Source organism: Myotis nattereri (genome assembly GCF_964212035.1).
Source record: "Myotis nattereri genome assembly, chromosome: 17".
NCBI classification, from domain to species: domain Eukaryota; kingdom Metazoa; phylum Chordata; class Mammalia; order Chiroptera; family Vespertilionidae; genus Myotis; species Myotis nattereri.
This window is the reverse complement of record NC_138092.1, coordinates 43,285,260-43,429,438: the sequence shown is the minus strand read 5'-3', so window position 1 is coordinate 43,429,438 and position 144,179 is coordinate 43,285,260. Positions and strand designations below refer to the sequence as shown.

Here is a 144,179-nt window from a genome sequence, read left to right as displayed (position 1 = left end):
ATAGCTATGTATTATCCCATTTTCCCTAATAACTTTGTGAGCTAAAGAAGCAATTCTCATTCACCAAAATCAGAGAGGGAGTTTGCATAGCCCCACCCAAGACAGAGTTTTCCCCTTCCACATATTTTCAAAAACGTATTTTGAACCAAAGTAATTGAGAAATTGATTAATGCCCATTAAATTAAGTAAACAAAACCTGATGGTGACACTAATACTTTTTCTCACACTTAACACCAAGCCATAGGAAACAAATATTTGTAGAAATTTTCATTCCTGTTTTGAATTCATCCCAAATAAAAAAACATATCTTTTTAAAAAAGTAGTCAGTGACCATGGTCTGGTGAAGGCTCTGCCCTCATGTCTGAGATGCACACTGCAGATGGTTTGGACAAAGTGTCCATCCTCTCTCTTACTCCACTTTCATCTCCCTTCTGTGGACATAAAATAAAGGTTGCTGGCCCGACTCCCTTGTGATTCCAGAACCAGGTATTGACCAGGTTCACCTAACTACCAGGTGCTGTCTGGGACTAAGGAATAAAGCACATGGAATCCATAGCTCCCAGTGGAAAGAAACCCATTAGAGAGAAATATAAGGGCAGATTCATTTCAGCTTCCTGGCGGTCCCTAAGCGAAAGAGATGAAGAATACGAGGAAAAGAGAACGAAAGAATAATTTTGCATTTCTTTTTACGTCATTTGCTCCTCACAGACATTTATGAGGTTGGGACATTATCTATAATAAAAGGGTAATATGCTAATTAGACTGGACATCCTTCCCGACCAAGCTGGGGCAGAGGGAAGCCAGACCCGGTAGGGGTGCCTCCGGGCAGCCGGAGGGGGAAGCAGCCTATCAGGGGTGCTGGAGGGAAGCCAGCCAGCCCACCAGCCGATCTGGGTGCCTGCAGGCAGCCGGGGGAAGGAAGGCCTACTCCTGCACCCATTTTCGTGCATCGGGCCTCTAGTATATTTATAAAGTTCTCAATCCTGAAAAGCAATACACAAGAAATTGCAATGAACTGGTCCGAGTTTTAGGAGAGGTCCCGGGGAGAAAGCAGCGTGAGGGTAATGAAGTCCTCTGCAGAAAGAAGCGATAGTTACTGAACAGACGGTGTAAGTAGCAGGGTAGCAGGCTCGCGACCCATTTTAGGACGCCGCGCGCTGGGCAGCTGGTTCCGCCAGGGGGCGCCACAGCCTCGCGCCTGGGCAACTCGGGCTCCCGGCCTGTCCTGAGCTGAGCCCGCGGAGTCCCCCGGAGCCCAAGAGTCCTGGAGCATTTTCGGGTGAGAGTAGGGGTGGGGTGGGGGTGGGGACTGATAAAGAAAGAAGGGGCTGGATCAGGAAGGGGGATTATTACTAGTCTTAGCCCTGTTGTAGAGTCACAGCCAAGCTCCAGCCTCCTTCCCCATACGCCTCCTTTCTCTCTCTTCTCTCTTCTGTTTCCCTCTCTCCCTCTCTCTCCTCTCTCTTTCCCTCTCTCCCTCTCTCCCTCTCTCCCTCTCTCTCCTCTCTCTTTCCCTCTCTCTGTCCCCGAGGCTACCCCGAAAAGGACAGAGGGGCCTCGTCCACCATCACCGCGCCCCTGGGAGAGGCGGGCGCGGAGCGCACGCGCCCAGACCCTTTCCTCCGGCTGTTAGAACTTTGCGGAGGATCAGGGGGGGATGGGCAGGCTGTTGCCGCTTGAGCCAAAGCACAGCCCGTCGCTGCCGGAAACCAAAGCGGCGAAGTGCAGGGGCAAGTGCGCCGCCCACGAGCCGCCGCGTCCTCGGACCTCGCCCGGACCTCGCCCGAGGTAGCGCCGCGGGCTCCACCTAGAGCCGGGGTTGCGCACGACGCGGGGGCGCGGAAAGCGAGTTGCGGAACGAGAAGGAAGTTCCCAGCACTTCTTCCTTCCCCTCGCTCCCCTCCCCGAACTAGTTCAGGGGGGTGCCCTTCGGCATTAGGAAGCCGGCGTGTGCGTTCTCAGCCGCCGCTGTCCTGACACTGGGTGTGCTTGCCCCAGCATCACCCAGGGGACCAGGCAAGTTCAACTTCCGGGCACGCCTCGGTCCGGGCCCGAGCATCGGCATCTCGCAGGTGTGAAGAGGCGGGGCTGGAGGATGGCGGGTCAGGGCTGGCGGTGCCGAGGGGGCGCGCCGGGGACTCAGGCGGCGGGGCGGCAGGCCAGCAGCTGGCGGAGGCGCCTGCGGAAGCCGGCGTCCAGGAAGGCGTAGAGGAAGGGGTTGAGGCAGCTGTTGGCGTAGCTCAGGCTGGTGATGCCGTAGGAGACCGCGACGACGAGCGGCGTCTGCGGGAGGTCGGTGGTGAGCGCCACCACGGTGCTCAGGTGGTAGGGCGTCCAGCAGAGGAGGCACGCGGCCAGGATCGCCGCCACCAAGACAGTGACCCGCTTCTTGGCGCGGCCCAGGGCCTTGGCCTGCCCGTCGAGGCGCATGGCTCGCAGCCGGCACAGCAGGGCGAGGTAGAGGGCGCAGATGGTGGTCACGGGGATGGCGAAGCCCAGCACGAGCGTGTAGAGGCGGCTCGCCCGCCACCAGAAGGCCTCGGGCTGCGGGAAGACCAGCGCGCACTGGCGCCGGCCCTGCTCCTCGTCGAGCCGGGCGAAGAGCGCGAAGGGCAGCACCACCAGCGTCGCCAGCGCCCACACCGCCAGGCTCACCGCGCGCGCCGCGCCGTACGTGCGCCCCGCCACCCGGCGCGACCCCGCCGTGGCCAGCACCACCCGGTAGCGGTCGGCGCTCATGACGGCGAGGAAGTAGAGGCTGGAGAAGGTGTTGTACTGGTCGATGGCCACGACGAGCTTGCACATGAGCTCCCCGAAGGGCCACCGCCGCAGCAGCAGGTCGGCGATGTTGATGGGCAGGACGAGCGTGAAGAGCTCGTCGGCGACGGCCAGGTTGAGGATGAACAGGTTGGTGACATTCTTGCGGGGCGTCCGCAGCAGCACGAACAGCACCGCCGAGTTGCCCGCCAGCCCCACGGCGCAGATCAGCGCGTAGACCACGGGCACGGCCACGGCCAGCGGCGGCGGCGGCGGCGGCGGCGGGCTCGACGCGTTGGGGCAGCCCAGCGCGAAGCCGGGGGACGACGCGTTGGGGGGCCCCGGCTCCCAGGACGACGCATTGTGCATCTTGGCGAGGGTAGGGGTGCGGCCGATGCCGTTTGCTCCACCGCCGCCCCGCGGGGCTCCAAGCCCTGCTCTGGCCCTTCCGGGGAGGCACCTTCTTAGCCCACGGTCGCCGCGGACTCCGGGGGCTGCAAAGCCAAAGGAAAGCACAGGTGCGGCTCCTGGGCGTGCGGCTTCAGGTTGCAAAGCCAAAGGAAAGCCCAGGTGCGGCTCCTGGGCGTGTGGCTTCAGGTTAGAAGTGCGGGCCGGGGCCGGGGGTCGGGGGTCGGCTCCCCAAACCTGCTCCACGTGATCGCTCTCTGCCACCTGTTGCAATCAGTCTAATCAGCTGAATACAGGAGACGAAGTGGTAGAGATAGAGCGAAAACAATCTTTTCATAGGAAAAATAGAGACCCATCTCCCCTGTTTTAGGGCGCCCTGGCAGACCCGGGTGAACTCTGCAATGGCAAGCTTCGGTGCCCCGGTTTCTGGGCGCCTGGGAAACAGCAAGCTCAGCCACAGTCTCAGCCTCACCTGCCTGGGCGAGGGTCCGCTGTTGTCTGGAGAGGTCGGGAGGGGAGGCCGCGGAGGCTGCGGGAACAGCCGCGGAGTGTCAGCCTCCTGGCGCTGCTGGAAGGAGGCAGCTCTGTCCCGCCGGTGCGCCTGGAGGCTGAAAATTGGCGCAGTCTCAGTGCGCTCTGCTGACCCAACCGCCACCCAGCACCCCTCCCACCTCCATCACCCCCACCTCCTCCATCACCCCCACCTCCTCCATCACCCCCCACCTCCTCCATCACCCCCACCTCCTCCATCACCCCCACCACCTCCATCACCCCCACCACCTCCATCACCCCCACCACCTCCATCACCCCCACCTCCTCCATCACCCCCACCACCTCCATCACCCCACCTCCTCCATCACCCCCACCACCTCCATCACCCCCGCCACCTCCATCACCCCCATATCACCCCCACCACCTCCATCACCCCCACCACCTCCATCACCCCACCTCCTCCATCACCCCCACCTCCTCCATCACCCCCACCACCTCCATCACCCCCACCACCTCCATCACCCCACCTCCTCCATCACCCCCACCTCCTCCATCACCCCCACCACCTCCATCACCCCCACCTCCTCCATCACCCCCCACCTCCTCCATCACCCCCACCACCTCCATCACCCCCACCACCTCCATCACCCCACCTCCTCCATCACCCCCACCTCCTCCATCACCCCCACCACCTCCATCACCCCCACCTCCTCCATCACCCCCACCTCCTCCATCACCCCCACCACCTCCATCACCCCCACCTCCTCCATCACCCCCACCTCCTCCATCACCCCCACCACCTCCATCACCCCCACCTCCTCCATCACCCCCACCTCCCCTACCACCCCCACCTCCTCCATCACCCCCACCACCTCCATCACCCCCATATCACCCCCACCACCTCCATCACCCCCCCCACCTCCATCACCCCCACCTCCATTACCCCCCACCTCCATCACCCACACCGCCTCCATCACCCCCACCGCCTCCATCACCCCCACCACCTCCATCACCCCCATATCACTCCCACCTCCTCCATCACCCCCACCACCTCCATCACCCCACCTCCTCCATCACCCCCACCTCCTCCATCACCCCCACCACCTCCATCACCCCCACCACCTCCATCACCCCCACCACCTCCATCAACCCCATATCACCCCCACCTCCTCCATCACCCCACCTCCTCCATCACCCCCACCTCCTCCATCACCCCCACCACCTCCATCACCCCCACCTCCTCCATCACCCCCCACCTCCTCCATCACCCCCACCACCTCCATCACCCCCACCACCTCCATCACCCCACCTCCTCCATCACCCCCACCTCCTCCATCACCCCCACCACCTCCATCACCCCCACCTCCTCCATCACCCCCACCTCCTCCATCACCCCCACCACCTCCATCACCCCCACCTCCTCCATCACCCCCACCTCCTCCATCACCCCCACCACCTCCATCACCCCCACCTCCTCCATCACCCCCACCTCCCCTACCACCCCCACCTCCTCCATCACCCCCACCACCTCCATCACCCCCATATCACCCCCACCACCTCCATCACCCCCCCCACCTCCATCACCCCCACCTCCATTACCCCCCACCTCCATCACCCACACCGCCTCCATCACCCCCACCGCCTCCATCACCCCCACCACCTCCATCACCCCCATATCACTCCCACCTCCTCCATCACCCCCACCACCTCCATCACCCCCACCTCCTCCATCACCCCCACCTCCTCCATCACCCCCACCTCCTCCATCATCCCCGCCACCCAGCACCCCCACCTCCATCACCCCCACCTCCTCCATCACCCTCACCTCCTCCATCACCCCTACCACCTCCATCACCCCCACCTCCTCCATCACCCCCACCACCGCTATCACCCCCACCTCCTCCATCACCCCCACCTCCCCTACCACCCCCACCTCCTCCATCACCCCCACCACCTCTATCACCCCCACCTCCTCCATCACCCCCACCTCCCCTACCACCCCAACCCCAAGAGAAACAGCCGTGGAATAGAGAATATTACTCAAAAATCACAGCATCTTTTCTTTCTTCCAGGAGTGTAATCTCATCCCATTTGAACTGGTAAAAAGCTCTCCTGTTAAGATTTTAAGAAAGCCATAGTTGGAGTGTTTTGTGAAAGGAGAACAATGCAATTGATGCTTCCATTCTATTTTTTAAACGTCATACCTCAATTGTAAAATGCAATTTACCTGTTTTTCTAATACTCTGGTCTTCTCAAAATTACGATTGTTAGTGTCAAAGAATGGTCCACAATTTGAGATATTTTAGGCTTTCTAAAAATATACATAAGCAAGGACTTGATTGACAAAGGCAAACTGCTTCTGATAGCCTTGGAGGGTATGTTTCCTAAAACATTGCAAGTTCAAACACTGCCTGAACTTCCCCCTAAGTCAAAAAAACCAACCACCCTGCTGTCTCAGGGGTGTTGCTCAGCGACAGCGCAGGGGCCTGCCTGGCTCCCACCTCTGACTCAGGAGCTTTGACTTCTTACTCTCTAAGGCGGAACTCGCCTGGCCACCTCCCCTTCGGGAACTGAGTGAAATAAACTAATTAGTTCTCTCCAATTCCCATTTTCTTCCTCCACCTTCCCTTTGGGAGAGTCAGCAATTAAAACCACAGAATTCTACTCAGTTTCCTTTTATTTTCCTTTCACAAGATCAGGCAAATGCTCCAATATAGTGCATTTTTAGTCATTTATGGTGCATTTTTATTTATTTACTAGAGGCCTGGTGCATGAAAATTCATGCACTGGCTGGGGGGGTCCCTCAGCCCGGCCTGCCCCTTCTCACAGTCCGAGTGCCCTCAGGGCGGGAGCACACAGTCCGGGAGCACACAGTCTGGCGATCAGGGAAGGCGATGCCCCATCACACCTCTGCTGCTGCCACTGCCGGCAGCGCAAGCCTCGGGAGGCCCTGGTTACCTGAGCCTCAGGTGGCTCTGGGTGGCTGGGGGGCTGAGGGGACTGTTGGACTCCAGAGGCAGGCGGGGAGCAGCTGAGCCCGCCTGGCGGTGGGCCTGGCCTTGCCATGTGCCTGCTGCCCCGGCGGGGCTGAGGGGACTGGGCACCGCCATCTTGTGGCTGTGGGCACCACCATCTTTGAGGGCCTGGCAGTCAATTAGCATATTCCCTCCTTATTGGCTGTGGGTGCCACCATCTTTGAGGGCAGGGCAGTCAATTAGCATATTCCCTCCTTACTGGCTGTAGGCACCACCATATTTGAAGGCGGGGCAGTCAATTAGCATATTCCCTCCTTATTGGCTGTGGGAGCTGCCATCTTTGTGATGGTGTGAGGGTCAATTAGCATATTCCCTCTTTATTGGCTGTGGGAGCTGCCATCTTTGTGATGGTGTGAGGGTCAATTAGCATATTCCCTCTTTATTAGATAGGGTTTATTTATTTATTTTTAATTAGAAACATCAATGATGAGAGAGAATCATTGATTGGCTGCCTCCTGCACGCCCCCCACTGGGGATTGAACTGCAACTGGAGCTCGTGCCCTTGACTGGAATAGAACCTGGGACCCTTCAGTCCGCTGGCCAAGGCTCTATCCATTGAGCCAAACCAGCTAGGGCTATGATGCATTTTTAGAGGAGAGGGTCTGGGCTTCTGACTGGAAGTAGCCAGCAGAGGAAGCCTCTAGGGATGGAAATACAAACTTTCCTTTACCCACTTATGTGCCCCCACCAGGGATTGAACCTGCAACCAGGTATGTGCCCTCATTGGGAATAGAACTGGCAATCTTTTGATGTATGGGACGATGCTCCAACCAACTGAGCCATCTGGTCAGGGCTCCCTTTAATTTTTTGAGGGATGTTTCACTGGATCTGAAATTCACAACTTTCAGTTGTCTTATTGCAATAGTTCTAATATTTTTCTACTTTTTTGCTTCCATTGTTATTTATTGGAGATGTGGTTTTCTGTCTTACTGTAGCTGTTTTGAAAGTAATTTGCCTTTTTTCTATAATTGTTCTTTTTAAAAGAGTTTATTTTAGAAACATTGAGTGAGAGAGAAACGTCAATCGGTTGCTCCCCCCTCCCCCGCCCCATGCATCCCAACCTGGGATCCCAACTATGTGCTGTGACTGGGGATTGAACTAGCTACCTTTCTGTGTATCGGAGGATGCTCTAACCAACTGAGCCACACCAGGGCTGTAATTGTTCTTTAATTATGTTTTTGACTGTGTCTTTTAGAAGCTATACTATGGCAGCCTAGGGGGAGATTTTCTTTCTGCTTATCCAGGTTTGAATTTTAGAGCTTCTAAAATTTGTGACTTGATATTTTATTTTAATTTTGGAAAATTTTCAGTATTCTCTCATCAAGTTTTGGTCTGACCCATCCTCTTTCTTCTTTCTTGCTGGGAGTCCTATTACATGTGTGTTAGACCTTCATTATCTTTTCTGTGTGTTTCCCATCCTTTTTCTCTCTGTACTTCAATCTGATCCCCTAAATCCTGGCTTTTTTGGTTGCTCCCCAGCACCTTCAAATAGTTGTTTCAGTCTTTTTCTCAAAGTTTTAATCACAGTTCATAATTAGGAGCAGAAGTTAATATATAAAGTTTTCAATCCAGTGGGTTCTTGAATAACACTGTTTCATTCAATATTGATGAGATGCCATTTATATCAATTAACCTATGGTAAAATTAGTATACATTGTTTCACTTCAAGTTGCATAACCTATTGACGACCTTGAGGACTTACTGTACAGTACAATACCAAATTAAAAAGTGCCCTAGCCAGTTTGGCTCAGTGAATAGAGTGTTGGCCTACAGACTGAAGGGTCCTGGATTCGATTCCAGTGAAGGGCACGTACCCTGCCGGGGTCCTGGTCAAGGTTTGTGCAGGAGACAACTAATCGATGTGTTTCTCTCACATCGATATTTCTCTGTCTTTCCCTCTCTCTAAAAGTCAATGAAAACATTAAATTAAAATTAAAATCAATGGAAAAAAATCCTCAGGTGAGGATTAAAAATAAAAGTATAGCTCAGCTGGCCTGGCCCGGTATTTAAGCATAGACCTATGAACCAGGAAGTCGAGGTTGGATTCCCAGTCAGGGCTCAGTCCCCAGTGTGGGGCATGCAGGAGGCTGCTGATCAATGATTCTCTCTCATCATTGATGTTTCTACTTCTCTCTTTGTCTCCCTTCCTCTCTGAAATCAACAATAGCAAAGATATTTTTAAAAAATATATGTGTAGCCTGGCTGGTATAGCTCAGTGGTTGAGTGTCAACTCATGAACCAATAGGTTACAGGTTTAATTCCTGTTTAGGACACATGCCTGGGTTGTGGACTTGATCCCCAGAAGGGGGCATGCAGGAGGCAGCTGATTGATGTTTCTCTCTCATCAATGTCTCTATCTGTCTATCCCTCTCTCTCTAAAAGCAATAAAAACATATTAAAAAGTATATGTGTGTATGTATGTTTCCATAGACATAATTATATGCAAGTGTGTATGATTATAAAAGGATATACATCAAGATGTATTTCAATAGGATATGGTTTGGCCATTTCATTTTCTTTACACTTTTCTGCCTTTCCAAAACTTTTGTATAATGAAGATATATTACTTTTGTAATATTAAAAAACATATTTATAAAATCTAGGGTCATGAAATACTACTGAAAATAAATTAACTATACATAAGGACGTTATTTCTTTCAGCACTTGTGAAATTATTATAATCACAAAAAAATAGTGAATACATAGATATGTAAAATATATTTACATAGAAAACATACCTTATATACTCTGAAGTATACCCACAACATTATCAGATATTTCCAATTGCAGTTTGTACTGCTTTAACCAATTTATTTATTTATTTATTTATTAATATGTTTTTATTGATTTTTAGAGTGATAGGAAGGAAAGAGGATGGAGAGATAGAAACATTGATGAGATAGATTGGCTACTTCCTGCACACCCCCTATTGGGGACAACCCGGGCATGTGCCTGACTGGAAGTGAACCGTGACCTCCTGGTTCATAGGTCAATGCTCAACCATAGAGCCATACCAGCCTGGGCAGCATTCACTTTATAGTTGTTGAAATGATCAACAATATATTCATTTCTGTGTATTCAATTATGATCATATAGTAGTAGACTTGGAAAGCGATTTTATATTTAAAATTTTTACTTCTGCAGGAAGGCAGGTAACATTGACACCTTGATTTTGAAAGTTTTTAGCAAAATACATCACACTTTACATGGAAATATGTTTAAATTATTATATTAAGTTGCAATAAATTCTATGCAATAAATTCTATGCCCAGGCTGGTATGGCTCTATGGTTGAGCATTGACCTATGAACCAAAGGATGTTGAGGGAGAAATGTTTAATAGTTTTCAGATCATTTGGTCTGTGGATTCACCTTTTCTATAATTGCTGGCATTTTTCTGAAGGTTACAGAGGGAAAAGTTCTTAAAAATAAAGTTAATGAGCCCTCAAAAGGAAAGTGAGACTGTTTGCCAGTTTTAATGTGACAACCGACCTGCCTTGTAAAGAGACAGTTAAAGGTAACGTGCCCTCCTCATCACGCAGGCTTTTGACTGGTTAGCTACTGACCTTCTGAGCAGCTTGGAAACAATCAGGGAGAGGTCTAGCCAACAGCATTTTCATCTCTCGTCCTTTAGGTCACTACATGTAAGCCCGTATCTTGACATTTACTTTAAAGGTGTTACCTACAACATCCTGTCATTAATTTGATCAAAACTTTCTTTAAAGTTCTTATTTTAATGGGCACATTTTGGCCTTAGCATCTCCGTCACTTAACTGTTCTCAAGTGAGTCACAGATGAACAAAGGTAGAGGAAAACTGGCTTCTCCATGGTAACTTAATTGAAGTCACCATCATTTATTGAGCACTCACTATACTGTGGTTGCTGGACTAGGTAGGTCTCTTTCTCCAACTCCCACTTTTTATTTAATTTAGATATAATGAACATATCCCAACAGAAAGTCTCGTCATCTGCCCCCATAAAAGTGCTCTTCTTTCTGTATTTTCAACTCAATGAAACCACCATGGAAATGATCCTCGTTTACCTACTCCCTCCAGCATCTATATCTGATCAATTACCAGGGCTTGCTGATTTTCTCAAATTCCTTGTCTTCTCGCCAACCAAACTACCCAGCTCAGGCCTGATCTACCACAAAGGCGTTATTATCCTTCTTCCGGCCATCAGACTTGTCCTGCTCAACTCTGGCCTTCACACAAGTCCCAGAGTCATCAGCATAATTTCCACTGTCCTTCAGCCAGCCTTCCAGGGTGTGGCATCAGCTACTCTGTCAGGGCAGCTTAGCCACAGGCAATGCCTCTTTGACAGGAACTGCTTCCAGGCTCACTTCAAGCTTCATACCACCAACAGACTGGTAGTTTTCTGTACAAATCATGCTGTTTTTCCCTTCCTTCCTTCCTTCCTTCCTTCCTTCCTTCCTTCCTTCCTTCCTTCCTTCCTCCCTCCCTCCCTCCCTCCCTCCCTCCCTCCCTCCCTCCCTCCCTCCCTTCCTTCCTTCTTCCTCCCTTCCTTCCTATTTATTAAGCTACCTACTTTGTACAAGGCTGAAAATGTGATGGTGAACTAAATGTCTACATAGGTTACAGTCTAGTGGACTCTTCTAAAAATCCCATCTTCTCACTCCAGATCCAGATGAATTTTGTTAGGCAGCACCCTTTGGAAGAAACTTCTCACCCACAGGCTCCCAGGCCCCTACCTACTTCATACCTATTTCTCCCCCTGAATGAATAGCTCTGCTCTCGAAGACCTTATAATCGATGGGAGAAGATAAATACGTACATGTCACCCATAAAAATGCAGAGAGCAACTGGGGAAACAAGTATCTCTGTATTACAGAAGGGAGAAATTACTTCAAGAAACATTCCCTGAGTACCTGGTGAGAACTGTGCTTGGAGATGAGAGGAGTAAACAATAATGAAAATCAACAAGCCAAAAAATTTATGTTGAAACAGTAAGGCTGACAAAATTTTAATAAGGTTTATCAAGAAAAGTACCCACAATTAGCCTATATCTAGATGTAGTCTCCTCTTTATCATTATAAAATGTCCATCATTATCTCTCGTTGCCTTTGTTATCTTGAAATCTATTTTGTCAGATATATGTATGTCTACATCTGCTTTTCTGTGAATGCTGTTTTTCACCCTTTCACTTTGAGTCTAACTTCGTCTTTGCAGCTTAGATGTATATCTCCTGAAGACAACATATGGTTTGGTTTGTTTTTTTGATCCAGTCTGCTACTCTGTGCCACTTTATTGGTTAATTCAGCCCATTACATTTAAGTAATTATTGCTGTATGAGGATTTCCTATAGCTATTTTATATATTGTTTTCTGGTAGCTCTGTGCCTCTATTGGATTTTTTCCTTTGTGTTCTGTCTGTTGTTTTCATTTGATGGTATTTCATACTTTTTTTCTCTTTCTTTAGCTATATGTCTCTGTTTTGTTTTTGTCTGTGGTTACCATTAGGCTAGGAAAAAGAAAGTTTCATATATAAAGTAGTCCTTTTTCTTTTGAATGCATCTGATTTCCATTCTCCTTTGCAAACAGGCCTTTCCCTCCTCCTTTTTATGTTTTTGTTGTCCCTGTTTATGCTGTAACATTGTTGGTGATCTTACTCATAGTTTTGTGATCTTCTGTTCTTTTTTTCAGGTAGAATAACCCCCTTGACTGTTTCCTATAATGGGGTCTTCTGGTGATAAATTCCCTCAGCCTCTGTATGTCTGGGAAAGTCTTTATTTCTCCTTCATATTTAAAGGATAACTTCGATGGATATATTATTCTTGGCTGGTCATTTCTCTCTTTCAGTACTTTGAATATTTGGTTCCATTGTCTTCTAGCTGGTAGAGTTTATGCAGAGAACTCTGCTGATAACCTATTGGGTTTTCCTTTATAGGTTGTTTTCTTCTTTTCTCTGGCTGCCTTGAGAAAAAGAAAAGAAGGAAAATATCTTATGCAAAACCAGAGAAATTCTTGTAGTTGCCTCTACTCTACAACATTTGTAATAAAATTTATAAACAATTTTATTCAACCAACAGAAACATTTTCACATTATATTTTTAAAACGTCTCTTTTCATCAATCTTACCTCTGCCATAAGTCACAATATCTCTAGCCCATCTCTTATTTCAAAGAATGTGATATGACTTTTACTGACATGCATTGTTTATTGCAACCCATGTATGACTACTTAACCAGATTGCAAAGTACCACTTTCTGTTTCTTTTGTTTATGTCATAGGATATAGCACATTAATTAATAATGCTATCCGGAACCAGATTATTACCAGATTTCTGAGAATACATTGATATGAGGCCATGCTGCTATGGTAAAGAAGAGATATCTATCCATTGAAATATTTTAATTAAGGAGAAACCATGAAGACATAGATTAAAAAGTTTACCATTAATACTTTACCAAATCCTCTACAGAGTACAAAATGGACTGGCTGAGGAGTTACCTGCCAGCCCTATCAGGTACAATTAGTAAATGTTTTAAAATAGAGGTGAGACCTAGGAGGAAAAGCAGTGGCCCTGGGTCATTTCCAAACCGAATAATCAACAATCCTGCCGAAACTGGTTTGGCTCAGTGGATAGAGCGTCGGCCTGCGTACTGAAAGGTCCCAGGTTCGATTCCTGTCAAGGGCATGTACCTTAGTTGCAGGCACATCCCCAGTGGGAGTGTGCAGGAGGCAGCTGATCGATGTTTCTCTCTCATCGATGTTTCTAACTCTCTATCTCTCTCCCTTCCTCTCTGTAAAAAATCAATAAAATATATTTTTAAAAAAACACACAAAAAAAAATCCTTAAAAGGCATCTTAGTTTCTGCATTGCCTTTGCCACTCACTAGCTGCCTGACCTTTGACAGGCTACTAGCCTGTCTGGGCCTCCATGTCTTCATGAGAGTAAAAATAGAGCCTCCAATTATAAAGCTCCATAAATCCGTCTCAGCATAACAACATTAGTGGCATTCAGAGCAATCTTTGAGGCCCTATGTGAGTAAGTTCCATTTTTGCGTATATATTTTTAAACTCAGAATATCATTCTCCTATCCAGGCTGACACTGTTGGCAGTTTTACTTCCCAGTGCCCTTATTCCCCATGCAAATGGATTGACGCACAGAGGTACTGAACCGACGTGACACGCTTGGCTTGTTACATGCAGGGAATACTCAGATATTCGCACCTTTCTCTTCTTCCCCAGAAACATTACCTTCAGAAGATTTACTAATAACAAAGGACTGTTGCACCTAACAGTCACGAGCTCGGAAATAGTGGCATTGCCCCCCAGGGGCCGCCAGGGGCTTTAGCACGAAATGGAATGCTTAGTTTGCTGCTCTTCCAGCAAAGGGATCCTAAATATAATATTTCAAGCTCTGACTATTGATGTAGCAGAGCTGAAAGAAAATCAAATCAAAATGAAACAGAAAACTCATTACAGGTGAAAGGCAGTAGATGAAGGTATTTTTGCCCTTCAGACAAACGTAACAAGCCCTAACTGGTTGGCTCAGTGGATAGAGTGTCGGCCTGTGGACTGAATGGTCCCAGGTTCGATTCCGGCCAAGGGCATGTACCTTGGTTGCGGGCACATGACTGGTAGGGGTTGTGCAGGAGGCAGCTGATTGATGTTTCTCTCTCATCAATGTTTCTAACTATCCCTCTCCCTTCCTCTCTGTAAAAAAATCAATAAAATATATTTTTAAAAAAAGAAAAGAAAAACGTAACAAAAGGCAGATACATTGTTTATAAGCATTTCCTTTTCTCATGAAATAAGATAAAAAACACAGCACATAAAAATGCAAATGAGCCCTCCAGGACAACAGAAATCTGAAGAAAGATCAATGTTGGCTTTCAAGTTGTCATTAGCTGTCAGAAAGTATTTACTACCAAAAATAGCAAACCACTATTTTGCCTAGCATTTTGAAGAAATTGCTTAACAAGGTTGAAAGGCAGTTTCACCATGCCCACACTCTGCTAGGCACTAGGAAAGGGTTCCCGCGCCATCATGAGCAAAACAGAAAGTGCAGGGTAGTCTTCACTTGTGGGGTAGAACACGACTCCCATCAACAATAAACATTTCATCTATTTATAGATCAGTAGTTAAAGCTCCTAACATATCTATGCCATTGTACAATTTATAATGAACTTGATAGACATTTAATCATTCATTTAGTACAACCACATTTGTTGAGTACTTGCGATAATCTGGCTCTTTATAAGACACTAGTGACCCAGTGCATGGATTTGTGCACATTGAGAGGAAATTAATTAGAAGGTGGCTGTCAGGGCAGGACTCGGAGAGATGCTCCGGACACGCCCTGGAGCCAACCTCCTGCTGTCCCTCCCAGGCGGCCGCACCTGGGGTGGTGCCAGGACTCAAAGGGCATCTGCAGAGTGAGTGGGGTCCCTCGGCCTGGCCTGCGGGGATTGAGCCGAAACCAACTCTCAGACATCTCCCTAGGGGTCCCGGAGTGCGAGGGGCACTCTGCAAAGTTGCTGTTGTACAGGATGTGGAATGCAAACGCAAGTGTGCAGCAAACCAGATGCGGGGCCGGCAGTGCCCCAGCAACAACATAACCCATGGCCAAAGGTGGAATCGCATGGCCCCACGAGGAATCAGGCTCCCTCCTCTCTGGTTTTGGGCTGCATCACCCTAGAACCACCGCTGCCAAGTCACTGCAGCTCGGCAACTCCTGCGTTGAGTGTCTACCCCCTGGTGGTCAGTGTGCGTCATAGCTACCGGTCAGACAGGCGGAGAGATACTTATCATATTAGCCTTTTATATATATAGACTAGGGAAGCAGTGATGAATTAGATGAGCAAGGCCATTATCCTTGGAGAGTTAATAGGACAAGTTTTCAACCAGCTTAGCAGAGTGAGCATTCTTGTCCACAATTTACAGAGAAAGAAATTGGTAGGCCAGAGTCAAGACTTAAATTCAGGCCTTTTGATTCCAAGGCCAGCACAACCTACAATAGATGTGAAAGGCAGACCAGGTATCGAAACAACATGACCAGCGAGAGTCAAGAAACAAGTTTACACAAAGAAGTTTGCAGTGTGACTTTGATGACTATGCCTCATGTACAGTAAGGGCTGAGTCCAGCGAGGCTCTCAGTGGTGTGGCCGAAAAGGGGCCACATGCTGAACCTGACCAGCTTGGGGGAGGCCAAATCATATAGGCATGCCAGGAAGCTGCAGTTGAGACGCATGCCCAGTAAAGTCTAGGTGACATAGGGAAGGTACTTGCTTGTTAATCACCCCTGGAAATAGGTCATTGGCCAGAGTAGGCGTAGCCACTGCAAGCACCACCGGAAGATTTGAGATACGTAAGCTCCTAAACGAAGGAGTTTGCTGTTTTGTGCTCTTCTGCTCCTGGTTCCTCGGGGCTCTCACATTCCTGCATTCACCCACATGTCCCAGAGCCGTGTGGACCCCACACACAGTGGATTAATGGACTGTAACTAGTCTGATGCTGCACCGGGCCCAGCTCCACCATGGGATGAAGGACCTAGACACTGGCTTTGCTTCTAGTTCTGCTGAACCCCCAGCTGCACATCTTCCAGGTCTGGATTAAGGGAAACGGTACTATGGAAACCGAAGGATGTAATTCCATGGGAATAAAGCTTTCTACCACATCTCCTCCTCCAGTGGGGGCCTCCAGAAATGCTTAGTCCAATGGTACCCCAAGAATCCCACTCACGCCAGCCACGGAGAAAGGCAATCCACACAATTCTCTGATAACAAAATGTCACAAGGGTTTATTACTGAGAGACAGGGAGGCAACACAACTTTCCCATGTGTGTGTGTGTGTGAGTGAGAGAGAGAGAGAGAATTAAGTAAAAGGGCTCAGTAACCCATCACTGACGGATTTGGAAAGATGTGATGTGATCAGATTTGTTATTTGTGTAATGTATGCATTGAAGAACTAGCAGTTAAATTTGTACTTTATCCAGTTACTCACAGGTAATGTATTGTGATGACTGAAATTTTAACAATGTTGTTGGGGGACTGGTGTAGTAAACTGAACTGTGGTAACTAAAAATTCATGCATATTGAACCAAGCAAAACAAGAACAGGCGCCATTAGGATTCTTAGATGACTTGGGTATTCCAGTAACTTGGAGAACTCTTGGGGAAATGATAGTACCTGATCCCCACGTCTGTTTCCTATTTCCGTGCTGGCTTTAAATCTTTCCCAGCTTGCCATAGTAGCTAGAATTCCACTGCCGGTCAGCCATCCCTGGTGTTAGTACATTGCCAATTTGAGTTTTTACTGTTCTATGAGCAAGGAATATAGTGGGAACAGGGAGAAATGGCCCTTGCCAAACGGAGTGTGCAGTCCAATAGAGAGAGTCAAAAAACACAGTTAACAAATCTAAAGCATGACTTCTGACCTTTCTCAAAAAAGGGTGATGCGAGAAAACTGAAGCCGACGTGGGTGGGGAAGATACCATCTAAGGGTGAAGGTGAGCAAGGGCTCCTTTGAGATTTCAAATGAGCTGAGCCCTGATGGTGAGAAGGAACCAGGTTACAGCAAATGCCAGGTTACAGCCAATGAAAATGAGTTTGGAGTGTTCGAGAATGAGCAAGGAGCTGGCTCCCAAGAGTGAGGAAAGGAGTAATGAGACATGAAATGGGAGAGCTGGGCCAGATCACATAAGACCTTGTATTCTGATTACAATGGGAAAATATTGAACATTTTTATGCAAAGGGCTGGCACGGTAAGAACTGTGTTAAGATGGAAATGTATCTGGGAAGGATGACAAGTTGCAGGCAGTTGGAGGTGGAAATGATGATTCCGTAGCGGAGGAGAGAGGAATCAGTTTGGATGATGGCTGCCAGCCACATTGAGTTAGACCAATCGGAACCCCACAGTGCAGGGGGGGGCAATGTGCAGGGGCCAAGCATCTGCATGAAGACAACAGTCCCCTTCAGGCAGGAGGCAGAAATACACAGCCAATTTCCTGTCCCAGCTGGGTGATCTTGGCCCACGCCATCACTGCACTGGAGACAGACACTTCCTACCCAAAATGGCACTTTTGCTGCCCTGAAGGTTACTGCCTGTCATTGCCTTTTTCATTTTGTATCTATTACCGCTAACCCGGGTCCCCTCTACTAAACAGAGATAGGAGGTAGTCAAGAAATAAAGTCGATGCAGTAATAAGAGACAAGCGAACTTATTACTTAACTGTGTTTCCAAAACCTCTGAAGAAAGTTGAATCTTTCCCTAAAGTTTGGGCTCCAGAAAGTGGAGTTCTGTAAATCTGAAAGAAATCAGACATCTCTTGTTAGTGGAACCTGTGTGGGTCGGGTGATGGAATGGAGGCTGCGTGGGCTTTGAAGTCAGTCAGGCTCAGATTCAAATTCCATGGATAAATCATTTCATTTCTTTGAACCTCAACTTCCTATTTGTACCAAAAATGGGTATTATGGGCGGGCACCATTTTGGGGCTCAGGCCATCTGGTCTCCAGGTGACCTAATAAATTTATAATCCCTTACCCCAAAAAGGGATCATACTGACCCCACATGTCCCTCTGAAGATTAATTGAGGCGAATATATATGAAAATCCATGGCACCATGGATTGAGTGTTAAATAAATATTTAATGCCTGAAATCTGTAACATATGGAAATTCCTGCCACCTAATAAGTGCTCAGTTAGATTTATCATCTTTCTCCCTCCTCCATTCCTCTTCTTCTCCTCTTTCCCTTGAATGGGATGCATGACAGGCCCAGACGACTACACCAAATTTTCTCCAGTATTAAAATATGATAATAAGGTGCCAGAATTTTTTTTAAAAAAAATTAGCAGCTCAACAGAAACATCCAACTTTGAGCAGTTCTGGGGGAGCAGGGAGAAGATCCAATCAATACTCCTCTCACTGTTTTGTGGCAGAACATGCAGCAGTTTGTTACAATGATGGCTGCCCCGGCCCTGCAGCACTAGTAGTCGATCCCATATGCACAGCGCACTTTGGCGCAGATGTTCTGTGAACTGAATGGGGAAGAGGGCCCTCCAGGCAGGCTCATGAAAACATTCTGAACTGTTTGAAAGATCAAGTGGATGTGAAATCATGTTGAATGTGAAAATCAGAGTGGCAAGTTAGACATGAATCTCCAATGGTCATCCTGCTAATTTCTTTGTCTTTTATCCAAAACTAGAGGCCCGGAGCACAAAAATTTGTGCACTCAGGGTGGGGAAGGGTCCCTCAGCCTGGCCTGCACCCATTTGCAGTCCAGGACCCCTTTGGGGATGTCCACCTGCCGACTTAGGCCCACTCCCTGGGGGATCAGGCCTAAGCTTGCAGTCAGACATCCTTCTGGCAGCCAGGGAGCCCTCGGGGGATGTCCAACTAAAGGCTTAGGCCCCCAAGGGAGCTGTGATGAGGAAGCTAGGGCGACAGAGGAGCCACACTGTCCCACCCCGCTGCCCTGGGTCAGGTTGCACATGGGACGCCTGGGCGGGCCGGCTGATCGCTGCTGCCCCGCCTGACCACCCCTGGTTGGGTCACACATGGGACGCCTGGGTGGGCCAGCCGATTGCTGCTCCACCACCTGGCTGCCCCGGGTTGGGTCGCACACGGGACGCCCACCGCCGGGTCGCAGGTAGCAGGCCTGGATGGCGGCAGGGCAGGCGGGATGGCGCTGACACGCCCTGCCTGCAGTATGCAAATTAGTCGCCATCTTTGTTGGCAGTTAATTTGCATATCACACTGATTAGCCGATGGGAGGCGTAGCGAAGGTACAGTCAATTACCATGTTTGTTTATTATTAGATAGGATAGGAAAGACCCTCCCTCCCCCAGATCAATGACATTCAACTTAACTAGTTAATAACACACATACTATCTTCTAGATACCAAGCTAGGCAGCAAGATTACACAGATGAATGTATACAAAGGGAAGAAGTTTATAAATGTCTGATAAGGGACAGCTTTTTCACTTAATAATTATTGGTCAAATGGTCTCAGACCCCTTTGTCCCAGAATAGAGAAAGGCCAGTAATGACCTCTGTTATAGGAATACTGTAGGCATTTTAAGACTGAGACTCTAAGCTGGTTTCAAACTTTTGTCCCTGACAAAAAAGGCAGATAAGTAGAAGAGATGGTATCAAATTCCAAACTTTTTGTGTCTCACAAAACATACTTCATATGTATATTTGGACATGCTAGGGGAATGTTTCCAGGGAAATAAAAAACTAATCTTTTTAGGACTATGCTTAACTAGCCTACTAGCCTAAGCTAAACAAACTCTTCTCTTATGTGTATGCCTGTAATTTGTGTAATATGAATATAAATTCCGCCTGATTTAGAGGCAAATCTTATTTTTTGAAAAAGTAGGATTGAAATGGAATTGAAGTAAATTAGTTCTCCCTCTGGTTTATAATTTATTTCTATTTCATTCTAAGTTTGAGTTATTCAGACAAATGTCATGCATTCCTGATATCAAAAAGGCAAGAATCAAAAGAGAAGAGAAAGACATAAAATAATATTAAGATTATCTCAGATTTACTAAGGGAAGTTGGCAAACTGGGGTAGGGTAGGAATCTTGAGGTTAAACCCCACCCTGGCTCAGAAGTTTTTTTTGAGTCAGATAGGTGTTTATTCTATTGTTATCATTCCTAGGGTAAGAACTATAGTAGAACTGGTAAAAGAAATATACAAAATCTTTCATGTTCAATGTTTCATTCTTTTACTATAAGAAGTTTCAAATATATAGAAAATTTGAAAGAACTATAAAAATTGGAGTTTAGTCAAGATGATGGCATACGTAAATATTATACTCAAAACCTCCCATAATCACATCAAAATTACAACTAAAATAAAAAATAACCATGATTCAGAACACCTGAAATCTTGCTAAACAGAAGTCCCATAACTAAGAATATAAAGAAGCCACATCAAGACTGGTGGGAGCAGAGACACTGAACACACTGACCCCACACCCACATGTGGTGGTTAAATACTGGAAGGGCCCTCGCTGGTTTGGCTCAGTGGATAGAGCATCAGCCTGTGGACTGAAGGGTCCCAGGTTCGATTCCAATCAAGGGCATGTACCTCAGTTACAGGTTCCTGAACCCTGGCTGTTACAGGTTCCTGAACCCTGGTTGGTCTGTGTGCAGGAGGCAACCAATCAATGTGTCTCTCTCACATCGATGTTTCTCTCTGTCTCTCCCTCTCCCTTCCACTCTCTCTAAAAATCAATGGAAAAATATCCTCGGGTGAGGATTAACAAAAAATAATAAATAAATAAAATAAAATCACTACAATTAAAAAAAAATTGGGAGAGATATCTCAGCTGCAGAGGCCCCACTAAGGAACAACAGGTCTGGTCCAACATCAGCACCCCCACAGCTCAGGGCTGGGAAGAGAAGTCCCCATAACTTCTGTCTGTAAAAGCCAGTGAGCCCTAGCTGGTTTGGCTCAGTGGATAGAGTGTTGGCCTGCGGACTGAAGGGTCCTGGGTTCCATTCTGGTCAAGAGCACATGCCTGGGTTGCAGGCTCAATACCCAGTAGGGGGCATGCAGGAGGCAGCCGGTCAATGATCCTCTTTCATCATTGATGTTTCTATCTCTCTCTCCCTCTCCCTTCCTCTCTGAAATCAATAAAAATATATTTTTTAAAAAATCCAGTGAGATGGGGGGCTGCTGGAGTCCCAGGCAATCCTCTTAGAGGGCCATGCCTAGATTTACTCAAACTCACCTTGAGACAGGCTGGTGAGCCAGGACAAATGGAATGGGGAAACTGAGACAGATAATGAAATAGCCAAGCAGTTTACAGCCACACAATTGGTACTAATAGGATTTCTTCTATCTATCTCCCTAAATAGGATGAATTAAGCTATTTACCTTCTGATTAGGGAGACATATAAACCATAAGGACTCACAGAGAGCATTTTGATGGTTGCCAGAGGGAAGAGAGGGAAGGAAATGCAAGAAAAGGGGGGAGAAATTTGTAAGTACAGGGAGGTGAAGTTCTGCATAGGATATAGTCAGGAGTATTGTAATAATTATGTGGCATTGCTATTGGTGGAAGTGAGTTATCCCTTTCCCCACTGAGTGCTTGGGGTGGGGTCTTATGTATTTCCAGAAAAAGAATTTTCTGAGACTCATACAGGAGGATGAATGATTTTTAAAATACATATTTTTGTTGATTTCAGAGAGGAAGGGAGAGGGAAAGAGGTAGAATCATCAATAATGAGAAAGAATCATTGATCGGCTGCCTCCTGCATGCCCCCTACTGAAGATCGAGGCCACAACCCGGGCATGTGCCCTGACCAGAAATCAAACCCTGATCTCCTGGTTTGTAGGTCAATACACAACCATTGAGCCACACCGGCCGGACAGGCACTCCTTTTTATTTTTCATATTTTTTATTTTTAAAATATATTTCTATTGATTTCAGAGAGGAAGGGAGAGGGAAAGAGAGATAGAAACATCAATGATAAGAGAATCATTGATCGACTGCCTCCTGCACACCCCTATTGGGGATCAAGCCCACAACCGGGCATGTGCCTTTGACTAGAATGGAACCCTGGACCCTTTAGTCCACAGGCCCACGCCCTATCCACTGAGCCAAACCAGCCAGGGCCAGGCACTCCTTTTTATATTACATAGTTCATTTTCTTCACACACACATGTGCTCTATACTGTATTCAAATCTGTTAAGAGGCATCATGGACTATTATTGATCATGCCTCCATCTTCAATGTTCTTTTTTTTTTATGTTCTTTTTGAAACCACATACTTTTCAATCCTCCACCCTTACCCCCAATCCAGAGCTGTGGGCTTTCCAGGGCTATTTACCATGTCTGATTTCTGCACAGAGGGTGGGAAATAGCAGTCTTTTGGTTGGTCAGTAGCTGGCTTGTTTGCCTAATTTTAACACACATCATATCGAGATCATTTTTAGCCCCATAACTTTTTCCACCAGCAGGTACCTCACACACCAGATGGCTCCCTGCTCCTGCTTTTCTCAACAGGATCTTTTAATGAGACCATTGTATGCCTTGTTTATGGAATCGCAATTAGAAGTAAAATGAAGAGAGAAACCAGGCCTTCTGATTTCACAAAGGCCCTTCTGGTTAATCCCCAGGCATCTGTTATCTTATTTAATCTCATTTTTTTAAAGTTGCCTTAATGTGACTAATTTAGACAGTATAAATATTATTTCAATGGCTATTTGTGGAAGGAATGTTTTATGGGAACACTTCATTATCGTATAAGGCACAACAAGATTTCTGTGTGGTTAGAAGGGCTGGGTGTTCTGCTCACCCACAAAAGTTATTAGAAGGAATCAAATAATCTGAATGCCAACAGACAGGCGCCATTAGGATTTTAGATGAATAGCCATGGGTGGGGAGGAAAGAGTCAGATAGGCAAGGAGGAGGAGGAGGAGGGAGTAGAATAATGAAAATGAAGATTAGACCTGTACTGGAGTATTTTTTTTATCTATGATTCTATCATGTTGAAATGCTATCTTATTAATGACCACGAGCCCTGACTCAGAAGATTCCACACCTCTCCCTACTCTAGTATTTCAAAGACAATGTTGAACGTGAACTCAGACATTCTCTGAGAGGCTCTGGAGAGAGCCCTCTCTGGCAGAAAGGCCACCACCATTACCCACACCTCCAGCGGGCCACAGGACCTAGAATAAAAATCCTCGCATTCTGATGCGGCTCCTATCTTTCCTTTAGAGCACACGTACCATCTGTCAATCCATTCCATGGGTTCCTCTCAAATCTACTTTCTACAGTGAACAATCTTATCTCTATCTTTGGTCTCTTTCCTCTTGACTTATCACATTAGTGTAAACATATTTTTCTTTTTTTCTGAAGGGTTTAGGACAGGGGTCCTCAAACTTTTTAAACAAGGGTCCAGTTCACTGTCCCTCAGACCGTTGGAGGGCCCGACTATAGTTTAAAAAAAACACTATGAACAAATTCCTATGCACACTGCACATATCTTATTTTGAAGTGAAAAAACAAAACGGAAACAAATACAATATTTGTATTTGCATGTGGCCCGTGGGCCATAGTTTGAGGACCCCTGCTCTAGAAACTGTGGAAAAGAAGTGAGCCCAGGAGGGGTTGCTGTAGGCTCGCTGGAGTCAGAGAAAAAGGGGGCCTTGGAGACAGATTCAGGAAGTTAAGCCGGGACGAGCTGCCACTGCCCATTGCTCCCCTGGTTGCAAGTCTCATGGAGTCTCTTAGAGTTCAGAAGGTGCAGGCCTGTGGGGGAAGACATGGGAGGAGGGAAAGTCACAAGCATGTTCCTGGGAGGAGAGTGAACTAAACATGATTTTCAGTAGTCCTGTTCTCCTGGACTATCCCTTATTCTGACTAATTCTTTACATTATGCCTTACTCCCTTATAATAATAATGCCCCCCCCCCCTTTTTCTTAACCTGAGACCCTTGTTTCCCTGACATATTTCCATCACTTTATCTATTGGTATTCACATAGTTATTCGTACTTTCCTGTCTCTTTCCTCATTGTTGTGATCTACTAACCCTGTGGACAAGAGCACACATTGATACCGGGCAGTGATGGCGAACCTATGACATGTGTTTCAGAGGTGACACATGAACTCATTTTTTTGGTTGATTTTTCTTTGTTAAATGGCATTTAAATATATAAAACCAATATAAAAAATATAAATCTTTGTTTTACTATGGTTGCAAATATCAAAAAATTTCTATATGTGACACAGCACCAGAGTTAAGTTAGGGTTTTTCAAAATGCTGACACGCCGAGCTCAAAAGGTTCGCCATCACTGATATAGGGATTCATGATATAAGGAAAAGAACACTGAACCCGAAATCAGAAGACTAGCTCATCTCTTGACTCAGCTTCTATGTGGGTGGCTTTGAAAAATGCACAACCTCTGTTTTATTTCTCAAGAGGGAAATAATATTCTGCCATTGTCTTAGAGTTAGCCTGATGGTCAAACAACAAAATATTTGTTCATTAATTTGCATTTCCCTTTGTGCAGACTGAGACAAGGATTCAAATGCAAGGAGTTTATTAAGAAGGTTCTGGAGCCCGGCTGGTGTGGTTCAGCGGTTGAGAGTCAACTGTGTCAACCCATGAACCAAGAGATCACTGGTTGAATTCCTGGTCAGGGCACATGCCTGAGTTTCGGGCTCAATTCCAAGTGGGGGGCTTGTAGGAGGCAGCTGAACTATGAATGCATACGTAAGTTGAACAACAAATCAATGTTTCTCTCTCTTCCTCACTCTCTCTAAAATCAACCAATAAATAAAAATTTCTTAAAAACCTTCAGTGGCTTCCCCTAATTAGTCAGTGCCTCTAACTTGTCATAAAATAATTTCACAGTCTTGACTCAATTTACTTTTCCTTTAATCTCATGCCTTTGTTTACTACACTCTCTAATCTTGAAATTCTCAATGGCCATGATAGTGTCCATTCCTCTTGCCCTTGCTAGCCTTGGGCTTTCGCCAACACTGACTCTTAGCCAGGGGACATGGGAGAGAGAGGAGGACCTTTCTTCCCTTAGGCCAGATTCTCGGGCTTATCTTTCTGTTCTTGAGAGAAACAGCTTTCCAAATCTCTTGGCTAACTGCCCTCTCCCTACACTTTGTTTCACCTCCAAGTCATTGTTCAGGGCCATGCCTCTCCTGGGATCGCACAGCTATCCAGTGCTGTTTGTGACATTGAAAGGGCAAGGACTACGCCCTCCATCTTATCCCAGGGTAAGGGCTACGCCCTCCATCTTACCTTGGCCATGTGCTCGGCAAGGCTTCTTCCCGGAAGCCCAAGCCTCTGCTAGCCACACCCAGGACTTCTATAAACTAACCAATGACAATCACGGGAAGTGCACGCCATAGATATGACCACATCCTGTGTAACAAGACACCGACTTGCGCCTGGCCAATCGGCAGGGCCCACAGTCCTTTCTCCTCCACTTACTCCAACCCCCCTATAAAACCTCTCTCCACACAGAGTTCTCTCTCTCTGCCACTTGGCTTGCCGTTGCATTGGTGAGTGTGGTCGGGGAGCCGAGCTAGCTCGAATAAAGACTCTTATGCTTTCGCATTGGACACGGCTGGCTCCCTGGTGTGGTTTCTTGGGGATCCTGAAATCTGGGCATAACAACATCACAGCACTTGCCATACTGAATTGTAATGGCACCTCAACAGTTTACTTAGCACTCTTTTCCCCAAGGCTGTAAGTTCTTTGAGGACAAAACCTGGTCTGATTGGATTTAAAAAAACATTTCTAGCCCTAGCCAGTTTGGCTCAGTGGACAGAGCGTAGGTCTGTGGGCCCCAGGTTCAATTCTGGTCAAGGGCATGTACCTTGGTTGCAGGTTCCGCGGCCTTGGTCAGGGTGCATGCAGGAGGCAACCAATCGATGTGTCTCTCTCACATTGATGCTCCTCTCTATCTCTCCCTCTCCCTTTCCACTGTCTCTAAAAATCAATGGAAAAAATCCTCGGTGAAGATTAACCCCAAAATAAGCAAAAAACAAAAGCAAAACCACTTCTCATGCCTAATACTGCCTGGAACAAAGGAGGGACCCAAAAACTATGAACTGAAATAATGAATTAATCTCATTTATTATAGCATAGAACTTGATGACAGTTTCACAAAGTTCCCCAAGGGAAGGTTCTCTCCTGGGATAAATCTATATCTTATCTCCTCAGAGACTTAAGTAACTGTTCCTGAAGACCAAGGGATCTTTTTTCTTCTTTCAGATTTAAATTAGATGGCCAGAGATAAGATAATGCATAAATGTGCCCAGGAGAATTTAAAGAAGATCTATGAACGTTTTTTGCAGTAGTTGCTGTTCTTCTGCGTTTCACCTCTGCCAGGAGGTGAGTGGGGTTGGATTTTTAAAATGTAACTGAGACACCTTTTCCAATTGCTTTCTATTTCAAACAAAAAGTACTGAATTTATTTCTTGCCAGCAACAAAGTGAAATAGTTCAGTCATTTTTTAGCACTTAGTTTGTTATTAAATCAAATGAACTGGAAGAAAAGGCAACTATTTAAAAAACATTTTCCATGTGGATTATTCTACTTAAAGTTAATTAAATAATTTTCTCCTTTTTAGTATTTTAGTTATTTGTTTTTATTTTTTCATCACCATTTATTCCCTAAATAATTTTCAAATAAAACTGTTTATTTGTTGAATGTGAAAACTAAGCTTTCAGTTAAAAACACCTTAAAATAAAATTAGCATCTGCATGGTCTTTGTACAAACCTGAAGGTAAAGCAAAGATAAATTTTTCTTATAGAAGAATAGCTTTTTAAAAAAAATATATTTTTTTTTTATTGATTTCAGAGAGGAAGGGAGAGAGAGAGAAACATAGAGAGTATCATGGATCAGTTGCCTTCTAAATGCCCCCACTGAGGATCGAGCCCACAACCTGGGCATGTGCCCTTGACCAGAATTGGAACCCAGGACCCTTCATTCCGAAGGCCAACACTCTATCCACTGAGCCAAACTGGCCAGGGCAGAAGAATAGCTTTTAGTGGGAATGTATTTTTGCAATGAGAAATTGGAAGAATTTTGACAATTTTTTATTTTATTTTATCCTCACCCGAGGATATTTTTTCCATTGATTTTTAGAGAGAGTGAAAGGGAGAAGGAGAGACAGTGAGAAACTGAAGAAAGGCAGCATGCTTACCTTGAACATTATTTAAAGCTTATTATAAATGTTTTAGTTCAAATGTTTGTGAATACTCTTAGGAGAGTGTGTTTGAAGGAAATGTGCCATGAGCTAGCGGTTCAAGTATTTACACTTCCTGTAATGGCATTTTAGCTCTTTGTATTTGCAATTACTGTACTTCTTTCCCCAAAATTTGCTAAATTCTCATGATCTTCTTGGCAGTGCTCCCGAGAACTCATGGGACCTCTTTCCCCCTTCTCTGCCCCATGCCTCACAGAGCATCTACCCTCTTCTGCCAGCCTTACATTGTAGGCGGCGGAAAGGCACCTGGTGTCTGACCTGGGAGATCAGACCAGACCTGGGTTCAGCAACCTCGGTACTTGGGTTCTGGCTAGGAAAGAATTCAGGGCCAAGGTCCAAACTATAAGAGAACATTTATTGAGTAAATTACAGAGGTAGAAGCAGTAATTCCTAGAAGAAATGGGCTCAGCAAACAAGTTCTAGAGCAGTGGTTCTCAACCTTTCTAATGCCGTGACCCTTTAATACAGTTCCTCATGTTGTGACCCAACCATAAAATTATTTTCGTTGTTTCTTCATAACTGTAATGTTGCTACTGTTATGAATCGTAATGTAAATATCTGATATGCAGGATGTATTTAGGTGACCCCTATGAAAGGGTCGTTTGACCCCCAAAGGGGTTGCGACCCACAGGTTGAGAACCGCTGTTCTAGAGGCAAAGAAAGGGCCCTAGGAGCTTGGGAGTGAGGAAGCTAATGGTAACCTTGGGGCAGGGAGGAGGAGGCAGAGGAAGGAGAAGCGAAAGGGAAAGAGAAAGGCCCTGGCATGCTCCTGGGAGGGAGAGCGCACTGGGTCCTTCTTCCTGGAGATTTTAGGGGAGGTCTATTAATATCCTATTGATAGACTATTCAGCGTTTTTCCAGGTGTATCCTTTCAGGGTTGTGGTCTCCACTGATGGGTTGGTGCCAGGGCAAGGGGTCGTTATTCAACGCAGCTGGTTCTGAGGGCAGTCATTGGGGTTGCTGGTCTGGTTTTGTTGCCTTTTTGGACCTGGAGCTGAAATACAACAGAGGCCTAAATGTTATCTCTAGGGAGAATGTGCTCCCTAGAGATCAGTGATGTCCTAGGACAGGAAAGGTCACCCAGGGGCAAGGTCCCACCCTACAATTGTCATTTGCTGGGCACCCAGAACTTTCCACCCTGGTGACCTTCTCTACCTGGCCCATTGTCCTTGCTCTGCTTATGTCTAACTGCCTGCCATAAGGAGGTAATGTAAAAAAACACTCAAACCTGTAAAGAATTTTTGTGAGTTTATTTGAGCCAAACTGTCGACAATTGCTGGGAAGCAGGATCTCAACATATTGAGATGGTGCTTCGGAGAATTGTTTTTTTTTTCACCTTGTTTTTTTCATTACAATCAAAGGAGGAGACTTAAGTGGGCTACATGAAATCCATTGGTGATTGATTAGGGAGGGCAAAATAAAATGATAGACACATATTTCTTTTACATAGGTGGGTACAGGATAGTTAACAGTCAACAACAAACAAGATAACTAACAGCGAGGGAATTTGTGGTCTGCCCTTGGTACCATTTGATGTACCCTGAGGGGGTCTGGAAAAAGGGAAGTTACAAGTTACTCTGACATTCCACAGGTGTGTTATGTTAGATGCAAAAAATAATAGGCGCAGTAAAGATCAAAGTTGATCTTTGTCAGGGAAGATACTGGCCTAGGACATGACTACCCACTGTAAACTGCCTTTTAATTAAAAGGTTTTAATTTCAGACCACCCTTTGTGGTTACTGTAGGTCCCTTGGGTTTGCAAGGCCATCTCGCCGGCCTTCGCTGAGTTAGTCAGGTTAGCATGTGGCCCTTCTTACGTCCACACTTGCAACAGAGCAATGGTTTTCCGTCTCAGCCCCAGTATCTCACTAGTGCTTCAGAGCAAGCAGTCCTCATAGATTTCAGATCCCACTTTGTTTCCCCCATTCTGTTTGGTATCATAGCTTCAGGGATATTCTGTCGTTCTCGCTTTGATTGGCTATGATTTACAAGACATAAAACACACCAGTTTCATATGGATAGTTTGATGTCGACAAATATATACTGTCTTGTAATTGCCACCCAAAGTATGATCTAAAATAAGTCCATCATTTCAGAAAGTTTCTTTGTGCCCTTTTTTAAAAAAATATATTTTATTGATTTTTTACAGAGAGGAAGTGAGAGAGATAGTTAGAAACATCGATGAGAGAGGAACATCGATCAGCTGCCTCCTGCACACCCCCAACTGGAGATGTGCCTGCAACCAAGGTACATGCCCTTGACCGGAATCGAGCCTGGGACCTTTCAGTCCGCAGGCCGATGCTCTATCCACTGAGCCAAACCGGTTTTGGCTCTTTGTGCCCTTTAAAAAATCAGTTTTCTTCCCCAACCCCTGGAACCCACTGATCTGCTTTCTGTCACTGTGGTTTATCCATTTCTAGAATTTTATAGAAGTGGAACCTGATTGTAATCTTTTTTTTAAAAAAATAAACTTGTTTTTCTTTAGTGCTATTTATTTATTTATTAATAAATATTGATTTCAAAGAGGAAGGGAGAGTGAGAGAGATGAAACATCAATGATGAGAGAGAATCATTGATCAGCTGCCTTTGGCACCCTTTCTACTAGGGATTGAACCCACAACCCGGCCTTGCCCTTGACTGGAATCGAACCCAGGACCCTAAAGTCTGCAGGCTCTATCTACTGAGCCAAACCAGCTGGGCATAGTCATCTTTTGTGCAGGGTCAGGAATAGTGTGAGGGGAGTGCTTTTGTGACTGACTTTCACTTAACATAATGCTTTTGACATTCTTCTGCCTTGTTGGCTGAATCCATAGTTTGGTCCTGCTGTTACCAAATCCATTAAATGTCTGTATCATAATTCATTCACTCACCTATTGAGACATGGAGTTGTTTCTAGCTTTAGTTTGTTATCAGTAAAGCTGCTTTAAAGATCGGCGTATTAGTCTTTGTGTGGGCGTGGCAATGTATTGCTCATGGCTAATACAGGAGTGGATTACTGAGAGCTATGTAAGCATTTAACTTTATATGACTTTACACTTTCTAAATTGTACCATATTACATTTCTACCCAAAATGTATGAGAGTTGCTTTATATCTTTGCCAACATTTTGTATTAGAAGTCTTTAATTTTATCATTATTGGGTATAAAGTGGTGTTTCAATATGATTTTAAATGTAATTTCCCTTGTAACAAATAGTTATGAGTATCTTTTCATGTGCTAATTTGCCATTTAAGTCTTGTGAGATATGCTTGGTTGTGTTTATTTTCCTGTTTCTTTTACCTGGGGTGTGTTGAGCGTTGATCTGTTGGTTTATAGTTTTCAAACATGGCAAATATTCAGCCGTTGTTTTTTCAAATATTTTTGTCTGAACAGAACATCCAACCCCTCCTTTCTGAGACTCTAATTAAATTTATTATGAATTTTAGGCCATATTATATTGCTTCATTTATTTAAAAAGAAAATCTGTTCCTCTGAGTTGGATTTTATATATATATATATATATATATATATATATATATATATATATATATTTTTTTTTTTAAATTGATTTAAGAGAGGAAGGGAGAGGGAGAGAGAGAGAGAGAAACATCAATAATGAGAGAATCATTGATCGGCTGCCTCCTGCACGGTCCACACTGGGGGTCAAGCCTGCAACCTGGGTGTGTGCCCTGACCAGGAATGGAACCGTGACCTCCTGGTTCATAGGTCGATGCTTCATAGGTTGCACTCAACCACTGAGCCATGCTGGCTGGGCTAAAGTGTATTTTTAAAAAATTAATTAATTTGTTTTAAATCTTTATTATTGGAAGTATTACATATTCCCCCATCCACCCCCTTCAGTGTCCCCCCCCCCCACCCGCAAACCCCGCCACAGGCCCTAACCACCCCATTGTCTGAGTCCATGGGTTATGCATGTACGCACACAGGTCATTTTAATGTCTCATCTGCTGATTGTATTGAAGGTTTCATATCTAGCTCTGTGTCTTGTTTTTTTTTCTCTTGGTGTTGAAATATGTTTTGCTCTTTATTTGTATGCCTGGTAATTTATGATTAGATGCCAGTGCCAATTTTATGTTATTGAATGTTGGACTTTTTGTATTGCTTTCAATATTTTTAGATTTTAGTTCTAAAATGCAAGTAAATTACTTGAAATCCATTTGATACTTTTGAGGTATATTTTAGTTTTCTTAGGGCGGGCCCGAGGTGGAAATCCATCCAGAATCCTTGTTGATAGCAGCTCTCTCAGGCCTTCTCTGGACAAAAACATTACAACTTATCACACCATTCCTTAGCAAGCCAGATCATTTTGCCTCAAAACCAAGCATAAAGCAGATAATACTGAATGGTAGCTAAGGGTTTCTGAAATGATTCAGACTTGGTTTAATTGTAAATATAAGTATATTATTAATGCCTTCACTGATAGTAGGCACTGAGGACACCACAGTGGTGAAAAAAAATAAACAATATCCAGTTAGACAAACTCAAGTATTTCCCCTCTTCATTCCTACTCCCACCTCATTAGTTTCCATGTTTACCTCCTGTGTCTGTTAATCTACTCCTCAAAAGCCAGAGCAATTTTCCAAAAAGCCAAATCTGATTCTTGCTGTCTGTTGTTTTTTTTGTGCCAGTCTGTTTAAAAGCCCTAAATAAGTCCTTCAAGATAAAGTTTAAACAGTTTATCTTGACTTTATCTATAGCCCACTTCTTTACCCTTATGCAGTCACTCCCAAAGTCCCTCAAATTTTACACACAAATTATTTCCTGAGGTGGGAACATTTTAAATATCTTTTCTATTTAAACAATTTTTTCTTTAATTAATTAACATCATTGTCCTCTCTAATAGAGCATAAACTTCTTAAGACCTGAATCTAAGTCACTGTAGTCAATTTAGTGGTCAATTTTTGACCAATATTTAAAAATAAGTATAATAGGAGATTTTGAAGTCTGGACTCCAAAATGTATCACATCATATAATCTTGGTGCTCATGACACTGCATTACGTTTACCAGCTGTTTTCCCTGGGCTGCAGGCTGGCTGAAAGCTGCAGGAGGAAGATGGCCTTGTTTATATTGGACTAGAGGCCCGGAGCATGAATTCGTGCACCAGTGGGGTCCCTCGGCTTGGCTTGTGGGATTGGGCCAAAACTGGCTCTCTGACATCCCCTGAGGGGTCCCAGATTGTGAGAGGGCACAGGCCAGGCAGAGGGACCCCACCGGTGCATGATCTGGGCCGGGGAGGGACGCGGGAGGTTGACCAGCTGGGGAGGGACATGGGAGGGCTCCAGGGTTTGTCTCAATCGGCTGGACCCCAGCAGCAAGCTAATCTACTGGTTAGAGTGTCTGCCCCCTGGTGGTCAGTGCACATCATAGTGAGCGGTTGAGCGGCCTTAGCATATCATTAGCATATTACTCTTTGGTTGAACAGCTGACCGGACGACTGGACACTTAGCATATTAGGCTTTTATTATATAGGATTCCTAGTGGAGTCACTGTGACAGGCACATATTTCAAACTACAGAAAAGTATTAAAAAGTGAAAAAAAGAGCTCTCTATCTAACCCCAAATATCCTGTTCTACTTCTTGGCATTAACCACTGTTAGCAGTTCAGTATGTATCTTTTTATACTTTTCTCATTTAATTATTTCCCTGCCCATTTATTGAGATGTAATTGACACATAACATTGTACTACTTTTATTTTTAAAAAATATATTTTTATTGATTTCAGAGGAAGGGAGAGGAAGAGAGAAATAGAAACATCAATGATGAGAGAGAATCATTGATCAGCTGCCTCCTTCATACCCCACGCTGCGGACCGAGCCCCCAACCCAGGCTTGTGCCCTGACCAGGAATCGAACCATGACCTCCTGGTTCATAGGTCGACACTTAACCACTGAGCCACCCCAGCCAGGCTTGTATTACTTTTAGGTATAAGGAAAGCAAGGGTTTTGGGAAATAGGACTGGTTTAAGAAAAGGTTGGAGGAATTTGAAGATATGGCTGAAGAAACCCAAAGAAGTCCCTTAAAGCCCCTGGTTCAAGACCTTGACATAGAAAAACACTTCATTGATTGGCTTGTGTGTGTCTGAAGGAGTGTTGGAGAGGTTACCTCATGTTGGTGGGGAAAGAAGTTACACAGGATTGAATTAAGTTGAGACTGAGATATGTGTGAACATGATCTGAAGGAAACCAAAGGCTGTCTGGAGAGTTGGTTGTTTTCAAGGAGAGAACTTAGCTTTGTCTTGTATGGTAGAGAATCCCAGAATCATCTCTTATTTAGCTATTTACATCTCTGAAATAGCCCTACATCTCATTCTGTCTTCCCCCAGGCCTGTACTTAAACAAAATGGTCCTCCAGGAGCACGAGTAAAGTTCTGTGACCTTCTGTATTGTATAAAATACTTAAATCAATAGGTAGTTCACGTTTAATTGTGTCATTACAAAACTAGCTGCATAGGATATTAGAAATCATCTAACCTAGTCTCTTCCTAAAACATGGAAATTTAGGCGGAAAGATATTACACGCAGCAAAGTAAAAAAATTCAGCTTTATCTCATAATTTTTTTTTATTTTTATTTTTTTGCTGGAAAAAAAAGTATTTCCAACATTCTTGGAAGTATAACACTTTGTCATGTTGATCTGATTGTGCCAGTGCTTATGAAAAATAAAGGGAGAGTTTTTATTTTCAGTTGAATTAAATTTGGACAGTTAGAAGATGATTAAAAGTAATATGGGCCATTAGGAAGGAAAGCAGAGATTTTAAAAAATGTCACCAACAAACAAGTATTCAAATAAAAATCATGTGATTAACATTACAACATTTTCAAACATGTTTAAAATTTTCCAGCTTACAGTGACCCCTGGTGTTATTTTGAAAGCATGCAGTATGTTATTTTTAAACAAAAACCTTTGAGACTGAAAATTGTCCTCAAAGAGTTTAATGCTTTTGAACTGTGTATTTTTTCAATTTTTATAATTTTCATTAATAACCTCAATCATCTGTCAAAGAAATAGTATACATTAAGGATAATTTTTCTACTTTTAAATGTAAACAGCACCTCATTAGTCATCTTTTGAATTTTAGAGACACACCCAGCTGGCTAAGGGCCACCACACCCTGTCTATATTTACTGAACAAAGAATAAATGTTGCTAGGTTGCTATAATGTTAAAAGAACAGACTAATTATTTAAAGCTCAAGTTTAAGTTCATATATTCTGATTCCTCAGTTGGTTTTCATATCATGACAAGGGGCAGCTTCCACTGACAGCCAGTACTGGCATAGGACAGTATTTAATAATTGGGTATGATGCATTTTGTGGCTGGGGCAAAGGAGCACTTAATGTGATTAATTTTACTGAGTCCATGCTTAGAAATTTCATGCTTAGAAAAATGCCACACATACTTCCTCCTGGTATTTAGCTTTCTATCTGATATTTAGAATTCAACTCCAAAAGTTTACAACTGTAGATATGAAAGAATATTTTGTGAATATTTTAAAAGGTTCTAGCTTCTTTCCTGTGCTATGCTAGGGCTTATCTTAATAATTCTACCTCCTCTAATTATTTATCTGTCATTCAAATTAAAATTGTGCACCAAGGCTTTGCTGATTGAGACATTTCTGGACAATTTCTTCTTTGAGCCGACTTCATGTTGATTAAGCTATAAACGTAATACAGTATTTATTCAGCAAGGGTCAATTAAATGCACACAGAAGACTAAGGATCTACTAGAGTTAGAAGTACTTATGTCTAAAAATGTCCCTTTTAAAATGTATGTATATACTAATAGTTCCATAATTTGGGACAGTAGTCTTGCCATGAAGCATACTAATATCCTGGAAAGGAATTCTTATTAAACTAATACTTAACAAATATGCACAAGTTTAAAAGTTATGTACTAATTATATTTTGATAGCCAAGATATGGAAACAACTGAAGTGTTTGTCTATGGATGAATGGATAAAGGAAATGTGGCCTATATAATATACACAATGAAATATTATTCAGCCAAACAAAAGAAGGAAACCTTGTCAACTGCAACAACAGAGAAAGGCAAATATTAAACACCATGATCTCACTTATACATGGAATCTAAAAAACCAAAAAAACAACAACAATTTTATTTAAAAAATAATTTTATTGATTTCAGAGATGAAGGGGGGGGAGAGAGATAGAAACATCAATGATGAGAGAGAATCATTGATTGGCTGCCTCCTGCACACCCCACACTGGGGATCAACACCTCCCTTCCCCCACCCCCCTCCCCCACCCCCTGAAACTCAGGCATCTGCCCTGACTACAGAATTGAACCATGACCTCCTGGTTCATAAGTTGATGCTCGACCACTGAGCCATGCCAGCTGGACCAAAATTCACCATTTGTAAAGTGTACCATCCAGTGTTTTTTAGGATATTTATAAGGTTGTGTAATCATCACCATTATCTGATTTCAGAACATTTTCATCATATTCAAAAGAAACTTCCTGCCCATTAGCAGTCATATCCCATTTTTCCCTTTTCCCAGACCCTGACAACCACTAATCCACTTTCTGTCTAGGAATTTGTCCATTCTAGACCTTTCATATAAGCGGAATCATAGAGTATGATGTGGCTTTTTGCTGACTGGCTTCTTTCACTTAGCGTCTTTCCTTGGTTCATCCATGTTGTACCATGTGTCAGTACTTTTCCTTTTCATTGCCAGACAATATTCCAGTGTATGGATAGGCCACACTTGGTTTTTTCATTCATCAGTTGATAGTTTTGGGTCTCTTCCTTTTTTTTTTTTTTTGACTACTAAGAATGCTATGAACATTTTTGATTGGACATATGTTTTTTGTTTAGACATACATTTTTAATCCTTTTAAAATAGAATTCTCTTAGAGTACAACCTGGGAATAGACTTGCTGGGCCATATACTGTTTATTAAGGAACTGAAATTCTTGCTTCACATAATATTCTGAGACCCAGCCACATTATGGTTATCCATTGATCAGTTGACATTAGGATTGTTTTCACTTTAATTGTATGAATAACTCAGTATGAACATTTGTGTCCGAGTTTTTGCAGACATGTTTTTATTTCTCTAAGAGTGTAATTGTGGGCTATGTGATACCTGTTGAAACTTTTGAGAAACTGTTTTCCAAAGTGGCTGCTCCACTTTACAATCTCATCATCAATATATTAAGAGTTCCAACTTCTCCACATCTTTGTTATCATCTTTGAAAATTAATAGAAACCTGATAGGGCTATTAAGGCAACTAAATAGGTTTATAAATGTCAAGCCCATATTTGGCCTCTAATGTTTTATGGGATTCAGTTAGGTTATGTTTTTTTAAAAATAAACATATCAAAAACTTTACCATTGAGGGATGCCACTAAAAAAGGGGGGGGGGGTGCGTGTGGAAGCCACTGATGGAAATACTAGGAGCAAAGATTCTCAAGGTTTGGGACCTTTTATCGAATTTAATGTCTTTCAAGCCATTAGAGGGTGGTAAAACCAATTGAGTGGGTTGGAAAATTTACTAGCATTGGAAAAAATAGAATAGAAAACATCAGAGTACATCACAAGCAGTAAGTGCTTTTTCGTGAAATATGATTTTACTGCTAGAGGCCTGAACCAGGTCACAGTGTTAAAATGTATCTTTTATATATATGTGTGTATATATATATATATATATATATATATATATATATATATATTATTGATTTCAGAGAGAGAGGGAGAGAAACAATGATGAGATAGAATCATCAATCAGCTGCCTCCTACGTGCCCCCCCTGCGGATTGAACCCACAACCTGGGCATGCGCCCTTGACCGGAATTGAACCAGGAGCCTTCAGTCTGCAGGCCAATGCTCTATCCACTGAGCAAAACCAGCTAGGGCAAAATGTTTTTTTCTTTCTTTTAAATATACTTTTATTGATTTAAGAGAGGAAGGGAGAGGGAGAGAGAGATAGAAACATCAATGATGAGAGAGAATCATTGATTGGCTGCCTCCTGCATGCCTCCTACTGGTATCTAGCCCACAACCTGGGCACGTGCCCTTGACCAGAATTGAACCTGGGACCCTTCAGTCCGAAGGCTGAAGCTCTATCCACTGAGCCAAACCAGCTAGGGCGTAAAAATGTATTTTTTAATGTGGGTCACAGTCAAAGAAGCTCCTGAAGTCCAACTACCACTTGCTGTTTGAATCCAATCCACATCTGTATCTGTAGGACTGTCAGTTTCTGATTTAAGACATTCCAGCTATCATTTTGGATATTTTGCTGAGAAGCTTTTCTTCAAAATAATGAAAAACAGAACATAAAAAATGCTTTGTCTCAATCTGTTGGTTTAAATCTTTTGGAAAATGAAGCATGCTGAAAGTATTTTCTTGTATGTGTTGCAGCGTTAGAAACATCATTACTCAGAGGCTCATCACTGGCTTTGAAGGTAGTCACTCATAAGTGAACTACCATTATCATTAATAATATGTATGAGTATCAACACACCAACTGAGTAGGGCAGTTTTAAGGTCTGTAAATACTACTAAAAATATTGACTTGTAATCATAGTGGCAGAAGCCTTAGTGTGTATGACCATATTTTACAACCAAATTAGCTATGATCTTAAAAACAAAGTACAAAACTTAAAAAAAGGGGGGTTAACCTTCAAAAATGAAAAAATTGCAATTCATACTTTGAAAAGTCAAATTATGTCCATCATGGCTGCTGACTGTTTAAACACAACCTAAAAGAAAATTAGGGTAGTGACACCAGGTTGAGAAATGTCTACTACATACGCAGAATGAAATCTCAAATCAGGCCGTTAACATAGCATGCATGCCATGATCTTTCCAATATCCTGATGTACAGTTGGCTCTCCATATCTTTGAGTTTATCATCTGTAGATTCAACCAATCACAGATTGTAATATTAAAAAGTTAGGTTGTGGCTGATGTGTACTATGTAGTTAGGGCTACAAAGGCTGGGTCTGTACTGATAGTGTCACTTCTTCCTTGTCATTATTCCCTAAATAACACAGTATAACAACTCTGCATAGTATTTACATTGTCTTAGGTATCATAAGTAATCTACAGATGATTTAAAGTTTGCATGGATATGCATAGGTTATGTGCAAATATGCCATTTTATATTAGGGATTTGAGCATTGCAGACTTTGGTGTCCATGGAGGTGGGGGAAGGTATCTGGGAACAAACTCCCCCAAGGATACAGAGAAGACTATCATATAAACTCGTCATTACAATGATTTTTTAAATATATTTTTTATTGATTTCAGAGGATGGGAAAGATAGAAACATCAATGATGAGAACCCAGTTAACACGGACTTGTGCCCTGACTGGAATTGAACTGTGATGTCCTGGTTCATAGGTCCATAAGTCGACGCTCAACCACTGAGCCATGCCAGCTGGGCTACAGTGATTTTTTTAATGGTCCCTGTATGAGATTTTTGAGGGCATGAATTTCCCACAGTAACTTACCTACTTGGCTTTCAGTATTTGCTGAATTCATTATATTCAAATAGATTAATTGCTGTGCGTCAAGTTCTATGAAGTTCTAGGAACTTAAAAATGAAGAGAGGTCCTAATCTTACCAGTTTCAAACTTAGAGGGGAAACAAACATTTACAGTAGTGTGATATGGAGCAGCACTACATTGTCTAGCAGATAAAAGCTGGCTAATGTCCAAGATGTGTTTTAAGGGATGACTTTGAAAGGTGAGCAAGAGGGGAAGAATATTACTGGGTGAGGAAACTCACATAAGGCACATGTAAAGGGAAAAAGTGCGGGAACGATACAGGGAGTGGGCAAAAGTAGGTCTACAGTTGTTTGTTTGGAAAATAATACAAGAATAAACTTGTTTTGCAGTCATAACTGTAAACCTACTTTTGCCCACCCCTGCAGAGATGGGTTGGTACCTAAGATTCTTATGCTATGTTAAGTAGTTTATATTTTATCTAATATACAAAACAAGACCAGTGAAGGCTGTAAGCAGGGAGAAGACATGGTCAGATTAGTTTTGAATGGAATAAGTAAGAGACAAGTTGGGAAGTAGGTTGAGCTATAAATTGAAGGCCTTAAAAAGGTGTAGGGCACTGAACAAATGTTTGAGTCTACACTACTATACACAGGTATTGGGAAAATAGTTCCTCTATTAAAAAAGGACTTACATTTCAGCAGGTTAGATAGACACTTATATAAGAATTTAGGAGAACTATGGATGTGTTAGGAAAGGATTCCCTGAGAAAGTGACACTAAAGTTGAGACCTGAAGGAAAAAAATAAGATTTTAAAGATTGAGACTAATTTGAAGTACTTATTCCTATATACTCCTCTGAAAGAGAACCAATTGCCCACACTGTAAATCTAACAAAGAACCTAAATGTTTGTTAAAAAATTAATGTGATGAGGACAAGATTAAGTCTTTCTTGTCTATTCTCCCATAGTACCTTATCTATAATAATAAGTGTAATATGCTAATTAGACCAGATGTCTTTCTGGATGAAGCCAGGGCTGCGAGGGAAGCCCAGGTCCCGGGTGCCGGAGGTAAGCCAGTGCCTGTAGCTGGGGGAAGGAAGGCCTACTCTTGCGCAAATTTTGTGCATCAGGCCTCTAGTCTATATAATAAAAGCCTAAATGACCATTATGGCAGAATGACCAGAATGACTGGTCACTATGATGCGCACTGACCACCAGGGGGCAGACGCTCAACACAGGAGCTGCCCCCTGGTGGTCAGTGAGCTCCCACAGGGGGAGCGCTGCTCAGTCAGAAGCCTGGCTCATGACTGGCGAGCGCAGTGGTGGCAGCGCTAAGGAGCAGCGAGCAGGTGGGCAGTAAGGAGCGAGGGGTCTGGGACTGCAAGAGCACAGGCTGGGCTGAGGGACCGCCCCCCCCCCCCCACCCACCCAGTGCACACATTTTGTGCACCGGGCCTCTAATATTTGTATAATTTACACTGTGTTGACAATTCGGAAGAGGACCAAATGAAAGAAAGGCCAGATTAAAAAATATTTTTATATATTTTTTTATTGATTTCAGAGAGGAAGGGAGAGGGAGATAGAAACATCAATGATGAGAGAGAATCATTGATTGGCTGTCTCCTGCACACCTCCTACTGGGGATGGAACCATGACCTCCTGGTTCATAGGTCGATGCTCAACTACTGAGCCACAATAGCCAGGCAAAAGGTCAGATTTAAGAGCCAAGAAAGAGATACTACGAAAGAAAAGGGGGAGATAAAAAGATTAAATAATTAAAAATGGCAAATGCCTTAGAATGTTCAAAGGCTCAGAATTGTCCATTTAACACAATAATTTGGAGGTCCCTCTTAACATGTAATTTCAGTGAGAAAAGCACAGTAAGTGAAAACGAGACTTCCTGTAAAAGAAGCTTGGTTGAGAAGTAATGCTGCATGAGGGCTTTTTTGTTTGTTCTTGTTTTTATTTACTAAGGAAGGAAGAGAGCAGAGGGTTTTCAATATCCTTGTTTGAAGGAAAATGCCACTTGTTGAAACATTACTCTGGACACGTGGTTTTATAACTTGTGTTGGTACTGCCTCTAGATTCCTGCATATATATAAAAGAATGTTAATACATTTTCACTTATCACCAGGAAAGAACATGAGATGCATAAACACGCTTAACATTTATGCTTTGGAGAAGGTGTCAATCTGTAAGGTATGAACCAATCACTTCTGGTCATTTCTTCCAGCCTATGACTAAGAGAGATGAGGAATACATTAATTCTTTTTTTTTCCCCAAAGAAAGAAGTCAGAGAGACAAGTAACATTTAAAACATTTCATTATTTAAGACATTATCACTGGCACATTCCAGTGATGCTTTTACAGGCCAAGATTATTTGTAATCATGAATGTCCCTGATAACTACGAGGACAGTCAAGCACCAACATACTCCTTAGAGGCCTACTGGTGCTGTATTTTGCTTACCAGTTTTCAGGTTAAATCCCTTCTCACCACGTTATTTTCTGTGTGCTGATTACTACGCTACCCCTAACAATCAGTTCATGTCTTCCTCCAAGGCATAGCAACCTGTCAGCCTCTTCATTTTCTCTTCTCTGCTGTGTCTTGCTGGGGTGGTGTAATAAAGTTGCAGCTTGAAACAAACAAACAAACAATACCTAAAGTAAAATGACTTGCCAACACAAGATCTCTCTGCAATACATAGGAATGAAAAATTAACAACAAAGTGGTCAAAGTAATAAATAGTTCTTTTCAAACGTAACTTTCAGATACCAGGTCAGGGGGATGGAAACTGAAAATCCCTAATGCTTACCGGTTGGTTCAATGTACTTTTTGTGTGTGTTTGTTAAAAATCAGTTTCCACCACGACAAAGGAAGGATTGCACGCTACTTTCTAATGGTATTTGTTCTGTTTTGGTGCCCTTGAAAAGGGTGGAAAATCATTTTTATGAAACACCAACTCAAAAGCCCTCTGATGACTTAGTGGTAACAACCGCTAAGCTTGACTCCTACCAGACATTCCTGGATATAAAAGGAATTTGAAACATCACATAATTTCCCACGTGTAACTTCTCCGACGGTTAACACCCCAGCCTGTGGCTTCAAGTCACTGCCTGTGCATGCTCTTCTCCACCAGGACTGCCCTTTCGGGTCGAGCTCAGCTCTCGCTGTAACGGGAGAACTCGGCACTGATCAGGCCGAAGAGCGGCGGCCCGGCGTCGCGCTCACCCCCTCCCAGCCCACCGCGCCTGGCCTCTCCTCCCGGTCGGGTGTTTTCTGGCCTCACCTGGGCTGCAAACCCCGTGCCGCCCTCCAGGCGGACACCTGTCAGGCGCGGGCAGTCCCGGCCCTCCGGGATGTGGTGGGGGTGGGGATGGCAGCCCGGCCCCTGCCCCGCCGGCCCACAGGCCCCTCGCCCCCTAACACGCGGGCTGCCCAGGGGGCAGGAGACCCGGGCAGGAGCCCAGACCCCGACCCCGGGCTGGCCCCGCTGCCCCGCGATCGGCTGAGACGAGCCCTTTCACCTGGAGCCGATCCAGACGTCCGCAGGGTCCGCCCAGCTCCGGCCGGCTCGCCGGGGCAGGAAAGGTCAAGCTCACCTTGCGGGAGTGCGCGCCCGACCGCGGCCACAGCACCCAGGCCGCGCAGCACAGTGTCCCCAGGTCAGGGGAGGACAGCGCCGGCCGCGGGCCCCGCCCCTTTCCCGGCAGGCCGCCGACTTCCGGACCTGCGCGCCGCCCCTCTGCGCCGCCGGCCGCCCCTCCCCCGCCCGCCGACTCCCGGCATGCTCCGCGGAGGAAGGAACGGAGTCGACAATAACAAACCCAGCCGCGGCCGTGTCCGCGGCCCTGCCGACCCCAAGGCGCTGCCTCAGGCTCCTCCCGTCGCCCCGGCCCCTCGGCTCTGACGGGCCGCGGCCCCCTTCCCCCCGGCCCCCGACGCAGAGCCGAGGGGCCTGACCGCGTCCCTCCTCCGCCCGGACCCCTCCCTCCCGCCCGGAGTTCGGGGCCGCGGCCGGCACCGGGACGCCGGCGATCGTGTCGGTTGGCAGAGCCGGATGGGCGGTTGGTAGCCGCCGCCGAGGACGAGGCGGCGGCGGAAGATGGTGCCAGGGGCTGCCGGCTCTGCTGCTGCCGCCGACGGAGGAGGTGCTGCCAGGTGGGTGCCGGCGCCGCCCGCGTCCTCTTCCCCCATCTGGCGCCGCGGCCGCGCTGGGCCCGGGCGCCGGGGTCCGGCGGGGCTGGAGCGCCGCCCGCGCGCAGGTGTGAGCCCGTGGGCCCCGCGCGCCGGTGCCGGCAGGTGCTGCCTGGCGGTCGCCTCCCAGCGCCGCGGCGCCTGTGCCGACAGGGCTCCCTGAAGCCCCGCGGGCTGCGGGAGGTGTGGGGCGGGCTCGCCGGGCCGGGCCGGCCTGGGCTTCCTGCGGCGGGGCCCCCGGGATGCCTGCCCGTCGGGGCGCGCCCCCCGGCAGCCTGGCGGGAGTGGCCGGTGGGGAGAGACGCCCGAACCCAGCGGGACGCCTCCTCACTCGTTGCCACCCCTGCTGGGCTCAGCTGAGCCTCAGGGTGCCTTTGACTTGAGAAACCGGGGAGTGGAATTGGGCCGAGGCCGAACCGAGCGTTCAGTGGGCGAAACGGGGAGAGAGACGTCTTCGTCCCGATCCCGGAGTTGGAGGACCGGGCTAAAGTTACTCCGAGGAATGACTCAGCCTCCGCCCGCCCCACGGATGCATTCGGGATGGATGGAGTATGTATGTATGCGGGTTTCACAACTTCCTCGGTAGCAGCAGAACCGCAGGAGAAACGGCAGCTTCTCGGAATATCGTTACGGTTCCTTCCACGGCCTGCCGGATGCGCTTTGTTTATTATTGATAGTTTCACAATCTCGTCTTCTCCGTCGTGACTCTTTCAAGTGTGGGCACACCACCAAGCGATGTGGGCCTGAGTGCCAGGGACGACTGATGTGCTTCCTCTTGGTAGTCATGTTACTACAGGACGTTAAGCTGGATAGGAATGCGCGCCTGACGTCTGCAACGTGTCTGTATCGCTAACCACTTGATCGCATAGTTTCCTGTGTGTGTGTGTGTGTGGTGCTTGAATGGTTTATCCGAAGGATTGGAAGGTTAGCAATTGAGGCAACTATTTTTAATTTAGCAAGACGAGTCTGGGTTTATTGGACAATCTCATTATTGTATTTCGCTATTTGATACAAAAAGGGTCCCCCTTCCAAGGCTGATATTAGTATGAGAAGCAGAAGGACCACCGGGGAAGGTGGTTGATGTAGTTTTTGAGAGGTTATTTGATCTGTAAGTGGACCATTGCTAAGGATGTGAAGATACTTTGCTTTCTGTTATTTAATGTGACAGAATGTGGCCTGAACGAACGTATTTTCTCAGAAATGCTTATGTCATGATTTTATGTTAGTGTTTGCATAGTGTTGTGTTTTCTTTTTTGTTTGTTTGTTTTTTTTGGTTAATCCTCACCTGAGGATATTTTTCCCGTTGATTGTTTAGGCCCTAAACTTTAGGGGAAGGGAGGAGGAGAGATGGAGAGAGAGAAGCGTGGATGAGAGAGAGAGAGAGAGAGAGAGAGAGAGAGAGAGAGAGAGGTGGATGTGAGGGAGAGACATTGATTGGTTGCCTCCTGCAAGGCTGGCCAGGGTCGGGGATTGAGCTTGCAACCCCCACAACTGAGGCAAGTGCTCTTAACAGGAATCGAATCCAGGACTGCAGGCCCACTCTCTGTCCACTGAGCCAAACCAGCTAGGGCTACATAGTGTTTTAAAACCTAGATGCTGATAAATGTTTGTTAATAAATATTTGTTGATGGAAATTGGATATGGACTCAGACCACTTTTTAAAAGTAATTTTATTTAGCCTACTTTGAATCTTTTATGTTAGTTTACATTAGGATTAGTTATTGGCCTAATTCTTTTTTTTAAATTTAATTTTAAAAATCTTTATTGTTGAAAGTACTATATATGTCCCCCCTACCCCCCCATTGACCCCTTCCAGCTCCCCCCCCAAGGCCTTCACCACCCTATTGTCTGTGTCCATGGGTTATGCCTATATGTATACAAGGTCTTTGGTTGATTATCTCCCACTCACCCACCCTCCCCTGTCTTCCCTCCGAGATTCCTCACTCAGTTCCATGCTTCCATGTCTCTGGATCCACTCGTTCATCAGTTTATTTTGTTAATTAAATTCCACATACAAGAGAGATCATGTGATACTTGTCTTTCTCTGACTTAATTTCACTTAGCATGATACTCTCCAGGTCCCTCCATTCTTTTTTACTGCTGCGTAGTACTCATGGTGTAAATGTACCACAGCTTTTTTATCCACTCATCTACTGATGGACACTTGGGCTGTTTCCAGATCTTAGCTATTGCAAATTGTGCTGCTATGAACATAGGGGTGCATATATTCTTTCTGATTGGTGTTTTGGGTTTCTTAGGATATATATTCCTAGAAGTAGGATCACTGGGTCAAATGGCAGTTCCATATTTAATTTTTTGAGGAAACTCCATACTGTTTTCCATAATGGCTGCACCAGTCTGCATTCCCACCAGCAGTGTATTAGGGTTCCCTTTTCTCCACATCCTTGCCAGCACTTGTCATTTGTTGGTTTGTTGATGGTAGCCATTCTGATGGGTGTGAGGTGATACTTCTTTGTTGTTTTTATTTGCATCTCTCTATTGGCCTAATTCTTATGGTGTTATTGGATAATAGGAAAGGCAATGGAGGTAGTATTCTTGTCTTTTGAGAAAATTTTTCTGACCCTTGCTAACTAGCACAAAGTTGGAATGCCTGGCAGGTTGATTTTTTAGTAAATCAAATTTATACAGTCCAAAAGGGCAGAGGACACAAGACCTTTGTTCTTGAAAAGCCACACTTGAACCTGAACGGTTATTATGTAAGCTTGAGAAGAGCTTTATTTGGCTTCTGAGTTTGAGAATTTCGCGCATTCAGCCAGTGTTGAAGCACCTGCTAGATGCTTTACATTGCAAATGTGTATAACTTATTAGTGTTTTCTTTTTAAAGGAATGGTTAGTAAAATTTTCTCATTTAGGTAATACTATTCTCTAACCCCAATTAAGCTTTCCTTGTGTATTACAGAAAATACTGGTTTAAAAAACTCGTGAAAAATCTAGCAGTTCCTTTCCACACACATTCATTCCTACAGTTATTTACTTACCACAGACCATTGAACCAGTTACTGTGAGAAATATAAGAATGTGTAAGAAAGTATTCTTATCTAATAAAAGAAAATTGGAGCTGTGTATAAAAATAATTATAATTGAGCATTCTTGGAAATTTGAAGAAAATATACTGAAGGCATTTGGGCTTTTACCAAGTAGGGTAGTTCTAGGACAGTGATGGTGAACCTTTTGAGCTCGGCGTGTCAGCATTGTGAAAAACCCTAACTTAACGCTGGTGCCGTGTCATATATAGACATTTTTTGATATTTGCAACCATAGTAAAACAAAGACATATTTTTGATATTTATGTTATATATTTAAATGCCATTTAACGAAGAAAAATCAACAAAAAAATGAGTTCGCGTGTCACTTCTGACATGCGTGTCACAGGTTCACCATCACTGTTCTAGGAGAAGAAAAAGAATGATAGGACATGGATAAGTCACTGTTTTTATTTTTTAATTAATTTTTTTATTGTTGAGAATATTACAGGTGTCCGTCCGTCCGTCCCCCCCCCCCCCCCCCCCCGCATTCCCTCCTCCACCCGTTTGGTCAGTAATTATTCAGACTATCTGTTGAAATTATATATATATATATATATATATATATCATACAGTACGAACATGAAGAATTAAAAAAACCAGAATTCACACTTAAAGGTAGCGTCACAATTTGAAATTGCTATCCTTTAACAATTATACCATACACAGCTCTGGGGGTCATACCCCAATTGGTTATAGTAATGTAGGAAAAATAGCTGTGAGTTCCTTACTTGGTATACTTTGAAGGTAGGAGAGATATTTTGTAGTAGACTTGACTTAAATTCATTTTAATGGTTCTTTTGAGTCTTTGTTAAGCAGAAGCTGTCAAATGATATGATATACATGAAAAAAATGAAACAATAATACTAATTCAAAATGACAAAGTCTGATGATATTCTCAATTGGGATAACTTTTTTCAGATTGCTTACTTACTAACATTTCCAAATTTAAATGATCTTTGTTGAGCATTATACATAATTTTATGAATGTCAGACACCACTTCAAATAAGTTGTATAGTGGTATGTATGATGTTATTTCACTTTTACAAAACCAACTGTCTGTGTATACACAAGTATTTCCTGTATACATAGGAAAAAACTCTGAAGGACACACCTAAACTATTAAAAAGTATTCCTGTTATTGCCATTCTTTTAGTGCTGTTCTTATATGAAGATATTTGTTTAGTTGTAGGCAAGACATTCATTTATCAGGCTCTGAATCTCTATGGAAAGAGATTTGGGGGAATACTCTAAGATTGAATGTGTTGCCCAGCCAATATGGGTTGTGGGCTCGATCCCCAGTAGGGGGTGTGCAGGAGGCAGCCAATCAGTGATTCTCTCTCATCATTGATGCTTCTTTCTCTCTCCCTCTCTGATGCTTTTTTCTCTTTCCCTCTTCCTTCCTCTCTGAAATCAATAAAAAAGACAGAATGTGTTCAGTTTGGGGTGCCAGAAAATGTCACTGGGAATTTTTCCCTTTGTTCTCCCCATATAAAGAAGCTAATTCTAAAATTTGAATAGGTCAGACTATCTCACAGTAAGCTGGAATGACCTACCTTATCATTATGGTGGTAATCTCTCGAAGAGGAATTGTAAATTATTCTCCAATTAGTAAATTGGTTAGAGGGTTTTTTTTTTTTTTTTTTATGAGCATAAGAGATGCTTTCTTGTTCTTTTCCTTATGCCCAGTTGCAACCCCTGTATATTTGGGAATCAATGCATTGGAGTCAGTATTTTAAAACATACATCTCCCCCCCCCCCCCCCCCCCCCCATTTATAGCTGACTATATCCCAGAGGGATCCTTGAGGAACAAATGTCCTTTTGTTATTGGAAGATTGCATGGGTGGGATTTCTCCATTGCTAGTGGAGTGGGTTGTCCCTTTCCCACTGGGAGCTGGAGGTCTGGTTCTTGTATCTTGAGAAAGAATTTTCCAAGACTTGCGTGGGAGAATGAGATGTGGTAGAAAGGTGTATTTGTGCGAAATTATATCCCTCAGTTTCCAAAGTTCCATATCCCTTAAATCAGTCCTGGGAAATGTGCAGCTGCGGCTTCAGCAGAGCTGGGAGCAAAGCCACTGTCCAGAGTTTCTGTTCCGTGGTGAGATTGAGTCAGGTCCCACATGGCTGTGGGAGCGTACCCACTGCAGCAGGAGAGCCAGGAGTGCAGGAGGGCCAAGAGAGCAAACTTCGTTTGTTCAGGAGCTTGTGTATCTCAGGTTTTCTGCCCTTGCAGTGCCCATGTCTGTTCTGGCCAATGTCCTGTTCCCAGGTGTGGCTAGCAGGTAATCACCTTTTCTATATCACCCAGACCTCACTGGGCATGCGTCTATTGTCCCGTCTCTTCCTCCAGCGATCTGAGGAGAACATACCTGGAGAGTGTTAAATTGCAGCTTTCTGGCAAAAAGCTGTACAAATGGCATGCCTATATTATCCGGCCTTCCCTTTGCTCCTTTCCTGTTGATTAATAATCAGGTTATTACATTGGCATCACTTTGATTTGAAAATATCACATAGTTGATATTACCTCTGTAGTTAGTTAAGGGCTCTGTAAGGTCAGGAGTGGGGAAAGAACAGTGTGGGCCACCACCTGTGATTAGGGGAGACTTCCCAGAAGTGCTAATAGGACCGTACTTAGGACCGTTCTTGGATGAGTAAAATGTAGGTAAGTAGAAATGGGGGAGATTTTATCTGGCAGGATTTTGTAAAGTAAGAGTATAGGTTTTTTGTAGTGGAGCAGTTGGAGATAACTTGTAGAAAAATACACTGGGGTTAATTATTAAGTCCTTGAATGTTGGAGTTAAAGTTGTAATTGCTACCATCTTTAAAGTGTTTATCTTTGCATTGTGAACGAATCTGAAGTACATTATTTCTATCCCTCTTATCCATTCTGTAAAAGGTAATATTTCGTTTATAGATGGTGAACTGTTGTGTAAAGGTTATCTGAGCCTCATTGGGAGAGATGAGATTAGACTTGCCCCCAAATCTGCCATTGTAATGCTAATCTAGTTTTATGCCAGAGATGGCAAATTTACTTGCTTCAAGGGGCAAGCAGATAATGAAATTAAGTGAAACCACCTGGCTACTGAACTGAGGTCAATAGAGCAGGGCACACCATTGGTTGGTGGCTCTTGTGGGCAACAGTGAGGCTCTAGGGAAGATACTTGAGGAGGAAGCAGCCTGACTGCCGTGGTGGAAACTGGTAGAAGTGTTCAGGGAGGGCTGGAGAAGGCTGGAGACTTACAGGCATTTGCAGGCTCTAAAATAAGGATAATGTCACTTGAAAATGAGGGGTTGGATTATGAAGGAAAAAAATGGATAGGATTTAAATAGAAATAACAAGTTTTGAGTAAAAAGAGAGTGATAGGTTTTGTTGACGAAAGAAGTTAGGGAATAGTTTTAAAGGAAAAGCACTGAATTGAGATTGGGACATGATGAGTTTGAAGTAACAGAATGACTTCTACTTGGAGATACTTAACATAAGCTGAGTTCAGGACACTGATCTGGATTAGTTAATAATAGTAACTGATGTTTGTATTGCACTTTAGTTTGCATCGCTCTTCCATATATGTGTAGATGTTTCTTTACTTCCTCACAATAACCTTATGAGATACAGATAATTTCTTTCCGTTTTGTAATCAAAGTAATTTGTTAAATAAGGCCAGTCAGGGTCGCAAAGTCAATAGTGGGGACAGGACTTGAATTAATGGATCTTCTGATTCCAAAACTCATTCTATTCTCTATTTTATGTATACATGAAGATAACAATTGGATCCCTGGGCAGGCTCATTTGGATGGAGTGCCATCCTTTACACTGGAAGGTTGTGGGTTCAGTCCCTGGACAGGGCACATATCCAGGTTGTGGGTTTCCATCCCTGGTCCAGGCCCACATGGGAGGCAACTGATGTTTCTCTATCCCTTTCCCTTCCCATCTCTCTAAAATCAATAAATACATATCCTCAGGTGAGGATTAAAGGAAAAGATAACAATTGGAGAACTAAATATAAATGACTAGTGAAGACAAGTAGAATGGGGAGGCAGATCTCCCCTGGGACATCACATTGGAGGCCAGAATGGGGACTGCAGATGAGGATAATTGTCTTGCTCTCTGAGTTGGATCTACTCTTCTAGGGCAGCATGTTCAGGCTCTATTTTCTATTTTTTAAATATATCTTTATTGATTTCAGAGATGAAGAGAGAGGGAGAGAGATAGAAGCATCAGTGATGAGAGAGAATCATTGATTGGCTGTCTCCTGCATGCTCCACTGGGGATCGGGCCTGCAACCCGGGCATGTGCCCTTGACTGGAATTGAACCCGCAGGGTAACGCTCTATCCACTGAGCCAAACCGGCTAGGGCGAGCTGTTTCTTGTAGTCAACATCAGATGAAGAGATTGGTGTTTGTTTGAATGAATGCACACAGTAGCTGCTACAGTTTATCAGTTTCCTTCATTTACTATAAGTATTATGGAACGGGAATGGCACTTAGGTCATTTTTACTCTTCAATAATTTCTAAAGCCTCTCTTGGATTGAGAGCATTATTGCCACAGACCAGAAAAAGAAAAAGATTGATAGACTGTTCCAGAATGAAGGAGAGTGAATAGATTTTACAACTAAATGCAATATGTGATCCTGAATTGGTCTCTGGATAGGGTGGAACGCTGTAAAAGATATTATTGGAGTAATAATTTGCATATGGACTATGGATCCTATATAATAAAAGCATAATATGCTAATCGACCGAACGGTGACCATCCAGACGACCATCCAGACGACCATCCAGGACCACACTATGACACCCACTGGCGCCAGGCTAGCCAAGGTGGGTGCGATGCGATTGGTCAGGGCCCGGACATCACCCCACAGAGGGAGGCCCAGGCCACCGACCAGTGGGCTGTGGCGGGTGGGTGAGGCCTCTCTCTGCGAGGGAAACCCAGTTCCTGGGTGCTGGAGGCCGGAAGGAAGCCTGGGTGCCGGTGACTGGAGGGAAGCCCGGGTCCCAGGTACGAGAGGGAAGCCGGTGCCAGCAGCCGTGGGGAGGAAGGCCTACTCTTGCACGAATTTCGTGCATCGGGCCTCTAGTTAGATAATAATGTTGCATCACTGTTAAATTTAATGATTGGATAATGTACTTTGGTTATATATGAGAAAATTCTGGCTGTTAGCAAACACATATTCCAAGTATTTATGGTTAAAGAGGCATCTGTCTGCAAATTGCTTTCAAGTAGTTCATGGGAAATACGTAGATGTATGGGCATGAAGTGGCTGAAATGATAAAGCAAATGATGCACAATGTACACGGTGGTGAATCTGGGTAGAAGGTATTAGGAGTTCTTTGTACTATTATAACTTTCCTCTAAGTGTGAAATTATATCAAGGCAAGAAAGGTAAACTATTTAAAAGGAAACAAGAAAACACTTAGAATAATACAGTGATTATGAAATGTTTAGTATTACAGAAATGTTGTGCCTTCTTGTAACAGGTCTTTTCTCATCCCCTATGATTGCATTTGGATATAACCCACATAGTCTATTTTGATCACCCAAATCTAAAGGACCTCCTTCACGCCCACTCTTCTTTCATTGCATTTATTACATCTTTTTTTTTTTTTTTTAAATGCCTTTTTCTCCTTCAAGTCTGAACTCCATCAGGGCAAAGATCATGTCTATTTTGTTCACAGAATACCCAGTCCTGGCACATAAGCTCAATAAGTGTTTGTTGGATTTGGATGAATGAATTAGTCAGTCACCAGTATTCCTTCCATGTTAGTTACCATCCTTTTACTTGCCTAATCCTTCAGAAAAAAAGATGACTCCTTTTAACCAATCTATTTAATCCTTCACTCATCAAGCCTTTATTGAGTACAGTCATGTGATTCCTGCTTATCTGGCTAGCTTCCTCTCTTGCCAGCTTCTCTCAGATCTGCATGCCCTTTCTGGTGATGCACCCTCTGGCTACTCTTTTTTTGTTTTGTTTTTTTAATATATTCCATTGACCTTCTACAGAGAGGGAGAGGGACAGAGAGCTAGAAACATTTGATGAGAGAGAAACATCCATCAGCTGCCTCCCACACACCCCTCACTGGGGACGTGCCCGCAACCAAGGCACATGCCCCCGACCAGAATTGAACCTGGGACCCCTCAGTCCACAGGCCGATGCTCTATCCACTGAGCCAAACTGGTCAGGGCCCCTCTGGCTACTCTTGTCAGTACAAGTGCCTTGTATATTTTCCTGTCACACTCTGTACACTTCTTAGAAAGTATCATGTATATATATCCCTACTTTTCCTGACTGCAGATATCACAACTTCCCCCCATTATTTTTATATTTTTAGTTCCTAGCACATGAATGTACAAATTGTGTTTATTGAATACATTTTATTGAGTGCTTGTATTAGGCATCGTGTTGGGTGCTATATATATATTGTCCTCTTTAATTTATAAGCTAACCCTGTAAGATAGGGACTTCATTCTTCCTGGTAATTGGAGTTCATAGCAGTCCTGGGACTATTAATCATATATACTACTAGAGCCCTGGTGCACGAAATTCATGCACTGGAATGGGGAGGGGGAGTTTCCTCAGCCCAGCCTGCGCCCTCTCATAGTCCAGGACATCCTTGTCCTTACTGCCCGCCTGCTCACTGCTCCTTACCGCTCAGCTCGCTGCTCCTGCCACCACCGCTGCACTTGCCAGCCATGAGCCTGGCTTTTGGCTGAGTGGCGCTCCCCCTGTGGGAGTGCACTGACCACCAGGGGGCAGCTCCTGCATTGAGCATCTGCCCCCTGGTGGTCAGTGCGCATCATAGTAGTGACTGGTCGTTCTGCCGTTAGGTTGATTTGCAAATTAGGCTTTTGTTATATAGGATTATATTTTATCTCTACTAGAGTGCATGATACACAGCAGGCAGTCTGGGAATGAATAAAGTTACAACTCAGTAATAAAGACAGTGTTTAAATATAAAATAAATATTAGCAAACAAGTAAAAATATGATATTAAAAGGATGTAGTCAACTGGTTGACCAAATATATTGCCTGAGGAGTATAAATTGGTAAAGGAATCAATCTCCTAATAGCCTTAAAATATTTGGATTTTTTTAATCCAGCAGTTTAACTCCTATGAATCCACTTTATGAGAATAATCCTATCTAATAAAAGAGAAACATGGTAATTAGCGTACATCCGCTACCCTTCCCATTGGCTAATCAGCAAGATATGCAAATTAACTGCCAGCCAAGATGGCGGCTGGCAGCCAGGCAGCTTGAAATTAACATGAGGCTTGCTTGCTTCAGTGACGGAGGAAACCAGCGTTCCCTGCCTGCCTTGACGGCCTCTGAGCTTGCAGTTTGAAACATTGTAACAAATATAGATGCTAAACTAAACCCCAGAAACCTGCTTTCAGCAGCCGAGCTGGGATCTCAGAGCTGGAGTTGATATAGTGTTTCGATTATAGAACCCAAACAAACCAGATACCTGCTTTCAGCAGCAGAGGCCTCAGAGCTGGAGTCAGAGCAAAAGCTGGCCCAGAATAAAAAGAAAAAGAAAAAAAGGAGCGGTTGGGAGCTTCAGTCACCCGCCAGCCTGAAAACAGCCCTCAGCCCCTCACCCAGACTGGCCAGGCACCCCAGTGGGGACCCCCACCCAGGCTGGCCAGGCACCCCAGTGGGGACCCGCACCCTGATCCAGGACACCCTTCAGGGCAAACCAGCTGGCCCCCACCCATGCACCAGGCCTCTATCCTATATAGTAAAAGGGTAATATGCCTCCCAGCACCGGAATCAGTGGAGCCGAGAGGCCTCCTGGTACCAGGATCAGCATGACAGGGGGCAGCGCCCAAACCCCCTGATCGCCCTGCGGCTCTGTGTGTGACAGGGGGCGGGGCCACAACCTCCCTATCTGTCCTGCTCTGTTCGTGACAGGGGAAGGGGCTCCAACCCCCTGATCGGCCCTGCTCTGTGTGTGACAGGGGGTGGCGCCCCAACTCCCCTATCGGCCCTACTCTGTGAGTGACAGGGGGGAGCTCCCCAACCCCCTGATGAGCCCTGCTCTGTGCGTGACAGGGGGCAGCACCCCAACCCCCTCATTGGCCCTGCTCTGTGCGTGACGGGGTGGCGCCACAACCTCCCCATCGACCCTGCCTTGAGTGTGACGGGGCGGTGCCTGAACCCCCCAATCGGCCCTACCCTGAGTGTGACTGAAGGTGGCATTGCAACCTCCCAATCCGCCCTGCTCTGTGCATGACAGGGGGCGGCAACCCAACTCCCCATTCGGCCCTGCTCTGAGCCTGACCAGGGGCTGTACCTAGGGATTGGGCCTGCCCTCTGCCACCTGGGAGTAGGCCTAAGCCAGCAGGTTGTTATCTCCCAGGGGTTCCAGACTGCGAGAGGGCACAGGCCGGGCTGAGGGACCACCCCCCCCCCCCAGTGCACAAATTTTTGTGCACCGGGCCTCTAGTCATAAGAATAAGAAAAAAAGTATATCTGTAAGATAGTATTAAATTATGGTGAATTCACAAGTTGGAATGCTATTTGGCCATCAATATTAATATTTATGAAGCATTTGTAATGTGGAAAGATGATTATTAAGTGAAAGACAAGTAATATAAATCAGGATATACTGGTCATGGTCTGGTATGAAATACTTAAACTTTCAGTGGCTTAAATTTATTTTATGTTTTTATTAGAGAGAGAGAAACGTTGATTTGTTGTTCTGTTTATTTATGCATTCATTCATTGGTTGATTCTTGTATGTGCCCTTGGTGGATCAGGATGCTATTCTAACCAACTGAGCTACCCATCCAGATTGTTTTAGTGACTTTTAGCAAATAGTTTTGGCAGAGGACCTTGCTTATTGTTACTCACCCAAGGATCCAGCTATGTTACTTGGGGGCTCTGATAATCAACTATATTTGTTACTTTAGTCTGTTCGCTTCTTAGTCACTTTGTTTTATTCATTAAAAGATTTGGTGCTAATCTGTAGTATAACAGTGACATATATTTTAGCTAAGTAGAACTTGAGTAACTGTTCAATTGGACCAATTCATTGGGGTTGCATTGTCAAGTATTTGAATGATAGTGGTGGGCTGATGAATGAAATGGAGCCTATTGTCATGGAGATAATGATGTTGGAAAATCCAGGGATCTTTCTTTGATAACAACCTGAAGAAATTCTGTGGTCAAAGTCAAGCATGTGACTTCTTAATGGTCTTTACAAGGATATAGAATAATCCTTTACTAGTATAGAATTATTCATTTTTATTTAGACATGTTTCAGAACTAGTTCCCAGGAATGAACAGTCCTTGTTTTAAAGAAGCTTGCTATTCAGTTGAGTTGTGAACTATGAATAGAAACATCAAAATATCTGCAAGCATAGAAAGACAGAGTACGTAGCATAGCTAAAGATATTGTGATTAAATCTGTGAAAGAAAGTGTGGGGCTTGAGAGTAGGGCAAAGGGGAAGGAGTAATAATAGGTAGAGAAAGGAGGATTTTAGATAGGGAAAACAGGAGACTTTTTACAGGAGTTTAAGTGAGTGTTTGGGAATTGTGAGGAAGATGAGGATGGTAGGTTGTGGTGGAAAGGAAGCTGCCATATAATGTTTGCTGTCTTAGTAGATGTTTTTGTACTGGTTAAAGGGTTGAGAAGGTACAATTAATTCTTAGTTTTTAATCTATAAAATGAGGATGGTAATATTATGTGCCTACCACAAGGATTCTTGTGAGGATCAAATGTAAGAATTTTATTTAACAAAACATTTAGAGTAGTTGTCTAGAATATAGTAAATTCTCATACTAGTAAATGGTAGCTGACATAAAAATAATAATCAGTCATTGGTTTAAAGCAGCATAAAACTTTATTAGCCTAGCATAGTGGTTGGCAAACTGTGGCTCTCCCACAAAACACCACGTGCGGGCACGCACGTACAGTGCGATTGAAACTTTGTGGCCCATGCGCAGAAGTCGGTATTTTGTGGAAGAGCCACACTCAAGGGGCCAAAGAGCCGCATGTGGCTCGTGAGCCGCAGTTTGCCGACCACTGGCCTAGCATTTAGAATGGTTTTTTGAAGGTAGTGTGGAAGTTGGTGGACTAGGGATAGAGGAAATATGGAGCAGGTTGTAAAAGCTTTTGTAAAATTCCAGAAATCACGGAGGGCCTGATTAAGGCAGTAGCAATAGGAATAGTAATAGATAGTAAATATTTGTGTTAGAATTGACTGGATATAAGTACTTAAGTACTTAACTGATGTTTATATATATAATCTGTGAGAAAGATGAAAGATCTAGGATAGCACTTGAGAGACTGCCTCAATGTAGACCCATCAACAGAAACAGTTGAAAAGTGAGAGGGTTAGGAGGCAGAAAAATAAAGAGCTCAGTTTTAGAAATAATAATAATGAAATGCATATGGGAAAATTGGGTTTGTTGAGTTTGAGAGGAGTTGGGTAAATGATCCAGGTTTAGAGAGAGATTTGGGTTGGGTTCAGGAATCGGCAGTGGTGGTAAACTGCAGCTGTGGGAGCATCTGAGCTGCTATAAAAGGGGGAAGAGGGATGGTTGAGATTTCACCCAAACACTGGAGAGTTAGCAGAGGAAGAGGTGCCCCAAAAGGGGTACTTGGGTTATTTATTGAATTCTTATTATCTGTTAAGCACCATAAATACATTAACTCCCCTCTCCCCCCACTTAATTGTTGTAGCATCCCTATGATGTGCAATACCCTTGCTGAGAAAGAAATTACCCCAATCTTAGCTGTTTAAAACAACACAAATCTTATTTCACAGTTTCTAGGCATGGTTTGACTTACTCCTCTGCTTCAGGGTCTCACCAGGCTGCAGTGACGGCGTTGGCTAGGGCTAGGGGTCTTGCATAAGGCTTGACTGAGGAATGATCTGCTTCCAAGCTCTTGGTGGTTGTCTAGATCCAGTTCTCTGCAGGACTGAGGCCTTCAGCTTCTTGCTGGCTTTTGGCCAGAGCCCAACTTCAGTTTCTTGCCACGTGAGCCTCTCCATATGGCAACTCATTTATTTCATCAAAGCTGGCAGGGGAGGGAACCAGTGGCATGGTGGGAGGTATAATTTCATGTAATCTCAGAAGCAGTCATGTGAAATTTCATCACCTTTGATTTCATTGATTAGAAACAGATCATAGGCGCTGCCCATACCCAAGGATTGGTTGGGGTAGGGGAGAGGAGACAGGAGATGATGATGATGATGGTGGTGGTGTCAGGATTTCACTGAAGTGTGGATGGAGGTGGAGGGGCTCTCTAAGGCAGTGGTCGCCAACCTTTCAGATCTCATGGACCACCAGTGGTCCGCGGACCCCCGGTTGGCGACCGCTGCTCTAAGGTACCATTTTAATTCCTATGTTATATTTAAAAAAAAAAGAAATTGAAATAACTTGTTCAAGATCATGTACAAATAATGGGGCCAGAATCATTCAGGCAGTCTGGCTCCACAATTCCGGGCTCTTTTGCCATTATATTGTAAAGACTGAGAAACGCTGTAGGGTTTAGCAGTTTGGGGAGTTCTTTGGAGACTTTTTGTTTGATAGCTTTTAATGGTGTGGTGTGGGTCCAAGTCACATGTGGTTCCAGTGAATGTGCAGGTAGGAAAAAGACTGTGTAGAGATTACTCTTTCAGAAGGTAATTTTAAAAGGAAGAGAATAGTAACCATATATTGTCATCATATACTGAATTATTTCTCTCCATAGTAATCCAGAAATTTTTCTTTTTCAGTTCACCAAGTTTAACCAGTAATGCCATTCAGTTGCCAATATCAAGCAAAGCAAACATAAGCCAGTTTTAATCTTTTTAAGAAAAGTGGTAGTTCTTTTCACAGTGCCTGACGGTAAGTCACAGTTCCTACCTTTATAATAGATTTTTTAATAGATCTAAGGCATTTAGAACAATGATTTGGGAAGCAACTATTTTAAAACTTTTATTTGCCTTTTCTTTCCTGATAATTTTACTGTAGGGTCCATGTGGAAAGAATAGAAAGATACTAGTTTCTGGCAATTTATTGTTATCTTTCATTAATCTTAGGGATTTTTTACCCCAGTTGTTAAAAAAAGAAAAAGAAAAAAGCTAGACATTGAAATCTGTCCCCTAATTTCCAGGGTGAGGAATGTCCGGCCTGCGGGCTGCACAAGGCGTAAGAAATCATTTGGTTTTGTGCTGCCAAGGCATTAGGGGCGAGTTAATTAGATAGCAGGCTAACTTTTAAGTTGGTAATTTTGTATAGTCCATGAATGATGTTATAAAATATCCAAATGGTGCTTGGCAGAAAAAAGGTTCCCCACCCTGCTTTATTTTATACATGTTTTTTAAGGTTTTGACTTCAAATAGTGGCAAAGTTATTTTAAATATTCTGATTTCCACACTATACTGTTCACGAGGTGATAAAACTATTAGGGCCCGAGTTTCTTTTTCTTTAATATATATTTTTATTTTTTCAAAATATATTTTTATTGATTTCAGAGAGGGGAAGGGACAGTGAGAGGAAGAGAGAAATATCAATGATGAGAGAGAATTAGTGATCTGATGCCTCCTACATGCCCCACACTGGAGATCAAGCCCACAACCCAGGCATGTGCCTTTGATCTGAATTGAACCTGGGACCCTTCAGTCCACAGGCTGACGCTTTATCCACCGGCTAGGACAGGGTCCGAGTGCAGATGGAACTCAGGCAGCTCAGGAGAAGGAATTGGAACTAACTTATTTCCCCTAACTTGCAAGTTAGTGGCTACTTTATTTGTTCTTTGTAAGTTTAACCTTAAGATTTTATTGTTATAAGGAAAAAGTGGAGTTAGAAAGATGTTTGATCAAATTTTTAATTTTTGTTTTATTTGAATGTAGAACAGTGACATGTACACATAACTTTTTTAACCACTGGCCATTTTGTTTAAACTATGCTTTAATGGTAAAACAGTTATGCATTTTACTCGTATCATTACTATTTGTTTTTAGGCAACAAGTTTACTTAATTGTCCAGTTAGCCATTTTAAACATAAAAACCTATGTTATTTGGTGGTGGTGTTATTTATCTAGTACAACTGTGCTTTGCTTTATGTGATGGCATTTGTATGTGTTTAAATTTGACCACTTTTCTTGTCTCTTTCTTTCAGTAACTGTATCAGAGTGTGAGGTATAAGCCCACAGAATCCAGAGAAATCATCATGAAGTTATATGTATTTCTGGTTAACACTGGAACTACCCTAACATTTGACACTGAACTTACAGTGCAAACGTGAGCTGTATTTCATTTGTTTGCATCAGCTTTGCATTTTGTACATGCAAAAACTTAACAGGAACAATTTGATTTGTGAAAACTATTGCTTTGTTAAATAAGAGTAGTGATATAGCAAGTCTTAAATGCAATATTTCATCCCAGCATATTGTTATCTTTCTCTGAAATGCTAAAGTTAAAATCATTAAGTTGTGCTTTATTCTATTTGTGTGACTATATTATTCACAAGAAACAACTCACCCACAAATATACTGATTTCAAACCAAAGTTATCAATTAGAAGTAAGTTTTCATAGCTGATTTCTATTCTAAGTTTCACAGTACACTGCTAAGGGGATTATTGCTAGCTATATAAAGCAACATGTATCAATCCCATGTTTTTTAGTGATTTTTTAAAAACTCCCTCATATGATTAAAGACAATATTTGACTTTTAACCGAATTAGTGGGAATCATGTGTCTAATATTCTAGCTATGCAGGGGTTTCAAATATTTGACTAATAAATGTCCTCTTATATGGGGAGAAGTCTCAGGGGAGGAAAGATGTATTTTGAGGCTAAACGGAGGGAAATAGAAATAGCAAATCCAGGGGGGTGGGGGGCAAAAGTAGTTTTACAAGTGAGTACAGTAAACGAGTTTATTCTTGTATTATTATTATTTGTTATTTTTCATATGAATAACTATAAACCTACTTTTGCCCCACCCTGTATTTCTAAATCTGCTTATATTTTTATAGTGGCAATCATAGTAAAGACTTGATAACAAAACAGAATTTTGACACTGAAAATATAATTTATGGAATTAATAATCTTAGTTTTAAAATGGAACTGTGAAATTATTAACTTAAAATTTTTTCATTTTATAAAATGCGATTTTACCTGTAAAGGAATGAATGCTATTTGAAAGATAGGAAAAGGATATACAGACAGTCCTCGGGTTACGTCAGACTTGACCTACGTCGTTTTGTGGTTACATCGCCATCTCCCATTTATGTATAAAAAAAAAGTTCTGTCATTTCGATGTATGTACATATGTGCTTTATGTTTTTTATTATTTATTTACCACAAGTAAAGGTCAGGAATTGTTTCTTTTAAATTTTTTTTACGGTTTCACTCATTACTGCTGTGCGTGTGCTCCGCGTGAGTGATGTGGGTGCTTCTGTGGGTGGGTTCCGACTTCCGGCGACATCGCGCTACGTAGCGCCGTGGGAATGGGCCTCTGACATGACCCGAGGGCCTGCTGTATTTTTCATGTGGTTTAGATTCAACATATGGTTGTGTCATGTGATGTGGAGCTTTTATCATACAGCCTATGTTTTGAGGATTTTAACAGACCTGATGCTAATTTGAGCATAGTCCTTTGCTACATTATATAAAGAGCACAAAAATAAATGTCTACTGTCTGTATTTTATAGAATCACTTTTAGAAGTGGCACATGGTTTGACTTATTTACCTAAGATAAATTAATTATGAAATCCAATTCCAGAAATAAGCTTATGTCAGATATTTTACATAGTATTACATTGATAGTAAGCATATTTGTCATGGGGCTAATGTAAATAACTGATTTTTTACCTTTTTATTAAAGTGTTACAGATCTTAAGCATGCTATTCATAGCAAATACAAGATCGCTATTCAGCACCAGGTGCTGGTGGTCAATGGAGGAGAGTGTATGGCTGCAGATAGAAGAGTGTGCACCTACAGCGCTGGGACGGTAGGTGTCCTAGCCGCCCTTCTACTCACACCTGCTTCAGCTTCCGCAGATAGGGCACGGGGAACTCCGCGTTCAGAATTAAGGCTTATCTGCTTCATGTATTGAGGGCAATGTGCATGTTTAGTATTTGTAATATTTTACTTCAGTGTTGTTTTTTTCTTTGCATTTTTACTTTCATAGGACACAAATCCAATTTTTCTTTTTAACAAAGAAATGATCTTATGTGAGCTTCCACCTGCTATACCTAAAACTACCTTTTCAACAGAAAATGACATGGAAATAAAAGTTGAAGAGTCACTAATGATGCCTGCAGTTTTTCACACTGTTGCTTCAAGAACACAGCTTGCAGTGGTAAGATACAAGTGTATTTTGAGATGTAATAATACTTAGTTACATCTAATACAACTTAAAAAATTAACAACTGGTGCATTTAACAAAATGAAGTCTTACACATATACTTGGTGATATTTTTATGAATTATTAGTCATTTGTGAACATCTAGCATTTATTACTTCTAAAGCATTCAAATCTAAATAGCAAGGTATGTGGCTCAGTTGGCTGGAGTGTCGTCTCATACACCAGAAGGTGGCAGGCTCGGTTCCCAGTCAGGGCACATGCCTAGGTTGTGGGTCAGTGTTTCTCCTATGTTTTCTCTTCTCTTCTCTCTCTTCACTTTTCTATTCTCCCTCACACCCTCCCTAAAATCAATTTAGAAAAAAAGAATATTAACTTATGAATCCAACACCCTTACTTTTTAAATTTAATGCTTTATGTTGCTTTTTCCATATCAATATCATATATAAATATATATATACATTTCATTGTATTGGCACAAATTATTTATGATAGACATTGAGGTTCTTTGCATTTTATTTCATAGTATTGAAATTTAAAAAATCTTTGACTAGTCTTTATTTGATTAAGCTCTTTTTAAAAAAATACTTTTATTGATTTCAGAGAGAAAAGGAGAGGGAGAGAGAGAGGGAGAAACATCAGTGATGAGAGAGAATTATTGATTGGCTGCCTTCTGCACGCCCCACACTGGGGATTGAGCTGGCCACCCGGGCATGTGCCCTGACCTGGAATCAAACCATGACCTCTGGTTCCTAGGTCGAGGCTCAACCACTGAACCACACCACCTGGACCCATTTTACTTTTGATAGTTATTGCTGAGTTGCCCTCAGTAGATGCTTTACCAGTATATACTCCCACCAGCAACGAGTTAGGTGTTTTTCTTCCTCCACTATTATAATAAGTAGGCACAAGATAAACTAAAGCATTCCCTTAACAATGCTTTCTTTAAAATGTGTTCAGAATGCATTCATGCACACATGTAAGTACATATATAGATACGTGCACAGAAACATTACCTTTTTTTTTACTGTTTTTTCTTTTTCCATGTAGGAAATGTATGAAGTTGCCAAGAAACTTAGCTCCTTCTGTGAAAGTCTGGTCCATGATGAACACCTTCAACACCAGGGCTGGGCTGCAATCATGGCCAATCTGGAGGACTGTTCAAATTCATACCAAAAGCTACTTTTCAAGTTTGAAAATATTTATTCAAATTATCTGCAATCCATAGAAGACATCAAGCTAAAACTTACTCAGTATGTGTGCCATTAAATGGATAATAAGATGTTTAATATATCTTTGCAAAGTATCAGTAGTTTTAGTAATTAATATTTAAAGTAGGACATAATCGAAATTCATTTTTTGAGACTTTATGATACCGTTTTAATTTTTAAAAGAAACTTATTTTTATTGATTTCAGAGAGTAAGGGAGAGGGAGAGATAGAAACATCAGTGATGAGAATAATTGATTGGCTGCCTCCTGTATGCTCCCTACTGGGGGTCAAGCCTGCAACCGGGCATATGGCCTGCCCAGGAATCAAACCATGACCTCCTGGTTCACAGGTGGAGCTCAAGCACTAAGCCACACCGCTGACCTAAGATATCTTTTGTAGACTCCAAAATAATGGCCAGTTTTCCTCACCCCGCATTTACAGATCTTCCACATTTCTTTTTTTTGTGTTGTTTTCTTTATGTAAAAGTCTTAAAATACTTCTGACCCAAAGAATCTTTGCATCCTCTCATCTTGCTACCAACTTTCCAATAAAGTAAAGGTAACATAAAAAAAATAATATATCTAATAGCAATGGAAAAAATTTCGCCAAACCGGTTTGGCTCAGTGGATAGAGCGTTTGCCTGTGGACTGAAAGGTCCCAGGTTCGATTCTGGTCAAGGGCACGTACCTTGGTTGCGGGCACATCCCCAGTAGGAGGTGTGCAGGAGGCGGCCGGCCGATGTTTCTCTCTCATCGATGTTTCTAACTCTCTATCCCTCTCCCTTCCTCTCTGTAAAAAAATCAATAAAATATATTAAAAAAAAAAGAAAGAAATGGAAACAATTTCAAAACATTAACCAATCAAGGAAAATAATTTCCTTTTAAAATGTGGCCATATGAAGCTGCATAGGAAAGCTCAACATTTTAAACAAGGTAGTACTGGAAGTTTTATGACAAGACTTTTACCTAGCACTTAAATATGTATAAATGTACATAAGACAAACGTAGTAGGCATGACCTGGGGAAATGGTCAGACCTTGTATTGTGTTTTTGGCCTTGAAAGTAGCAAGTGACCAGAATCGGCCTTGGCAACAGGCTTTACAATTTAAGACCCTTAAAAAGACACTGTCTCAACTGTGGTGGTAGCACCAGCCAGCTCTGTACATTTGCTAGCTTGTAGTTTTCTAAGACTTAATAAACTTCTTATTTTTAGAAAGTGGCAGTCTGGTTTGTAACTTTCCTTGTACTTAATTGGGTAAAAGTCTTTTCCACAAACCACCATCTATTTTGTGAACTTCGTTAGTCATCTTTTATTTGGTAAATTATGAACTGGTGTAAATTTGTACAGTTCATGTATATTGATTGTGGCAAAGTTGTGCAGATTTCTATATTTTGGATGAGAAATTTTTCTTCTCTCTATAATAAATTGTTTCTTATCTTGGCATTTTAAAAAAAATGTGGCCATATGATTGAGGCTTGCTAAGATAGAAAAAAGCCAGTGTTTTCTAGCTCTGTTTAGATGGTTTAGATCTCTTTAGATGGTTTTCTGGTTCTTCGTATATAAGCACACCTGATACCCTTTGCTTCTTTTTAAAAAGGGATATAATGAATATGAAAATATAGAAAATGTGTTTTCTAAATAGCAAGGTATGTGTGTGTGTATATATGTATATATGCTTTCAGTTTTTTGTTTGGTATTTTATTGCCTTGAATTGGGATTTTTAAAAATTCATTCATTCATTCATTCATTCATTCATTCATTCAAGTAACCTTTAATAAAATCAAGTTTCTGTTTTGTGGGCTGAATCTTTAGAAGATTTTGGCCTCAAGTTGACGATGGGACAAATCTTGGGAAGGAAGGGAATCATTAATTAAGACTTGAAATATCTTTTAAAAGTTTATATAAAAACCTTTTTAAGTAACTATTTTTTAGAGAGTCACTTAGATATGTCAATTTAATGTAGGACCCTGAATCATTTTACATGTTTTTACAGAAGACACATCATCAAGATTTTATCTTTTACCCATGGCTTTTGACAACATATGTCTACTTTATTTTCAGGGTCTGATGAATGTAAGAGTTACCTTAATCTTTATTAAGATTGTTAATTTTATCCTGTGCTTTCAGTATGTCAAAAATCCTTGATTGACTTAAAAGATAAAAATATCTTTTAAGGGACTGCTATGGAAAATCTTTTTTTTTTTTTAATATATTTTATTGATTTTTTACAGAGAGGAAGGGAGAGGGATAGAGAGTTAGAAACATCGATGAGAGAGAAACATCAATCAGCTGCCTCCTGCACACTCCCCACTGGGGACGTGCCTGCAACCAAGGTACATGCCTTTGACCGGAATCAAACCTGGGACCCTTGAGTCCATAGCCAACGCTCTATCCACTGAGCCAAACCGGTCAGGACAAGTAAATCTTTTTTGTAAGTTTGAATTTCTTATATCTTAAGGTTTGATAAAAATCAGGTGTTCACTTATTTAGTGTGAACTGACAAACTTTACTTTAGAATAGAATTTAAATGTGTTGATACCTTTCTCTCTATCTAACTAGGCTTCATTTAAACACCTCCTAGATTGCTTTACATATGTATAGCATAATAGAGAGGTGGTAAGATTTGTGTAATAATAAAATGCTAATCTTTCAAAATGTTGATCTCTAATTAGAGTAGTCCTGTTATTTTCCTAACAAAACTTTTATATTTTAAGTTTAGGAACTGCGGTTTCAGTAATGGCCAAGATTCCACTGTTGGAGTGCCTAACCAGACATAGTTACAGGGAATGTTTGGGAAGAATGGATTCTTTACCTGAACATGAAGGCTCAGAAAAGGCTGAGATGAAAACTTCCACTGAACTGGTGCTCTCTCCCGATACGCCTAGGACAACTAACAAATCCTTGTTAACCTCATTTCACAAGTCAGTGGAACATGTAGCCCCAGATACCACAGATGTTGAAAGTGGAAAAGAAATTGGGGAATCTTGTCAAAGTACTGCTCAGCAGGATGAAACTTCAGTAGATGCTAAAGACAGAGATCTGCCTTTTTTTAATGTTTCTTTGTTAGACTGGATAAATGTTCAAGATAGACCTAATGATGTGGAATCATTAGTTAGGAAGTGCTTTGATTCAATGAGCAGGGTAAGTAATGTTAATTTGATACTTTTTGTTATTGAAATTATATTATTTATACTAATTACTTTATGAAATGGGAGAATGAGTATTGTGTTAAAATAGAAATAATGAGTTTTGGAGTAAAAGAAAATTTCGTTTTTTATAGGTTTTATTTATACTGATGATTTACATTCAATGAAATACACACATTCTTGAGTAGTTAATTCTATGTATTGTTTTAATTTTGCCTAAGTTGAAAATTTGAATCTATTTTAGTCATCTCTTTTTAGCCCTTTATCACTCTAATGATTTACAGCTAGTCTTTGGTTTGTACAATACTTTGGATTGGAAATGTGTGCACATTGAACTCAATTACCACAAAATTGAGAAAAGAGAGAAGGTGTTCATATATGCACAAGTTTCAGTGCAGAGGAAGTGCTGCCTATATTTAAATAATGTCTGTTAACTTTTTTGTGGTGTCACAAATGGTAGCCTCTTCTTAATTACACTAGACGCCCGGTGCACGGGATTTGTGCACTAGTCGGGGGCATGGCCGGCTGTGGGAGTGCCACTTGGCTGACTTGGCTGATCCGGAGATAGGAGCACACTGACCACCAGGGGACAGCTCCTGCACTGAGCATCCGCCCCCTTGGTGGTCAGTATGCGTCATAGCGACTGGTCGACCGGTCATTCTGGTCATTCTGCTGTTTGGTCACTGGGCTTTTATTATATAGGATAGGATTGTATTCTTGATAATAACATTAGAATGGTTTATTTTTAACTGTTTTTGTATATTATCTGTGAACCAGAAGCTGTACATAAATAATTTACGGTCCTTTTGACTGTGTAGAGATGATGAAAGGCATCATGAAGGAGGTAGTATTTGACTATGACCCTTACAGAGAGGCAGTGATGGGCTTTAAAAGCTAGGCGGTACAATCAAGGTGAACCAAGGTTAGAAGTAGAGAAACACAGGGTTTGTGTGGATACAGTAGGTAATTCAGTTTCAAAAGAAGGTAGGTCTGGCAGGAGTTACTGGTATCAGATCACAGAAGCCTTTACTATATTCTATGTTTTTGGATGTCATTGTGGGTTGAAAGAAACCATTTAGGGATTTCCATAGGAAACATTTATAATGAGTTAGTAATAGAACATATCATCCTATCTAATAATAGACAAACAGGGTAATTGTACCTTTGCTACGCCTCCCATTGGCTAATCAGCGCAATATGCAAATTAACCTCCAACAAAGATGGCAGTTAATTTGCATACATAGGCTCCAAAGTGGCGCAGCAAAGACAGAAGACGGAAGACGGCTCCAGCCGGAGCGAAGGCCTGGGTCCCAGGTGCTGGAGGAAAACCGGTGCCCGCAGCCAGGAGAAGGGAAGGCCTATTGCACGAATCTCTTTGTGCAACAGGCCTCTAGTAGTTGATATTCACACACAGATATTAGCAAGCAGTCAGAAACACAGGATGAAAATGTATAAGGATCAGGGATTAAAAAAGGGTCGGGAGTTAGCTCTATAGCAGTTATGCTGAGTGATATAAAGAAGAGTAAAAATGGCCTAATAAGCACTGAGTGCTTCTGGTTCATCTGTTTATAGATTAGGTAGGAAAAGGAGCCAGAAAAGGGTATGTGAAGGAATGCCTGAAGTAATGCCAAAATCTTTAAAATTTGGAAAAGGTGGTCTTCAGTGCTTAATGTAAAAGAACCACAAGTGAAACAAGGTCATTGGTGATCTTTGGCCTAATGGTTTTATGGAGAGTGCATGCAAAAAGCCTGCCAGTGTCAAGTATTCTAAGGGAAAGGGGAGACTAGTTGATCCAGCTCCTTGAGGAACTAGGGATTGAGAACAGCAATCACTCCAGGAGGGAAGGACATTTGAAGATGTTATGTTTTAGAAGTGGGATTGATAAGATACTCAATGACCAAAACATGTGTCTTAGACCTTGAAAATTACATTTTATTTGTGATAGTGACAATTGAATAGTTTGTGGCATTGATTGAAATGTGTAATTCCTGGAAATAGATATTCTTTTTTGTTACTACTGTTAAGCCTCACCCGAGGATATTTTTCCATTGACTTTTTTAGAGAGTGGAAGGGAGGAGAAGAGATACAAGAGAGAAACATTGCTGTGAGAGAGACACATTAATTGGTTGCCTCTTGCACACGCTCTGACCAGGGCCTGGGACTGAGCTTGCAGCCAAGGTACATGTGCTTGACCAAAATTGAGCCTGGGACCCTTCAATCTGCAGGATGATGCTCTATACATTGAGCCAAATTGGCTAGGGCTATATTCTTAATTATGTATTTCCATATAACCAATAGTACTTGTGTTTTATTAACATAATTATCCTATTCTTGACCTTCTTCTGAAAATAAAACCTCAGATTCCTGTATTTTTCTCTGAAGCTGTATCAAACTATTTGATGACAATTTATTCATGTGTTCTTGTCATTTAGCTTGATCCAAGGATTATTCGACCATTTATAGTAGAATGCCGTCAAACTATTGCCAAACTTGATAATCAGAATATGAAAGCCATTAAAGGACTTGAAGATCGGCTGTATGCCCTGGATCAGATGATTGCTAGCTGTGGCCGACTGGTGAATGAGCAGAAAGAACTTGCTCAGGTGCTTATTTCAAACTTCTCTCATGAGAAAAGGAATTTGTAACTTTTCTATGAAGTTATTTTATGTGCAGTATCAATTTGGTATGCACCATATTTTCACTTCACCCTTGAATATTGTGAGTGCAGTATTATTGTTTCCATGTAATAAATCATGTTCTTAATATTTTGGTTTGATAAAATAAATTGAGCTTAGACTATTTTAGATGACAACTGAAAGATAAGCAATGAAAGTGCTGTGAGCAGCTGAAAAAAAGGTGTTGAGAGAACATATCAAGCAGTCATTTCACTAAATATGTGAATACTTTCTGCTCCCTTCTCAAAAAAGTACACAGAAAAATGAAAGTTATAAAGGACAGAAGGAAAATATAAAATCTTAAAGAATTTACTAATACTTAGGCTTTTAGGTTTAATTTAATGCAATGTTCCAAGAATTCTGTCAAATAAGGTTTATCACACACACAAAAAGGGATTAATTAACCTAGACATTTTCTTCCATACAAGTGACTGTTTAGATCAGTGATTCCCAAAGTGGGCGCTACCGCCCCCTGGTGGGCGCTGCAGCGATCCAGGGGGGCGGTGATGGCCACAGGTGCATTTGTTTTAACTTTTTTTGTATTACCTTTCTATTCTGAGTTCAATAAATAATTTCATAATTTCAAACTTCAATGTTTCTAATTTACACCTTTCTTTACTATATTTTACGAAAAAGGTAGAAACATTAATACATATATCTTTCTGTTTAATTGCTATTAAAATTTAAAAAAAATTAATTTCCAGGGGGCGCTGAGTAATATTTTTTCTGGAAAGGGGGCGGTAGGCCAAATAAGTTTGGGAACCACTGGTTTAGATCATCACAGTTTTGTCTTCTATCTACCCTGGCAGGCACTCTGGCGAAACAGTCTGTAGCAAAAGAGTTGACTTTTAAACATGCTTTTCCAGGGGTGTGAGTATGTTCTTTCATTAGAACATACGAATGAGTAATCATTTTAATGGGTACAAATGTATAATTTACTGATGGAATTTATCTTGTAATTTCTGCACCCTCTCCTTTTCTCTCGTGATTTAGGATTCAGCCACTGTGCTGTGAACTGAATTCCTTTATTTTGTCTTTTTTGCACTGATTGGATCACCAATACAGTGCTGCAATAGTGTGAGTTCTTGTTTAATTCCTGATCTATAGAAAGTGGCCAACATTTCAAAATTTTAATGTTTATAGTAGGTTTTTCTCTCCTTGTTTCAGTAGATACCCTTTCTCAGATTATGAAAGTTACATTTAAGTTCTAATTTTTAAAAATATTTTTAATTGATTTTAGAGAGGAAGGAAGAGGGAGAGAGAGATAGAAACATCAATGATGAGAGGGAATCATTGCTTGGCTGCCTCCTGCATGCCTCCCACTGGGAATTGAGCCTGCAACCTGGGTATGTTCCCTGACTGGGAATCGAACTGTGACCTCCTGGTTCATAGGTCAACCCTCAACCACTGAGCCACATGGATAGGCAGTTCTAATTTTGAACCACATTCAGATTCGTGGAATTAACTGTGTCATCATAATATATTGTCTTTTTTATGTATATCTGGATTTAGAGTAACATATTGGCAAACTGAATTAAGTTGTATGTGTGTAGTTTTTATTTGTTATGTATTTGTCAAGAGTTTTGGCATCAGTTATAGCTTCAAAGTAAGTTGAGAAATCTTTTAATTGGAACATTTAGTCTGCTTATTTGTTGTAAATACTGAATATTTACATTTAAATCAATCATTTGTAATTTTTCCTTTAATTATATGTCCTTTTTTGTCTCTAATTTTGCCTTTTGGATTATTTTTATTTTAAAATTTTATGTTTTAATTCTATTTATCATATTAGCTTTTTTCCTTTTAAGTAATAGTTGGTGTATAATATACATGGAAATGTCCTTTATTTCCTTTTAGTGGCAAATTCAGTTTTTGTCATGTGAAATTCTCTTTAAATCACCTTTATTTCTGAAGGATATTTTCTTGATAGCGAATTTTAGGCTGTTAGCGATTCGCTTTTAAGCACTTTACCTTTGGTTTGGTTTTCAGCAGTTTAACTATAATAGGACAAGATGTGGCTTTCTTTGTATTCCTCCTCCACTGGGCTTGTAGTACTACTTGAATTTGTGGCTTTCAATCAGTTTTTCTTCAAATCTTGATTTTGTATCTCTCTCTTCTCCTACATTGATGCTAATTATACATGTATTAGACCTTTCTCCTCATCCTTCCCATTTACCCTTTTCTGTATTTTGTATGATTATATCTATCTGCACTTAGTTTGGGATATTTTCTTTTGACCTGTCAGTTCAAATTAACTTTCAGATTTTTTTTCAGGTGTGAATAGCTATTAAACTTTATTGATTTGATATTCTTTGTTAATCTTAGCTTTATATTTTCAATTTAGTGTTTTTTGTTTATATAGCTTCAAATTATCTACCAAAACATCTGGTATTATCCATTATATCTTTGAATACATTAAGCATATATTAGTAATTAAAGGCTATATCTGTTAACACCATTATCTGTTTTTGTGTGTCTATGAATATTTTCTGTTGTTTCTTACAGTTTTCTAGAGAGAATTTGTTTGCTTTTGACATATGATAGGGGTGATTACAATCTTAGATCATCACCTTAATCCCATTTCAGAGATTTAGATGGGAAGTTGGTTTTCCAGTCCTTGTGATGGTGAGTCTACCAATTTCGTAGGATACTAGTGACCCGGTGCATGGATTCGTGCACATTGAAAGGAAATTAATTAGAAGGTGGCCAGCAGGGTGGGACTAGGCGATATGGGCCAGACACACCCTGGAGCCAACCTCCTGCTGGCATAGCTTGAAGGGCATCTGTGGAGTGAGCAGGGTCCCTCTGACAGCTAGGTCCCTTAGCCTGGCCTGCAGGGATCGGACCGAAACCAGTTCTCTGACATCCCCCTAGGGGTTCTGGAGTGCGAGAGGGCACTCTGCAAAGTTGCGGTCGTACAGGGTGTGGAATGCAAACACAAGTGTGCAGTAAACTAGATTCGGGGCCAGTAGTGCCCCAGCAACAACATAACCCACAGCTGAAGGTGGAATCATGCGGCCCCATGAGGAATCGGGCTCCCTCTTCTCTGGTTCAGGGGTGCGTCACCTGAGAACCGCTGCTGCCAAGTCACCTCAGCTTGGCAGCTCCTGCATTGAGCGTCTGCCCCCTGGTGGTCAGTGTGCGTCATAGGTACTGGTCGGATGGACACTTAACCTTCTATATATATATATATATATATATATATATATATATACACACACACACACACACACACACACACACACACACACACATATACTAGAGGCCCAGTGCACAAAATTCGTGGACGGGGGGGGGGGGGTGTGGGGGAGGATCCCTCAGCCTGGCCTGCACCCTCTACAATCCAGGACCCCTCGGGGGATGTCCTTCTCACAATCTGGGACTGCTGGCTCCTAACCGCTCACCTTCCTGCTGGCTGATCGCCCCTAACCTCTCTGCCTGCCTGCCTGCCCGATCGCCCCTAACTGCTCTTCCCTGCTGGCCTGGTCACCCCTAACTGCTCTCCCCTGCTGGCCTGGTTGCCCCTAACTGATCTCCCCTGCCAGCCTGATCCCCCTAACTGTTCTCTCCTGCTGGCCTGATCACCCCTAACTACCTCTGCCTTGGCCCCCGCCACCGTTGCTTTGTCCAGAAGGATGTCCGGAAGATGTCTGGTTTGATTAGCATATTACCCTTTTATTAGTATAGATAGATAGCTTTTTGGGGGTGTGTTCTGTTGTTATTTTATTTGGCAAAGTGTGTTCCATTGTCATTTTCTTTGGCTGGCACTGGTGTCTGATTTTTTATTTTCTAGCTCCACAAGGAACTATCAGAAGGATTGCTAACCTTATTCTTAGCTTTGGGTTCTTCTTCAGGCATCAGCAATTGTCTCTAGGGCAAAGCATTCCCAGTTGCCTAACTCACCTCTTCAGGTCTCCTCCTCCTCCTAAATCCTGGCGCCTTCAATATGTCTGACTCCACTGCTTTCTTGGATATCTAATAACTAAGGCCATGGGAAGGTTGGTTTACATTACTGTTACATCATAGTCTGCCATCACTAGAGGCAGAACTCTGAATTCTTGATCTTTTGTTTCTTCTCCATTGTCATTCTTTTAACCTTCTATAAAATGAATCAAATAATTGATTTAACTGTACTTCTTTTGATAGTCATTTAGGTTATTTTCATTTTTCTTATTACAAACATTGTTTTAATATCACAGTGTACCTTTATGTGCATATTCTAGTATTTCTTTAGTTTATTTTTTTATATTATCTTTATTGATTTTAGAGAGGAGGGGAGAGGGAGAGAGAGATAGAAACATCAATGATGAGAGAGAATCATTGACTGGCTGCCTCCTGCACACCCCCCAATGGAGATCGAGCCCGCAACCCAGGCATGTGCCCTTGACTGGAATTGAACTTGGGACCCTTCAGTCCATAGGCTGATGCTCTATCCACTGAGCCAAACTGGCTAAGGCTTTTTTTAGTTTATTTTTAATTTTTCTATTGACATTCTGTATTATATTAGTATTTCTTTTTTTAAATAATATTTTTATTGATTTCAGAGAGGAAGAGAGAGAGAGAGAGAGAGAGAGAGAGAGAGAGAGAGAGAGAGACATCAATGATGAGAGAGGATCATTGATCGGCTACCTCCTATGTGCCCCACACGTGCCTATAACCCGGGCATGTGTCCTCACTGGGCATAGGTTGACACTCAACCACTTAGCCATGCCGGTCGGGCTATATTGGTATTTCTTTAGGCACAGCCTAAAGAACTGAAACATTGCCCAGGCATGTTTTTTCCTGATCTTTAGGTCTTGATTGGATCAGGTGTATTTTCTCTCAGTGTGCTGTATTACAAATAATGTGGCTTTGGTGTCAGGAAATCCTTTATTAATGGTCCAGAATTTAGATTTGGGGATTCTATATTTTTCTTGGATTAAGTCAAAAGTAATTAAAAACCTATTAAGACTGACAGGAGATAAAAGCAGTATGTTATTTTTAAATGGATTAAGTTACAGAAAAAGTATAGCCACAGTTGATTATATCCCATTTTGAAAGAAAAGTAAGATAAAATTACTATTGAAATTGTCTTGTATTTTTATGTAAACTATTTTGACTTAATTTTAAATACACATCATTTAAATTTAAGTATGTGCATGATGTTTAGAATAACATGAAATGGAGAGAACTACTAGAAATTAGGAAGACACATTTGCTGTTCTTTGCTGATCAGTATGGTTAAATCCCTAGAAAGATAATCATTTATACAGCAAGTATGGCAGTCAGATGAATGTTCAAATCCGAAACCTTCTGTAATGTATTATCCAGTAAATAGAATAGGAAAAGAGCCCTATAAACACAATAAAAATACTTAGTAATAACCTAATCAATAGATTATAATTATACCCTCTGAACATTTTTTTAAAGTCTTTGCTGTTGGGCTTTCATTTGGCTGGTTGAACAAAAGAAGACTTTTAAATATGGCACATCTATCTAAATTTATAGCCTAAAGCCAATCCCTTCCCTACTTAGCAAAATGATGTAAAGTTCACCAATGAAAATAAGTGAGTGAGGATAGCTAAGAAAAGTTTTTTCCTACCAAATAATAAACTATACTGTAAAATTGTACAGTTTAGTCATTGCTGTAAAGATAGCACAAAACATGTATCTGTCAGTGGAACAAAAGATAGTCCAGAAATACTGAGAGGAATGGCTTTTCAATAAAAAGCGCAAAGTTAATTGATTGTTTTTTATATGAGGAAGTATATAATATACAATTAAATATCATTGGTCAAGATTAAATCAGCTACTCTTTCATGGCTTTAAATCATTGATCATGTTTCATATAATATCATGCTCTTACCCACCCATGTGTAGTAGGTGTCTAGAAACATACTTTCTAGTTCTAATTAAGTTATTGAATGTATCTGGATAAGTTATTTTATCTCCCTGGGCTTAACTTTTTTTCTAGTATGACAATGGAACAGAATTAAGAGTATAGATTTCTTAAAAACCGAATCTTTTGTTATGACCACATGTTCCACATTCAAAGAGTAGATTTTACAATCTTTGAAAGTAAGACAGTTCTTGTTTAACATAAAGATATTTCTCCTAAGTGAATGTTCATATCTCTCATGTAACCAAGTTAATACCTTTTAAAATATTTTCTCTCAAAGGGATTTTTAGCTAATCAGATGAGAGCTGAAAACTTGAAGGATGCATCTGTATTACCTGATTTATGCCTGAGTCATGCAAACCAGTTGATGATTATGTTGCAAAATCATAGAAAACTGTTGGATATTAAACAGAAGTGTACCACTGCCAAACAAGAGCTAGCAACTAACCTACATGTCAGATTGAAGTAAGTGATTTTGTTACCTTATTTAGGATGTTTAGAATTGATGTTTGATTTCTCCCAAGTAGTGGAGTGTTTTCTCTTGCCACTAAATTGACATTAGATTATTTTTATAGTTTTTAAATTTCATTCTATAGGTGGTGTTGCTTTGTAATGCTTCATGCTGATCAAGATGGAGAGAAATTGCAAGCTTTACTTCGCCTCGTAATAGAGCTGTTAGAAAGAGTCAAAATTGTTGAAGCTCTTAGTACAGTTCCTCAGATGTACTGCTTAGCCGTTGTTGAAGTTGTAAGGAGAAAAATGTTCATAAAACACTACAGGGAGGTATGCAAGTTGAATTCTGTTTTAAGTGTGTATGAGTCTTAATAAATTTGTGAGTGATATTAACATAAGCTTTCCTCCTTTTAGTGGGCTGGTGCTTTAGTCACAGATGGAAAGCGATTATATGAAGCTGAAAAGTCAAAAAGGGAATCCTTTGGGAAATTATTTAGTAAGTGTTCTTCATTAATAACTTGTTTATTTTTTTAAGTAAAAAATGCTGTTTTTAGTCTATAAATATGAACACAGCATTATATAACATGTATCTTTTTTTAAAAATATATTTTATTGATTTTTTACAGAGAGGAAGGGAGAGGGATAGAGAGTTAGAAACATCGATGAGAGAGGAACATCGATCAGCTGCCTCCTGCACACTCCCTGCTGGGGATGTGCCCGCAACCAAGGTACATGCCCTTGACCGAAATCGAACCTGGAACCTTTCAGTCTGCAGGCCGACGCTCTATCCACTGAGCTAAACCAGTCAGGGTGCATGTATCTGATTTTAATTAGCATTGAAATCCATAGAAATATTTAAGGACTGTAGAGTTGAATCCATTATTAATTTTAAACTTGAAGTATTGTCAATTTTTTTTTCACAAACCAGAGGGGGGTTTTTTTTTTTTTTTTTTTATCTCAAAGTTATATTAATTTCTTTCTACAGGGAAGTCTTTTTTAAGAAATCGCCTATTTAGAGGATTGGACTCCTGGCCTTCGTCCTTTTGTGTATGTATTTATTTCCTAACCATGACAAAATTTTGTATATGTTCTAACCTTTATTTCAGAAGTAGTGGTATTTATCAGAATGCTAGTGGCCGGGTGCATGAATTTGTGCACATTGAAAGGAAATTAATTAGAAGAAATATTTTAATACCGCTATTTGCCCGTTCTCTATAATAGAAGTTTCAACCAAATTCATGATTGACAATGACAGATGGAAACACACGCATGCGATTGGCGCCAGCGAGAGCTTTATATGTATTGTGCGTGCGCAAGTTAACTTAGCCTTTTATAGATATAGAATAAACTTGCTTAATTAGACCTGCTTTCTGATTTAGCTAAACTTTTTTCAGCCCAGTGAACTACCCCAACTTCTCTTTCAGATAATTGTCAGCAACAGAGCAGTAAATATGAACATAAAGCAGATTATTATTACAGATCACGCAGGGAGAACAAAGGGTAAAATATTTAACTGCAGCAGTGTTTGACTATATTCTGCACAGTGAGAAAACCTGAAGTCATTTTCAAGGTCCACCAATTCTTCTTATCAGTTGGGTCAAGTTTTTAAGCTTTCTAAATCTCCGTTTTCCAGCTAATGCAAAGAAAATAGGATCCCACTGAATCTCCTATCTACCTACTCTAGGATTTCTGTGAGGATCAAATGAGATGAGGCACAGGAAAACTCTTCACAAACATTTGGTTACAGTGTAAAATATTTCCACCTGGCTATAAAGCAAGTTGTGTTCCTGGGCTGAAGAAACTCCAAGGAGCTAGTTGCTAGGGAGAGGAAGCCAGGCCTTGCTTCGTGACATCATTACCCGGACAGACACTTAGCATATTAGCCTTTTATATATATACTAGAGGCTTGATGCACGAAGATTTGTGCAAGAATGGACCTTCCTTCCCCTGGCTGCTGGCACTGACTTTGCTCTGGCCGGAGCCGCCTTTCTGCCTTCCCACACTGCCCAGAGGTCCGGAGCGGCTTGGGCGGTGCGGAACGCCTGCAAGCATTCCGCCCTGTCCCTGGCCACTTGGCGCCTGCGTATGCAAATTAACCTGCCATCTTTGTTGGGTTAATTTGCATACTCACGCCTGATTGGCTGGTGGGCGTCGTGAAGGTATGGTCAATTTGCATCTTTCTCTTTTATTAGTGTATGTGTGTATATATATATTTTATCTACATAAAAAGCTTTTGGCTTTAAAAACACCAATTGCTATAAAGCTTTAAAATACATTTATAGTTTTTTACTTAGAGTCTTTGTAACTCAAGGGGATGTCTTACTACACTGTTAAGATTGATAGGACTAGATTCTCTTAATTGTATTTTGTCTTTCTCTTTCTCCTCTTTACCTTTTCCTTCATTCTTTCCCTTCTTCCTGCCTTTTCTTTTTCTCCTGTCCTTGCCTATTTTCTTCCTTTCTTCATTCTCTTACCTATCGACCCCCTTTCTTTCATTTATGTTTCAACAAATAAGAATAGGGTTGATTATTCAAGTAGCTTTAATTGAAACCATGAAAAATAAGTTTGGCATATTTCTAAACCAGACTTCACGGTCAAAGATGTTTAGGAAATGCTGTAGATTTCCCTCCTACCCCCTAGACCAGTGATGGCGAACCTATGACACGCATGTCAGAGGTGACACATGAACTTATTTTTTTGGTTGTTGATTTTTCTTTGTTAAATGGCATTTAAATATATAAATTTCAAAAATAAATCTTTGTTTTACTATGGTAGCAAATACCAAAAAATTTCTATATGTGACACGGCACCAGAGTTAAGTTAGGGTTTTTCAAAATGCTGACACGCCGAGCTCAAAAGGTTCGCCATCACTGCCCTAGACATTCTGCTTAGCTATTAAACCAATTTCTGTGCTGCAGGCTTTCTTAGGGCTTTAAATGCATGCATTTTTAAATATCAAGAATGAGTGATTTAATAGGGTTCCCACACTTATTTATCTAGGAAACTCTGTTTAATGAAGAGCATCTTGACACTTCTCAATCTGCTTAGGTAATGATGGAAACAAATTGAGTTATTTTTAAAGGTACATTTGTTGGCCATATTATAAGGAAATGGTAGCACTTATCAGAATTTTTGTTTAATTGACTAAGGGTTTGTATTTTATTTATTTATTTTTTTAAAATATATTTTTATTGATTTCAGAGAGGGAGGGAGAGATAGAAAGAAACATCAATGATGAGAGAGAATCATTGATTGGCTGCCTCCTGCATGCTCTCTACTGGGGATTGAGAACGCAACCCAGGCATGTGCCTCTGACCGGAGTTGAACCTGGGACCCTTTAGTCTGCAGGCTGACGCTCTATCCACTGAGCCAAATGGGCTAGGGCTGTGGTCGGCACACTCATTAGTCAACAGAGCCAAATATCAACAGTTCTCCTTCAAAATAGACTTGTCCAGGCCGAAAACCGACTTCTGCGCATGGGCCACGAAGTTTCAATCGCACTGTATGCGCGCCCGCACATGGTATTTTGTGGAAGAGCCACACTCAAGGGGCCAAAGAGCCGCGTGTGGCTCGCAAGCCGCAGTTTGCCGACCACGGGGCTAGGGCTAAGGGTTTGTATTTTTAAAATACAATGGCAAGGAAGGAAGTGTTACATGGGAAAACATGATTTTTATCATGTTAAAACAACAAGGTATGCTAAGGAGTAGATAGAGGGCTAGAGCCAGATAATAGATCTTCATGATCATTTTATAGGTCAAGGAAAAATTTGGAAATAATGTATGTACTAGTGAAACAAATGATTCCTTTAATGTTGATGGAAATGTTAGAATTTCCATAAAAAGATGCTGAAAACAAAAGGCAGGAACAAATACACCAGTTGATTATCAACAACTGTGTATCCCTGTTATTCAAGACTCAGAAAAATATTACATCATGTCATTGACTAGTTTTTCATATTTAATTATTTTTTTCTATTAAGTGTGAGTAGGTCACTTGAAGCATTTTTATTTATTTGTTTTACTGAATTTGATTATAGTAAGAGACCATTTATTAATTTATCCGTATATTTTGTGGTGAATTATTATTGTTATTATTATTTTGTATAGACACAGAAACCTCGAAAGTTTGACTGTGAGCTTCCAGATATTTCATTAAAAGATTTACAGTTTCTGCAATCACTTTGTCCTTCAGAAGTTCAGCCATTCCTCAGGTAAATGTCATTAGTATTTTTAACTGTAGATATCACCTTACTCTGTTTACATCATTCTGGAGCTGTGGAAAGTAGCACCAGCCCTCCTAGGAGATGCCAGGATAGAAAACTGTTTTATGATAGACTGACCCTCCTGACTACGTTAGGAAATTCTGGGGACTATTAAAATCAGAAAATAAGGAAATTAATGTCTTACGTACAGTTAATTTTTTTCTAGTAGTCACTCTGCTTCGCATACTGTGGGAGATTTATATTTTAATGATGATGTCTTAGGTTTCTTTAGCTCTTTCTGGTAATGATTGAAAAAGGATGATAATGCAGTAGTGATTTTTTTTTAAATTAAAAAATATTTTTATTGATTTCAGAGAGGAAGGGAGAGGGAGAGAGAGACAGAAATATCAATGATGAGAGAGAATCATTGATTGGCTGCCTCCTGCATGCCCCCTATTGGGGATCAAACCTGAAATCTAGGCATGTGCCGTTGACCGGAATCGAATCCAGGACCCTTCAGTCCACAGGCTGACGCTCTATCCACTGAGCCAAACTGGCTAGGGCTGCAGTAGTGATTTTTGACATAGGTTAAAATGTTTGGTTATACTTAATTCATCTTTTAATTAATGAATCAGAAATCTAATTTGATTACATTTTGTTTCAGGGTCCCCTTACTCTGTGACTTTGAACCTCTACACCAGCATGTACTTTCTCTACATAACTTGGTAAAAGCAGCACAAAGTTTGGATGAAATGTCACAGACCATTACAGATCTACTGAGTGAACAAAAGGCAAATTAAGTTCTTTCAATTGGCTCACTTTATTAGTGTAAAGTGTTGATATTGCTGCAGCTATATAAGCCTCTCTTTCTTTTCTAGGCATCCATGAGTCAGACATCCCCACAGTCGACTTCCTCACCACGAGTAGAAAGTGCAACAGGAATTACAACAACTACCTCACCAAGAACTCCTCCTCCACTCACTGTGCAGGATCCCTTATGTCCTGCAGTATGTCCCTTAGAAGAATTGTCTCCAGATAGCATTGATGCACATACATTTGATTTTGAAACTATCCCCCATCCAAGCAGAGAACAGACACTTCACCAAGTTTCATTAGATTTGGATTCATTAGCAGAAAGTCCTGAATCAGATTTTATGTCTGCTGTGAATGAGTTTGTAATAGAAGAAAATTTATCATCTCCTAATCCAATAAGTGATCCACAAAGTCCAGAAATGATGGTGGAATCACTTTATTCATCAGTTATCAATGCAATAGATAGTAGGCGTATGCAGGATACGAATATATGTGGTAAAGAGGATTCAGGAGATCATGTGTCTCTAAATGTCCAGTTGGAAAAATGTAGGGTTGTTGCCCAGGACTCACAATTAACTATACAAACCATCAAGGAAGACCTTTGCCACTTCAGAACATTTGTACAAAAAGAACAGTGTGACTTCTCAAATTCTTTAAAGTGTATAGCAATAGAAATAAGGAACATTATTGAAAAGGTAAAATACTCTGTGGAAATAACACTAAATGAAAAACATCAAAAAGAATTGCAGTCTTTAAAAAGTGATTATGAAGACAAACTTGATGCATTAATAAAAGACAGTGAAGAAAATGAAAACAAAATTAAAAAGCTTAAAGGAGACTTAGTATGCCTTGAGGAGGTGTTACAAAATAAAGATAATGAATTTGCTTTGGTTAAGCATGAAAAAGAAGCTATCATCTGCCTGCAGAATGAAAAGGACCAGAAGTTGTTAGAAATGGAAAACGTAATGCACACTCAAAATTGTGAAATTAAAGAACTGAAAGAGTCACGAGAGAGAGTGTTAAAAGACTTTAAAAAGCTCCACGTTGAAAATGATGAGAAGATCCAGTTGTTGAGGACAGAACTGCAGAGCTTAGAGCAAAGTCATTTAAGGGAGTTAGAGGACACCCTGCATGTCAGGCACACACAGGAGTTCGAGAAAGTTATGACAGACCACAAAGATTCTTTGGAGAAATTAAAAAATGAAAATCAACAAAGAATTGATCAGATACAAGAGTCCCATGCCACAATTATCCAGGAAAAAGAGCGACAGCTACAGGAGTTAAAACTCAAGGTTTCAGATTTGTCGGATATGAGATGTAAGTTAGAGGTTGAACTTGCATTGAAGGAAGCAGAAACTGATGAAATAAAAATTTTGCTGGAAGAAAGTAGAACCCAGCAGAATGAGACCTTAAAATCTCTCCTTGAACAAGAGACGGAAAATTTGAGAACAGAGATAAGTAAACTAAACCAAAAGATTCAGGATAACAATGACAGTTACCAGGTGGGCTTGGCAGAGTTAAGAACTTTAATGACAATTGAAAAAGATCAGTGTATTTCAGAGTTGATTAGTAGACACGAAGAAGAATCTAATATGCTTAAAGCTGAATTAAACCAGGTAACAGCATTGCATCATCAAGCATTTGAAATAGAAAAAAACCTGAAAGAAGAAATAGTTGAACTGCAGGGTAAATTGGACTCTGCATTGAGTGCGCTTGAAAAACAAAAAGCTGAAAAACTCACCCAACAAGAAGAGAAGTATGAAGCTGTTATCCAGAAACTTGAGAAAGACAAAGAGAAATTCATAATGAACCAGGAACAAGACAGAGAAGAGTTAATTCAGAAGCTTAATAGTGAAAAAGAAGAAGCTATTCAGACGGCCCTAAATGAATTTAAATTGGAGAGAGAAGCTGTTGAGAAAGAGTTATTAGAAAAAGTTAAACATCTTGAGAATCAAATAGGAAAAAGGTAAGAACTTTAGCCTGTGATTATAAAATAAAAACATTGGTGATTAGAATGTCAGTTTTGTGTGTAAGTAAGCACAGTACCTTGATTTATTTATTTATCTTAGGTAAATGTAGAAATTGAGATATATTTATGAAATAAAAACTTAAAAATGTTTATTGTAAACATTTTGAAAATCTATAGTGGATTTTAATAATGGATTACAGTTTTGGATTTCTAGAGGAAAAATTTTTTTGAAAATTTCAAAATATTTTCAAGAGCTTTTTCCTTCCTTACAAATTTCATTTTTTGTTAATCTTCACTCGAGGATATTTTTCCATTGATTTTTAGAGAGATTGGAGGGGAGGGGGAAAGATGAATAGAGAGAAATATTGCCTCCCACACCCGCCCCGACCAGGGCCAGGGATCAAGCCTGCCACCAAGGCATGTGCCCTTGACTGGAGTCGAGCCCAGGACTCTTTAGTCTGCAGGCCAACTCTCTATCCACTGAGCCAAATCAGTTAGGGTATAAATTTTCTTTGGTTTATTTGAAGTTTTTTTCTCAAAATTCTTCAATTGAAAATTACTTATTTTTTCTCTTTTTAAATTGTGTTTGTATGTATAAAAGATAACAGTTTTTTTCTGAGCAGTGTTTAGTAAAGGTTAAATTCTAGATTGGGGCTATATAGTTTCATCATTGTTATTTTCTTGATATTACAACTTCGTTTATTTCTTTGGTGTTTCAAAAGATGTTTTTAAAATCCCAGGTTTTATATAGTGCATTTTTTGTACTTTTATTGTTACTAATACAACTTTTTATTAGAGAAAATGTTTCTCAGGTTTTTCTGTTCCTTAAAATTTATTGAAGGATTTTATGGCTTAATAAAAAGTTTCTAGAACATTATCGATTAGTTCTATCATTACTTCTTCCAGTTGAATATATTTATAGTTATATGTACATTATATTTGAATTTCTGTTTCTCGCCTCACCACTTTTGCACAGTCACTTGTGATTGAGTCTCTGCTGTGTAATATATATTGGTGTACAGTTAAACCTCTCCTGTATTCTATGGGAATTAGAGGGTGTAATATAGGAGTTAGAATCTGCATGAAATGTTTTATAGAACTGGGGCAGGTAAGGCCAAAGTAGTCACTACTGAAGGCCAGGAGAATTCTGAGTGAAATATGAGGAAAAGAGACATTAAGCACACACCAAAGCTCATGTTTTCCATGGCTCACTGGGAAGCTGCTGCAACATTCAAGAATCTCTTCAAGCCCCAATGATGTGGCTCCATCTGCAGCACACAATGGGTAGTTGTCATTTTCTTGGCAGGAGGCTCCTGTGAAACTGCATCTGGAGACAGCCACCCCTGGAGAGTTAGCCTGGGCTGCTTTTCTACTCTCCAAACTTGTACCTGTTCTTTTCATTGGCAAACTTGAAGTTATTAAGGGGATTCTGGGAAATATAGAATCTGCTTTACATTGCAGATGAGAAAAGAGGTGAGAGCAATGGCAAGATGACACCAGTCTAGCACTGTATACCTCGTTTTAAACTTAGTAATCACAAATCTCTTTTACCCATATTGAACTTCCAAATAAAGATACTTGCAATGTTATGTTTCTGTCTAACGTGATTGAGCTTATATGCCTCATATCTCCTCAGATTACCAAACCCTGTCTTCAAAAGGTGAGAGTCAAATTTAGGCCATTCTAGCCATCCCAGAGATGTCCATTCATTTTACACAGCTACATCTCTTTTTGATATTCTGCAAGTTGCATGCTGAAATATAGGGTTAACTACCATTATCACAACACATTACGTACTAGGGAAATGGGAGAAGGAAAAAAGATGAAGATTGATTGATTTATGTAATCTTAAGTCCTATAGTCTTTATTGCTGTAATTAGCCTTGTAACTCTAGTAGGTATTTATAACTTGCTTCTATTACACACCCACTTTTTACCTTAGACATTACCTCAGCTGATTTTACTTGTTGATCTGAGGAGACTGTCATTAATGGTCCATCCTATAATATAGTTGCTGTAGTTTTTCATTTGACTCTTATTTATTTTTCGGTAATCCTCACTTGAGGATATTTTTCCATTTATTTATTTATTTTTAGAGAGAGTGGTGGGGCGGGGAGAGAAACATCGATGTGAGAGAGACACATCGATTGGTTGCCTCCTGTTTGCACCCCAACTGGGGCCAGGGATCAATCCTGCAACCGAGGTAGGTGCAGAGCATGTATGCATTCTTTACTCTAGCCATGCAAAATTTCACCCATTGAGTTTTCAGTAGCTGTAACTGAGTTTTCAGTAGTTTGGTCCACAGTTGTATCAGGCCAGCTGCTTTAGGGATTGGCATACATGGTGAGATTAGTGACTCCCATGGGCATGAGTCCGTGGCTGCACATCTTTTACTGTAAAGTAAAATCCCTTCTTCAGAAGCAATTCTAGTGGAATACCATAGCAGAGAATAAGGCATTTTGTAAGTTCAGGGATGGTTTTTCTTGCAGAAACATTGTGGGCACGGAAAGAAAATAATGGACTGTTTTTGTGAGAACAGATTACTTTTCATGATGGAAGTGGTCAAGGGTAGGTGACCTGTCACCAAGTGTCTGGCTCATCTCCCGAGGAAGTGCTGAAATATTGGGGGCTCAGTGTTAGTGACAGCCCCCATCGCTGAGCCCATACATAATCTCACTGCATGTCATTAGCATTTTGAACAGGACTGGTGTGTGTGGCTAAAGAATTTGACTGATACAGAATGTTCAACGTGCCCATCTGATGATTATGAGGTTCCTCAAAGTGGGACATAATATATATACTCAGAGGACTTACAGATCCTTATGCTTTGTGCTCATTTCAAGAGGTTCACCTGTATTTCTCTTCTGCTAATCTTGTCACCAGACCTCAGTCTAGTTTCTTCCAAGTCCCTTGCTGTCCAGTCAAGTCTTTGGCTAATATCCATGAATCACTTGATTTGTAGTCCTGGCCATTTCTCCTAGGCAACTCCAAGTACACTGCTTGATATACTGCTACTGGGAAGATTTTCCTTCACTGCTGCCCTTCAGGATCACTTCTCAGTGGGCTCTAATACTTGAACTGTGCTTTTGAATAGTGTCAGCATATTGTGCAGAATTATGAGGAAACCAGGTTGGTTGGTGTCCCTCCACCCCCGTATTGAATGCCATACTTGTGATGGAGAGAAAAGAAGCAATGTAGCAGGAGTAAGAATCTTGGGAACCTGAACCTCTTGGACTTTACTTGTGCCATCAGGATTTGTTTAAGCTCCAACCCATACATGCCACATCTATTTGATGATGGAGAGCCTCATCGGTTAATGTGTTAGTATCTACTTTATGATGGACAACTCAGGTAATATGGTAACTTGGGAGACCACGTGAAGTCTTTCAGTTTCTGTATAGACCCAGGAGCAAGCCATTTACCAGAGGAAAATAGGTACCAGCTCCAAAAATCCTAAGGGAAATCCTAAGGGTCTCAACTGATTGTCTTAGGACTTGCTAACAGTTTCATACAGTATCCATTCCTGCTGTCGACACTTCAAGTATCTGCTGGTAAATATGGCGCAAGGGGTAAAGCAGCTTGCATGATAGTTTGGACCTATTGCAAGAGTGTCTCTTGCTGTGGATCTTTTGCAGAACAGGCCACCTTAAAAGTTATTTGGTAAGTGAGTCACAGCAGCATACCCAGATGTTCTATATATTGCACCCAGAATTCAGGGATGCTCACCTAATGGCAGCTTGCTTGTTCACCATGGAAGGAATATCTCACATCCCCAGACCCCGGGATACTTAGAAATTTTTCTGTGCTGACAAGCTCCTAATTTTTCTTGGGCTTTATTGCTCACTCTCTGGTAATAAACGTCTTTCCCTGGTTAGCTCACGTAGTTACTTCTTCCTTTTTACTAGGTTTAAGAAGCATATTGCCGCCCTAACCGGTTTGGCTCAGTGGATAGAGCATCAGCCTGCAGACTCAAGGGTCCCAGGTTCGATTCCGGTCAAGGGCATGTACCTTGGTTGCGGGCACATCCCCCGTGGGGAGTGTGCAGGAGGCAGCTGATCGATGTTTCTTTCTCATCGATGTTTCTAATCTATCCCTCTCCCTTCCTCTCTACAAAAAATCAATAAAATATATTAAAAAAAAAAGAAGAAGCATATTGCCATAAATGTATAATGTGGTACCTTGAGGACTAGCAAGAAAACAAACTAGATTTTAATAGGACTGGAGAGTTGCTATAACCCAGAGATCAGACAGTGAAAGTATATTGCTGTCTCTAGGTAAGATCAAACTGTTGCATGTGGTCTACACCAGCGGTTGACAAATCATTCCTGTGGGAGTCCAACCTGCTGCTTGTTTAAGTTTGTCAACCCTTGAATTGTACTAATAGGTGTAGATGGGGAAGAAATCACCAAATAAGTAGCTCTATGTCAGGCCCCTAGGCCTTGTTGATTTGCTGCAGGAAAGATATCATGTGAAACAGCAGATTTACTGGAGTTACTACCTGATTAAATTTACGATAATCTGTTGCATGCTTTTTTACATTTTATTCAGGACATATATTTAAGTCAAATAAAAATGTGATAAAAATCTCCTCCCCTATATGGTTTGAAGGGAGAGACAGTTCTAGGGATTTTACTTGGTCCTCATTCTATGCGTTAGGAGACCAACAGGGATTCCCCGTCAGTTGCTTTTTACTGCAGGTTCTGGATGTAGGAGATATCTCTTACCTCTGATGAGGGGCCCACTGGGCCCAGACTTCTCTATCAGTAATCTGGTGGATCTCGGTGGCATTGGAATCCCCTCAGAGCCAGTGCTCAGTAGTCCCCCAAAATTGGTTAAGTACCTTCCCTGAATACATACTCACCTGGAAAATTGCCACAGGTGCTTTTGGTGAGGGCTAGAAAAAAGACTTAATAGTATAAAATTTTGGCATTGTAGTTGGTGACCAACAGATACTGGAATTGAGTGAGGAATAGTGAGTCTTTTGATTTAAGTTAGCTCTCTGCCCACAAGTTTTTAAAAAACACTTTTAATAAGTCTTATCGACCCGTTCTATTTGTAACCTTAGAGATAGCCAGTGCCAAAGACTTCTGGGTCAGACCTGAGTACTGCTCTGTGCTGTCTGTAATGGCACCACATCATGTCTCTGATTAAGGGTTACTAATTGGCCTCTGCCACTCCAGAATCCTGGTATTCCACGGAAATTCATTGAATTTTGGTGGTTTTATCTCCCTCTGCCGTCCCTGTCCTGCAGAGAGCCTTTCGAGGTGTTTCTCAAAGCTGTGCTGAAGGGGTTATTCTCCTTCCTCTCCCAGGTGTGTAATAATTCCCAGTACACCTGCTACCATCACTCTTTGGATGCCTTCCTGTAGACTAAGGGCCGGAAAGTTTGTTCTTTAAAGGGACATATAGTAAGTACGTTAGGATTTGCTGGTCACATGTAGACTTCATCATATTTTTCTCTGTGTGTGCACACTTTGTGTGTGCGTGTTACCCTTTAAATATGTAGAAACTAAGGGTAAATGGTTCTTTCTTTGGTCTCAGTACCCTTTTACATACTCAAAAATTATTAAGGACTCCGAAGTGATTTTGCTTATATGGGTATCAATATTTTCTGTATTAGAAATGGAAATAAGAAAGTATATGGCCGAGGCCGGCTTGGCTCAGTGGATAGAGCGTCGGCCTGTGGACTGAGGGGTCCCAGGTTCGATTCCGGTCAAGGGCATGTGCCTGGGTTGCGGGCACATCCCCAGTGGGAGATGTGCAGGAGGCAGCTGATCGATGTTTCTCTCTCATCGATGTTTCTAACTCTCTATCTCCCTTCCTCTCTGTAAAAAATCAATAAAATATATATTTAAAAAAAAAAAAGAAAGTATATGGAAAATCCAGCCTTTCACTTATGTGAAAGTGGAAAGAGGGATATTTAAATAGCCTTTCAGATAATTGTGGATATTTTTCCTTGATACTAAATCAGAATGCAACAACTGATAATTTCCTAAGCATTAGTTTCATTGTGGAATATGAACCCATGTCAGTGGATTTTTAAGATAATCTTTATGCTAATGTTCATTGAACTACCACTTTGGATATTTTACTCGTGCATGATTTTGTAGCATCATAAAGTGGTCATTTGGAAAACACTGTTTCATTGTAGTGCAGATCTTGCAGATGTGGATACATTTTATTAACAAATCACATTTGTTAATATACCTATGGATTTTATAAGATGGATCTTAGGTACTGGGAAGCTCTCAAGTTCATAGTGGCAGATACAAACTTCCTTTTTAACCCCTAGAGTGCTGGAGAGCGCGATCGTGCTCCTGTCTTTTGCCAAAAGTGCCGGGAGCGCTATCAAAGCTTCGAAATGGTGTCCAGTTCTAAATCTGCTTTTATTAGTGATGATGATATTGCTAAATATGTCAATGTAGTAAAGGTTTCCTTAAGTTTTTGAATATGTAACTTCATTTACTTGCGATTCATAATTTTTTTCCTAAACTGCTGTAAAATCAGCAAAAATGCCTTGGCAATTTTAGCATAGTTCCTAGGATATTGGTTGGCGCTCAAAGGGTTAAAGAGTCACATTTTTTTCATTGGTTACAAGTTTGTCAGTTGTTCATTAAAATAATAGGATCAATTTTATACTTTCTCAAAATTATCTGCCAAAAACCCAAGTCTGATGTATACCATGAAAAAAGCAGCCAATTCTGCATACAGCCAAAACAATTATATAGGTATTTTCCCATGAGACAGACATACTTTGTAAGTGGCAGAAGTGCTTTATATATGCTTGTCATTTTGTCACATAGAATATTAAAAAAATTATATACTTAATGGCCGGGATTCAATAATAATAATTTTAGTACATCAATATATTTCAAAATAAACCTGCTGTCTTTTTCATTTTGTATCTTGAAGTAAAGGATATAATGATTAAAAGTTCAGTTTGGTGTTACTGTCTTCAATTTACGTGAAGGTGTCAGCAGTTTTATCACCTGTGCAAATGTCAACAAGGTGTAAAAGACAAATATCACCTTAGTATTATTATGAAAATTGTTTTGACCTTACTGATCCCCTGAATGTGTTCTAGTTACCCCCAGATTATTCTGTGGATCAATCACACTTGGAGAATCATTGGTGTAGACTCGTCTACACTGTAGAGAATGGTTAGCAAACTTTCTGTAAAGGGCCACCTGGTAAATGTTTTAGGCTCTGTGGGCCAGATGGTCTCTATCTGAGCTACTCAGCTTTACTCTTGTAGCAAAACGGGAGTGAGACAATATAAATGGGTTTCACTATGTTCCAACAGAACTTTACTTACCCAAACAGATAATAGCAGGTTAGACCTGGCCTGTGGTCTAGCGTATCTCATTTGGCCTCTTATTTTTGTTTAATATTGGCCATTGGGTCCAGGTTTCAGGCAGCCAACCTTGCAAACTGTTAAAAGGTAGCATTTAATCTAGAATCTCTGGTCATTACATTTATACAAATGATTTTGGCTTGTTTAAACATTTTGTTTGTCTAACTCCCATTGGATCTATTTCCATACATATTTCCTGTGTTCCTTCCAAAATAAATGAAACCTCTTGGAATTGCAGTTCCTCCTTTAACTTCCTTGGAACATGGGGCTTGAATGTACCAGTGGGTCTGGGAGTAATGAAATGGTGGGGAGGTTGAGAATGATCAGCTTGTTGAGAAGGGGACTTCAGGTAAGGTGACACTAATCTATAATAATAAAAGCATAATAGGCTGATTAGACTGGAAAGCTGAATGACCTTCTGGACGTCCTTCTGGACGAAGCCGTGGTGGCGGGGGCTGAGGCAGAGGTGGTTAGGAGTGATCAGGCAGGCAGGCAGAGGGGTTAGGGGCGATCAGGCAGGCAGGCAGGTGAGAGGTTAGGAGCCAGTGGTTTTGGATTGCGAGGGGGAAGTCCAACTGCCGGTTTAGGCCTGATCCCACAGGAGGATCGGGCCTAAACCGGCAGTTGGACATCCCCCAAGAGGTCCCGGATTGCCAGAGGGTGCAGGCTGGGCTGAGGGGACTCCCCCCGCTCCCATTCAGTGCACGAATTTCATGCACCAGGCCTCTAGTCTCAAATACGGGAGAAAGGCTGCTGCTGGTAAAGGAGGCTTAGTGAGATTTGGAGGGACAACTGGGGCATCTCCAAAACCCTGCCTTTAGCCATCTGATCCCAGATAACTCCTGTTGTTAGCAGTTCTACTTGGAATGCCCTGGTCTACCAAAGTTCCATTTTGCACTGGTGGTGAGGTCATTACTGCCTTGATAGAAACATCAGAGAATTCCAGATTCCCATCTTTAGAGTTTATTTTTCCCTACAATTATATTTGTATCTATCTATGGATTGAGCTTAGAAATAAAACCTATTTTATTTTTTTAAATCCTCACCTGAAGATACGTTTTTGTTGCTTTTTTATTGCTTTTAGAGAGAGAAAAGGAGGGGGGGGGGAGAGAGAGAGAGAGAGAGAGAGAGAGAGAGAGAGAGAGAGAGAAAGAGAAAGAAAGAGAGAGAAAGAAAGAGAAAGAGAAACATCCCTGAGAGAGAGGCATCAGTTGCCTCCCTTCGGCACCTGACCAGGAATTGAACCACAGTCTGGGTATGTTCCCTGAGAATCGAATCCATGACCTTTCGTTGTATAGGACGATGCTCCAACCAACTGAGCCATAGTGGCCAGGGCCAGAACCTCTTTTACCTATTTCAAGACTAGGGGCCCAGTGCACGAATTCATGTACCTTGAAAGGAACTGTGGGCTGTGAGGCTGTGGTGGGCACAGGGGTGGGTCTTGGCCCCTCCTGCCGCAGCCCTTGGTCCCCGCTTTGCCGGCAGCCCTGCTCCCGCTGCTGCCGCTCTGATGCTCTGACGGCGCCATCCCCATTCGTATCTGCTGATGGTGCAGAGCGACTGGGGCTGGTGCCAGCAGCAGGTACAAACGGGCCGGTGTGGTTGGCGGGTGCGAGCAGCGGCTGCTGTCCCAATCGCCCCTGAGGAGCAGGGGAAGGTGGAGAAGCCCTCAGGGGCGATCAGGGCCAGCAGGTGCAAGCAGCGGCACCAGCTCTGGCTGCGGATACGAGTGGGGCTGGCGCTGACAGTGGGTGCGAGCGGTGGCTCTGGTGCCGGCAGTGGGTGTGAGTGCCGGGTGAGACTGGCACGCTGGAGCAAAGAATTTTCAGTAACCACCAGAGGCTCACCCCAATGACAGTGACCTACGCCCTGCCTTGGTCTGGCGCCCCTGCTCACATGCTCCACCATCCCGCTACACGCAACGCCCGCTATTTTCCGCGCACGCCCCCTGGTGGTCAGCGCACGTTATAGTGACTGGTTGTTCGGTTCCGGTTGTTCGGCCATTCAGTCTAATTGCATATTAGCCTTTTATTATATAGGATTAACCCTTTTCGGTCCAACTTGGAGGCTGACTCGACAGACCAGGCAGTATGAGCAGATCCAACATTGAGGCTGAGGTTGACACCACAAACCAGTTCAACATTCAATCCTGTCAATTAATTTGGACCAGACTGTTTGAATTCCAAAAATAAAATTGGACCGCAAAGGGTTAAAGGAGTTAATATTAGAATTAGAACTTAATGAACTTTGGGAGAGGTGGGTGGTAGAAGGGAAGCGTAAGGGAGTCAATATCCTGGATGTCTATAGGTTCAAAGTCATCTGAAGCACCAAAGTGTTGGCTGATTAGGAAACCTACAATTTTTTAAAAATATATTTTTATTTCAGAGAGGAAGGGAGGAGGGAGGGAGGGGGGGAGGGGAGGGGAGGAGAGAGAGAGAGAGAGAGAGAGAGACATCAATGATGGGAGAATCATTGATCGGCTGCCTTCTGCATGCCCCCAACTGAGGATCAAGCCCACAACCCGGGCATGTGCCCTTGCCTGGAATCGAACCTGGTACCCTTCAGCCTGCAGGCCAACACTCCATCCACTGAGCCAAACCAGCTAGGGCAGGAAACCTACAATTTTTAGGAGACTTCTACTAATTGTCTACTGAGACACCAATCAGGTAGTTTGGTTAGAAACCCCTTATGAATCTTAAGTTGCCACATGTCGGAGCACAGCCATCTCTGGAGAAACATTGGCTCTCTTTAGCACTCCAGATTTTGTGTGGGTATCTTTTGTGGACAAACTTGAAACTCCAAGAACTTACTGGGATGGGGATTCTACATAATGTAGTTCTCAGTTTCTCTTTCATGCAGAGGAAAGAACACTTTCATAAGTCAAATTTTTTGTTTGTTAAACATCCTCACTCGATATTTTTTCCATTGATACTTAGAATGGAAGGTAGGGATGGAGGGAGGGAGGGAGGGAGGGAGGGAGAGAGAGAGAGAGAGACATTGATGTGAGAAAGAGACACCAATTGGTTGCCTCCCTCACATGCCCCAACCAGGGCCGGGGATCGAACGTACAACAGAGATACATGCTCTTGGCTGGTAATGGAACCTGCAACCCTTCAGTGCCCAGACTGTCACTCTAATCGGTGAGCCACACTGCCCCGGGCCACACGTCAGTTTTAAAAAGGGCACAATTTATTAGATAAACGAGCAGAGGATATGAATAGACAGAACAAAGAATATGAATAGCCTATATGTGAATAGCTTGTTCAGTCTACTTGAGGTTAAAGAAATGCAAAATTAAAATAACTTTCCTATGTAACTGGTAAAATTAAATCAATAGTATACATTATTTAGAGAATTTTGGGGGAAGGGGCTTTTTTTTTCTTTTCAAATCTTTAGAAAAGGGCTTTATTATAGTCCTGTGTATAAAGAAAATGAATGTAGACTATCTGAAAATCTACTTCTATACTGTTCATAGTCATGCTTCTAAGGAGTAGTTTATACAGATCTGGGAGGGTATGGGACATTAAAAATTTTAAATTTTAATCCCAAAAGAAGAATTTCAAAAACCCATGACAAACAATTGTTTATTAGACCAAATCAAATATAGTTAATGATAGGATAGAGTACAAGCATCAAGACAACCTAGTTTGTATTCAATGAGGATTTCCTAGTTACTAGAAACATGAAGTATAATACAACATTTTGCTACATACATAGTTTATTAATGGTGGGGTAACAATCAACCAGAGATTCTTTATTTCAAGTTCTGGGTATAATAGTATGGAAATTCCCAACTGAACAAATGTATCAGCTTTTTTTGAGTTCTAATTTTCAGACTTGTTAGGGTATTAATATATGCAACGGTGGGAGTGTGTAATTTTCTTGTGTGTGTTCCTTTACTGATAAAGTATCATTTAAAAATTTGAGCTGCTTTATCCACTCATCTGCTGATGGGCACTTGGCCTGTTTCCAAATGTTAGGTATTGTAAATATGGCTGCTATGAACATAGGGGTTCATATATCCTTTCTGATTGGTGTTTCAGGTTTCTTAGGATATATTCCTAGAAGTGGGATCACTGGGTCACACGGGAGTTCCATTTTTAATTTTTTGAGGAAACTCCATACTGTTTTCCACAGTGGCTGCACCTGTCTACATTCCCACCAGCAGTGTACTAGGGTCCCCTTTTCTCCACATCCTTGCCAACACTTACCCATTGTTGATTTGTTGATGGTAGCTATTCTGACAGGTGTGAGGTGATACCTCATTGTCATTTTAATTTTTATCTCTCTGATGATCAGTGACTTGAGCATTTTTTCATATATCTCTTGGCCGCCTGTATGTTCACTTTGGAGAAGTGTCTATTTAGGTCTTTTGCCCATTTTTAAGTTGGATTATTTGTCTTTTTGTTAAGTTGTATGAATTCCTTATATATTTCGGAAATTAACCCCTTATCAGATGTATCATTGCCAAATATGTTCTCCCATACAGTGGAATTCCTTTTCATTTTGTTGATGGTTTCTTTTTCTGTGCAGAAGCTTTTTATTTTGATGGAGCCCCATTTGTTTATTTTCTCCTTTGTTTCCTTTGCCCTAGAAGATGTATCCGTAAAGATATTGCTACGAGAGATGCCTGAGATTTTGCTGCCTATGGTTTCTTCTAGGATTATTATGGTTTCATGACTTACATTTAAGTCTTTTATCCATTTTGAGTTTATTTTTGTGTATGGTGTAATTTGGTGGTCTAGTTTCATTTTTTTGCATCTATATCTGCCCAATTTTCCCAGCGCCATTTATTGAAGAGACTGTTTTTACTCCATTGTATGCTCTTGCCTCCTTTGTCAGATATTGAGCATAACAGCTTGGGTCAGTTTCTGGGTTCTCTGTTCTTTTCCATTGATCTATATGCCTGTTCTGTGCCAGTACTAGGCTGTTTTGTAGTATAATTTGTTATTAGTATTGTGATTCCTCCAACTTTGTTCTTCTTTCTTAAGATTGCTGTGTCTATTTGGTTCCATATAAATTTTTGGAGTATTTGTTCTAGGTCTGTGAAATATGCTGTTGATATTTAATAGGGATTGCATTAAATCTATAGATTGGGTAGTATGGACACTTTAATGATGTTGATTCTACCAATTCATGAACTCGCTATTTTCTTCCACTTGTTTATAACTTCTTCCATCTCTTTTTTCAACTTCCTATAGTTTTCTGAATACGTCTTTTACCTCCTTGGTTAAGTTTATTCCTAAGTATTTTAATTTTTTTGTTGCAATAGTAAATGGGATTGTTTTTGTTTTTTTTAGTTTCTCTTTCAGAGTTCATTATTGGTATACAGAAATGCCATAGATTTCTGGGAGTTAATTTTGTATCCTGTTACATTGCTGAATTCCTTTATTAAATCTAGTAGTTTTTTGGTGGTCTTTAGGGTTTTCTTTGTACAATGTCATGTCATTTGCGAATGATGATAATAACCACTGTTAGATCTGAAGATATATAACTTTCCTGATGTCAGCTAGTTATAGTATTTGGTAATTTGGGATTATATCTGCAAATTTGAAAAAAAAAGCAATACTATATTTAATTTTCAAGTTCTGCCATTGAATCTACCAGAGAAGATTCTTCAAGCCTGGTTGCTGAACTTCAAGAAAAGCTTCAGGAAGAAAAAGCTAAGTTTTTAGAACAACTTGAAGAACAAGAGAAAAGAAAAAATGAAGAAATGCAAAATGTTCGAACATCTTTGATTGCTGAACAGCAGGTATGTTCTCCTGCCCCATTTTATTATTGTAGGTTAAAGAAAGGCAACATAAATTGCGAAATATAATTTCTTTGTGCAGCTAATGTTTTATGATATCTTAGAAGTGATTTTCCTACCTTGACCCTGTTAATATTTATTAAATACCTTCATGATGGAAAACATTTTTTTTACAAGTCATTATGTCACATGGACAGGTGCTTCAAAATGAAACAGTTTTAGATTATAAATTAGGAAATGTGAATTATGTTTCTAGTTTTTTAATTTAAATGCTATTTTTAAAAATATATATTTTTATTGATTTCAGAGAGGAAGGGAGAGGGGGAGGGAGAAAGAGATAGAAACATCAATGATGAGAGAGAATCACTGATTGGTTGCCTCCTACACATCCCCTACTGGGGATCGAGCCCGCAACCCGGGCATGTGCCCTTGACTGGAATCGAGCGTGGGGCCCTTTAGTCTGCAGGCCGACACTGTATCCACTGAGCCAAACCAGCTAGGGCTATTTCTAGTTTCTTAACTACCTATGTGATCTTAAGTACATCTCTTAATCTCTTCAAAACTCAGGTAAGTTCTTTTACAAAATTAAAGTATTTATACTAAGATGATAATCTTTAAAATTTTATTTTTCAAAATTGCATCAGCACAATTTTTATTTTTTTTACTTTTTATAATTCTTTTTTTTTTAAATACATTTTTATTGATTTTAGAGAGGAAGGGAGAGGGATAGAGAGATAGAAACATCAATGATGAGAATCATTGATTGGCTGCCTCCTGCATGCCCCCCACCAGGGATCGAGCCCACAACCCAGGCATGTCCCCTTGGCTGGAATCGAATCCGGGACCCTTCAGTCCGCAGGCCGACGCTCTATCCACTGATCCAAACCGGCTAGGGCTACTTTTTATAATTCTTATTCATGTTAGGCTGTTGGTAGATTACAGTTGATTGTTATTGAACATCGCTGATTCAGTTATTAATATTGATCAATAGTGAGTGGTAAAGCTGGTGAGATAAGTGGGGGCCAGACCATTAAGTCTGGCCATAAAGCAGATGTGCAGTGGCCATTGAAATATACAGAGATGAGATGGAGATGCGATAAAATCTCTCTTGAAATGTTACTGTGCTAACCAAGATTTAGCTAAAGACAGGAAGCTTCCAGAGGCAGGAAGATTACTAAAAGAATAGATAAAATAGCACTTGCTAATTTGTTGATCATTTTCTTTTTCCCAAATTTTGCTTTTCCTCTGACAATAAATATGTGAACAATATTATCTTTATATGGAACCAGGGAAATGCAATAACATTGTATTTACTACAGTATAGCATTTTCATTAAAACATAAACATTTGTAAATTGCACTTTTTCCCCCACATATAAATGTAACATGCAAAAATATTTGAAAGGTTATTCTTTTAGCCCTAGCTTCTGTGTGCATGCAGACAATTTTTAAAAAAATAAATTTTATTGATTTTTTTTTTTTTACAAAGAGGAAGGGACAGGGATAGAGAGTTAGAAACATCAGTGAGAGAGAAACATCGATCAGCTGCCTCCTGCACACCCCCTACTGGGGATGTGCCCACAACCCAGGTACATGCCGTTGATTGGAATCGAACCTGGGACCCTTCAGTCGGCAGGCCGACGCTCTATCCACTGAGCCAAACAGGGCAACAATTTATGTACTTATCATTTTGTCTTCCAGACCAACTTTAACACTGTTTTAACAAGAGAGAAAATGAGAAAAGAAAACATAATTAATGACCTTAGTGATAAGTTGAAAAGTACAATACAGCAGCAAGAGCGAGATAAAGGTTAGTAAAGTTTTGTAATATGATTTTTAATTCTGTTTTAAAATTAGAAAGCATTTAAGAATATTTTGTAATGCTTAATTCAACTTGGGGTGCCCTTTAGATTTGATAGAGTCCCTATCTGAAGATCGAGCTCGCTTGCTGGAAGAAAAGAAAAAACTTGAGGAAGAAGTCAGTAAGCTGCGTGGTAGCAGTTTTGTTCCTTCACCGTATGTAGCGACAGCCCCAGAACTTTATGGAGCTTGTGCACCTGAACTCCCAGGTGAAACGGAGAAGTCAGCCATCGAAACACAAGATGAAGGAAGAGTGGACTCAGCAATGGAGACAAGCATGATGTCCGTACAGTAAGTACACCTTTTTGAACTGTCTCAAATATTAGGCTTTTAAGCCACTGGTGCAGTGATGGCGAACCTATGACACGCGTGTCAGAGGTGACACGCGAACTCATTTTTTTGGTTGATTTTTCTTTGTTAAGTGGCATTTAAATATATAAAATAAATATCAAAAATATAAGTCTTTGTTTTACTATGGTTGCAAATATCAAAAAATTTCTGTATGTGACACAGCACCAGAGTTAAGTTCGGGTTTTTCAAAATGCTGACACGCCGAGCTCAAAAGGTTCGCCATCACTGCACTAGTGTAAACTAAAAGTTCTGGATGTAGGAAATATATTTAGCACTACTGGTTGATAGCTCTTATGTCTAAAAGTTGTGCCATTTTAATTCCTTAAGCTATAAACATGACAAATATTTTAATATGACTGATTGTGTGTCTTATGAATCACTCTGGCATATGTCCATAGGCTGCCAAGATAAGTGTTGCTATAGTAGTATTAAGTTGTTCTTATTTACAGGAGTGTTTAAACTTTGAGACCCATAACCTAGGAGGAAAAGGCATTACTCCAGTAGTGAATATATTCATTTTGGTGAGGGTGTATTGGGGAAAGGCAGAAGAGTTTTTTGAAAAGTAAAAATGAATGTAGATTTCTGTTTAGTTCAAAAGAAGGAACTAGAAACTGGTTAACCTTGAGACCTGGAAAGGTATGAGGCTTAAGAATGTACGTGAAAAATAGAACACATAAGTGTAATTTGAAAACGGAAAGCATAAACATCTATAGAGACCATGGCATTAGAAAACATAAATGACAGAAGCAAGTCCAAATGTATGTGAAAAATAAACTAACCTCTCTACAAAACCTGTCTGGGAAAAAAGCATCCAACTGCATTCTATGTACAAAAAAAAGCATCTAAAGAAAAATTAATATAGAACATTTGATTTAATGCAATTGAGAAAGATACATAAGGCAAATAATGAAAAAATATATAAGCCACATAAAGGTAATGGTTTAGAGAAGTTAAATAGGAAATTTTATACATAGAGAGGACACCGTTTACAACAAACAATTAATTTATAGGTGCTTTAAAATGTGACTGAATTAAATATGATTAAAACTGAAATGGAACTTTTAGAAAATATATATTTTTATTTGATTTCAGAGAGGAAGAAAGGGGGAGAGAGAGATAGAAACATCAATGATGAGCGAGAACCACTGATCGGCTGCCTCTTGCATGCCCCACACTGGGGATCGAGCCCACAACCCAGGCATATGCTCTGACAGGGAATCGAACTGTTATCTCTTGGTTCATCTCTTGGTTATCTCTTGGTCAACACTCAACCACTGAGCCACACCAGCAGGGCTAAAATGAGAACTTTTTATTATTATTATTTTTATCCTCACCCAAGGTTATTTTTCCACTGATTTTTAGAGAGAGTGGAAGAGAGAGGGAAAGACAGAGAGAAATATCGATGTGAGAGAAACCCATCTATTGGTTGCCTCCTGCATAAGTGTTGACCAGGCCCAGGGCAGGGGAGGAGCCTGCAACCAAGGTACGTGCCCTTGGCTGGAATTGAACTCAGGACCCTTCCGTCCACAGGCTGATGCTCTATCCACTGAGCCAAACTGGCTAGGGCGTAAAATGACATTTTATAGACATATTTAGGGTAGGACACTTCTTCCTCTCAGCAAAAAGTAAAAAAATAAAGCAATAGAAAAACAGTTATGAAAATTAACTACATATCCTATATAATAAAAGCCTAGGTGGCATTGCACGATGTCGTCATAAGATGGCCGCCCTCACGTCATCACAAGATGGCTGCCACAAGATGGCCAGCAGGGGAGGGCAGTTGGGAGCAAAGAGGCCGGTAGGGGAGGTCAGTTGGGGGCAACCAGTCCTGCAGGGGAGGGCAGTTGGGGGTGACCGGGCAGGCAGGGGAGCAGTTAGGGGGCAATCAGGCTGGCAGGCAGAAGTGGTTAGGGGCAACCAGGCAGGCAGGCAGGCGAGTGGTTAGGAGCCAGAAGTCCTGGATTGTGAGAGGGATGTCCGACTTCCCCTGTGGGATCGGTCCTAAACCGGCAGTCGGACATCCCCCAAGGAGTCCCAGATTGGAGAGGGTGCAGGCTGGGCTGAGGGACACCTCCGCCCCCCCCCCCCCCCCCGCATGAATTTTGTGCACTGGGCCTCTAGTCAAATTAATAAAGTCTCAAGTTGTAAATATTAATATAATTTAAATTTTCCATTTCTCTCATAATTAGTGATGTTGAGCGTCTTTTCAAATATCTGTTGGCCATGTTTATGTCATCTTTGGAGATATGTCCATTCAGGTCCTCTGCCCATTTTTTATTTGGATTATTTATTTTTTGGTGTTAAGTCAGATCACATCTGTCAGAATAGCTCACATTAATGAAACAAGTGCTGGCAAGGATGTGGAGAAAAGGGAACCCTCAGACATTGTTGGTGGGATTACAAATTAGTGCAGCCACTATGGAAAAACAGTATGGAGGTTCCTAAAAAAATTGGTTCAGTAGATAGAGCGTCGGCGTGCGGACTGAAAGGTCCCAGGTTTGGTTCTGGTCAAGGGCATGTATCTTGGTTGCAGGCTTGTACCCCGGCCCTGGTTGGGGGCGTGCCACCAAATAATGTGTCTATCTCACTTCAATGTCTCTCTCTCTCTGTCTCTCCCCCTCCCTTCCACTCTTTCTAAAATATCAATGGAAAAATATCTTCGGGTGAGGATTAATAAGAAATAAATAATAAAATAAAAGATATTATTCTAGAAAAAAGCATAAATGAATGTTTTGCTTGTAATTTCAAAAGCTTTATACGTCTAATTACAGGAGCTTTGCTACAAAGAATGTACACCATTGAAATGTACCGTAACTTAAACAGGATGCTTTCTACAATTTAGTTCAGACCCTTTAATTTTAAAGTGCTTTGTAGTAATAGTTAAATTTCTAAAATTCTTTTGAAGAATGTAAAGTCCAGAATTTTTAGACATAAACTAAAATAATTCATTGTCTCTTAGAGAAAACATCCATATGCTATCTGAAGAAAAACAGAGGATAATGCTGTTAGAACGAGTAAGTAAATTATTTTCTTTAACTGCAGTATCTTATATGTTCATTATGTGGATGCAGTTAAATATGTCTTATGCTGAAAACATACCCTGTTTATAAATTAGATCTTTTTAAAAAATATATACTTGATTTCAGAGAGGAAGGGAGAGGGAGAGAAAGACAGAAACATCAATGATGAGAGAGAATTATTGATTGGCTGTCTCCTACACACCCCACACTGGGGATTGAGCCCCCAACTCAGTCATGTACCCTCCTGGGAATTGAACTGTGACCTCCTGGTTCATAGGTTGATGTTCAACCACTGAGCCATGCCGGCTGGGGCCGATCTTTTTTTAATGGTTATTTTTGTAGTTAATATTTTGAGAAATGGCTTAACAGTTGGCAATATCATTTCAAGACTCTTATTTGTCATATGTTTCTAGTAAATGAAGTCTATATTAGAGAAAAAGGTTAGTGGTCTTTTTAAAATAACTATGTACATTAATAGTTTTATTCAATAGCTCAGAATTCATTAAAACATAAGTATGCATATTTCAAAAACAAAGCATTGAATACTTACCTGGATTGGGCAAAAATAGATTAAGTGAATGATGAAGAAAAGCGATGTGTTTTTTTTTTATAGAGATTAATTGAAATGAACATTGGCAATAAGTAGTTTCCTCCCAATTGTTTTATAGAGCACTTCTCATTCCTTTGTTTTTAAGATTTTCAGCAATTTTTTTTTCTCTTTACAAGCTTTTAAGAACCTAGTAAAAATTGTTCAGCTTTAGTTCTAACCTGCATTCATTGTTGTTCTTGCTGCTATTGAAGGGTTGCATGATCACATATCAGAATCTGGATATATCCAGATGCCTCTTCTTAGAACAGACATACCTAGCAGTCTTTGGGGATAGATCTCAGATATTTACTGCATACTTAAAAGTTCTACAAGTGATACGATTCTATTGCACATTAAACTTTTAAAATCGTTGGGTTAGGTAAATATACTAAAAATGTTCTCATTTTTTAATCCAGAAAATAATTAAAACAGTGGGAAAGGATCAATAAATAAACATTTCCCACTAACTTTTGTACTGGAACTGAAAGTAATCTGAAGTTTAAAAAATTTTGTCAATCATGTTTAGATTTGAGTAAGTACAAGGATAAACCAAACCACGGGTCTCTCTTATTTCCCCCTGCAGACATTACAGTTAAAAGAAGAAGAAAACAAGCGGTTAAATCAAAGACTGGTAAGTTTTTCTCAATTGATCCAAGTCCTCATTTTAATAAATTTATCAAAAACTTAATCTTTTTAAAAAATCTAAATAAAGTTGCGTGTGTTCTGAAAATGGATGGTCAAACTTATGTTTACTAGCAGCATATAGACCATTTGGATGATTATGGTCATCAGTTGCTATACAATTTTAGGCTTTTCTAGTCATTATTGTTGTAGTTTTTTCTTTCTCTTTTGTTTTCAAACACCACTTGAGACCCTGCATTATTCAAGATAGTGTTCAGAGGGAAATGGAAGAAATTCTGAGCATCAAAATTAAGCTTAATAAACAAAGAGAGATCTGTTCACCTTTTGTTGATTTGTATAACCAGGTTTGGGCCCACTCTGCTTGGGAAGTATACGTGTCAATCTCTTTCCCTCTGAAATTTTTAAGATTAAGTATGTAATTATAAATAAGATGTAATTCTAGCCCTGACCTGTTTGACTCAGTGGATAGAGCATCGGCCTGTGGACTGAAGGGTCCCGGGTTTGATTCCGGTCAAGGGCATATACCTTGGTTGTGGGCACATCCCCAGTGGGGGGTGTGCAGGAAGCAGCTGATCGATGTTTCTCTCTCATCGATGTTTCTAACTCTCTATCCCTTTCCCTTCCTCTCTGTAAAAAAAACAATAAAATCTATTTTTAAAAAAGATGTAATTCTATATTGTTTTTAATCCAGCCAAATTGGATTCAGAAAATAATATATTAAAAATGTAGGTAAATTTGTCCACTGAAAGTGATTGTTGAAGGAAAAGAATTATGTTATTATGAACCATATAAACTTGGACTCTTAAAAACTGGGACAGACACAGTGTGTATAACATTGAACAAAATTTTTGCAATAGGACCTAATAATTGTCACGCTTTAATTGTATAAGCTTTATGAACTGTTTGTATTTTTTGTTGTTGTTTTTAGATGTCTCAGAGCATGTCTTCAGTATCCTCAAGGCATTCTGAAAAGATAGCTATTCGAGAGTAAGTATTTTATTTATATTTTGTGGGGATATTTTTCTGTGCAAAAAATTTTACTGAACTGAATAATGTTGAATTGTATTGGTGGTGAAAAAATTTTATTAAAAAGCAAGGTTTTAGCCAAAGCCGGTTTGGCTCAGCGGATAGAGCATCGGCCTGCGGACTGAAAGGTCCCAGGTTCGATTCCGGTCAAGGGCATGTACCTGGGTTGCAGGCACTTCCCCAGTGGGGGATGTGCAGGAGGCAGCTGATCGATGTTTCTCTCTCATCGATGTTTCTAACTCTCTGTCTCTCTCCCTTCCTCTCTGTAAAAAATCAATAAAATATATTAAAAAAAAAAAAAAAAAAAGCAAGGTTTTTCACACAGCTGGTGTGGCTCAGTGGTTGAGCATCGACCTATGAACCAGGAGGTCACAGGTTCGATTCTCGGTCAGGGCACACATGCCTGGGTTGTGGGCTTGATCTCCAGTGTGGGACATGCAGGAGGCAGCCGATCAATGGTTCTCTCCCATGATTGATGTTTCTATCTCTCTCTCTCCCTCTCCCTTTTTCTCTGAAATCAATAAAAAAATATATATTTTTAGGTTTTTCTAAATGATGATTTCTTGTAACATTATGATTGAATTAGAAATGTCTCCTATTGGAGCTTTAATTATCTTTTCTCAGTGATTTGAAAGGGTGGTATCTGACTTTACCTGCCAGCTGTATGTCAAATCAAATCAATTTATGGTGTTTCAAAGATTAGAGAGAGATGAACTTTAAAAAAAGAAAGAAAACACTTCCTCAGAGTGCCCTGTCTACCTTTTTAAAAAAAATCCTCACCCCAGGTGTGAGGATATTTAGAGAGAGTGGAAGGAGGGGGAAGGGGAAGAGAGAGAGGAGAGAGAGATACACATTAATTGGTTGCCTCCTGTTGTGCCCCATCCAGCTGATCCAGATTGCCAGGGATTGAACCTGCAACTGAGGTATATGTCCTTGACTGGGAATCGAGCCTGAGGCTCTTTAGTTGGTGGGCCAACACTCTAAACCATGGTGCCAAACTGTCCAGGGCCTCACTTATCTACCTTTGACAACTCATCTTCTGGTGTTTAGCCAAAGCACTACCTTCACATCATGTTAGGTGGGCAACAGATATTTGCATGGTCAATAACTAATGAATAAAAGACTGTTGTCATTTAAAAGCTTCCTCTGTGATTTTGATGACTTATTAGGTGTAGGGCCCACTAAATTAAATTATTTTGACAACTAAGGAATCCGAGAATAACTCTGAATGGCTCTTGAGACTTCGAACATTTCTAAAAAAGACTCTGAAGAAGCAGTCACCACTTATAGCATGTTGACAAATGGTACCATTTCTTTGTTTTCTTGCTCCCTTCACCCGAAATTAGTAATTTCCATTGTTTAAACCTAATTAACAACAAAACCCTAACTCAGTTGGCTTTTCCAAGTTGAAGAGCACTGTACTTCGAAATGGAGAATAGTATACAGTGATCTCCTTGCCACTGAGACTATAACTTGCTCCCTCTGAATTTGTGTTTCTTGTTGTAAAATGAAAGCTTAGGAAGATTACCTTCTTCCTATGACTAGATGCACTGTAGTGGGTTTCTCCCCCCGCCACCTGCCATTTTTGTTCTTTCTTTATTTTTTTTATTTTTAAATATATTTTATTGGTTTTTTACAGAGAGGAAGGGAGAGAGATAGAGAGTCAGAAACATCGATGAGAGAGAGACATCGATCAGCCGCCTCCTGCACATCCCCCACTGGGGAAGTGCCCGCAACCCAGGCACATGCCCTTGACCGGAATTGAACCTGTGACCTTTCAGTCCGCAGGCCGACGCTCTATCCACTGAGCCAAACCGGTTTCGGCCCTTTTTGTTCTTTAAACAATAGATAATATTACAATTTTTATTTTTTAAAGCTTTTGGTTTCTGACAGTTGCTGGCATCATCCTTTGGACATCTTAAATAAATGACCAGCATTCCAATTAGGTGCTGGGTAGGGTAATATATATATCTCCTATATAATAAAGAGCTAATATGCTAATTAGATCGAACAGCCGAATGGCCTTCTGGACGTCCTTCTGGATGACCGGCAGGGGCTGTTAGGGCAGGCCAGGGCTGCAAGGTCCGAGCCCCTTGCACGAAATTCGTGCACTCGGGTGGCGGGGTTCTCTCAGCCTGGCCTGTGCCCTCTTGCAGTCTGGAAGCCCTCGGGAATGTCCGACTGCAGGCTTAGGCTCACTTCCGCCACTGCAGTTGCGCTTGCCAGCTGTGAGCCTGGCTTCTGGCTGAGTGGTGTTCCCCCTGTGGGAGTGCACTGACCACCAGGGGGCAGCTCCTGTGTTGAGCATCTGCCCCCTGGTGGTCAGTGTGTGTCATAGCTACTGGCCATTCCACTGTCGGGCCGAAACCGGCTCTCCGACATCCCCTGAGGGGTCCCGGATTGTGAGGGTGCAGGCCAGGCCAAGGGACCCCACCAGTGCACAATCGGGGCCGGGGAGGGGCATGGGAGGTTGGCCAGCTGGGGAGGAACCACAGGAGGGCTCCAGGGCATGTCTAGCCCATCTTGCTCGGTCCCAATTGGCCAGACCCCAGCAGCAAGCTAACCTACCGGTTGGAGCATCTGCCCCTGATGGTCAGTGCACATCATAGTGAGCAGTTGAGTGGCCTTAGCATGTCATTAGCATATTACGCTTTGATTGGTTGAACAGACAACCGGACACTTAGCATATTAGGCTTTTATTATATAGGAGATATATATGTGTGTGTGTGTGTGTGTGTGTGTGTAGTAAATGTGAAAATTATATTGCCTTTGTGATACTTTGATTATAGTTAAATATTGCAGAGTATATACTTAAAGTTTTCAGGATAGGGTGATAGTAACTTTTCAGGTCGATAATAATATTCCTTTATTTAGTTTTCAGGTGGGAGATTTGGTTCTCATTATCCTAGACGAGCGCCACGACAATTACGTATTATTTACTGTTAGTCCAACCTTATATTTTCTGCATTCAGAGTCTTTGCCTGCCCTGGATCTCAAACCAGGTGAGGGTGGTAAGTGTCAAATCCATAACTAAAATAATAAAACCTGGAATGGAGAGAATATATTACAGATTTTTATTTCTTGTCTAAATATGTCAGAATCTGTTTATAAAATCTGCAGTATCCAGGTTAATTTCCTGGATTCTATTGACAATTCTAAATCAATGTAGTTAATGCAATTGAACCAGATATCTCATATCCTAGAAGTAGCAGAATTAAAGTGTCACAATTCTTATTTAAGTACAATCTATTTATGCTTACCTGCTTGTTAATAACATTACCTTTTTTTGACAAATTATAAAATGTTTTTTCTGTCTTATTTATCATCCCGTGTTTCTACTTTATTTTTTATTAAAATGTCAATTCTTAAACATTTTTAAAGGCAAAAACAAGTTTTAAAATATACTAAATTATAATGTCTATTACCTATTATTTGTAAAAATATCTACCAAATTTAAATAATTTGCAATTTTGCTGAAGGCTTTAATGAGATGCATCTATGGACTAGTGATTTCTGAGTCTGATGTACTGAACTATTTTCAGCAATCAGGTATAAATCTTCTAAAATAATTTCTAGACTACTGAATAGTCTAGCCCAAAATCAGGCTCAAAATAAATAGCTCTTTGCTGCCACAAGCTATTTTGTGTCCCGCCTGTCCCCCCCCCCCCCCCCCCCCAACACACACACACACTTTTATCTAGTACATATTTTCCTTCCTCAAAATAAGAGAAAGCTGACGAAGGGGCAGGGGATTATTTTGCCAGTGACCTGCTGTCACTATACTGACCAATAGTAAGAAGCATTTTCTTGCCAGCCCAGTGTCCATCTAGGGAGGGAAGAGAATGTACGTGTATCCTACTCCACTCCTTCTCACACTGATTTTTTAATGATGGGTGGTACTTGTCCTCACGTCTAGCTCCTTCTGTTCCCAGTCCTTAAGACAGGCTTTTGTTTGATTTGGGAAAACCATTGTCTGTGTTTCTGTGTGTCAGCCTGCTGCTTGGCTGCATTCCTCTTCAGAGCTATTCCTGTTCTCTCATTCATTTATATTTGCATTTTTCTGCCCCCTAGAGTTAATGAATATAAAATTTGAGATGCAATTGTGTTAGGACAAAGAATTCACATTCTGTAGTAGTTCTGCCTATGGTTTTAACTGATTGTTTTTGGATATACACTCATTAGCGGGCCATGATTTTTGTATTTTAAAAGCCGGTGGGAAAAAGTATTCACCATTTAGAAGGAAAGTTTTTCAGTGTTAGGCTCATGGAACAGTGGTAACGTAATTATTCAATGAGCAGGAGCCCCAGCCAAGCTGGGTCTCTTCTCATCTTCATCCCCGCTGGCCCCAGAGGGAGAGCAATAATTAGGCTGGAGTGGACACAGCTCTAAATAGTGCTGGACAAAGTGGTCGGGGAGGGGTCCCCTTTATGCCCTGTCACTTTTCCATTTTTTCTGTTACTTGGAAGAATTCTAAAAGCACAGGATGATACTCTGGGATACTTCACCTCAATAGAAAAACAAGAATGTATGTGTACTTAGATGCTGTTTCTATTTGGAATGATAACCTGGTCAAATACCAGTTTCTGAAGTAGGCCAGCATCACAATCACTCCGCTGTGGCTGTTGGTGGTGGATTACATAGAATGTCCATAAATACGTGCATTTCTCATGTAACCATGAGAAATGAGTGGGCTTTGTACCTTGAAAACAATGAGCTTGATATTTTCTTCTGTGTTTTTTTGTAGTTTTTTGCTTTTTATTTAAGCTTTTCATTTGAAATTTTTTTTTTTAAATTTATCATAAAGTAGCATAGGTATAGTGCAAAAAAAACACAACCATATATATACCTTTACTCATGTTCACCTTTTGTTACCATTTTCCCCCATTTCTATTATTTCTATACGTGTATGTCTAATGTACAAATACAAAAATATATACAGTGTTTTATGTGCACATTGTTGTTTCCAGAACCATATGAAGCGAAGTTATATCATGGTTCTTTATCTTTAAATATTTTCAATGTGCATATCCAAAGGACAGGGAGGGAATTCAGTTTTTAAATTTTGTATACTTGGATTCACAGTGCACATTATAATTTTAAAGGCACTTAAAGTCTTGCAGAAAATAATTTAACGGTCTTTTTAAAAAAAATGTATTTTTTATTGATTTCAGAGAGGAAGGGAGAGGGAGAAAGACTTAGAAACATCAATGATGAGAGAGAATCATTGATTGGCTGCCTCCTGCATGCCGCCTACTGGGGATCAAGCCTGCAACCTGGGCATATTCCCTTGACTGGAATTGAACCTGGGACTCTTCAGTCCGCAGGCCGATGTTCTATTATCCACAGAGCCAAACCGGCTAGGGCAACAGTCTTAATTTACCATGGTACTCCCATCCTCCTTATGCCCTCCCCGCCCACCCCCACCCCCCTTTTTTTCTGGTGAGGATTATGAGCAGGGGATATAGTACCCCTGTGCCACTGTCCTAGGGGTGTGTGGACTAGCAGAGTGTTTTTATGTCTGAGACAGTGGGACTTTTTAGTTCTCATTCATAAAACATAAGCATTTCATTTTAGAATGAGTCTTTTCATAAACGATGAATTATCGGAAATGCTATATTACAGCATTTATAGTATTTTTCACATCCTGTGGTCTAGGGCAGGGGTGGGCAAACTTTTTGACTCGAGGGCCACTTAAACTGGACCGGAGGGCCGGAACGAAAGCATGGATGGGGTGTTTGTGTGAACTAATATAAATTCAAAGTAAACATCATTACATAAAAGGGTACGGTCTTTTTTTTTTTTTTAGTTTTATTCATTTCAAAGGGGCCGGATCCGGCCCGCGGGCCGTAGTTTGCCCACGGCTGGTCTAGGGGCTTCTCTGTCTTTCTGTTATGTGATAGTCTCTATGTATGTACATTTCTGATGGTTTTTCAGGATATCTTTTTTTTTTAATTTAATTTACTTTTTATTTTTTTTAATTTTATTTTCTTGTTTAAAGTATTACAAATAGTAGTACATATGTCTCCTTTTTTTCCCCATTGACCTTCCCCCGGCCTCCCCTACCCCCCGGCAAGGATATCTTTTATTTATATTTATGGGATACAAACTAATTTTGGCTTCTCTTGGGAATCTCAAAGACTTTCGAAACAGATAATTTATTGGCCAAAGAACTTTTGAATTCAACTTTTTATGAGAATTTCTGATGAATTGAAAGAGAATGAGTATTAGTTTGTCACACTTGGGCTCCAGAGGGCAAGCCTTTTCATTCCATTTCCTCCCACATTTTCTACCTCCCCTTTGCTCAAGCACCACCCTGTAGACTTGCCAGTTATTTATTGTGCACTGACTGTGTTCACCCTTCCATGCACTGTGGGTACAGACGGGAGAAAGGTGCAGTTCCTGCCCCTGAGCATTGGAGTTAAAAGCAGTGCCTCTCAAAAAGCAGAGCTTTTCTTAGAATCTAGAAAATAAGTTTTGCCTGCATAACGTGGCCTGTTTTCAGAATGGAAAAGGTCATCTTAGCACTTTCAGTAGATGGCACTGTTGAGCTAACTTAGAGAATTTCTAGATTTGTTTGTAATTTATACTTAGATTATTTGTATATCTTTAATTTTGTTAGTTCTGTGATTTGACTTACCACCTATATTTAATGAATAAATGAAATCAAAATTACCTGTTGAAAAGTAGACTGAATTCAGTGTTGTTTTGAAAATGGTTACACATTTTCGTGATTTCAGCAGTCTTGCATTAGTCTGTTTTGATTCTGACAATTACGTTTTATGGTAATTATAACTGCGCTTTTAAAAAGAATCTAATCTCTTGATTTAATAGCTTCAGGTGTATCTAGAAGACCCTGGGTTCTTGGAAAAGTAATGGAAAAGGAATACTGTCAAGCCAAAAAGGTAAAAACTATATCATATGTTATAAACCTAGGAATTATGTAGAAAATTCTTACACTACTTTATATAGAAATCTTGCATAGTGCTGTCTTGGTCTTTTCGCTCTGTTGAGTGAGACCTTTAATGGGAACCTAACTGCTGATTAAAAGTGAATCTATTTATAAATAGAGTGATATTTTCTTATTTTCATACTCTACTCCCATTGAAGTATAATATTGATGGCTAAAAATGCACCTGACTGTCATATCAGCAGTGCCAGTACAACACAATCAGTGAAATCTAGTGAACATATTTCCTAACTCTGTAATTTTGGGCTCCTTTGCTCCAAAACACTAATAGAACTTAAATTGTGTAGTATTGAAGTTTCTTTGATACTTTAAAATAATGATTTATGGCTCACTTTGTACTATATTCTTCATCAATACTAGTGGCTCAATATATTTTCACTGGTGAGGGGAAGATCTTGTGTAGTGTGACAAAGAGCCCCCCCTCCCGCCAATACTCTAGCATTGAGTAGGATGATATGATGGCACCTGTGTAATTTGGTTTCTTTTTTTCTTAGGCACAAAACAGATTTAAAGTTCCTTTGGGAACAAAGTTTTACAGAGTGAAAGCTGTGTCGTGGAATAAGAAAGTATAACTTGGAAGAAATTAATACATTCTGTGACATTTTCCTGATTTATCCTACAGTGTTCATTCATCACTCCAAAAACAGCAAGCCATCTTTTTATACAAAAGTCAGCGTGACAATATGCTTCATTGGTGTACATCATTTACTTTTTAACTGGCTACATACCCTTTAGAACAATAAATTTAACAAGACATTTGGCTGAATTAAAATGGTTTTGGTTTTGGTTTTGTTTTTATCCAAATGAAATGCGGACCAAACTAGTTCATTTCTCAAAGGGCATACCCTGTGCATTGTGGCTTATGATTAGCCATATTAATTGCCTGTTACATATACATTAGCTTGAACTTAGATAGTAAATGTTAGTTGTTATTACCAGCATTTGTCCTTTTGTGAAATCAGTATCAAAAACTTGCACTCTGAACACATTCTTTATAAAATGTATAAATTCTTCAAAACTATTTAAAGAAAGAGGAGTGTTATTGCATGCAGATAATCATAATTTTGAGTTTGCCTCTGTAGATTACTAAAGCAAATTGTTTCATTTATTTTTTTAATGCCCTTTGATGTTTCAAAACAAAAAGGAACTCAATTTGATTGATTGATTTTTAAGATCAGCCATAATTATCAGTCTTTAAAAGCACTTTCAACAGATCGGTCTCTTGGGTTCTAAAGGGAAGAGTCTGTGCTATTGACACTTTAAATGCAGCACGGAAACCTTCCCAACATCTTTATTATTCTGTTAAGAATAATTATATTGATGAAATTATAATTCATGGTTCCGTTTCAGAAAAAACATATTCATTGTACATTAACTGTTTAGAGGTCATTTAAATAACAAAATATTGTATTGTAAAAGACATGTAGAATTTTAAAACAATAAAGATTTGAACCTGTAAATGTGTGTGCCTTTTAAGAAGGATACCTTTTTAATATATTTGAGTGCTTGCAGGATATGGGAAAAACTTGTTCTGTATTATATCAAAAGAAACATGTTAATTACAAAAATGTTCTTTAATTATATACTATGTAACAGGGTAAAACAGTGTTATGTAGAATAGAGTTGTGTAAACTAAACTAGAATTTTAAACAAATTGCCATGGAGCAAAGGTATTTAAATAAGTTAGTTGAGTTGGATGAGACTTGTTTCAGGTTTGTTGCTATAGAGAACAATAAATAAAATGATTTTTCCCCCAGAAAATATTTAATTTCTTCATAAAAATAAGTTAAATATTTTTTTAAATATGTATGTCTAATAGTACATAAAATGGAATAAACACCATAGTGTATAGAAAACTGAATTTGACATATTAATGAATAAATGAACAAATGACTTAACATGTTTCTATTTAATCCTTTCATGACATCTTAATGCAAAGAGTACCAAAGCAATAAATTCCTTAATATACAGAGTGGTTTTTAAAAGCAGATTTTTTGGGTCTAATTGAATCTTTTAGTCGGGCCATTTTTACTTAATTGGAGCCCTTCAAATGTAATATGTGGTCATTGTGCTGTGGAGTTACAGTGGGCTGACACATGATGTCACATCCATCACTTCGTTAATGCTGCTCTTTAATTTTGTAGCTTATAGTTTTTCTTATGCCCATCTTGTCAGTGTTCACATATACATTTATAAAGCAGAAAGGCAATGCAGTTTTCTTAACAAAGAAAAAAAAATGAGCCCTAGCCAGTTTGGCTCAGTGGATAGAGTGTTGGCCTGCGGACTGAAGGGTACTGGGTTCGACACTGGTCACGGCACATGCCTGGGTTTCAGGCTCCATCCCCAGTAGGGGGCATGCGGGAGGCAGCCAATCAATGATTCATCATTGATGTTTCTATCTCCTCCCTATTGATGTTTCTATCTCCTCCCTCCCTGAAACCCATCTTTTCTTTATATATAAAGGCCTAAGTGACAGTTCAGTAGCTATGACATGCACTGACCACCAGGGGGCAGATGCTCAATGCACAAGCATGGAAACCTGGAACAGACTGATGAATCTCAGAGGGAAGGGGGCGGGGAGGGTGGGAAGAGATTAACAAGATCTTATATGAATACTAGAGGCCTGGTGCACAGGTGGGGTCCCTCAACTTTGCCTGCACCCTCGCAATCTGGGAACCCCTCAGGGGATGTTGGACTGCCTGTTTCGGCCCAATTCCCCCAGGGCAGATAGAGGGACCCCACTGGTGCACAAATCGGTGCACCGGGCCTTTAGTAAAATAAAAATTCATAAAAAAGAAAGCAAATGAAACCTGGAAATCAGAACTCATCAATTGTATCCTTACCTTTGGGTGATAAAGGAAAATGTACTGAGAGCTCTGGCATCAGAATGTTTGCATTCTAGGTCTAGCTATAACTTGACTTCGGGCAAGTTGCATAAACTCTGAACCCAGTTTTCTCATGTATGAAATTGTGTTATAATAGGACCAACTTCATAGGGTTATTTTGAAGATTAAGTGATAAAAATTACAAATCTAAAGTGCTTCAAACAATTTCTAAAAACAGGCTACTCAGAAAACAGGAGCTATTGTAAAACTTTTTAAAAATCTGAATTTCACTATTCAGGTTCTAATAGAAATGTTTTCATTGTTAAAAGGATGGATATTTAAATCATGTTTCACTGCAAAGTAAATGAGGTATATGTAAATTGTGTGAATAGTTTACTTATTTTGGCAAATATGCCTGGATATATACTAAGAAGAAATAAGCAAAAATTAAACTTTTACTTGCATTTACTTTAAAAATTACCATGGTGTAAAAACAAATTTAGTATGCACCTAAGCCTTTGTCTTATTTCCCAGTTTTGCCACTTAGAGATGATACTACTTGGCCATTTTTATCTTATGTTCCAAATTATATGACCATACTACTGTTTCTTGATAACAATTTACATTATTGACTTTCTCTTTTTTTATATTTATAAGAGAATGTTTATGTGGTTAATCACAGGTATAAAAAGTAATTCCCAGAAGTTATAGAGGTAAAGGAGGGGCCCTCGGAGCTCGGGAGTGAGGCAGCTAATGGTAACCTGCTTGGGGCCGAGAAAGGCACGGGTGTTCCCCGGGAGGAAGAGCCCTCTGGGTCCTCCATCCTAAGGGTTTTAAGGGCGGAGATCGCAATAGAATATTCGGCAGTTTTCCAGGTGTGTCCTTTCAGGGTTATGGTCTCCACTGGTTGATGGGCTAGCACGAGGGCAGGGGGTCATTATTCAATGCAGCTGGTCCTGAGGTCAGCCTCGGGGTCACTGGTCTGATTTTGCTGCTTTTCTGGACCTGGAACTGAAATACAACTTCCCATCCTGACTGGCACAGTCGAGGCTGTGGGGTGCAGCCGAATGCTGGGGACGGCTGCCAGCCATCCTCCGACAGCGGTTGGCTTCGGACGCGCTGCGGCATCTCAAGGCCTTGGGCCTGCTTCTCGGAGTCCCCACTCGCCAAGCTCCCGATCAAGAGGAGCAGCCACTGCTTGGCCTGGGTGGTCCGACGTTAGAGACGTGCGCCCGGCCTGTGGCTGTGGCCACCCCTCCAGCTGAATGAGGGTGTGGCCGTGCACCTCCTTGCGGTGAAGGTCTACGTCCTCCTGCTCCTCTTCCACGTAAAGTCCCAGTGGGAGGTAAGTGTTCAGGCACAGTCCCCGGCGGCTCCTCGCTGCAAGCCCTGTGTCCATGTTCTCTTTTTCATGAGGTATGAAGATTTAATTATGTCATAAGAACTTTCTTGGCTACTTCTGTTAACTTTCTAGTTGGTTCATTAGCATTTACATTATGACCCTCTGACTCAGTGGTTCTCAACCTCGGCTGCACATTAGAATCACCTGGGAATCTTTGTAAAATCCTGATTTCTGGGACTCATCCTCCGGAAATTCTGTTTCTTTGTTACTAATGTTGTGGCCCCACCCCATAACAAAGAAACAGAATTTCCGGAGGATGAGTCCCAGAAATCAGGACTTTAAAAAGATTCCCAGGTGATTCTAATGTGCAGCCGAGGTTGAGAACCACTGGTCTAAATATTGTCTGCTGAGCCAAGTCCTGAACTGTGACTACATTTCTTGTCTTGTACAGTTCATGGTCTTTATTTGAAGCTTTTCTGTTGTTTTCAGTGCTGTTGTTGTGTAATTACCATAGCTTTAATCTTTTCAGATGCTCCTTCACATTTTATTCTATCAAGGCACATTTTCCTCGGAGACCTCATCTTGGAAACATTAGCTCTTCTGCTTCAAACTAATCATTGCTTTCTAAGTCTCCTATATCACATTCTAGCATTTTTTGTTAGAAAGCCATTGTTTCTTTTGTTTTTTTAAAAAAATATATTTTATTGATTTTTTACAGAGAGGAAGGGAGAGAGATAGTTAGAAACATCAACGATTGAGAAACATCGATCAGCTGCCTCCTGCACATCTCCCACCGGGGATGTGCCCGCAACCAAGGCACATGCCCCTGACTGGAATCGAACCCGGGACCCTTCAGTCCGCAGGCCGATGCTCTATCCACTGAGCCAAACCCGTTTCAGCAGAAAGCCATTGTTTCTTGTTTCTCTTGCTGGAGCTTATGATCCTAGGGAAAAAATAGTAGAAAATAAATTTTCTGAATCTCTGCTAATATAACAAATAGGCTCACACTTGACAGTTAATTGGATATAGAATTTTTCAGAAATTAACTCCATTGTCTTTTACTTTCCAAGTTATTGTGAAACAAATGCCATTTTATTTGTGTTCTCTATAGTTTTTAGCCCACGTCTATGTTCTCCGGAAATTTTTAAGAGCTTTTTAGACCTAGAACTATAAAATGGCATGATAATGTCTTGCACTTCTCTGCCTCCTTTCTTGCTGTTAATCAGTGAATCTTTTCAACCTAAGGATACACGTCATGTAGGGGAAGTTTTATACTTGATTGATTTTAGAGAGGAGGGAGAGGGAGAGATAGAAACATCAGTGATGAGAGAGAATCATTGATCGGCTGCCTCCCCTGACTGGGAATCAAACCATGACCTTCTGGTTCATGGGTTGAAACTCAACCACTGAGTCACTGCCTGGAGGCTAAAGCAAAAAGCAATTAGCATAAAAATGCAAAAAGAAACATTGGAAGGCCAATGGACTTTGTTATTAAGCAGGACTGAAAATCAGCATAAAACTATCCTGCTGTGGGCGCAATGGCTCAAGGCAATTTCCTGACCTGATAATTCTTACATTGTTTACCAAACTTTACCTTTGATCTGCCTGTATGCATTGCTAAAGGGCAAATGTGTATTCAAGTAAATAAAAAGTGAACCAGGCCAGAACTCAGGGTGCCTCTTCTGGAAAGAGGTCTCCACCTGCCGCCCAGTGCCTTCTAAATTCATATTTCTTGTGTAGGATTTTCATCTGTGCGCCAGCCCCTCCTTCAGATCCCAAACCTGGTCTTGCAGGTCATGGCAAGTCACACCACCTGGGCTAGGGGAAGTCTTAAAATTTTCTCTTTATTTCTCAACTGTATGTTCAACCTTTTAGAACTCCATTTCCCTTGTATTCTGAGTTCCTATTTTCTATCTGATTGATAAACTTTGGTCTTTTCTGAGAGTTTTCTCAATTTTAAACCATTTCATTGAATTTTTATGTTGACAATTATGGTTATAACTTTCAAGAGTGCTGATTATCTTTCGTGATAGGGTCCATTATCTTTTCACATTTCTCTGAAGATATAATTTGTTTTTCTTTCGTTCTCTTTTATGTCCTCTATTGTCTCCAAGGCATTTTTTTCTTACTAATTTTGTTTTTATTCCATGTCAGAAGTGCTCCTGAATTGTCTGGTGTTCCTTGTTTATCCTCAGTTTCAAGAGTGAGGCATTAAACAGCTGATGTCCAGTTCTGTTTTAAATCCCTCCTGTACCTCTATCAGGAAAATAGAGAAAATTTTAAAAACTTTATAAAATATTGGAAATCACCTGGCTCACCTCACTCTTTTTTTACTATAAGGTGAACAATCTTGATTTCTTTTTATGGATATAAATGGTGTTTGAAAAATTGGACAGATATGTACAAAAAAATAAAGCTAGACACGTTCTTACCATATTTTTAGATTATAGAAAACTCCAAATATACTAAAGTAGAGGAATTGTATAGTGTAAAGAATGCCTAGTATTCACCACCCAGATTTAGTAATCATGCTTTCTCTATCTTCACCCATTTCCCTCTGTTCCTGAGTTATTTTGAAGCAAAGTTTAGTCGCTTAGTCACTGGCTCTGTAATAGGCCCAGGGCAGAGGTCATTTTGATGGGGAGCACAGAGAGTTCACTGGTGATGGGAGGGTGGAGAACCAGGCTCAGAAACAGAATTGGGGAACTTGAGAGGTCTCGGTAGCAGACTTGTGAGAGCCCAGCCGCTGGCATAACCAAGTGGCATATCCTTTGTCCCTCTGTTCTGCTTGAGGTTCTAGGGAGGCGGTAGGATTGTCCTAAGTGTGGCCCTCTGTCCTGCCTTGGCCAGGGGAGGCTCCACAACTTGACTCACAGTTGTACTGACACTGCTCAGGGGGGTGAGGTGATTCTCCTGAACTATTTGGGAATAAGGACGGGCAAGCCAAAGGGCTACAGGGAGAGCGGAAGTAGTCCTGGTGACAGCTTCCCGCTTCACGGAGGCATTTAAGAAAAATATGGAATGAAAAACTGAGGAACACGTTTAAATAAATATTTTTTAAAATTTATTTCAGAGAAGAAGGGAGACAGAGAGACACACACACACACATCGATGAGAAACATTGATCAACTGCCTCTGCAAGTTCCACACTGGGGATCGAGCCCGCAACCTGTGCCCTGACTGGGACTCGAACCATAACGTGGTTCATAGGTCGATGCTCAACCACCGAGCCATGCTGGCTGGGCTGGAGGGACACTTAAAAAAAAAAAGTAATGGCTGAAGGTAAAATGGCAAGAAAAAGAGCTGAATACTGTAATGAAATGATGATAGAATTAAACTTTTTTTTTTTTTTTTAACAATCTGGCCATGCATTCAAATTTTAGTCTTTTTCCTTACATTAATTACGAACAGCTAATTTGATGTGACTTGTGTTATCTTGCCATTTCTTAATTATTATTATTATTATTTTTATTTAATATATTTTATTGATTTTTTACAGAGAGAAAGAGAGAGAGATAGTCAGAAACATCGATGAGAGAGAAACATCGACCAGCCGCCTCCTGCACATCCCCCACGGGGGATGTGCCCGCAACCCAGGTACATGCCCTTGACCGGAATCGAACGTGGGACCTTTCAGTCCACAGGCCGACGCTCTATCCACTGAGCCAAACCAGTTTCGGCCATTTCTCAATTATTGATTCAAATTCTGAAAGAACAGACTTTTCAAAATAAGCTTTTTATTTTAGAATAATTTCAGTGGCAAAGATAGTATAGATTTCCCATATATACCCCTCAGGTGGTTTCCCCATCACTAAAATCTTACACCACCATTTGTCAGACTAAAAAGTTAGTATCAGTACTTACATTACTGTTAATTTAATTGCAGTCTTCATGTAGCTTTCACCCGATTTTTCGTGTCTTCTTCATGTTTTAGGACCCAGTAAAAGGTACCACATTGCATCTCGTTATCATGGCCCCATCTGGCCTGTGACTCAGTCCTTTTCTCTCATGATCCTGACAGTCTTGAGGAGGAGCAGCCTGGTGCCCTACAGAATGTTGCCAACCTGGGTTTGTCTGATGTTTTTCTCAAGGTTAGACTGGAGTTGTCGGCATTTGGATCGAAGACCACAGAGATTAAGTGCCCATCATCTCAGGGAACGTATCACATCCCAGACACCCCAGATGATGTGCACCGTCATCACTGCGTACGCTGGTGTTTTCCAGGTCTCTCCACTGCAAAAATCACCATTTCCCCCTTTGTCTAGTATTTGGAAACAAGACACTAGTCCATGCTTAAGAGGTGGGATGGCGATTAAGCTCCACCTCTCGGATAAGGGAATATCTACATTATTTTGAATTCTTTTATAAGGAGGAGTGTGAGAGAAGACTTTATAATTCCATTTTTTTGTTTTAATATTTAGAAAATGTTATATGTTTTGAGAATCTAGGCATTTGCCCAGTGGCCTCTGTGACCCTTTCAGACCTCATCTCCATCAATGTCTAAACACTGTGTTTAAAAAAGTTAAAGCCCTAGCCGGTTTGGCTCAGTGGACAGAGCCTCGGCCTGCTGACTAAAGGGTCCCAGGTTCGATTCCGGCCAAGGGCACATGCCTGGGTTGTGGGCTCGATCCCCCTAGTTGGGGGAGTGCAGGAGGCAGCCAATCAATGATTCTCTCTTATCATTGATGTTTCTATCTTTCTCCCTCTCCCTTCCTCTCTGAAATCAATAAAAAATTATATATATATATATAAATAAATATATAAAATTATATATAAATATATATATAAAGTTAAATTCATCAATAGTTTAAGGTCATTCAACATTATTTGTTATTGTTATTAAATGACTCATTAAGTATTTATTATGGGTCATGTTTAAATGATACCATAAGAAGTGGCTAGAGTTGAAGAATACAACCTTCTGTAAGCACCAGAACAATGAATCTGGCTTACTTTTGGCAGAAACACGTTGACAGGTTGGTACATTGTAGGTCATCCCATAAAACACTGTTCATTGGAGAAGTCTGCCTGAGGTATTGCCTCTCCTCAGTCATGACACAGTCCACACTGCAAGAACCCTAGTTTATGACTTTTTGTTGTTGTGAGGATATTTTTTCCATTGATTTTTAGAGAGAGAGGAAGGGATTTCTAGAGAGAGAGAGAGAGAAACATTGATGTAAGAGAGACACATTGATTGCTTGCCTCCTGCATGAGCCCAACCAGGGCCTGGGATGGAGCCTGTACATGCCCTTGATCAGAATCAAACCTGGGACCCTTCAGTCCATGGGCCAATGCTCTATCCACTGGGCCAAACTGGCCAGGACATGACTGTTTTCATTACAGTTTTTCTTATTTAACAGATGGGGAAAGCCAAGGAACCATCTACAATGACCTCTTGTCAGTCAGAGAAAGGAGAACGTTGTTATAACTAAAACTATAAATTGTGTCTAATTTGCCTGTGTCTGGGCCTTGGCGGTTTTGTCAGCCTTGAGGAGGATCTCCTGGCCATTCCCGCACTCTCAAGGCTGGTCACGCAAGGTCCTTGCCCGGCTGGAATGACCAGCAGATTCACTGATGAGCACATGGACAAAAATCAGTGTTTCTTTTAAAATAATTCTTTATTGTTGAAAGTGCTACACATGTCCCCTCTCCCCCCTATTGGCCCCCTCCAGCCTGGCCCTGTCCCCTGCCCCAGGCCTTCAGCTCCCTATTGTCTGTGTCCATATCTGCATACAAGGTCTTTGGTTGAAAAATCAGTGTTTCTCCTGCATGCTGAGATTGGGCAGAAATGGAGTGTGGTGTTCCAGTAGCCAGCCAGGGTAATCAGGCATCAGGTTTGGCGAATCCACTGAAGATGAAATACAAATACTTGCCTTTAAGTTTTTAAATGCATCTCATGCTTAGCCCCGTGTGTGACAGAGCAAGCAAGCCGTTAGTCTCCGTGGGATGGATGCTCTAGCCTCATTCCCAAGGTAGGACCAGTGACAAAAAGAGAGAGGGTGGGTTAAAAGTGTATTTCAAGTGACATTAGTGGGGTCTTTTTTTCCCAAAGAGAGATTTAAGTGCTTCAAAGAGAACACCAAACAAGAAGGAAGCAGCAGATGGGGCCCACTTGGAATTAAATCAGAACCTTCAACTGTATATAAGAAGGAAGGTGGCGGCTTATTATTGTTCTTCAAACTCTAGGATCAGAATCAGAATAATTTGGCACAAAGTCTTGGCATCTGAAAAATTAATCAAACACCATTTTAAGCCTCAGAACACAGCTTGTGGTGATTTCTGATGCTGCTACACATTTAAAATTCCCTGAGGAAGAGAAGGCACATATTTGTTGAATAGTCCTTAAACACACACACATATTTACACTGACAAATTTACAAAGATGTAACATTATTATGACAATCGATTTGTATGATAAATAGGCAAGCTTTGACATACAGAAGTTGGCAGTGGAGAAAAGTGTAAAAGATTTCTCAAGTGGTAGGTATTCACAGAAGATAAATATTTTCAATAATACCTATGAAGACAGGTAAGATATCTGTACCAATAGCATTTCATAAAGACTAGTTATAACCCGGCTGGCGTGGCTCAGTGGTTGAGCATTGACCTATGAACCAGGAGGTCACAGTTTGATTCCTGGTCAGGGAACACATCTGGGTTGCGGGCTCGAGCCCCAGTGTGGGTCATGCAGAAGGCAGCCGATCAATGATTCTCTCTCATTAGTGATGTTTCTAACTCTGTCTCCCTCTCCCTTCCTCTCTGAAATCAGAAAAAATTTTAAAAAGACTAGTTAGAGCTATAGGTTCTATAGGCCTTGGTGTTATTATTTTTGCAATCAGAATATCTGAATTATGTCCTTGTATGAGAACACTTTGTCTGGCTCCCTCTCCAGCTCCTCAGAGCTTCTTTCTATGTTGGATTGGATGCTGCCCGATTCATGAATCATTGAATGAAGCCAGTAAGATCTTTAAAATTTCCTCAGTTGAATTTTGTTTTTTGACATCTTTGCTTAATTTTATTTTTCAAAAACTTGTCTTTTACAAAGTATTTTTAGTCTATGACAGATTGGAGGAAAAATAAAGCAAAAAAACAAAAAAAAAACCAAAAACAAACCCCAAACCTTGCCCACCCCACACGTGTTACTTTTGTGAAATGCCCACGTTTGTCCACAAGATGTCGCCTTACTGCCGGAGTCGGTCTTGCAAAGGATGGAGACGCCCCCACATTGGCTTTACCCTCTGACACGGTTCCAGTTAAAGGTTTAGAACACAGCATCCGTCCTGGAACGACAAATGCTGGTCGATTGCTCCTCGGTACAATTCTTTATTCTCATCAAGCGAACAGAAGGTATAATTCCACTGACGAATGAGCGGAATTTCTGAGAGCCATTGCTGAGTGGGCTGTCACACCGGGGGCAGCCATGCCATGCTGTGAGGGCCCGCGGTGCCTGAGTAATTGTTGTTGGCCTTCCAGAATAGAGGTGTTAGTACAGTTTATGACAGTGGTTCTCAAACTAGCTCCTCAGAATCACCTGTACGGCTTGGTAACCAGGGCTTCTGACTTGGCAAGGCATCTGATGTGACTGGCTCCGGGAACACACTTTGAGAACCTGTGCCCTGTGACAGGGTGCTCGAGACCACGGAGTAACCTGGCAGGAGACTTGTGTTTAAATGGAGATGCTGATGGTGGGAAGGGAAGGCTGGGACCGTCTATGCGGCAGTTTAGCAAAGAGCCTGGTGTCCAGGGAGAAGCTGGATTTTGTGGGCCCCGAAGCTTATACAAATTTGAGATGAAATACAAAGTTACAAATGTAAAATTGGGTTAGAGTTATATATTTATTTAGAATGAGAAAATAAAGGCAAAATCAGATATCTAGAAAGCTGATCAATGTCACATTGCCAGAAAATATAGTAAACGATCATACTTTTATCAATGATTTGTCTGACACATCTTTTTAATAGTAATTCTTTTCTGCAATTTTGCCTTCATTTTCCATAATTACCTCTCCATATGAGAAATACTCTGTGCCGAAATGGTTTTCTATGCCGAAATTAGAAAGAAAATTCAGTCTTACCTTTAGTATAATTGATCAAAGTCTGCTTCTTAAAAATTATTAACAGTTTAAGAAATTAAATTTCTTTCAGCTTCACAAATAGGATGATTATCCAATTGGGGAAAGCCTCTATCACTTGTCTTTTATAAATAAGCTGTGAGGTCGAGGGCATTTCAAGCTTCCCTGGGCAGAGCCTACAACTAAATGCTTTTTGAATTTTGATTCTCTAACCACTTGTTGCAGTATTTCAAGTTTTATGGTGTTGCATTAGTTTCCTATTGCCACTGTGGCAGGTTACTGCATACTTTGTGGTTAAAAACAGGTCAGGATTATTCTCTTACGAAGAGAGGCCCAAATGGACCCTAGAGGTTAAAAATCAAGGTTTCAACGGGGCTTGGTTGCTGCTGGAGGTCCCCGGGACAGCCCACTCCCTTCCTTTTCCCGCATCCAGTGACTGCCTGCATTCCGTGGCTTGTGTCCCCTGCCTCCATCTCCAAAGCCAGCAGCCTCGCACCTTCTCCAAATCTCTCTCTGCCTCTGCCCCCGCTTCTCAGGACCCTTGTGGCGATCCTGGGCTTCATCGGATAATCCAGGACATTCTCCCATCTAGAGGTCAGTTGATGAGCAACCTTCATTCCATCTGCAACCTTAATTCCCTTTGCTATGTGGGAATAGTGTAGTCATAGATTCTGGTGACAGGGACAGGGACATGGACATCTCTGAATGTCCCATTCTGCCTACCACAGTGATCTTCATACACGTTGATATTTTATGTCAAAATAACAAAGCATGTAACTCTTTTTCAGTGTTCTTGCAAGCCACTCCTCTACACAGACAATGAAAGGGCTACCGGTTCATTATCTCTGTCTGAAATTTATTTCTCTCTCTCTCTCTCTCTCTCTCTCTCTCTCTCTCTCTCTCTCTTTCTCTCTTTAATACATTTTTATTGATTTCAGGGAGAGAGACAGATGTGAGAGAATCATTGATCGGCTGCCTCCTGCACGTCCCGTTCTGGGGATCGAGCCCACAACCCAGGCATGTGCCCTTGACCGAAATCAAACCAGGAACCCTTCAGTCCGCAGGCCGGCACTCCATCCACTGAGCCAAACCCTCCAGGGCCCTTCTTATTTTCTTAATGGTGATTTTTAGTTATTTTCTTAAGTGTTATCTTGAGAAGTACAATTAGTATCTTAAACTTAAAACAACCTAGTTTGAATGAATACCAACTTAACTTCAGTAGCATGTACACACTCTGACCCTGTACATCTCTGTTCCTTCCTCTTGATGTTGTCATAGACGACATCTTTATACATTTCATGTCCGTTAGCATAGATTTCCAATCATTGTTAGATGTATTTGTCTTTCAAATCACAGAGGAAACGAAAAGGGAGTGACAAACCAAGAATACAGTAATGTTTGCTTCCGTATGTACCTTAGTCGACACTGTCTCCGTGCTCTTCGTCTCTTCACGTGGCTTCGCAGCACTGCCTGTGTCCTCTCACTTCGGCTTCAAGGGCAGCCTTGAGCATTTCTCATAGAGCAGGTCCTCCTAGTAATGACATCCCTCAGCTTCTGTTTACCTGAGAATCTCTTAAGAACGATAGCTTTGCCAGATATAGACTTTTTTTTTAATTGTTTTATTGCTTAAAGTATTACAAAGAGTATTACATATGTCTCCTTTTTTCCCGCCCTTAACAATCCCCCGGCCTCCCCTACCCCCCAGTGTCTTATGGCCGTTGGTTATGCTTATATGCATGCATACAAGTCCTTTGGTTGATCTCTTACATCGCCCCCCCCCCCCCCCCCCCCCGGCCCCTCAGCCCTCCCCAGCCTTCCCGCTGTAGTTTGACAGTCTGTTTGAGGCAGCTCTGCCTCTGCAGATAGAGACGTTTTGGTTGACTTTTCTTCTATTGTCCGTGGGAGCGAGGACCTCCTGGCTCCCTCCCCATCCAGGCACCCACACTGGGAACGCAGGTGGCTGTGTTTAAGGCCTACATCAAGCCGTGGGGGGAGGGGAGGCTAGGCTAACACCACGAGGATCTCCTCCCTGCGACACTGTGAACACTGGCTGCGTGCTCACTCGGTTGCTGTAACCCTTGGGCTACTTTATAGGGCTGTGATAAGGTTGATTTTAGTTTTTCGTGTTTCTGTGGAGGGATGGCCTTGGGTTGTCCCTTCCTTGCTCCTCTTGCTGGTATCACTCAATCCGTTTTATAACCCACGATTAAATCTAGCCTGCAGTAAGCAAGCACAGAGCCTGACTTCACCTGCTGCTTGGGGAAGATCACTAAAGATCTGAATGAGGCCTGTGCTCAGACATATGCCATTGCCAGTTCAACTGCAGGCATTAGTATGCATCTCTTTACGTGGCGTCTGTCCTTTATTCCTAAGCAAATCACCATTTATTATTAATTTACTTAAACTGCCATTTTTTTTTCATTATCTGTTTGATTTACTTAATCTTCACATGGTCCCATGCAATGGACACGAAGTCCCTCACCAGGAATCCACAGGAAGGAGAGAATGCATGGAAAGGCGGGTGGGAAAAGGCAGTATCAGTGATTCAGGCTGCACACACCCGCCTGGAGGCCATGTGGAGTTTTTCTTGCATTTGAAGCTCAATGAGAGCAGACGGCAGATTGTGTATTTAATCCTGTGTGATGCCACTCCTTCAAAATATGCTCACGGCCAATCCATTGGATAAGAGACTTATCTATTTATTTATTCCTCACACAAGGGCATGTTTTTCATTGACCTGAGAGAGAGAGAGAGAGAGAGAGAGAGAGAGAGAGAGAGAGAGGCATTAATCGGGTGCCTCTTGTACTCCCCCTGGCCAGGGATGGAAGTCTGCAGCCTGGGTATGTGCCCTGGCTGGGAATCGAACCGCCACCTTTCCATGTACAGGACGATGCGCCAGCCGACTGAGCCATACCGGCCAGGGCTGGATATGAGACTTAAAAAAAGCAAACCCTTTCCTTGAGAAATGTCCACGTTTCACTGACTTGCTTTCCTGCTTTAACCCTATAAAGCAACAATAAAATGGAGAGCTTATGGAGCTGGAAGCCAGGACATTTGGGGTCTTGGCTGTCATTCAGAAGTTCCACATGCCACGCCCCTCGCAGGGCCAGGAGAGGCGAAGGTTTCCGTTGGTCCACACCCTCTTTGAGGGCAGGCATCATGCCTTCCGCTCCCCCACCCACCAAGGGCTCACATCAGCGCTTCAGTTAGTAGCTGTTCAGGAAACTCCCTCAGTGCATGGATGTGCCTGCGTGTCCTCATCGCTGAAGAACAGAGCTCAGATTCAATGATCTCGGAGGCTTTTTCAGGTTCTGATCCCCTCACACAAAGCAAGGCTGTAAGCCAGTTCTTTTCATTCATTTGTTACACACTCAACAACATTACTAAAACTTACTTTCCTTTTATTTGAGAAACAGTGCTAAGTGTTACGTTCAGGCAAGCGCGATCGGGACCGCTGGCCCTGGGGTCAGCCTGGCATGGAGTCCCGATCCCCCCTTTCCCGCTGGGAGCTCTGGGGAAAGGTTAAGATCGCGCCTACCTTACAGCGTTGCTATCTAGAGCAAACAACAGCAGCAGCAAAAATAATACAAACAGTGGATTGTAAGCTTTTCCTGTTGGCCAGAACCCGCCTCACACCATCTGTTACACGCCTCACAGTTACTCCGTGAGCAAGGACCAGGGTTACCCCAGTTTGCAAATGGGGTCACACAGGCACCAATAATCGAAGCAACAGACCCAAGGTGGCACCGCGGTGACGGCGAATGGAGGGTTCTAACCAGGCAGGTGACCATGAGGCTGCGCAGTGCGGACGCTGGCGCCGCGGGGGGAAGGCCTGGCAGCGCCCTGGGGCTGCCCGGGACACAAGGGCCCTTCTGCGCGTTTGCACGGCTGAGCGCCTTCCCTTAAAGGGCTGGCAGGCTAAGAGGGAGGTTCAACATTTAGACCCAAAATATGTCTGTGTTTTTTTAAAAATATGTTTTTATTGCTTTCAGAAAGGGGAAGGGAGAAGGGGAGAAAAACATCCAAGATGAGAAAGAATCATCCATTGGCTGCCTCCTGCACGCCCCCTAGTGGGGATGGAGACAGGAACCCGGGCCTGTGCCCTGAGCCAAATCGAACCGTGACCTCCTGGTTCATGGGTTGACACTCAACCACTGAGCCACACCGGCCGGGCTGGGCCTAAAAGATGGAATGAAGAAATAACGAAGTGCTGTTGGGGCACAGAAGAGAGCAATTTGGGCTGGTGAGGAGGTGAGAGGCGCTGTCCCAGGAAGTGGCCTCGCAGCAGAGCCGGGTGGGTTTTGGCAGGTGGCCAGGAGGGCAGCTCAGGTGGGCAAGAACGTGAAGAGCATGGCCTGACCGTTACTTCAGGGGAGTGTGGCTTCTCGGAAATGGCGTGGCGGGGGCCAGCGGGAGCGGCTGTGTGAGGCTGGACTGTGGAGACCCTGAATGTCATGCTAAGGCGTTTGGACTCTATCCTGCAGGTAATGAGGGTTTTAGTGCCCATCTGCATAGCATCTTGCGTACTTTCATGGAACGCCCTGCCTTTGGCTGGGTTGCATCCACTGTAGCTATTGGCCTAAAATGTGAACTAAACAAATGGGCGTAGCACAGACAATATCTGCCGGGACGCAGAGGCCGACACAGGACAGGGAGCGGGAGCAGCTGCTCCTCCCCCCATGCCCTCGCCGCCCCTCCCCGGCGGTGTTCATACCAGCATCGTTTGGTAGTGATCGCCACCTGCTGAAAGGCTCAAAGTCAGGATGCGGTTCTCTCCTCCATCTCCTCTCCCCCGTCACTGCTCCACAGGCCACTTGGCCTTGCAGACTCATTTTCAAAAATGTTTATAATGTCTTACTACTGCCTGTTCCATCTGCTCCTCACGCATGGAGGCCTGGCTCCGCTGCCAGGCCTGGAAGTCAGGCGCACGGCGCCAGGAAAGGTTAAAATGCAGCCTTGCTGTCTCTCCTGCGTTTGTTTACTGTCTTCTCCATTCTTTCCACAGATGATTGAATGCCATCTTTCCTTTGAATGAAACCTTGAGCTAATTCTCAAATTAAAAAAAAAAGATGGATCATCTTACCATTAATATTAATGGGCCAGCACAAGATTGCTAATACAGACAACCATAGGAACATACTAACACACACACACACACACACACACACACACACACATATATACACACACATACACATACACATGTACACACACTCACACAGGAGTTCAAAATAAATTTCCCAGAGGTGTATTTTGCTAAAACTTGGTATGTGAGAGCACATATGTATAGATTATATTTTTCATAATAGATGCCAAGTTAAAATTATAATCATAAAAAAATTCTTAAGAGATGGAAAGAGTCAGTACAGTCACCCATGGAACATCAAGGCCACCTGAGGGAGCACGATATGGGCGTGCAGGTGAGCTTTTGAATTCTGTTGAAGCATTTAGCAGGAACACAGTTGATCGGTATAGAAATGGAATGTTTTTGAAATGAAAATATTTAATTGAACATTTAAGAAAGTCTCAGATTTATGTGCTCCTGTTAAAGTATATCATTCTTTTAAAGACATTAGTCAACGTTTACTTGTCTGAAGATGTACGTATTTTTTTGCCTTAATCTAGATGGTAAAAAGAGTTTTATAAAAATGATCCTACATTTCCATCTTGTTTCTTTGATTTAATAAACTTTTATTTAAATGTTTTTTTTTATTTCGCGTCTGCTGGCTATGGAGAGTGCATTTGGTTTGCCAATTGCAGTACACAGACAAATGGAAGGAAAATACCACAGGCTCCCATCAGCAAAGGGCAAGAGCCAGCTTTGTTTTATAGTTGTAGTAAGAACTCCCCCTAGTGGTCCTTCTCAGAATTATTTACTACATTTGCAGAAAAAGGCATGAGGAAAATTAATGGCACAAATCAATAAATCATAACAGCTGGTATTTTTCACTGGTAGTACAGAAAAAGCTTCTTTCTGCCTTTATGGAATAAATAGAAATAACTTATAAAGTACATAAAACAAGAATTGGTAATTAAAAAAACACCTAGATTCAATTTTTGTTTCTCTATCTTACACCTTACTATTTATTTGGGAAACAAATATCATTCTAATTATATTTAGAATATATTAATTATATTATATTATATTATAAAATATAGCTCTAATTATAGAATAATAAAATGAGACATTATTTAAAAAGCTATATTCCTTTCGTTCACCAAAAGGAAAAAGACTTTCCTTGGGGCACAGTACCTCCTTGTTTTCGCTCTCACGAACAGATTAATTACAGCACATAACATTGCCCCATACGTTTGTAATACGAGAAGTTGTAAGGTACGTTCTTGACTCAAATTATTCCTTATTGGTAGTTCAAATGGTGCAGATGGCTTTCTGTAATAAAGGTTTCTGAGATTAATGCACCTCTATTATGAAATTCAGTGACCTCATTTATATATATTTTTTATGACTAACTACAGCTCCTTTAATCATGAGACACCACTCTGTACGTGTAACATATTGGATGCACATATAGTTTATTAAGCATTACCATTTTGAAACCAAATGTTGGCTTATTACCGCTTACAAAGAACACACTCTTGTTTCCAGTATCTGAACAAATTTGTGATGTAATTTGTACCCATGGAATGTTAAGGTAAAGTAAACAGCCCTAGAGGGTTTGGCTCAGTGGATAGAGCATTGGCCTGCGGACTGAAGAGTCCCAGGTTCAGTTCTGGTCAAGGGCACATGCCCAAGCTGTGGGCTCAATCTCCAGCAGGGGGCGTGCAAGAGGCAGCAGGTCAATGATTCTCATCATTGATGTTTCTATCTCTCCCTCTCCCATTCTCTCTGAAATCAATAAAAATTTTTTTAAAAAAGGGTGAAGTAAACAAACACTGTAAAACATAACACTGTCTTACAGTGTCTGTATGTATCAGTCGTGATTTATTCTGACGGCTATATTTTATTTTATTTTATTTTTTGTTAACCCTCATCTGAGAACATGTTCCCATTGATTTTTAGAGAGAATGGAAGGGAGAGGGAGAGACAGAAAGAGAGAGAGAGAAACATGGATTAAAGAAATACTACGGAGGGTAGCTCCTTTCGGAGTCTGCAGATGGGAGGCTGCAGGCAGGCAGGGCTGTGCGATCCTGGGCAGGCTTCTGCAGTTCCCGGGTCCTCAGTCTCCTCACCTGTGACATAGGTTAGGGAAACTTTTCATTGGAATCTCTTTTCCAATTTAAACATAATTAAAACATTTATTTTTACAAAATATCAAGAGAATTTTTACTGTAAGCAAGTATGTCCCTTCTAAGATTTAGTGTCTTCTCACAGAATTGGTATGAGTACCAAACAGAGAACAGAGAGAATACAATTTAGTCACACCAGAGTCAGGTTTTTTAAATTAAAGAAGTGGGTGTTGGGAAAGGGCAAAAGTTGCATTTTTTATCTTCTAAAAAAATATTTTTACTGATTTCAGTGAGGAAGGGAGAGATAGAAACATCAGTGATGAGAGAGAATCATTGATCAGCTGCCTCCTTCACACCCCACACTGGGGATCGAGCCCGCAACCTGGGCACGTGCCCTGACCGGGAATCGGACCCTGACCCCCTGGTTCACAGGTCGACGCTCAACCACTGAGCCATGCCGGCAAAAGGTTACATTTTTAAATATAAGTTTATTCTGATATATGAACATGAGAATAAAGACGCCCAAGAAACAGAGAAAATGGGGGGGGAATATATCTACATTAACAAGCAGCCAGTCCAACTTGTTGGTGTCTGTAGGCAAATGGGCACGCCAGGTGTGCATAATTTATCTTTTGTTCCAGCTCCTGAGAGCTGTGCAAGAGTCCGCTCTTTAGAAAATCCTCTTCTCACGTCCTGGTGGCTGTGGCGGCCAGGTGCCCTGCGTCTGAAGTAATTACAAACCCCTCACTCTGCAGCAGAAACCGTCTTGCAAAACAATGCCAAGCTGTTAGCAAAGAAATGTCAAGAGTGGAGATAAAATAAAGAGATCTTTGTGAGGTAGGTTTTTCAGGGTTTGCATGCATAAAGGAAGTGATGCGCTATGATTACATGACCCCTTTGGCCCCGGGAGATGGCTGGTGGTCAGTTTTCCCTATGAGGGGAGACCAGGTGGCCGGTCCAGGAGAGGTGGCGGGGGGGGGGGGGGCGGGGGGGAGAGAGGGGGGCTGGGGGGAGGCCCCTGGAGGGGTGTTTGCACTGTAAGGTGCCTCAGGGGGAAGACACCCATCCTATGGTGGCCATTTATGCTGCCTGAATGTGTGAACCCTGCTTGGCAATCTCATTTGGACAATGTGGTTTTACTCGTCTGGCAAGCGCTTCAGATATGAACTTTACCTAAGTAAATAAAGCCATCTGTCTAGTCCAAAGTTTTCTTTGTTTTATATTGAAGTGGCTTCTTAGGAAAATGACTAAGGATTCAGCTGTTTCAGGAGAAACAAGAGACCCGGCTTTCTTTTCCTGTTTTTTTAATGTTTAAGGAAAATAACCACTTTAAAATGGAAGATTAAAGAAAAATCTACAGAACTCAAGTTCAGCAGAGTATAAATTTATTTTAAAGAAAAATGCTAGGGTGGTTTGAGGTTTATAAAAAATTTGTTGAGTTTTTGAAGAGTTGTGCAACCTAAGGTAACTAGGAAAATCTATTTTTCTTTGCCTATTTAATGAATAGCCATGCTATGTATAAGTTATCTATAGCTGTATAAGCCGATATAACTGCAATTAAACACATAAATAATCATTTGCTCTGCTCTGCATGGCAAAATTAAAATTTCTCTCCCTGGAATAATTCATTTTAAAATGCCTTCGGCCAGTTTGTGAAGTGACTGAGAGGTTGTTTTGCCAGTCCTTATTTTAATAATTATCTAGTCACCAACCTTAAGGATATGTGTCATAGATTTAGTGAGGCCATAAGTCAAATAAAAAGCAGTTTTTCATAAAAAGACAGTTTTCAGTTTCAAATTGAAATTACTTTATGGTAAATTTTGATTCAAAATTAAGAAGAACTACTTGCTTTATTCTTTTTTTTCAGAATCATGCATTATGTACTCTTTTTAAAAAAATTATATTGTTGAAGGTTTTACAGATGTTCCCCTTTTTTCCTCATTGACTCCTCCAACTCATCCCAGTCCCCCCAGGCCTTCACCGCCCTATTGTCTGTGTCCATGGGCTATGGGCATATATGCATATAAGTTCTCTGGTTAATCTCTTCCATGCGCCCCCCCCTGCCCCCATCCCTTTCACTCCGAGAATCCATGTCTCTGGATTTATTTTGTTCATTAGATTCCACAAATAAGTGAGATCATGTGATACTTGTCTTCCTCTGACTGGCTTATTTTGCTTAGCATGATACTCTCCAGGTCCCTCCATGTTGTCTTAAAGGGTAAGAGATCCTTCTTTTTTTACTGCTGCATAGTATTCCATGGTATGAATGTACCACAGCTTTTTTATCTTCTCATCTCCTGATGGGCACTTGGGCTGTTTCCAAATGTTAGCTATTGTAAATTGTGCTTCTATGAACATAGGGGTGCACATACTCTTTTTGATTGGTGTTTCGGGTTTCTTAGGATATATTCCTAGAATCACTAGGAATCACTAGGTCAAATGGCCCTTCCATTTTTAATTTTTTGAGGAAACTCCATCCTGTTTTCCATAGGGTCTGCATCAGTCTGCATTCCCACCAGCAGTACACTAGGGTTCCCTTTTCTCCACATCCTTGCCAGCACTTGTCGTTTAGCCGTTCTGACAGGTGTGAGGTGATAGCTCATTGTCATTTTAATTTGAATCTCTGTGATGATTAGTGACTGAGCATTTTTTCATATGTCTCTTGGCGATCTGTATGTCCTCTTTGGAGAAGCATCTATTTAGATCCTTGGCCCATTTTAAAATTGGATTATTTGTCTTTCTTTTGTTAAGTTGTATGAGTTCTTTATATATTTTGGAAATTAACCCCTTGTGAGATGTATCATTGGCCAATATGTTCTCTCAGATAGTGGGATCCCTTTACATTTTGTTGATGGTTTCTTTTGCTGTGTAGAAGCTTTTTATTTTAATGTAGTCCATTTGCTTATTTATTTATTTTTTGTTTTCCTTGGCTTAAGAGATGTATTGGCAAATATATTGTTTTGAGAGATGTCTGAGATTTTGCTGCCTATAGTTTCTTCTAGGAATTTTATGGTTTCATGACTTACATTTAAGTCTTTTATCCATTTTGGGTTTATACTTGTGTATGGTGTAAGTTGATGGTCTGGTTTCTGTCCAATTTTTCTGTCCAATTTTCCCAGCGCCATTTATTGAAGAGACCGTTTTCACTCCGCTTGCTTCCTTTGTTAAATGTTATTTGAGCGTACTGACTTGGGTCGATTTCTTGGGTCTCTGTTCTGTCCCATCGATCAATGTGCCCGTTCTGGAGCTAGACCAGGCTGTGTGGTTACGATGTCTTGTAGTTTAGTTTGACGCCCAGTATTGTGACCCCTCCTGTTTCGTTCTTGCTCAGATTGCTGCAGCTATTCGGTGTCGTCATATCCCCAACCAAATGTGTGCCTCTTATTAAAATGTTAAAGTTTATCTTTATTGTTGAAAGTATTACAGATGTCCCCTCCCCCATTGATTCCTCCATCTCGCCCCCCTCCCCAGGCCTTCAGCTCCCTGTTGTCTGTGCCCATGGGTTATGCATATCTGCATACTAGGTCTTTGGTTGAAAAATCAGTGTTTCTCCTGCGTGCTGAGATTGGGCAGAAATGGAGTGTGGTGTCCCAGTAGCCATCCAGGGCAGTGGTCGGCAAACTCACTAGTCAGCAGAGCCAAATACCAACAGTACAACGATTGAAATGTCTTTTGAGAGCCACATTTTTTAAACTTAAACTATATAGGTAGGTGCATTGTTATTAACTTCAGTAGGGTACTCCTAAGCTGGCCTTTGCTAAAAACGTCCTCAATCTGACTGAGGTACGTTCGCTGAGGTCGACCCCTTCCAACTCTCCCATCCACACTCGTCTTGTAGACTTGTTTCAGATAGACGAGTGTGGATGGGAGAGTTGGAAGGGGTCGACCTTAGTGAACCTACCTCAAAACAGTGTACCTGCCCCGCACTGCGCATACCGCGGCCCGCCAGCACCAGTCTCCTGTGGTCGCCGACCACCCGACACCCCCACTTCTTCTAACGCCACTTCTTCAAAATAGACTCGCCCAGGCCGAAAACCAACTTCTGCGCCTGGGCCACGAAGTTTCAATCGCACTGTATGTGCGTGCCCGCACGTGGTATTTTGTGGAAGAGCCACACTCAAGGGGCCAAAGAGCCTCCTGTGGCTCGCGAGCCGCAGTTTGCCGACCACTGATCCAGGGTAGTCAGGCATGAGGTTTGGTGAATCCACTGTAAAGGAAATACACAGATTTCGACACTCTATTAGCAACAATGTATTTGATGGTACTTGGATTTGTATGTTACATGGATTGCAACATATCACCATAGCATCTGCGTTTTGTGGTTGAGAACTGTATGTCTCAGTTATTCTCTCTGTAATTCTCTCTTGGAATCTTTTCAGTGCATGACACAGATGATTTCATTATTGAATATTGAAGACTACTGAATGTTGATTGTTGAACATCCTTTTGCCCAACTGAATTTTGGGATACAATTTAAACCCATTTTTTCTTTCTTTGCTCTGAAAATATTCATGTGGGAGAGATAAAGAGTGGACTTTATGGACCAGAAGAACAGAAAAATCCTTAAAGTTCATAGATCTGCTCTGCCCCCTCTCCAGTCTACATTTTATAAACTATCTAAAAATGGTGTTATTCTTAGTGCTTTATATAACATTCACTTCATTTGCTTCATTATTTTAAAGCAGAAATAAATGTCCTATAGATACATTAAACAAACATGTCTTTTTTTGTAAGGCATTTCCAACTACCGGTATTGTTTCCTGCCCTCAAATAGCACACACACAGCAGGTCTAAGGTGCCGCGATGGGGCAGCTGTGAGTGCATCGTGTGCCCACAGTCAGCATAGGTGATAAGCAGTGAAAGATGAGCCTAGGAAGGTAAACTGAATTGGATTATGGAATGGATTTACCAATAGTTTTAAAAATGTGGATCTTCTCCTGTAGGTGATGACATGTCTACATCAGTGTGACTTGGAGTAGCAGGAGGGTTGAAATGTTAAGAGATCAGCAGGTCAATTCGCAGGTTCTTGCAAAGTCTAGGCAAGATGTGATGAGGGCTTGAATCAAGGCAATCAAGATGAGACTGAACAGGAGGAAATAAATTCAAGAGGAATTTATTTCATTGACAAAATTTGTGGAATTTTAGGACAAATTCAGGGTTGACTAAAAATGAAAAGGAAGGATTGAAACCTCTGGGAAGTTTATCCTAGGTACAAGATGGTGCTATTAACCAGAGCAGGTGATACGGGGTAACTGGATGAGGGTGGCATACTAACGTGAAAATTACCAAAAAAGTGCAATGTACTCGTACTGCCATCGATATAATAAAAGCCCAGGGACCCTTACGGCGGAACGACCAGAACGACCGGTCGCTATGACACGCACTGACCACCAAGGGCAGATGCTCAAGGAGGAGCTGCCCCCTGGTGGTCAGTGCACTCCCACAGTGGGAGCGCCGCTCAGCCGGAAGCTGGGCTCATGGCTGGCGAGTGCAGCGGCAGTGGTGGGAGCCTCTCCCGCCTCCGCGGCAGCACTAAGGAGCGGTGAGCCACGCTGTAAGGGGCGAGCAGGCGGGTGGTTAGGAGCAAGGGGTCCCGGATTGTGAGAGGGATGTCTGACTGCTGGTTTAGGCCTGACTGGGCCTAAACCAGCAGTTGGACACCCCCCCAAGGGGTCCCGGATTGTGAGAGGGCACAGGCCAGGCTGAGGGAGCCTCCTCCCCCCACCCCTGCGCACAAATTTTGTGCATCAGGCCTCTTGCACCTCATATAAAAGTTTCAAATGCTACAAGCCACAAGCTGTGGGGTTTAACGACTTTATCAAAATTATAGTCAACAGTAAGCCACTTCCCCCGTTGTATTTCACTTCTTCATCTAGATGAGCAACTTGGAAAATCTCATAAATCTATATACCTCATGGATAAAAATTAGATCAGGTCCTCCAAGAATAATTAACCTAAACAGCAACCTTTTCTGACAAAATGCACATAATTTTTACCTTGTTTATTCTTGGGTAGAATTTGTTGGAATGCTAACAGGTAGGATACCTTTTAGTACCTATGCTATTTAAATTCTGCTAAGACTGTCATTCTAAAAGTTGATTCTGGATTTGATAAACAAAGCCCTCAAAGAAATAAAATAAAATAAACAAAGCCCTCAGGTAAGGAAACCAAATGGTCTGTGTTACATTTTAACATTATCACTCCTTTTACAAGCACTAGATGAATACCTCCAGAGGCTTCCACTTTAGTGAGAGGGAGTTTGCTCTGCCTCTAAAGTGTGGCAATATTTATTGAGGTTCTGTAGCATTTTAACAATTTGGGGAGAGCATAATACAAGTTATATATTTTGTTAGCTAAGCAAGTTAGTGGCAATTTTACCCAATCTTGCGGGGGTGGGGGGTGGGGGGGAGGACTCTGCAGTATGTTAGAATATTAGAATATCAGATACATCTTTTCATGTTTAACTAGTTATTTAGGTGTCATTATGTTAATTTCCATACTTCCTTAAAGGTTGAACCATTTCAAAATATCTCTGTCAAAGTAGTCATTGTCTAGAATTCTCTTGAGCTGAGTAAAAAATTATGATGAGGGGTCATTTTGACTATTGGATTGAATATTTATTTTCTTGCTGCTGATGGAATTCTTATTCCTAGCCATGCAGCTGAAAGGGTAACTTCGTGCATGTCAACCAATGCAAAGTTGCCCATGCAAATGCTTTTGAAACGCTGGAGTATTGCTCTGGCTAATTTGACTCTATTTTGGATTTTTTGTGTGTTCTGTTTTACGGATATACATAGGTTCCCCACATACATTTCCAAATGTCACATACATTTAAGATTTAACACACCTCAAATTATTTTTCCTTGATTCTAAAATAATAAGTTACTCACTGAGAAATTCTAGTGTGATAGATGATTCAAAGGTACTTCAAGGAGCTTTCAGAATTTCAAGCCAAAATTCAGAAGTTATAATAGTCTGTAAACGGATTTGAAGCTTTGCCAAGAAGAGCTATGAAAGTTGACCTTTAAAGTTTTTCAAATGTTCAGCTACTTTTCTTTCTGATTGTTGTCTGAAGTAAGGCATTTTCAAGAAACAGCCTAACCAAGGTTTAAAAAAAAAAAATCTATATTTTTACTGATTTCAGAGAGGAAGGGAGAGGGAGAGAGAGAGAAACATCAATGATGAGAGAGAATCATTGATTGACTGCCTCCTATAGGCCCCACACTGGGGATTGAGTCCGAAACCCAGGCATGTGCCCTGACCAGGAATCAAACCCTGACCTCCTGGTTCATAGGTCAACGCTCAACCACTGAGCCACACTAGCTGGGCCTAACCAAGATGTTTGAAAGAGATCCCTATCTTTTATTATTGTTTATTTTATTTCTATAGCAACAGAGTCCTGGGGTATTTGCTTTTCAAATATATTTGGTTACAGGTATTACTACTTTCCAGAGCTGGTATCAAACTGTTTAATGCTAAAGCTAACCATGAACACCTACCTGAAACCTTAAGGATAATGACTTCACATTGTTATTTTCCAGACTTCATTAAACAGGGCAATATGAAATTGTGATTGAATAGAGGGGAAAAATGGGTTGCCTTATTTTTGGTGAACAAATCTTGCTTCTGAATGACAGTTGCATCACCACATGGTTGAGATCAGTGATGGGTCTTTTTCTATTGCCATTTTCCGCGGAATTATATATTTTAAGTTTATTCAACATCGATGGCTATTTTTGATACTGTAGAATCTAATGATAAGATCTGAGACAAAATTCTTTGGTTTGGCTTTTAAAGACCTTCCAGTTTATTTGCTTGTTATTGTTGTATTTAAATCGGAGTTTCTAAGAACTATTTTTGAAAAATAAATTTAACATAGTTTTCACAATCTTTCCAGAAAAGCAGTTTGGATTTTTTTAAAGAAGTAAATAATCAGTAAGTTTCATTAGAGAACTCAACAGATATTTGCCATTTAGCACCATCATTTACAGTTACAACTGGGAATTACAACTGGGGCTGGGTTTTAAAAAAAGTGTGCTTAAAAAAACAAAAGCTAAGGAAAGACTCACTCAACTCCCCTTCCCCAACCCCCCCACCCCCCAAAAGAAACCCCTCATTTTGATCAATTTGGATTGTGGTTAATGACCTTTAATCTTTATTTACAAAGTCAAATTTATCAGCAGGTATAAGCCTGAGTCTTTGACACAGCATAAGGAATTTTTTGTTTTGTTTTCTCTCTTAAACTGCTCATTTCACTATACAACAACAACTTTGGTCATTTTCTGAAGATGAGAGAGAAAGGGATTTCTATATTGATCCACGTAGGGCCAGGTTAAACCTAATTTGAGAAATACTGAACCCAAGACCTCCGTATGATCATCAATGAATGGGTTTTGTTGTTTTATTTTTGCTTTTTTATGAATACTAATTTCTTTTAAAAAACACTATCCCATCTAGTTCGTTTGGGCCCCAAATATTTAAAGCCAGTCATATATGTATGGAATTTGCTTCTTGAATGAATAATAGTTAAATAAAGGTCATGCGAAAACTACTGCTGTGTCAAATCCTGCACCGAATAGCGAGCCCTATGGTAGGACTGTCCTGTCCCGGCCCCGGGCCCCACAGGCCCTCCTCTGGAGCTGCACATACTGGAACCAGGGTTGCTCAGTGACATTTTCCCTCTGGCAATTTCATTTACTCTTCCTACCACTGAACGGTAACAGCCTTTGGGGAATTAGGTACAGCCAATGGCAAAGGCATCCGAGCAATTCAAGGGACCGTCACCTCCTACACAGCGACAGACGGTGGTCTTCACGACAATTAACATAGAGGAGGCATTCAGCTTGTCCCCAGGAGCTAGTACTTGGTTTCTCATTCCTCTCCTCAGGGAAGGACTAAATGCAAAACGCCTGCTTATAATAAATAAATCTGTGTACATTAGCCTGAAAGTTTTGACTAGGAACAAACAGGGAAAAAGGAGAAGTAGTTACAGGATTAAAGTTTGGCTCACGTGGCTCCAAAGTTTGTGGAAAGTTTTTTTCCCCTTTTTTTTTTCTGTCCTGTGTGTGTGTCAAGGTTTTAGAAGTGAGTCCTTCGAAGTTGTCAGATTACATTTCCCCTCAGCTGGTTTGGAGCTGATGTTCGAACTCCTTTCACAAGTAAGATTTTGAATAATTTTAAAGAAATTACATGCTGGCTTTTAGATTCAAAATTCAGGTGGATAGGTTGCTGTGGTTTCATTGCTAAGAATTCTGCTGTTTCCGCCCTTTCTTTCTGACACGAATGTATGAGGGCGTGTGTTAAAAATGGTCTCTCTCTTTAGTGTAAGGTTGAGGATGTCTGGTTTGGGACGGTTTTATTTTCTGTGTTACTTTTGACTAGTCTGTGCTTCCTTTTAAGGGGAACTGAACAGACACTGCCTTGTAAAAGCCGCAGTATCATTTATATTTGGTAACTAAAGCTAACTGAACATTGCCAGGCATACCCATAAAAGCATAGACTGTAGCCTTATCAAAGTACCTGATCAATCCTGGGAACAGGGGCTGGGAGAGTATATCCCAAAGGTTGCTACGCTGGTGGAGTTATAAAATATGTCTTTTCCCAAAACCCAGTGAGTCACTGCACTCGCCTGGGACTGTTCCGTGTTACTCACCGGCACATGCACCCACCAAGGCTTCTGACCATCGCAGGAGCCTCCTGGAGGCTGGTCCCTGCTCCCCACTTCCCTTCAGCGCGTGTGTGAAATGCAGAGCCCATCACGACCCTCGCACGTGCGTGTCCAGCACGTGTTCTCGGACATTTCATGGATCTGTGTTTTGGCTATTCACCTGCATGTTAGAGCCTCCTGGGGATATCTATTGTGTTGTCTTTTTAAAAATTTTTTTCTCCCTCTCTAGCTATTTTGAAATGATGTAGTGTTGCATGTATATCAGACCTTTAAAGCGCCATTGCTAAGCAAAGTTAAATGTGTCTTTATTTGCAGAAAATAACTGTTTCTTAATATTATAAGAATTATCACATGCGGTGAGTTCTATTTATTAATTTCTTGATTCTGATGGTTTATCGCATAATCCATGTAGAGTTTGTGACAAAAATATCTTCTGTCTTCTACAGAGGGAAAGGTGTGAGGTAATGACTTTGTCTTTAAAACAATAAACCACAAAACCAGTGGGTGAAGCTCATATGATGTATGATCACTAATACTCCGGCTACTAAGCCTTAAATCCATTCTTTGTTTGTTATGACAATATTAGATTAATGGGTTGCTGAATGCAGGTGATTAAATAAATTTATATTTTGTTGGATCCAGGGAGTCGGCAGAAAATGACATTCTGTTTTTGTTTTTTTTCCTCTTTTTTGGGGTGACACTGGCTAACAAAATTATACAGGTTTCAGATGCACAATTCTATAACAAGTCATCTGTACACTGTATTGTGCGTTCACCATCCCCAAGTCAATCTCCTTCCATCTCTCTCCAAAGTCAATGAACAGCCCTACCTGCTTTAGCTCAGTGGATAGAGTGTTGGCCTACGGACTGAAGAGTCCTGAGTTCGATTCTGGTCAAAGGCACATGCCCGGGGTTGCAGGCTTGATCCCTAGTGTAGGGATTGCAGGAGGCAGCCGATCAATGATTCTCATTATTGATGTTTCTACCTCTCTCTCCCTTTCCCTTCCTCTCTGAAATCAATAAAAATATATTAAAAATAAAATAAAATCAATGAACATATCCTAGGGTGAGGGTAAAAAAATTACCTTCCCCATGACATTATTACACCAACCCCACCCCCAAATATTTCTCTTTCTTTAGGAAGAGGAATGGGCAAGGTTACTAAGGTACTTCTTTGAGAATAAACAAAATAAAATTTCAATACTTTGAATAATAACTTTACACTTACTAAGTCAGTGGCCATTGATTAATTCTAAATATCAAGGGATTTTGTTTACTTTTTTTTAAAAAATATATTTTATTGATTTTTTACAGAGAGGAAGGGAGAGAGATAGAGAGCTAGAAACATCAATTAGCTGCCTCCTGCACATCCCCACTGGGGATGTGCCTGCAGCCCAGGTACATGCCCTTGACCGGAATCGAACCTGGGACCTTTCAGTCCGCAAGCCGACGCTCTATCCACTGAGCCAAACCGGTTTCGGCTTGTTTACTTTTTTAAAATATGAGGATGGGGCCTGGCTGGTGTGGTTCAGTGGTTGGGTGTCGACCTATGAACCAGGAGTTCCCTGTCAGGGCCCATGCCCAGGTTTGGAGCTTGATCCCCAGGAGGGGGCGTGCAGGAAGTAGCTGATCAGTGATTCTCTCTCATCATTGATGTTTCTATCTGTCTCCCCCTCTCCCTTCTCCTCTGAAATCAATAAAAATATATTTAAAAAATAAAATAAACTGTGAGGATGGAGAGGTAGGGCTAGGACTGAGCTTGAAGTACAAAAGGGAAGGCTGGGGCTGAGCTTGCCAGCCCTGCCTGTTTTGTTGCTCCCCTCTTCCCACCAAAGTCAAAATAACAGAATATTTTTGCACTTGGAATTAATTTTTACTTGAATTCTAGTTCTGAAATCAACAAGAAGGGCAGTTTTCTGTCATTCTGAAAAATTTTGTGAAGGTTAAGTTATCAATGATTCCAGTGAAGCCATATTTATACATGGTTACTCAACTGGTAGAAATGGTCTCAATTAAATTTATTTTTTCCTGTGAGCTGCTAATTGCTATTTTCAGGCTATAATTTTTTTTGCAGATGATTTGTTTGAAACCATGATTGTGGCTTCTGCTAAATCTTTTGAAATTCAGGGCTTTAATACTATGCTTTGCAAATTGTTTTAAAAGTACTGATCTAATTAAGCAAATGAATGCAAATATTACTTGCCAAGACCAAATTCTTCTTGTCTAATGGGCACTCTTTGTTCCCATCATAACTTTAATTAAAACTCGGGGATTCTGACATGCGTAGTTGAGTGTACCTCAATGATATGTAGCATCAATGTTCATGAAACTGGAGTGCCTCCAGGCGTCATGGCATACTGGTGGCCGGGACTTCCCAGCTTAAAAATATCACTAACTAGGAATTTTGTTTGCTGCCACTGGAAAGCGTTTGTGTGTATGAACAGAGATGACATATTGAATGGTTAGAATGACACACTGAGAAATTAGCACAATAGCATCCTTTATACCTATTCAGTGTCTTTTTCATTTCAGATGCATTTTTCACCTCCAGAAGTTTCATATGGGCCTTTTTTATATCTTCCTTTCCTCCCTAAATGATGTCCATGTTTTCCTCCAGAGTCTTGACTATAAGAAGTCATCCCATCTCTTGTTATTGCTTTCAGTTAGTACCAAGAAATAACTCTAGTTTCTTTGGTTACCTTATCCTACGGGCACTGCTCTTTGTTAAAACGTCTTAGGTTGAGATTGAAACCTTTCCGTTATAGGTTGAGGATATCTCAGATAGACCGTGGACAAGCCAGGATAAAAAAAGAAGAAGATCTGTACAAGAAAGAAAAATGAATGGGTGTTGAATGGCAGGACGAGATCTGGGGAGCAAGGGGGACCACCAGTTTAGTATGCCCTGCCCTGATCCCTGAAATAATGAGTGAACAAATTGTATAGCAACACGAATAGCTGTGACAGTGCAGGACACTGGGCTCTCCTTCAGGCACTGCACACCTTCCTGCTCATTGGTGGTGGTGGATTTCCATGAGGCGCCCGCTCTTGTCCTCTCCTCCCCAGGTTCTGCACTTTCTCCCCTTGAACCCTCAGCTCCACAGTCACTTCAGCTGCCATTTTCCTCAGATCACACTGCTGTGATCTCTGAGGGCCAGGCTGTTCTAACAGCCCGAGTTACACTGTAGACCAGTGGTTCTCAACCTTCCTAAGGCCACGACCCTTTAATACAGTTCCTCATGTTGTGGTGACCCCCAACCATAAAATTATTTTTGTTGCTACTTCATAACTGTAATTTTGCTACTGTTATGAATCATAACGTAAATATCTGATATGCAGGATGTATTTTCATTGTTACAAATTGAACATAATTAAAGCATAGTGATTAATCACAAAACAATATGTAATTATATATGTGTTTTCCGAGGGTCTTAGGCGACCCCTGTGAAAGGGTCGTTCGACCTCCAAAGGGGTCGCAACCCACAGGTTGAGAATCGCTGCTATAGACTGAGTGGCTGAGACAACAAACATTCATCTCTCACAGTTCTGGAAGCTGAGAAGTCCATAACCAAGGTGCTAGCAGATTCAGGGTATAGTGAGGTACCCCTTCCCCATTTTTGGTTGACCATCTTCTTCATATGTCCTCATGTGGCCTTTCCTTTCCTTTTTTTTTTTTTTTTTTTTTTTTTTTACGGGAGGAAGAAGGGTGGAGAGAGACAAAGAGAGAGGGAAAAAGAAAAGGTGTGATATTTTGTGTCTCTTCTTTTTTTTTATAAGGGCACTAATCCCATTGTGAGCGCCCCAACCTCATGGCCTAATTTAACCTTAATTATTTTCCAAAGGCCCCACCTCCAAACAACATCACATAGTGGGTTAAGGCTTCCACATACATTTTGGAGGTACACAACAATTCAGTCCATAGCTTTCTGCCTCAGACCTCCGAAATTCATGCCTTTCTCATATGCAAAGCACATTTATTCCATTCCAACAGCTCCAAAGTCTGAACTCATTCTAGCATCAGCCCTGAGATCTAATGTCCAAAGTCTCCTCTGAATATCATATAAGTCAGATATGGATGAGACTCGAGGTATGATTCATCCCGATGCAAATTCCTCTTCAGCTGGAAGCCAGCGAAGCCAGATAAATGATGTGCTTCCAAAGTACAATGTGGGACCGGCATGGGGGTGACATTCCCATCCCCAAAGGGAGCAAGGGGGGATGGGTCCCAAGGAAGGTGAAAACGGCCAGGCACGTCCCATGCTGTCCTAAAGCTAGAGGATGCCCTTCTTTAACCTGAAACACTGCCTTCCAGACCCCCTGGAGTGGTGGTGTCACCCCCAAAGCTGCCTTCTTGCTGTATCCTCACACGGCGTTCTCTTCCTCTCCTAAGGACATTGATTCCATTATGGGGACTCACCCTCATGACATAATCTAACCCTAATTACCTTCCAAAAACCTCATCTCCAAATATGGCCACATTGGGGACTCTAGGGGGAACACAAGAATTCCATCTATAGCATGGACTTTCTTGTCTTAAGAAGGACTTAGACGATAAGCATGTTGAGAACAGAGATATGTGCTTAGTTCAGGATCTGTCACAAGACGTTTAAACTTTATGCCTCAGTTGTTATTATTCAGCCAGCCCCAGCCCCTTTCCTCAAACTCTGGCTCTGTGACCATCTCTGACAATCATTTTCTCACTGGGAGTTATATCAATAAGATGATAGCTGTTGTCAGAATCTGTTAGCCAAAAATTGCTGACTCAGCATTTGAAGTTCAGTGGTTGCAGGGTTCTGTCATTTAGTGAGACACTTTACTGTGGGTCTGTGATTGTGTGTGTGAGAATTACAGTAATGCACAATGCATGCATGCTAAGCTGAGTATATGCACACACAGATACTGTTTATGGCTTTCTGAGGAGCTGTTTGGCTGTGCTTGGAGGTAGAAATCACTTTACCAACGGAAACTCTGTGAATTGGCTACCATCTTCTGTTTTAAAATGCCACCTGAAGAAAGGAACTATGTAGTTTAAAACTTGGAAGTCATAAATAACATTATATTAAAATATAATACTTTTCTATGTATAAGATGGAAACAGATTACATATAAATGATGACTAATAATTAGAGATCTAAAACTTTAAGCAATTATAAAATCTGAGTAAAATTATGTAGTTGTATCAACATTTTTTAAGTTGCTCACTTGAGTAACATTTCCTCATTTTTGGTATTCTGAAATAATCTAGAAATCCATTTAGTATATGGGATAATATCTGTTTAGTACATGGAATATATTTGTAATATAGATTCTTTTACTATATGGGTCACTTAAAAACTTTGCTTAAACTATTATTCATGAATTCCTGACATGGGAAACTCTCTTTCCAGTTGCAATTATTTTAATGACTTTCACTTTAAACCAAGTCTTCACCATCTGCTGTTCCTTTTATTGTACATGCTAAAAGTAATTAATTTAAATGCATCATAAAAGAGCTATTTTATGTTTTTTAAATCCCTGTCTGTAGCTTAATTCTCAGTTTAAATATACATTGGCGATCTCCAATAACATCTGGAGGAAAACAGCTGTCTTTTGACATCTAATTTGGAATATTTCCCAGGGAGGGCAAGAAGTCATCCTAAATGGATGTTTTATACTCTAAAGTCTGCCCTACCTAAAGTCTTCTATTACTATTCAACTAAAAAGGAGAAACAATATATAATATAGTAATGGCATTGTTTTTTAAAAATGTATTTTTA

The 144,179-nt window shown here is 41.5% G+C and overlaps 2 protein-coding genes across 2 annotated transcripts; one reads left to right on the top strand and one right to left on the bottom strand.

Moving 5' to 3' along the window:
• Nucleotides 1-2,139: 2,139 nt before the first annotated feature.
• Nucleotides 2,140-3,126, bottom strand: NPBWR1 (neuropeptides B and W receptor 1; the record flags this gene model as incomplete). Its single annotated transcript, XM_081110955.1, has 1 exon — nt 2,140-3,126. The coding sequence occupies one exon, from the start codon at nt 3,124-3,126 to the stop codon at nt 2,140-2,142; it is 987 nt and encodes a 328-aa protein (XP_080967081.1).
• Nucleotides 3,127-42,666: 39,540 nt separating this feature from the next.
• On the top strand, nt 42,667-111,295 carry RB1CC1 (RB1 inducible coiled-coil 1). Its single transcript, XM_081111411.1, has 24 exons — nt 42,667-43,044; nt 57,855-57,966; nt 59,243-59,364; nt 60,951-61,077; nt 61,258-61,428; nt 62,482-62,684; nt 65,357-65,783; nt 68,221-68,391; nt 74,622-74,806; nt 74,938-75,124; nt 75,209-75,290; nt 75,780-75,841; nt 78,901-79,004; nt 79,660-79,786; nt 79,874-81,774; nt 94,717-94,882; nt 96,580-96,688; nt 96,789-97,029; nt 100,049-100,103; nt 101,282-101,329; nt 102,269-102,327; nt 105,241-105,377; nt 109,198-109,268; nt 109,828-111,295. The coding sequence occupies exons 3-24, from the start codon at nt 59,294-59,296 to the stop codon at nt 109,903-109,905; spliced, it is 4,782 nt and encodes a 1,593-aa protein (XP_080967537.1). The 5' UTR covers nt 42,667-43,044; nt 57,855-57,966; nt 59,243-59,293; the 3' UTR covers nt 109,906-111,295.
• The last annotated feature ends 32,884 nt before the right edge of the window (nt 111,296-144,179 follow it).

Coding starts and splice junctions, on each gene's coding strand:
- RB1CC1 (XM_081111411.1), top strand. CDS start 59,294: ATGAAGTTATATGTATTTCTGGTTAACACTGGAACTACCCTAACATTT. Junction 61,078..61,257: donor GCACCTACAGCGCTGGGACG/GTAGGTGTCCTA, acceptor TTACTTTCATAG/GACACAAATCCAATTTTTCT. Junction 94,883..96,579: donor CTTTGATTGCTGAACAGCAG/GTATGTTCTCCT, acceptor TTTGTCTTCCAG/ACCAACTTTAACACTGTTTT.